This window comes from Rattus norvegicus, chromosome 18 (genome assembly GCF_036323735.1).
Source record: "Rattus norvegicus strain BN/NHsdMcwi chromosome 18, GRCr8, whole genome shotgun sequence".
NCBI classification, from domain to species: domain Eukaryota; kingdom Metazoa; phylum Chordata; class Mammalia; order Rodentia; family Muridae; genus Rattus; species Rattus norvegicus.
The window spans coordinates 56,617,660-56,739,555 of record NC_086036.1 but is presented as its reverse complement, the minus strand read 5'-3'; the positions used below and the strand labels follow the sequence as shown (position 1 = coordinate 56,739,555).

Below are 121,896 nucleotides of genomic sequence, written 5' to 3'. Positions count from 1 at the left end.
TCTGGGCCTCAGTTTCCCCATCTGGGAAGTATAGATTCAGTGCACCCGCACACCATACCCTCTGACTGTCACCTAAGCTCAGTGGACATCACACAATATACTTGCTCGAGGAAGGCTAAGTTTCCATCTTACCCCTAACTCCCAAGCAGCTGCCGCTGTGCAGGGGCCAGAAAGAGGCCATTTTTCTGAGATCTGGAGTCAGCTGCTTCACCCTAACCCCTGTTCTCAAGGTTCTCTGGACCTTCCAGTGTCAGAGGAAGGGTAGAGGGAGAGGGAAGGGAAAGCCTCCTTCCTAGGCTCCAAGCCTCTGTTCCTCTCCAGACGTATTCCTAAAGCTCAGAGATTCTCTGAGGTCTTGGGCACAGGGGTATCATTCCTCTGAAAAAGTTTCTTCATGTATAAAATGTAGTCTATACGTACCCGCTTTTCTGGAGCTGTTGGGAAGAATTAATCATTGGATACTAGACATGAGCATCCATCACAATACAGCAGGACTCAGGGAGTACGTGTGACCCATCTTGGCCACCTGGGGTTCCTAGGGGCAGAAGCAACAGAAAAGATGCTCCTTCCTCCTAAGTCAGGGAAGCCTTGGTTGGCTAGCAGTACCTCAGAGGCTGGGGAGGAGAAACATGCCCCCGACCCCCAGCTCAGGAGCTCTGGAACCCTGGAATTCAGCCCTCTTCTCAAACCCCAAAGGTCAGAGCAAACTACCCTGGCATCTCCCAAATTTGGATGGTGAATGTCTAAAGGGGGCATGGGTTTTTCCATACCTGGCTTTCAATGGTGGTTCATCCCAGCAAACCAGCTCACTGATTGCCCGGCCACTCCAGTTATCACTTTCCCATCTAGGAGAAGGCCCAAAGAATGGTCATGCTGTCCTCTGAGAGCTTAGCCAGACATCTGCTGGTTGGTGGCCCTGATCACAGATAAAATGGGTGGCCCCCAGGCCATAGTGCCGATAGGCAGGAACCTGCTTTAATGTTACATCACAAGCCACCACAACATGGTAAGTCCTGCCTGTCCCTTCTCCTTCCCCAAACCTCCCAACAGCACTTTCATCCCAAGAAAAGGAGTCGTGCTGAGGACTGCTATGTCTATATGGGAAGTCTACTAGGACTGCCTCTGTCCCTGGTGTCACATGCTAACTGTGTACGTAGCCTTGAGTGAGTAACTACCTTCCCTATCATTTATTTAGTTTCCTTGAAACTGAAGGACTTAACAACCGCCTCTCTGGGTTGAGAAAACAAGATGTGGCAGGACCGTTTTAAGGATATTGGATAAGCACGGATTGACTGGGGGATTGGCTGGTGGAGGGTGAGCAAGCTAAACCTTAGTTGTGTGCCTACTGTGTGGCAGCTCCATGCTGGCTGTTTTCCATGTTTGGCCTTGCTAAATTTCTTACCCCAGCCTCCCGTAAAGTGACATAACGGGCTGAGGTTGCCCTGCAGGAAACTTAAGGTCATCAACAAAAAAAAACGATGTCGTTCGGTGCTGGAACCCCACACAGGAATTTCAATGGACAGGAGCACTCTGCCTGCCTCTCTCCTCGCCCAACTAATGAAAGGGAGGCCCAGAGATGGGAGTCACTTGCCCAAGGTCACCGTAGCTGCGGCCGATGGTGTCTGTCACGCACCCCCTCCCCACCCGCTTGGGCCGCTCCAATCCGCAGCTCTGCGTGCGGGGGCGCGCCCATCCCCCTGCAACCGTCTGTCCGTCATCGGATCTGTCTGGGTGTCTCCTCAGCCTTGGGCGCTGCGCAGGGAGAGGCAGGGCATTCGCAGCACCCCACGCCCGCAGCGGCCCCACGGCAGCGCCTGCGCCCTCCCCAACCCGTGCGCGGGAGCCGTGGGGGCAAAGGCGCAGAGATAGGACCAGTGCTCGGCGCCCGCTTGGCTGGCTGACTGCGCTCTTGCAAGCACCGGTGCCAGCTCTCCAAGATGAAGAAGCTCCAGGAAGCTCACCTCCGCAAGGTAGGGCAGGAGGGCGGAGCGCACCTGAGGGAGGCTGGGAGGATCGACCGGCCAGAGGGATGCCCCCAACTGCTCTGGGCTAGAGAACCTCCCAAACTAGATTACGGGGAGGGGCGGGGTCACGATCTCTCCTGGTGGCTCGGGGTGTAGTGTTAGGGTCTGGGTTCACTGTGCACTGGCCTGCAAACAGGTGTCTGTAGCTCCAGAGGTGCAGGTGGGTGACAGGGGTCAAATACCCCTCTCCCGGTACTCCATCTGTTCTATCAGGGCCTGACTTAGGGTGGGGGCGTTAGAAGCTGAATGTCAACACTGAGTTGGGCTCTCCTGGGGCTGGAATCTCGCCCTGGCTTCACCTGGGCACTCTTTACCAATAGGGCCTTTGCCAGCCTCCAGCGGACCCATTTCAGTCCTAAGGATTCGACCCCTGCCGGCTGGGGCCCCTGCGGTGTCTCCCTTGGCCCTTTCACCGCACCCCCCCTTTCCTGCTGAGAAGCCCCCTCCCCCGCAGAGTCCCCAGACAGTCCGCAATCAGATTGAAGGGAGGCAAGGGTGGGGTCCGGGAACCTAAGAATGGGAGGTGGGATAGCAGCAGAGATGTTAGCCAGACCTCTATCTCCCCACCTGGCCATGCTGGACCTCCCAGTTGTTTGTGGGGGAGGGGGTGTACTGAGGTAAGTTTTCTGGCGACAAGCTTTAAAGTCCCAGCCCCAGACAAGAAAAGAGAACTCCTGAGTACTGTTTCTGAAGCTTCCTCTTGGCGGTGACTGGTCAAGTTCACTCTCCAACCATCCATCTCCAGTATGGAGATAAGAACCCCTCCCCCACTGGGCCGTGTGCGATTTAGAGATGCTATGAACTGGAAGGGGCAGGTACACGTGAGAAGACTACATAGGGGTTGGTTGCTGGTATCACATCACACACACACACACACACACACACACACACACACACGCGCGCGCGCGCGCGCGCGCGCGCGCGAGCACACCTTCATTCAAGCTTTCTGACCTTATGCTCGCTCTCAACCTTACGCTCGCAGACCTGGAAACACTGGGCTCTTTTCTATTGGCTGTCAGGAGTCATTTCTTGAAGCTGTTTGTGGTCTCTTGAATCCTATTTGGTCTTGTCCCTAGTTTCCCCAGGGCGCTCTCTCTCTCTCTCTCTCTCTCTCTCTCTCTCTCTCTCTCTCTCTTCTTTGCTCTCCCTTCCACAAGAGCCCCTGTGCCCTTCTCTGTCACAGCCACACATGATAGGAAGCTCTTGCTGAGTACCCCAGAGAAGCTTCTCCAGCCTCTGCTCCTTCCGCCATCCATTAGACCACACTAGCCCCATTTTATAGACAGTGCAACTGAGGCACAGGAGAGCTTCCTCACTTACCTGGAAGTAGAAGCTACCTAGAACAGGCAGAGCGGTACTGACAACCCACCCTCCCAATGTCTCAGAGAGAAGCAGGGGCCTCTGTGAGCAAGACCAGGCTGGGTCAGCAGAAGTGTCGTGTGACTGGATCTTGCCTTAGTAGATGCTCTGACCTTGGATTGCCATTTGACCTTGGGCCCCTCCCTCTTCTCTCTGGAGCTCCTGCAGGGAAGTGAGAATCCTGGATGCCTTTTGTCTTTCCATGAAGGTAGAAGATATTTCCGGGCTTGGCAGGGCACTCTCTCCTAATCCCCCTTTCTCTCGATGCCTGAGGGTTGGGGACCTGTATCTATTGGTCCCAAAAGAGAGGGTGCAGGTGCATGCTCAGAAGTGTGTCTCTGCATGACCCAGAGTGGGGAGTGGGAGCTCCCAAACAGGTGGACATGGAGAGCAAGCCAGATAGGTTCTGGCCCTGCCCCATTTATTTGCCTTCTGTCTGGTGCTTCTGCACCAGCCCCCATCCTCATTGTGTCAGCCTCCTGGGATTCACCTGATGGTGGGGCTAGGGCTCCATGTAGTTTCCTGATTGGCTTATCTTTGGGGGACCCCCATTCCCTGGCCCTGGTACAGGAGCAAGCTTCCTTCTGATTGGGGGAGGACCAGTTGGCAGCCTCCTGCTCTTAGAACTCTTGTCGCCATGGAAACAGATCGGACTGCTCTGTGAGTGTGGAAAGGGCAGCATCTCTGAGGGGATCAGAGGAGCCTCATTTCTGGGACCTCCTATCAGTTGGCCTGAAAGGGGCAGAGGGTCTCAGAGTGACGGGCCTACCTTGCAATGTAGCGACAGGGGTCACGTCAGCTGGCTGCAACCAACTACCTCTTAGAGTTCCTGTAGAAGCCTGAGGGTCCCCAAAGGCTGGTTCTCATAACTAGAGAGGCAGTCTTAGGGGAAGAGAATAGAGAGGAGGGAGGAGGTGGGGAAAGGGAAGAGCTCAGCCAAGCCTGGGAGTCGCTTACCCTCCCATCAGCATGTCCTAGGTTACAGCAGAAAACCACTGCTCCAGTGACCATCTCCGTTTTAAAGTACTTTTTTTCATTTTATCTATCACCATCACCCACAGCCATATCACGCTGATCCTGTCACCATTATCCAACCACAGATAAGATTGCCATCATGGTCACATGACTGTCACTCAGTCAGCTCAGCACTGTAATTTCAGGGTAGCCTTGTGATCCACTGCCCAGCCTGGCTCAACACAGCCCAACACTGCAGCAGACATCTCCAGCTGTGTGATACTTTGTTCACCCTGATCTCCTGCCAGGGATGGAAGCCAGGCCTGGTGCGTGTGGAACAGATGCTCTACCACTGAGCCACACCCCAGCCCTCCTTTCGTCTTGATCCTAGTGACACTCTTGTGGCCAGTACCCAGTGAAGCTTCCTCGGTCACTACCTGTTTTGGGTGGAAAGACTTTGGGATGGAAACTCATCTGGTCAGTGGCTTGGCTCTGAGTCTCTAGGGCGGCTCTGACATGGCCCTCAGTCATTGTGAGCCTCTGGCTAAGACGTCTAGCAGAGGGCTCCCTGACTTTGTCTAGGCTCACACCTCTGAAGGAGCATGCTGGCTCCTTGGGACCCTTCTCCTCAAACAGAAATTAGGAACTGTGCATTCCAGTCCCTATTTGGAATGCTCTGGCCCATTATATGAGCTGACCAGTACTGCAAGTGAAGACATACAAATTGTGTTAACTAACCCAGTTTTTGACTAAAGAATCTTTCCACAGAATGCCTGTATTATGAGCATCTCAAAGGATATGTTTCTGGAAATACGGATCTACCGAATCTCCACCCTGTCTTGATGGGGAAACTGAGACCCAGAAGGCTATTGTCACATAGTGTGTTAGCATAAACCATGAGTCAGAATGTCTCTTGGTTCCCATGAATTCCTACAAATGTATCTGGATAGAAAGCCGAGGGAGGGGCTTTTCTCCTCGGGTGCACACACACCGACCGTAGCTGGATATTTACAGATTGGGCTACCTTGTATTTCCATTCCCCTAGGCACTAAGGAATTTCAGAAGCAAGTGGGCAAGGTGGGCTGCCATCTTTTGACCCATTCCTAGGTTCCCTGCTGGGAGCTCCTCTCTGAATTTTAGGTGGTTCTAGTGCCTCTGAGCTCCCTCCAGGTAATAAACCAGAGTAACTCGTAAATAGGCCAACTTGCATTCTTTGCGGCCAAAAGGAGCTGACCTCCACCTCTCAGTCCCAACCACAGGGAGATTACCCAGTGGACCTCTCTGACCACAGTGAATCATGGAAGGAGTCAGCCAAGACAACTGGCCTCATTCTCTTCTGCACTCTTCTCTGCATTAGTGATAGTTGGATGGCGACTTTCTGAAGCAAAGTGTAAGAGGCTTCTTCCTGAGTGCTATGCAAAACCCACAGCCCCCACTATGTCCTCTGAGCTACCAGACAGACTTCTGGTCCCTTTCTCAGGGAGCCCACATTCTCTGAAGTCCTTTGCTTCCTGTACCAAGGTTACCCTGGCTTCTTCCCTCTGTCCCCCTTGGAGCCTCTTGCCCTGAACACCTTCCAGTCTGGCCACCTGCCCTTGGGTGAGCTCCACACTGTAGGTGAAGACTGGGCCATTAGCATGAGTTCTGGTGGCAGGCCTGGTTCTCCTGGCCAAACAGTCAAAAGCCTCAGGTCATAACCCCTCCTGGAGCCTCACGCTTGGAATGGAGTGTGGGTGAGTAGTTTGCTCAGGTGAAGAATGTTTATTGCTGTGATCACTAACACATGGTAACTGCCACAAACAGCATCATCACTGGCACTGATATTAAAGTGGGTCAGCCTTGGCTTGTTTCTGCTAGCCAAGACGAAGTCAGGCAGCTTCCTAAGGCCTGAGCCAGCTACTGATCTCTAAGGATCTGCAAGCTAGGCTCTCTTGAGTTCAGGTGAAATCACTGGATTATCTGAACCTGATGGGATATTTCCCACTCAGCCTTGTCCAATTCCACGGTCTCCACCTGGGTTCCCAGTTCTGTTTGGCCTCACCCTCTTCCCTCTCTGCTTTTTCTCTCTCTTACTGGCAGCCTGTCACCCCAGACCTGCTGATGACTCCCAGTGACCAGGGTGATGTGGACCTGGATGTAGACTTTGCAGCAGACAGAGGCAACTGGACGGGCAAGCTGGACTTCTTGCTGTCCTGCATCGGCTACTGTGTGGGCTTGGGAAATGTCTGGCGGTTTCCCTATCGAGCCTACACCAATGGAGGCGGTATGGGCTTGGGAACCTCTTGGGAGTAGCTGGGGTGACTGACCAAGGCTTGGGGGCTATAGGACGGCCTTTGAAGTGACCTCAGGTTAGAGGGAGGAAGCTTATTCTCTTATGTCCCTTTTCACCACCTAAACCCCTCCTCCTGCTTTGCATCCCCAGCATGATACCCAGGTTTCCTCCCTAGGGCCTAATGCTTTCCTAGACCCTATGGTGGGCAGAAATTGCTGCCCACTTGCCTGTGGTGGGTGTAAAGGGTGGTACCCACTGTCACTATTCATGTACTTTGCAGTGTATCCTGTCCCCTCCCCCACCTCCCCCACGGCCCTGCTCCATCCACAGCTCCCTCTCTAGAATCTTCAATGTTCCCTCCTCTCCTGGTTCTTTCCATTCAGATTGAAAATGCAAGATCTATGCTATTTTTACAAATCATTCCCTTTGTCCTTGATTCTCCATCAAGTTAACAGTCTAAGCCTCCTTAACAATAGTTAGGGTGAAGCCAGTGCCTGGTCTTGGGCTTGGTGACTGCCTCATGCCCTGAGAACAACCTTTCTGGGTGGGTGTCTCAGAAATACTGAAGTAGTTTGGGTCTGGAGAGGTCAAGTTCCCTGTCTGAAGTCCCAGTGCAGATTCAACCTTCCAACTGTCTTCTCCAGGGCTCTTGTGTGTCTCCAACTCCCTCTCCCAAACTTGTTAAAGAGGTGCATACTGGCAAAGAGGAAACCAGATAACACTAGACCAAGCAAAATTATGAGTCCACCACCAGCTTCCAGGACTCCAGGATTCTCCCCTCTCCCATTCCCTGCTTCCCTACTTTTTTTTTTTTTCCTGTGTGCTGATCTTACTTCTTCCACAGATAGGCAGCCCCTCTCCATGAAGTTGGGTGGGGAGCCCAAACATAAACACTTCTGGAATGACTCTCTTCCGGAGGGTTTAGCCACCCAGAGCCCCTTAGGAGATCACCTGAATGAATCCATATAGAATTGAAAGTGGTCAGCATCACTTGGGATATTTACCCTCGAAGCTGCAGGAGGGAGGCCAGTGGGCCAGCTGAATGACTACTGGCCTACCAGAGCCATCTGGTGGTAGGCAGCTGTCTGAAGGAGGTGGCTGTCTATGTGTGAAGAGAAGAGGAGGAATGCCAGGCCCAAGAAACTGCAGGGCCCATGAAATCTCAGGTGCCAGCCAGAGCATCTGAGGCAGCACTCATGAGGAAGGGACCATTGGAGCCAGATTCTGGAGGTGTGGAGCTGGTACTCTGTGGAAGAGAACTCATTCACCCACCCCTTCATGCAGCCACTCAGCAGGTGTTTCTGGAGTGTTTGCTGTGTGCTCACCCATGTTCTGGGTTCTCTAGCTACAGAAGTGAGTAACTACCCACCAGCTCCCTCAGCCTCAGTGACCCTTGGGAGACGTGCTCCATCCCCTGCAGGTGGATGGTAGGTGGCTGCTGTCTAGAGACAGCTGTGGGCCAGCCAGCGTGGAGCCTTGGAGGGGCTGGTCCACCTGAATCCCAACCCCATCTGCTACCTCCCTGCAGGAGCCTTCCTCGTGCCCTACTTCCTCATGCTGGCCATCTGTGGCATCCCCCTCTTCTTTCTTGAGCTCTCCCTGGGCCAGTTCTCCAGCCTGGGACCCCTGGCTGTCTGGAAAATCAGCCCCCTCTTCAAAGGTAAGGCTCAGTAGTTCTTGGCTGGTGTAGAGCCACCGAGAGCCATGGGGAGTTGCCCTGTTCCCAGGCTCTCACAGGGAGGCGATGCTGTCTCTCCCCTACCCAGGTGCGGGTGCAGCCATGCTGCTCATCGTGGGCCTGGTGGCCATCTACTACAACATGATCATCGCCTACGTCCTCTTCTACCTCTTCGCCTCCCTCACCAGCAACCTGCCCTGGGAGCATTGCGGCAACTGGTGGAACACAGAACGCTGCCTGGAGCACAGAGGCCCCAAGGATGGCAACGGGGCACTGCCTCTTAACCTCAGCAGCACTGTCAGCCCCAGTGAGGAGTACTGGAGGTCAGCCTGACTGGGATAGCCACTGAGGGTGGGCAGGAGGAGGGGTGCTGTGCTGGCATGGCCTGCCTGGGCCGTATGTGTGAGAGTGTGTGTATATGTGTGTATATGTATGTGTGTGTGCATATGTATGTGTGTATGTGTGTTTGCATATGTATGTGTGTATGTGTGTATATGTGTGTATGTGTGTGTATGTATGTGTGTATGTATGTATGTGTGTATATGTTTATGTGTATGTGTGTATGTGTATGTGTGTATATGTATGTGTGTATGTATGTGTATGTGTGTATGTGTGTATGTATGTGTATGTGTGTATGTGTGTATGTATGTGTGTATATGTGTGTATGTGTGCATGTATGTGTGTATGTGTGTGTATGTGTGTATGTGTGTGTATATGTGTGTATGTATGTGTATATGTATGTATGTGTGTATGTGTGTATGTGTGTGTATATGTATGTGTGTATGTGTGTACATGTGTATGTGTGTATATGTGTGTATGTGTGTATGTATGTATGTGTGTATGTGTGTATGTGTGTGTATATGTATGTGTGTATGTGTGTACATGTGTATGTGTGTATATGTGTGTATGTGTGTATGTATATGTGTGTATGTGTGTATGTGTGTGTACATGTGTATGTGTGTATATGTGTGTATGTGTGTGTATGTATGTGTATGTGTGTATGTATGTATGTATGTATATGTATGTGTGTATATGTGTGTATATGTATATGTGTGTATGTGTGTGTATGTGTGTATGTATATGTGTGTATGTGTGTGCATGTATATGTGTGTATGTGTGTGCATATATATGTGTGTATGTGTATGTGTGTATATGTGTGTATATATATGTGTGTATGTGCGTGTATGTATGTGTGTGTATGTGTGTATGTATGTATGTGTGTGTATGTATGTGTGTATGTGTGTATGTATATATGTGTGTATATGTATGTGTGTATGTGTGTGCATGTATATGTGTGTATGTGTATGTGTGTATATGTGTGTATATATATGTGTGTATGTGCGTGTATGTATGTGTGTGTGTGTGTGTGTGTGTGTGTATGTGTTGCCGGAAGGGGGTTGGACAAACTTTCCCCCTTTCCTGGCCAGCTACTTTTAGAACAGGACAATTGAAGTAAACTAATCCAGAAGGTGGCTGGTGCAGTTTAGAGGAAAGAATGCATGGAAACAGCAATCGAGCCTCAGGGGTGAAGGGACTTAGTAAGTAAGTGCCCATTTATTGACAAGAGTGACATTTATTAGCAAGAGTGACATCTGAGAGTCTCAGTTTCTTCCACTGTCACAGAGAGGGTGTCCCAAGACATTATCTATTTAGTCACTCACATACCTATTCTCTGAATAAGCATTTATTGAGGTGCTATGTCCGTTGGTAAAGTGCTTAACATAGAGCCAGGGCCTTCCAAAGTTAGAACCATCTCAGGTTAGAGTAAGAGCAGACAAAGGTTGCCTGGGAGGTTTAAACAAGGCAACATGGATAAAACCATCATTGCCGTGGGCAGGAACTCACAAGCCCAGGAATGGCAGCTTACAGAAAGACATTGAGTCTCACCAGCCTATCCTGGCTGAGAAAGCAAGGGTCAGAGGCTTGCTTAGTGGCAGTAATGATGACACTAAGGACTCCTGACTTAGTCCTGTTCCAGGATATTCTAGAGAATCCCAGACGCTGGGTGGATAGTCTCTTCCCTCCCACTGCAAAGGCTCCCAATAGGTTCTTGTCTTGAACCAGTTTCTCTCCCAGCCTGCATAGCCTTTTAGGTCCACTCACTTGTTCATTTCAAGGGCAGCCAGAAGGGCCTGCATCTGCTTAAGTGTGACCTAATAGTTTGAGTATGTCTCGCAAAACTCAAGACATGGTCTGCTGTGAATGCCAAGGGTCTCTGGGGCAGTGTTAAGACTGGCCACATTGGGTGAGGTATAGATGGGGCAGATGGCATTGCCAAGAGGGTTAACTGGAGGTATTTTAATGAAGAGGCTTTGTAGAGGCTTGGGGAATCCACATGGAGAGGTGGGGCATGGGAACTAGCAGCAGAGAGAGCTGCTACCATGCAGAACCAAGGAGCAGAGGGAGGGACTGTGGTCTTTGGAGCCTCGGAAGCAGGACGTGTGTGTATGTACGTGTACACACATGTGTGTATGTGTGCAATCAAGCCTATATCTGCTATTGGCTTCTGAAAGGAGTGTGGGAGGCGGGGGTAGGGGATAGAGGCAAGCTTCTTAGGCTCCAAGACAAATGGAGGGGGCTTGGAAAGCACCCCATGGGGGAGCTACCTGTCCTAGAAGGCTAAGCATGGCTCCCTCCCCACTCCCATACCAATGGAATGTGGCAGGATGACCAGAGGATTCCCTAACCATTATTTCCCACAGCCGATATGTCCTGCACATTCAGGGCAGCCAGGGCATCGGCCGACCCGGGGAGATTCGCTGGAACCTCTGCCTCTGCCTGCTGCTGGCCTGGGTCATCGTGTTTCTCTGTATCCTGAAGGGGGTGAAGTCCTCGGGCAAGGTGAGGCTTGGGAGGCTGGGGAGGAAGTGGGTGCTGGCCAAGGCTGAGAAGATGATGGAATTTACCCAGAGAGGACCTGGGGAGGGCTTTGCCTGAAGTGGGGGAGGAGGTCAGTAGTGGCACCGGGCCTCCCTGCTTTCTCAGGCGAGTTACCTGCTTCAGGCAATACCTATAGGTTATTCAAATTGGCACCTTTGCCTAGAGCTTGCCACTCTGTGGAGACTCAGTGAGGCTTGTGGAATGCTTATGAGATAGATAAGTAGATCAGACCTCTTGGAGTTGCAGGTCACCCATACCCAGATGTTTCATTAACTGGAAAGCCCAGGGCGGTAGGCATGGCTGGGTATGGGGTTCATGGTTGTTTCTAGTCCTCTCCTCTGACCTCTCGGTGAAGCCTGGCTCCACACTGGCTTCTTCCACCTGCTTCCCAGTCTGCAGATATTGTAGAGCTTACCTTATTGGATAAGGTAGGCTGTGTACCCAGCTCAGACCCAGTCTTTGTGTCAGGAAGGGATAATCTGTTTGGCTGGGCCTGTTCATTGAGCTTACCTGCAGAGCTGGATATTAAATGAGCCCCATGTAGGGAAAGCAGGACTACTCTTACCAAGGAAAGACAAGCGAGACATAAGGAGACCAACATGCACCGCAGGTGCTGGGCTGAGAAAGGGGCAATAGGCTGGTTAGGGTGTAGAAATCTGGGTCGTTTTAAATGACCCAGATTTTAAAGGACCTTTGCTAAGCAAGAAGACATTATTATGCAATAGAAGGTGGAAGGTGTTAGAGAAAGGAGGGACCACCGTGGTCACCAGCAAGGCAGAGGACAGTGAGGCTTGCTGCGATGGAAAGAGACGAGGCTGATTGGATGTTCAGGAGGTTGAGGATGTCAGGCAGTGTGCAGGGACACAGGCTGGACACAGGAGCGGGAGACTCATCCCCAGTGGCACTAGCCTGTACCAGAGGAATCAGTAGAGATGGGACAGGGTGGTTTTGGGAAGCAGGATGGCAACTCTGGACTGGTGGTGGGGAGAATAGGAGGGAGGGAGAGAAGGACAGATACCCAGAGTGGTGGCTGCTCCCTAGCTCGGGCCCACCAACAGATGAGAGGTGGGTTTCTGGCATCAAGGTCATGGCAGGCAGAGCTGTGTGGATGCCTGTCTGCCACTCCAACCTACTCTCTTCCAGGTGGTGTATTTCACAGCCACCTTTCCCTACCTCATCCTGCTCATGCTCCTGGTTCGAGGAGTGACCCTTCCCGGGGCCTGGAAGGGCATCCAGTTCTATCTCACCCCCCAATTCCACCACCTGCTGTCTTCCAAGGTGAGCAGGGAGCATGAAAGGAAGGCTCCATGGGAGAGAGAGCAGGGGTGGGGGACCCTCCACGGCGGAGCCTCCAGCTGCAGCGCCGTCCTGACCCTTCCTGTGTGTCCTCATCCATTCTCTAAAATCCTAGGGCGCAGGGGTTATTTTCTCCATTTGACAAAACCAAACCGGGAGCAGACAAGAATTAGTGATGGGTGTAAGGTCTCGTGGCAGGGGTTCCATTCACATCAGTCTAGCTTCAAAGCCCAGGGGGGACGTTAGTCCCAGTGACAATCACAACATGGTACTGACAGCTGACACTAATCGACTGTTTGACCGTACCTGACACTTCTTACTCACTTAATGATTTCACGATCACTGTGCCTCCCCATGAGGTAGGCACTGTTTTAGGTCCTTTACCACAGATGAGGGACCTGGAACGCATAGCAGTAATGGGGCTCGTACAGGATGGAGTTAGAAACTGGTAAAGACAAGTACCAGTTCAGATCCCTCTGACTCCAGGCAGGGAGTAAAGTGGTTACCTAGGCCTTGCTCAACTCCAATCTGCTGGCCACTCTGCATTGGCCACACCTTCCTTCAGGACTGGACCAGGCTTAGAGAGCGTCTACTAGACCCTGGGTGGTAAACTGAGTCCCAGAAAAGGGAACGACTTGCCCACATCCTGCAGTGTAAGTGCTGGAGCTGGGTCTGCTCCTGGCCCTCATTTGTAACCCTGGCTGTTCCTTATCCCTGAACCTCTGTCTCACGCTTACCCTCCTCCTGGGCCCTCCCTGCCTTCCCTGCCCCTTCTTTCTTTGGCACAGGTGTGGATTGAAGCTGCTCTTCAGATCTTCTACTCTCTAGGAGTGGGTTTTGGGGGTCTTCTCACCTTTGCCTCCTACAACACATTCCACCAGAACATCTACAGGTCAGTGCCTGCGACTTCCCAGTACCGGGGGCCAAACTCAGGAGGCTGGTTACCCAGGAGGCTCCCTTGGGTTGAGGCTCTGGCCAGCTCACCCTGGCTTGGGCTTGGACTCTCCTGGCAGAGACACCTTCATTGTCACTCTGGGCAATGCCATCACCAGCATCCTGGCTGGTTTTGCTATCTTCTCGGTGCTGGGCTACATGTCGCAGGAGCTGGGTGTGCCTGTGGACCAAGTGGCCAAAGCAGGTAGGTAGAGGCTGCATGTGAGGGTTTAGCTGGGGTGAGAGGTAGCCGCGTCCCAGGGTATGCTATCAACACAGACTAGCAAGATGGGGGATAGCTAGCTATTTTTTTTCCCCAGGGAGGGTGTTTTTGTTTTGTTTTGGTGTGTATATGTGTGTGCTCATGTGCACGTGCACCCGTGTCCATGCGTGCACACACACTTGTGTGGGACATCTGTGTAGATACATGGGTGTGCAAATGAGTGTGTAAACAACAATCTTCTCTGGAGACAAAGGCGTCTCTGTATGAAGCTGTCTTATCTTTCAGGTCTTGTTTGTCACATCCTGGGTTGAGATGTATGTGTGGCAGTGAATGTAGGGTCCCAATAATCTGAATCAGCATGTTTTGTTTTCAGTGGGTGAATGTAAGTATGTGTACTGATGGGGCTCTTGTGCACGCGGACCTGTGTTCTGACTATGTGCTACATTTGGTTCCTGTGTGTATTTGTGCATGACTGCTAATTCCTATTCAATAGTCCCATGTACTTGCCAACCTAGGCCCTGGGAACTAAGAAAGGGGTTAGTGTGTTCCATTAGTGTTGGTCTCTAGACTTGGGTGTGGTGAGTGAGTGCGCCCCCACATGGACACAAGCAACCCTATGTATTTGAATGCATGTGGAGGCATACTGTGTACCCCAGGCTGCTGACCCTGCATGCCCTGGGCCCAGGCCCTGGCCTGGCCTTTGTTGTCTACCCACAGGCCATGACTATGTTGCCTCTGTCACCCTTCTGGTCCTTCCTCTTCTTCTTCATGCTTCTGACTCTTGGCCTCGATAGCCAGGTAAGCCTTGGCCATGGGTGCGGGCACTGGTGTGTGTGTGGGTGCAACTCTGACCTCAGTACCCCCTGCAGTTTGCCTTTCTGGAAACCATAGTGACTGCAGTGACCGATGAGTTCCCATACTACCTACGGCCCAAGAAGGCAGTGTTCTCAGGCCTCATCTGTGTAGCCATGTACCTGATGGGACTGATCCTCACCACCGATGTGAGTGGCCTGCAAGGGGCACCAAGTTGGGAAGCTGGGCAGGGTGTCGTTTACCACCTGAGGGTATTTTGGGCTGGCTGAGAAGTCACCAAATAGCTTCCGGTCCTACCAGGGCCTGTTTCCTGTGGCAGGCAACTTGGTCTTGAGTTCTGGCTCTGGAATCAGTTTGAAAGACCTGGGTTCAAACCTCACTCCTCCATTCGCTGAGTAACTCCAGACAAGTGACTTCCCCTCTCTGAACCCATTTTTCCTCATGCATGCATGGGTCCTGTTAGGAGACTAGGCTGCTGGGTAGCAGAAAGGGACATCATCTCTACAGCACTGAGCAGGCTGACCATTCCATGGATTTTACCCCCAACCCCCTCAGCATTTGCCCTGGCTGCTTCCCACTCACTCCTGACTGAAGGAGATGGGCTACAGCAGAGACAGAGACGGAGGCTGGAGGCCCAGTGCTGTGCTTTGTGTCATAGGGGGGGATGTACTGGCTGGTCCTTCTGGATGACTACAGCGCCAGCTTCGGACTCATGGTGGTGGTGATTACCACATGCCTCGCTGTCACCCGGGTATACGGTGAGAAGGGCGCTGGGGGTGGGGTAGGGACAGGCAGGGGGTGGGTAGGCTGACACTCCCAGGAGTGAGAGAACAGGGTGTGGGCCCTGTACTGCAGCCAGGCAGGGAGACAGGCATGGAGGAGGGGGTCACTGGCACCGATGGGATCTAGCATGGGGACACTCCTTCTCCCCTGTGCAGGCATCCAGCGGTTTTGTCGTGACATCCACATGATGCTGGGCTTCAAGCCAGGACTCTACTTCAGGGCCTGCTGGCTGTTTTTGTCTCCGGCCACACTCTTGGTAACCAGGGGTGGGAGGGAAGGTGGTTGGCTGGGGCCCTAAGGCCAAGGGCAGGCCCCTCTGTGCATTTAGTCTAGCTGGTAACTTTGGCTCTGAGTGAGGCTTTCCCGAGGCTGTGGAGGATGGGAACCTAGCAGACACATCCCCGACTCCAAACCCCAGTTTTCTGAGCTGTGCTAGACCTAGACTTATAGTTGGTCAGCAAATGGGTGGAGCTTTTCTAGTTCTTAGGGCCTCAGCACTGTGTTTTGCTTGTCATAGGGTGGGAGTAACTGGGAGAGAGGCTGTCTCAGGACTAGGATATCTCTGAGCTGGGCTGTTACAAACCTTCCTATTGAGTCAGCTTGGAGCTGGACTATAGCTCAGGTCTGGTAAAGACCCCAGAGATGGACCATCTTCAGTTCTGGTACAGCTGAGGACTATGGGTAGGTCCCAACTAGGCTCTCTCAAGCCTTAAGGTGGTCCAGACCCTGGCCACGCCATACTCTGGGCCCCACTCAAGGAACAGTGATGCTGGAGTCTCCACTCTGCAGGCCTTGCTGGTGTACAGTATCGTCAAGTACCAGCCCTCGGAATACGGTAGCTATCGCTTCCCCGCCTGGGCCGAGCTGCTAGGCATCCTGATGGGCCTGCTCTCCTGCCTCATGATCCCAGCTGGCATGCTGGTAGCTGTGCTTCGAGAGGAGGGCTCGCTCTGGGAGGTGAGTCCACCTTCACTGCCTACCTACAGCCTTTTGGCTCTGTGGCCCAGCTTTCAATTAAGCCAACCAACCAACCAACCAACCAACCAACAAACAACAACAACAACAACACCCAAAAACACCTGTTGGGACATTTATCCAGAACCTGGCAGGATCCTTGTAGACTGCAAAAGGTCCATGACATCTAGATTCACTTGGGGCTGGGATCGGGCTTTGAACCTCACAGCACATGGGTCTACGGGAATAGAATAGAACAGACTAATCCAAAGACCATTGATCATAGTGTAAGGGTCAGGACTTGAACTTGGAGACCAGAGCCAGTGGATAACACCGAAATACCCCAGAAGGTAGGTTATCCCCCTTGTCTTGTGTTCAGCATCCCTGCTGGGTCCATAAGTACTAGCCTAGAATGATTGTGCTAAAGAGAGCAATTGGTTAACAAAAGCAAAAGGCACATTGGTGCACGCCTTTAATCCCAGCCGTCTAGAGACAGAGGTAGGCGAGTTTAAGACCAGCCTGGGCTACTGAGAGAGTTCCAGGACAGCCAAAGGTATGCAGAAAAACTCTGTTTCAAAAAACAAGACAGGGAGAATGCAATTGGCATAGGAGCCAACAGGCCTTGAGAGACAGGTAGCAACCCACTGTGGGCCAGAGGATATGCTGTATGACCACAGGGACATCCTGGGCTCTCTCTGAGCTGCCCAGAGCACTCTTTGTACATAGAACCTTCACTTTGGCCCTTATGAGTCTGGAGTCCTCCAAAGGCCAGAGACTCATCGTGAACGGAGCTCAAGCGAGCCTCGTGGTTCAAGCGGGCCAGATAGAGCCTGGAGACCCTTCCTGCGACACACCTATCAGAGGGTGCTGGAGCCGCAGGGAAATGACCTATAAAACAGTCCCCATTGTCCCTTCTACAGGCCTGTGCCCCAGCATACTGCTGCCACATGCCTGCCTCCACACAGCCAATCTCTGTCTCTCTCTGTCTCTGTCTCTGTCTCTCTCTTTCTCTGTGTCTGTTTCTGTCTCTCTCTGCCTCTGTCTCTCTCTGTCTCTCTGTCTCTGTCTCTGTCTCTCTCTGCCTCTCTGTGTCTCTCTGTGTCTCTCTCTGTCTCTCTCTGTCTCTCTCTCTGTCTCTCTCTCTGTCTCTCTCTGTCTCTCACACACACACACACACACACACACACACACACACACACACACAGAGTGCCCACCAGGTGACCCCAGCCACATGGCATCCTAGAGTTCAGCCATTTTCCCTGCTTCCAACCACTGGAAGGCTTTTCCCTTCTCTGAATCTCAGAGTCCTCCTTAGCCTCCCAGAGATCTGCCAGTTGCCCCCATGCTCAAGAACCAGGTGTGTGCAGAGGACAGCAGGACAGGGCAGCCTGGAGCCAAGGAAGTCAGCACTTGGGTTCATCAGCTTTGTGGCTAAGCCCAGGGACAGTCTCTCCAGTTCAGGGCTGCCTTTTTTTATTCATTGTGTCAGAGTCCCAGCAGCTTTATGGCCCTACTCTGGTTATCTCTCTAGCCTTAAGGACAGGAATGCTAGCCTATAAGGTTGCTGTGAGGAGACAAGGAGTCAGCCAGACTATGGAACAGAAAAACAGAACTTGAGAAAAATTCAAGACGGGGTCCATCTAGGTTTAAACCCTAGTGCCCTACTTACAACCTGTGTGACTTTGGCCAACTTAAGCGACCTCTCTGAGCTTCAACTTTCAGATAATATCTGTGGAAGTGAAGGGGATGGGAGGTAAATAACTCTTTTTTTCTTTTTCTTTTTTTTTTTTCCGGAGCTGGGGACCGAACCCAGGGCCTTACGCTTGCTAGGCAAGCGCTTTACCACTGAGTTAAATCCCCAACCACGTAAATAACTCTTTTATAGGGTCCTACAAATATTAAAAGGCCAGCACCCAGCACATAGCTGAGGTATACTATATGCTGAAGCTAGACTAGGAGTTCCCACAGAGGGTGGTTTTCCCTTGAGCAGCATCCAGCGACATTTTGGATTGTCATGGAGGGTAACTGAAAGGACTATAGACCAAGACAGTGTACTGTACTCTCCCATGTACAGGACAGTATCACAGCTTGTCCCTACCAGAAGGCCTATAGTGCTCAGGCTCAGAGACTATGGTCTACTTTTTGTGGTTGTTGTTTTGTTTTTTGTTTGTTTGTTTTGCATATGCGGACACATCTAAATCCTTACTCTCGGGGACCTCCCATTACAGTGTGGGAGCTACGCAACACTGACTCAGCAGTGCTGCTAAGAGTGTACCTCAAAAGAACAAACACTGGGCTGAAAGCAGAATGGAGAGAGAGAGAGAGAGAGAGAGAGAGAGAGAGAGAGAGAATGCTCTTCTGGCCAGGGCAGTCGGAGTCAGGGAGAGATATGTCAAGATGGACAAGGTGACCCAATGGATGGTAATAGGTCGAACAGCCCTGAGGGAAGAGGGAGGCAAAGAGCCCATGTGACTGGAGCAGACATGGGGTGGGGGGAGTGGGACATCCAAGGTTGTGGAGTATCTTAGTTTCTGTTTCCTATTGCTGTGTTCAAAACACCACAATCATGCTGGAGATGGTTCAGCGGTTAAGAGCACTTAGTCTTGGAAAGGACCCTAGTTTCCATATCCGGTAACTCACAACTGTCTGTAGTTCCATTTCCAAGAGATTAGACACTTTCTTTTGGTCTCTCAGACACTACATTGACACACACACACACACACACACACACACACACACACACACACACACGTATATTTAAAGTTAAAAGTAAACTTAAAAAAAAAAAAAACCAACCCAGACTCACCACGAAGAAAAGCAAGTTGGGAGGAAAGGGTTTATTTGGTTTGTGCCAAGTTAACAAAACCCACTCAGTACAGGAAGGTAGACAGGGCGGGCCACAGAGAGCATGACAGGCAGTCAGATTTCACTCCGTGGAAGAGGAGACACCATTGGCAAATTTGTGGGAAGCTGGCTCTAACAGCTAAATAAATGCCATCACACTCTGGGTGCCAAAATGCTTTTGCCACTGGACCAAGTCACACCCTGCACCCTTGGAGACTGTATCCAGGCTTCATCAGTGGCCTCCTTTTTCCTCAAGGTGCAGGGCGTTTGCTCCAGCAGAATGGGCAGAGGGGCCTGGGAATGTGGCTAAGGATGATCTCTGGAAGTCTAGGCTTGGTCAGCCCCTTAGCTCCTTCCTGCCTAGACGCTGGGCTCTGGGAAGTGTCTAAGGAAGTCGCCTCAGCCTCTCCTCTGTTCTGGCTGCCAGCTTTTGCCTAAAAGTCCTCAACAAGTCTGGATTCTACTTTCTGCAGAAGTGCAGAAGGGAGCTAGAAAGGAGCTGAGTCTATCTTTAAATGCTTGTCAGTGTGTGTGTGTGTGTATGTGTGTTATCTCACAACCTGAGCAGCCATGTTATTCCCAACACCAAAGAGTCATATCCTCTTTACAATGCCCCAGTGTGGATGGGTTCCTGGAACCACCCATCCAGAAGTGACAAAGAAGATTCTCACTGGGCATAGGCAGGTCTTTGGTAGCCATTGTTATTGCTGGCCATGAAAAACTCTCAGTATCTGTCCATTATCATTGCCTTGCTACAGCGACTTCAGCAAGCCAGCCGTCCTGCTATAGACTGGGGCCCATCACTGGAAGAGAACCGGACGGGCATGTATGTGGCCACCCTGGCTGGGAGCCAGTCACCAAAACCACTGATGGTACACATGCGAAAATATGGGGGCATCACCAGCTTCGAGAATACAGCCATTGAGGTGGACCGTGAGATCGCAGAGGAGGAAGAGGAGTCCATGATGTGAGACCAGACACCTCCAAACAGGAGGGCTGGTCGGGGCCTCCCCGTCTGTCCCTTCCTTGGCCCACAGGGGATAGCTTTGTCTGTTGGGATTCTGACAGGCAATGGGAGGTTGCCATGGCAACGACAGTCCCCAGCCTAAGTCCCTCTTTGTGGCCTCTACATCTCCTGGAACCTCTAGATGGACATACATATACTAGGTAACCCATTCAAAGCTGAAACGATTCAGCTCAGCCCTCAGTTTGTGAGGGGGTGCGTTGAAGCCAGGGAGAGAAGAGCTGGACCAAGGTGACATGCCCAAGAGGACTTGTTCCCAAGCCTCCTCCAGCCAGTCAACTCCCTTTCCCTTGGGGGAGCAAGCACCATATCTGACATCTTTGTTCAGACACTTTGACAAGATACATTTCCATACAAGCCAACTTTAAACCCCAGGTTCAGGGTAGCGAGAACCTGGAGAGCCCCAAGGCCCTGGATATAGATAGAATGGCAGCGACCAAATTGGGTAGAAAAGTCTTTGTGGGTTCCTGTGTTAAGGCCAGTTTTCCCAGAAGAAGTGGGAGCTTTAGGGCTGAGAGGTGTGAAAGATTGCAGAAGAGGCTAGAGGGAAGGTTTGCGGGTCAGAGCTGCCCCTGAGCCAGGAGGAGGCCCAACCTGCCAGAGCAGAGACCAGGAGGGGCTGGAGATTGTGGTGCTCCCGGGTTATGAGAGGGAATAAAGACTCGCAGGGAAGGGGACCCAGAGAGGCAGGGTGGGATGACTTGCATGGCACTGTATAGCATTTTAGATCTGTTTGGTGTGGATTAGGGACAGGTATAGAGACAGGAGGCCTACAGAGGACAGGAGAGAGGTACTAATGGCTGGAGTTAGGCACTCGGGTGGGAATCTCCATTTGGACATGATGCCTTGGGCTGGCAGGAGGCCCGAGGAGCACCCTCCAAGGGGATAGGAATGAGGGCTCCAGTCAGGACCCTACTCCCCCGTCCCTGTGGCTTCCAATAACAATGGCTACCAAGACTTGGAGATGGTCCACACATTGGACATATGTCCAGATGTTGCCGGGCACCTGACAGGCAGCCTCTGCCCTGGGTCCCTGTGAGATGGTGTTCAGGTGTGGCTTGCATACTGCATTCCCAGGAGAGCAGGACACTTTCATTCAGCATAGTGGCCTCTGTGCCCCACCTCTCTCCTGGCATCTCCCCAGTCCATTTGTGTTCTGCTGGTTGATTGTCAATAAATACCAAATGAGGTCATCATCCTTATCTGACTGCTATGGAGGGCACAGTGGGTGGCACAGAACACTTGCCAGCTCCCAGTGGACAGAGGAGGTTGGCCGCCTGTTTCTTGCGATCCTGGCTTCTGGTGCTCGTTTTGTGATGTCTCTGGGGGAAACCCTGGACCCCGTAGAAAGTGCTCAGTCTCCCATTACACATAAAGACAAATGGAGCCCCCGAGGAGAGATGCTTGCCCAAAGTGGGGAGGGTAGCAGATCGTGGTGGCATCCTCCACCACTCCAAAGTGAGGCTGGAGCTGGTGGTCCTGGCTAGGGTTTTCTAAGCCGAGGAATCTCCTGGTGTTCTCACCGGCTTCCTGAGGGCCTCAACACATGAAAGAGCCTAAGCCTTTCTAATGCAGACCCAGGTGCCTGCAAGGCTTTAATGGGGAAGAAAGGAAGGTGGCTGATACTTGGGTATTAATACATTTCCCCTTACAAAGGGCCAGACCCGCCCACCCCTTTGTTGGTACTCCAGGTAGGAAAAGGATGATGCAGGACCCCTTTCCCAAGGCAGGTTCCTCTTTCCACACCAGGTACAGCCTCCACCTTCTGGCCTGCAGCCTTCTTTCCATAGCCAATAAGGGCAGTTGATTCACTCTGTCCACTCAGAGCCATGGTTTCCAGGGCCTTGCCTTGGGCACCTGGTCATGGCTGCAGCCGGCAACCAGGAAATGACGAGAAGATCTTGGAGATGAAACATTATTTCTTCCAAGTTGTAGTGAGAAAAGGGTCAGAAGGTTATGGGCCACCCCAGTTTTGTGGGCTCTACCTCAGCTCTTGGGGTTTCCCTTGAACCCCTGAGTCCTCCACCTTCCCAGCCCTAGACTTCCAGGTTCTCATGTTACCTGTGCTCAGTCTTCTGGCCCAGAACTCCTTCGTTATTTCTGTGCTCTCTAACTGCCCTTCCTGCTGGGCCACAGTCTCCCACCCAACCAGGGCAACCTTTACTGATTTCCGACCTCTCTGAGTCACAACAGACTTGGCTAGACACCAGGCAGAGAGCCTAACGGGGAACCATCTGGAGGGCTCTGTGACAGTATAGGACAGAAACCAAAGGGAACACTGGCTAAATCCACAGTAGGACCACAACTGGAGTCTGAGCAAGAGATCCTTAGTGGGTGTTGGCAGGACAAGAGGGAGGCTCGGGTGTTGAAGTAGAGAACTCAGCATGTCTCTCAGGCGATGCTCTGTCTCAGAAGGTAGCCTGCTTCCTGCATGTCCTAGCTTCCTGAGAATAGCTGGCGGCATGGATTTTGGGTACAGGTTGTCAGCAGACTCGGGGCTGAGCATCTCAGAGGGCAGCACTTGCCTAAGTCTCTCCGGAGCATGCTGGAGCAAGGCCAGGTCGAGTCTTTCCATTCCCACTGGGCCATCTACCCATGTCCCTCTGAACTGGGGAAGATAATGGGAAGCACAAAGAGAATGTCTGTCTAGCAGGGATGTGGTACAGGACGCCACGGGGCCCTGCACTTCTGCCCTGGGTGCTGGGTCCTGGGAAAGGTTGAGACGAAGCTCCTCACTCCTTATAGTTTCTTCTAGTTTCTGCTCTCTGGATGGCAACCTGGATGAGAAGGGGAAAGGGTCTCTTCCTCAGTCCAGTTAAAAATAGCCACATTCCTAACACTAGCAGTGTGTGTGTGTGTGTGTGTGTGTGTGTGTGTGTGTGTGTGAGAGAGAGAGAGAGAGACAGAGACAGAGACAGAGACAGAGAGACAGAGACACAGATTGGTTGCCTTAACAGGTCCTCAATGGGCCTCACCCACTCCTGTTACCATTTACCAGGCTAGCAAATTCATCTGTGCCCATGCAGACCCAGCTCTCCTCTGCTTAGACCACGCTTTCCACCCTGATACTGTGCCACCTGAATCCTGGCCAACCCCCTCCATGAGCTTTCCTCAACTCTCAGCCACATGTGACTCCTGAGTCTGACTCAGCCCCACATCTGGTGAGTCCAGACAGCCAGGCCTTCATGTCCGTGGCGCTCATGTCCTTCTGGGACAGCGAAGTCTATTTCTATGCCACTGGGGTTCTTGTCTCGTACTCCTCGGACCTCAGAGCACTTTAGGAAGTGGCAGGGTGCTATGCAGAGGGCTCCGGCTGCTTACCCACAGGCTTGGCCTGCTCTCAGCGCTGCCTGAGCCACGTGCCCAGAGGGAGTCACTATTCTCCAAGCTCTCGGCTCTTTCCCTGTAGTGGGGTAGCCACAATTCTTCAGCAACAACCTCCACGGGAGTGGGGGGATGCTATGAGGCCCCAGCACAGGCCAAGGAATACATATGTTGATTGAAGGCCCTGCCCCAGTCCTCCAGAACCAACCCTGGACAACCCTGGTCTTTCACGGTTATGTGCAGTGGAGTAGCAAACTGAGCACAGTTCTCTGGTGGCTCTAGGGGGAACCATCACGAGTTGAGAGAGCTGCAGGCTCCTGGGAACACCATGGGCTCCCGCGTTGCTCGCTTACCGGATTGTGGCGTGCTGACCTCAAACACTCATTCTTTGCTGGTGGCTCATGGAAAGTTTGACTTTGTTAGCTTCAAGCTTTTTTTTTTTTTTTTTCCAGGGCCTAAGCTCTCGATGACACTGGTCTTGCCCTGAAAAGTCATCCAGGGATGTCTGCCTACAGCATGTCCTTGGCCCGCATCCCCCTGCTGTCTCTGCCTGACTTCCTTCCTATAAGCTGACTTCTCTCCAAGGGACTGGGCAGCAGTCCGCCTCCTCTGCCCTGCTCCACAGAGAGGCCTCCTTCCAGCGCCCTCATCCAGGCTTGGTTTTTGCTGGGAGGAAAGAAAACCTTTTTCCCATTAATGGCCACAACATCTGTGAGAGTTGCAACCCCTAGGGAATCGCCCTGAGTAGGAGCCAAGGCAGAGAGAGAGCCATGAGGTCAGTCAAATCCTGGCCCCACAATCCTGAGAATCTACTTCTTCATGCTTGCAAACCCAAATCCCCTCCACTCTAAAACAGAGAGAGACACTTTCCTTTTGCAAGGAATGAAGTGAGATGCTGTTAGGTCTCTAGACCATACTTTGGAAAAAACATGATCATGAAGGAGCCTAACACAAGACTGATTATGCAGAGACCCGTCAGGTAAGATTATGCAGGCAAGAGGCAGTCTCAGCTTCCACTTCCAGTCAGCCCAGAGAAGAGGAGGTCAGGGGTCACAGGTCTGGAGCCTGAGACAAACTGACATCAAGCCCAGGACTTATCAGCACTGGGACAACACTCCTCAGAGGCCAGGCCTTAGTGTTCCCATCTGAAAAGTGAGCTCAATAGGCATCATGGCCTCCCACCAAGGTGCCTGATGAGGAAGACAAGAACTCTAGGAAGTGGCCACCCTGATCCATTTCTACAGGCCTTCTGCTGATTACCGTTGCCATGGACCTGGGGACAAAAGATCTTTGTACTCCCTTCTTCAGAGATGGATTTGCTCAGTGGGAAGGAAATATCATCGCTTCTCCAGATCGGGTTATATGCCTAGGAGCGGAATGCTTGCCCAGGTTGTGTAAGGCTCTGAATTCAAACCATAACACAATCTAAAAAGTGTGGTGGTGAATGCTTACCATCCTAGCATCCAGGAAGTTAGAGGCAGGAAGATCTGAAGTTTGGGGTCATTATCTGAGTCCAAGCTTTGTCTTAATCTCTATTCTAACGGCTGCAGTCAGGGTCCTAAAGAGGTTTGGGACTCAGAAACCTGAGGCAGGGAGGGCCCTATCATCAAAATCCTTCTGAGCCAGGGGGTCAGAGGAGATAAAATGGGAAGCCTTGGGTCGGTCTTCCCACAGTGGCATCTTGGGGCACCCAGCCCAGCTTTAGAGCTTTGGAAGGGGACAGGCAGATCTCCTAACCTAAGTGCTTGTAGAAATCACAGCTGCCCGAGCCCCCGCCAGCCTAAAAGATCTTACTCCCCAAGAGAGGGACCTGGTACACATTTCTGTCCAGTGGGTTCTGTGACTGAATCTGCAGCAGCCATTCCCAGTCCCACACTTTAGACCAGAGGTTCGAGGTCATGCTTATGCAGAAACAAAGGTCCAGAGGGGCAGTGACTCACCAAGACCACTCTAGGAGAGGACAGTGGTCCTTCCTCCTTTTCCCCCTGACTGATAGGACTGGTCTCCCTCTAGCTCCCTCCACCTGAACCTGGGAAGTGAGTTGTCTGGGCTAGACTTCCTTGAGACCTCTGGAACTTTGGTGGTCTGGATGAGGGGACAGAGGAAGAATAAGGAGGGGGCCATTTGCATGGGATTGATAACCTGTTCACCTCTCCCTGGGACAACATTCCCAGAAGCTACTATGGGGTGTTTTCTGAAGGATTTACAGCCCAGGCCTGGGATGTCCATTTCCACTGTTGGGGACCCATCCATGTCCTGGAATGGCACAACCAGGTTGCTACAGATTCAGGGCTCGCTCTCTTACTTCTGGTCCCCACGACCTCCTCCTTAAGCCTGCATCCCACACAGGCACAACCTTCTAGATTGTCAGCTGTGGTCTTGTTTCTAGATTTCGCCGCCACCACCACCTGTTAAGTGTCTCCACACAGCCTCCCAAGTCCTCAAGGCACACACCTCCTCTTTCCTCCAGGGTCCAGGTCCAGCCTCCTCCCACCCTGTCCTGGGTTCTTGGCTCTTGTGGTCTGACTTAGTGTCAGGAGTTCCAAGAAGACAGATAATATTTCTAGCTCATTTTTAGTCTTCTTGAGACCTCAACCCAGCTCCAGCATAGCCCAGAAAAGTCAGCATTTGTGGTAGTTCCCAGTGCACCCCCTCCCTTTCCCCTCACACCCCCTCCCCATCAGGCGACTTCCTTTACCCTTTAGCCACACAGTCACCTTATTTATGTGTGGCCCATCACAGGACTGCACTGAGGATTGAGAGCACTCAAGTAAAGGAGAGGGGACACAGGTGGACTTGGTCAACACCCAGTAAGTGACGGCCATTGCAGTTGCAGGTTGGCAGAAGGATGCGTCTGCTTGTATCATGTCTGCCTCTTCATTCCGGGCAACGTGCTCACCAGGGTTGGCTTCATGCAAGAGTGGCAATGCCTGCCCCCTGTGTCCTGCGTGGGGACTTGTTGCCTTGCTTGCCTGTGAGGAGCACATGGTGGGGTAGGAGGAGGGCATTGGAACCTAACCAAGTGTGTGGAAACTACAGAAGTAAGCAGTAAAGGTGCAACTGAAAAGGGACCGAGACTCAAAAGGTGAGGAGTAGCCAAGACACTCACTCACTAGTTGAGGAGTAGCCAAGACGCTCACTCACTAGTTGCTAATGCCCAGAGTTGGAAAAGCACCGTACTGGAGTCCCTAGAGAACCTAAAAGTCGGAAGGTTGGGTTCCAGAGCCCCCTTCTGAGTCCCGCTGTCTTTCTTGCTCCCCCAAGACTGTTGTAACTAGGGCAAGTGGTGTGAAGATACACTGTGAACGGCAGCATAGCATGTTCTTGTGAGGTAAATACACCGTTCTAATCTGAGAGGGTACGCTTTGAGAATTCAAATGCTCTCTTGAGATCAACTGACCTGCACGGGCTCTGCTAGGACACATACCTTAACCCACTCATGTTCTGCCACCTGCTGGTGAGAATCTGTAATGGCAGCCTAAACAAGCTCTCAAGCCCCCTCTGCACTGCCCGGGTGCCTGGGGTTACGGATGCAGAGCTGAGACAATGTTTGCGCTCTTATGCTCTACTGAACCTTGGCTTGTACTCTCACTGTGAAGATTCTTAGATATGTGTGAGGGGAACATTCCTCTCAGAGCCTGCATCTGACTATGCCATACACCATCAGTAAGGACAGCTCTGGAAAGCAGTTGATACAGGGACTCTGAGATACCAGCACAAGAACCACAGTTTAAGAACTGTGAGGGGTTGGGGATTTAGCTCAGTGGTAGAGCGCTTGCCTAGCAAGCGCAAGGCCCTGGGTTCGGTCCCCACCTCCGGAAAAAAAAAAAAAGAAGAACTGTGAATTTCAATGGACAATCCGCCCTGGCCCTATGAAATCCAAACCTTTTGGAGAGGAGGGGGTCCAGGCTTAGGATGGCTGGTTTGCCTGGGATTGTCCTAGTTTCTTCGGTTTGGTGTATTGGAGTCAGGGTTTCTCTGTGTAGCCCTGGCTGTCCTAGAATTCGTTCTGTAGACTAGGCTGGCCTCAAACTCAGTCAGTGATCCACATGTCTCTGCCCACCAAGTACTGGGATGAAGGGCGTGTGCCACCATTGCCTGGCTGACTGTCCTAGATTTAGCACCAAAAATCTCAAGTCAACATCTGGGCAGCCTCAAGCAAACCCGATGAATTTGCAGGTTTCTACTGTGCCAGGGGGGCCAGCACTGCTGCGCTGGCACATGGGCCCTGCTGTGGCCCATGGAGAGCTCACTGGTATCTGGCTGTCCAGGCTCAGTGCTCCTCCACAGGCTCTAGGCTCACATCTTCATAGTCTGGAGATCTTTTATCCCCTTAGTTCACTATCACATGGCTCTGCTGAGACTCAGAGGCCCCTCAGAGATGCTTGAGCTCTTGTCTGCTTGTCGCAATCCACCTGCCCCCCAACAGTTCTTGTTAAGGGTACCCCAAATGCCTGACAAAAAGCAGACGCCATCCTTGGCCCTAAGGGTGCATGCTTGTGGTCCAGACAGTCTCATGACCATGACTGGCTCAGCCTTAAGCATGTGAACCAAGTTATTCCAATCTACAGGACCGGGGACTTTTATTTGGCAACAGGGGAGATTTGGAACCAAAACAAAACAAAACAAAACAAAAAACCAGCCCCTAGAGCTCTGTGCTTGACCAGTTCAGGAAGACACGGACTCACATAAATTTGTAGCTATTTATTCCACTGAAAACACCAAGAATAAAACAGACGTCTCTTCTCCCCTCCCCCACCCACCCCCCCAGTAGCAGAAAGTTTGAGCAATGGTCATTCAAGTTCACAGCCACATAATAAAAAAGAAAGAGAGAGAGAGAGAGAGAGAGAGAGAGAGAGAGAGAGAGAGAGAGAGAGAGAACTAGAACAAAACCCTAAACAAGTAGTAACAAAGAAGTCAGCACGGGGCCTGGCAAACAAATTCCCCCAAGACTCTCCCTTTGAAGGGGGTGGGGAAGCCATGGGGCAGGATTTGAGCTACGGCACATATGCCTGGAGATGCTTTTCCTATAAATGTGACTTGACTCTGTTTCTCTCTCTCTCTTTTTTCATCTGGAGGGTATTTGGAAGGAGCATGAAGCTTGTCTGAGGAGGGCAGTTTTTCTGCCAGTTCCCCTGCCTGCTACCTTGGGGCCATTGTAGTGTCCCAAGGTCTACATGAGTTGGCTGCCCACCCACAGGAGCGGCCTCTGCAGAGCGGGCCGTCTCAGACTGGGGCAGGGACCTGCCTCCACTTCTCCACATGTGGACAGGCACACAGTGGACAGGGGCATGTTAGCCAACAGAAGGCAGGGCATAGGCATCTTCTGGCTGAGGAAACTAAGGCCCCAGGAGGGCACAGGACTCACCCAAAGCCACACAGCCCTTCTGATCAGAACGGGGGGTCAAAGCCTACCAAAGCCCCCAGACACTTCTTTCCCCTGCATTTGTTGCTGGTCTTCAACAGACTGGCACCAAATAGGAAAATGAGGGGGCACACAGGGGAAAAGATGGGAATTGGCCGGGCCTGGTGCATAAGAAGGCCAGCCAGTGACAAACCCAGCAAGTTCTCAAAGATGGTGTGCACTTGTGACATCATCTAGTTTGACCTTCCATCAGTCTGGGTAGGAACACTGGTGGTGAAACTGAGGCTTGAAGAGGGCTTGATTGATAATCGCAGTGTCCCCTGGTAAAGGCCACACCTTCTTTTACCTTTAGTGGGGGAATGGCTGGGGACAATGAGTTTGCTGAGCCTTATGAAGAAGCCTAGATCTGGGGTGGGACAAGGGCCCATTCTTGGGTCTGGGTAGCAGTGTCTCTACCAAAGGCAGAGGGCTACAGTGGAGTGGCTTAGACAATAGGGCCACCCTTCTACCCTATACTTGTCCCTGGGCAGCAGGATTTGAGAGAAGAGCCCAGCGTATAGCTCACTGCGTGGGAGAAAGGGAAATACCAGAAAGTTCTGGATTAAACATCCCCTTCCACTTCTGCTCCAATCAACCCCCCCCAAAAAGCTGAGAGGACAAAGCTGTCTCCAACCCCCCCCCCCGACACACGGCTCTTCCTCCCCTAGAAACCTCCAGAGGGGACAGGGTCTCATGCTGGCAAAACACAGCCACACAGAGACCAAAAGCACAGAGAGGCAGCAACGTAATTCCAAGTTGGACACTGAGAATATAACCTTGAATGTTATTATTATATTTTTTGTCCAAAACGTGTCGTTTGATTTTGCTGAGTGTTTTTCTTCTTTTTTGTCTTTGCTCTTTTTTTTCTCAACATACTTACTGCATATAAAGTCATGCAAAGAAAACAGTGCAGACAAGGGATCCCCGTGGATGAGACACAGCATTCCATATAAGAACCAAACCCAGGAAGATGGAGAGAGAGGAAGAGAAAGAGAAAGGAAGGGAGAGGGGAAAGAGAGGAAGGGGGTAGGGGGGGCTGGGGGAGGGAGGCCGGGCAATCAGGCAAGCGCAATTAAGAGCGCACACCAGCCCAAATTCAGCGTGAAGTAGGAAAATTAGTTTCTGGTACTCTTGCTTGGCCGAGTTGAGAGAGGCAATGGGAATGAGGTACCCAGATGGTAGTGAGCGGCACCGGGATGGGGAGGGAGAGCACGAAGATTTGGAGAAAGATTTCCCAGGAAGTAGGGTAGTGAGATCTCCAGTTCCAGAGATACCAAGTCTGGATGTTCCCATCCTGATGGCCTCCCCTGCCCTGACTCACTGTGTGTTAGTCATGCTGGCTCTGGAAGAGATCTTGTCAGCTGACCTTGGGGACCAGAATGGAAGGAAGACGTGCTCCCTGGTGGGGGGGTGGGGGAGCTGAGGCCACCCCAGAAAAGACTCTCCCCCCCAAAAAAAAACCCTCTGGAACAGGGTAAAAACTTCCCCTCACTCCTCTTCCCACCCACTTCCCAACCCATCCGACTCTTTACAATAACTTGAGAGGTCTAGTTATCACATAAATGTCCGTTAACGCAAAATCCATTTACGAAATACACAGAGGTTTGGCTGTAAAAAGGCATGCGTCCAAGTAGAAGTGATACCTAAGTGTTGCTTGCTATTGCCCCTGAAACACCATCAGATCTCCTCTTAGACAGATGAGGCTGGAATTCTCCAAGGACGTTGAAGGGCAGGGTGGGTGGGTCAACACTGGAGACAAACTTCACAGACGGACTGAGGCAGTGAGTGGGGTACCTGGACAGACCGTAGAGCCCACTCCCTCTCTTCCCCCATGGTGGATGGTCTGATCAAACGCAAGGCCAGCCCAGAGGGGAGCAGATGAGAGTAGCAGTTCCTGGTGTTGACTCCTCTCTCAGTCTCCCTTATAAGGAGTTGGCTTGGAGACTGAGGGGCTCATCTACGCTTCCCCAGGGACCCCAGAAGGGAAGGAACTGACAAGAGGGGCCCTGGTCACAGCTCGCCCTCCTCTCCTTGCCTTACTTCCTGCCAAATGCACAGCTGGGGCCTCCTCATTTAGGGCCAAAGCTAGGCCAGGCTAACAAGAGTGGGTAGGGGATGGGGGTTCCTGGGGCCAGCACCCTGGGTACTCAAGCCTGAAGAAGGTCCCCACTGGCAGGAAGAGCGTGGGCAGTGGAGCTGGAGAGAGCTGGCCATTCGCTGTGACGTCATGAGGGCTTCTGTGAACAAGCAGGCTTCCATGATGCAAATACAGAGATGGCAACGGTAGGGTGATAGGACAGGGAGAATTCCAGCAACATCCAAGGGAGAGCCAGCAGCCACATTCCATGGACAAAGAATGGATCTCTGCGAAGCAAGAGCGCAGGGACCCTGGCCTGGTCCTTCAACTGTAAGACACAGTAAAGGCACCACTTTAGACACAGTTAGTGCCACCTCCCGGAATTTCCACCCAACTCTCCTCCCAGTTCTAGTCTTCTCACCCTCGTTGTAGCAATTTGGAGGCTGAAGGCAGCAGCCTGGTCCCCCAGGCATACCCTTAATCCCCTACACACACACACACACACACACACACACACACACACACACACACACACACACACACCAGAGATTCAGGAAGAAAGAGTTCTTACTGGGGCAGGACGGAGGGCGCCCCAGATCTGTGGAAGTGGACGATCTGCCATTTTCCATCCCTGCGGTGCCAGACACGGGTCTCCTCTGACTGGGCCGTGCGGGGGATGCCACCCGCATCCAGGTACTGAGTGATGCGGATGTAGGCGATGCAGGCTGACTCGTCACCCATCAGGTGGATGTGAGGGTTCAGGATGGTGGTGTGCACGGGCTTGCTGTTCCGGGACCACACTAGAGGCAGGAACGGGAAGGGCTGAGGAGATACACCCCTAGGGAGAACTCCTGCCTCATTCCATTGCTCTCTCAGCTTCCAGCTTCCCCTTCAAGGGAGACACATCTGCCTGACTCATTTGCAGCAGGGGGATCTCTGGGGGTAGGGATCAGCTACCTGAGATCCAGGGTGGAAACTACTACATAACCTAGCTGACAGGACACTACACCCCATGTAAGGTACAGTGGACTTCCTACACGCCAAGTTGTTCAAACATAGGGGGACTTTAGAATCAGTGTCTTGTACATACGAAAACACTATTCCAGACAACTTACAGAGCCAGGTAAGGTTGGTTTTTCTTGAACACAGATCCCTACTGGGACCAGGCCGGCAGTTAAATGATGGAGGCTAAGCTGGGTATTAGACACTAGATGGCAGTTAGGGGTAGTGGCGCACGCCTTTAGTCCCAAAGGAAGAGGCAGGTGGGTCTCTGTGAGTTTGAGGACGGCCTGGTTTACAGACCAAGTTCTAGGACAGCCAGGGCTCCATGGAGAAACCCTGTCTCAGAAAAACCAAGCAAAAGATGCCAAACAGCAACTGAGTCTCTTCCTCTGGGTCAGGGAGACAGTAGGGAGTGAGGGGGGCTGAGGTGAAAAGAACACGTGCCCCACCTACAAGGGACCTTGCCCAGAGCTCCTCTGGGCTCCCATGTTTCACATCTTATTGCTCAAGAGAATCTGGAAATCTCTCTCGGATTGTCACATGAAAAGCCTTCACTTTTAACCACTGTTACATTATTCAAATGTAGCCCAGCTTTCGAACCACGTGAGATGTGTGTAATCCTGACACGCCCCACCCTGTGTTTATCAACTCTATTTTGGGTCTACTGAATTATAGAAACGGGGGAGCAGGGATGGAATTTCAGAGTCTTCGAAGCTTCAGTTTTGGGGGGTCACTTTGGTCATCATGACGTGAGGTCATAGAGCTCTCTAGGGCTAGAGAGACACGGGAAGATCTTGTTGTCATGACAGCTAACCAAGGTGCCTGGTGCTGGTTCCCACCTCCATTTTCAACATCACCATACATAGAAACTCTCACGTTGTTCATCAAGATATAAAACAAAAGCACAGAAGGACAGTGACCCGGGGGCAGACAGAGGCCATCAGGCTCCCACTCTGACAAGAGCACTTCCCCTGCTGTAGCCCAAGTATGATCCTAACCGCACGGACAGCTAGCCTCAAATGTGGAGTCTCCCACCATACCCAAGACACCCCAATTTGAGACCCCGTGACACCAGTCTTTCTTCCCCACCCACATATTCTGAGAGTCAACGAAATTTGCAAACTATGATCTCCTGAAAAATGTGAGCTACCCCCACCCCCAGACTGAAGAAGCAGCTATTGGCAACCACCCTCTGGTATTGTAATCATCGTGTGCCCAGGCCTTGACCCAGCAATCAGGCTCAAGTCTCAGATAAACAGAATAACAGGCTCAGGATTCTGAGCTCTCAAACACAGAGAATATAGACTCTTGGAGTAACCTTAGAGGTTAAAGGTCACCAAGTTTCCCCTTTCCAAAGTGCATGAGGCCTCCCTAAATGTGGTGCATGCGGAAGGAAGGAATGTGTCCATAAGTATGTATGGAAATTAAATCCAAAGCTACCATCTCACTTGGTCCAAGCTATCGATCTCTGAAAGAAATGCAGAAGCCAGACTCAGAGTGTGTGGTTTAGGATAACCCAGGTCCCGATCCATTCCAGAAGAGACAAACAGTTTAGCAGTGGTAGTGGTGGGAGCTAAGCTTTGTCATTGTTGTTCATGGCTGGGATCCCAGGGACCCTGACATAACGTGGTGTTACTTGAGCAGATTAGTAGCTTACAGGGTACTCCGTTCTCAAGGACAAGGTGGGGGGACAGGGCCAGGTGCTGGGCAGGAAAGAGCAGGCAGTAGGAGGCAGGAGAGAGAGGCTATACTGGTCATGCCCCTGTGAGTCTTCCTTAGAAGTAAGTAAAGGGTCAAGCCTAGAGTCAGTGCTAAGACAACACTTGCTGCAGGAAGCAGGCCAGAAACAGGAGTCTCTTTCTGCCTTTGAACCCCTTGGTGGTCTCTGCCTAGGTGGAAACTAGAGGATCGCCACAGAGAAACAGCGCCCCCTAGAGCACAGAGGCATCATGACAGCCACGATGATCCCAACTGTGGGAAACCACCAAGAGGGTTACAGGGCCCAAGATCCAGCTTCCTCTCTTAATAGGAGTGCATCTCCGTCACTCAGTGAGGAAGATCAGGTCTGATTCTTTAAGAAAACATAGCTTCTGGAGCTGGAGAGATGGTTCAGTGGTTAAGAGCACTGACTAGGGCTGGAGAGAGATGGCTCAGCGGTTAAGAGCGCCCGACTGCTCTTCCAGAGGTCATGAGTTCAATTCCCAGCAACCACATGGTGGCTCACAACCATCTGTAAAGAGATCTGATGCCCTCTTCTGGTGTATCTGAAGACAGCTACAGTGTACTTATATATAATAAATAAATCTTTGGAAAAAAAAAAAAAAGAGCACTGACTAGTCTACCAGAGGTCTTGAGTTCAATTCCCAGCCACCCCACGGTGGTTCACACCGATCCGTAATGGGATCTGATGACCTCTTCTGGTGTGTCTGAAGACAGTGACAGTGTACTCATATACATAAAATAAAGAAATCAATCTTTAAAAAGAAAAAAAGAAGAAAAAAATGAAACGTCTCCCTTAAGCGCTTTTTTTTATAAAGAGGGAAGCTTGAAATCTCTGTAAATTGAAATACAGTCAGAGAGGTGCAAGCCTGGAGGGGTGACGCAAGTCCAGAGGCCGGGGAGTTGCTGCTATGATGACAGAATGGCCCTGTCCACAAAGGAAGGCCACTAGAATGAGACAGAGCTTGGTCCACAACTTGCTTTGTAGATGCTCTTGGACAAATCACTTCTCTCTCGCCCACAACAGAAATATCTTCTGAGTGACAGGGCTGGGTTTCACCTGGAGTTGTTTCAGTACCACCTGTGTGTTTTGAGTTTTCAACCATAGGGGGATGCCATGTGTGCTTATTTAAAGGGACGGTTTTCCTGGTTAGCTTCATGATATGTTTATTTTATTCATTTTTAAGGTCTTATTTTTAGGTACCTGTGTGCTTGTCAGGGTTGGGGCGGTACGTACACATCGGTGCAATGGCCTATGGAAGTCAGAAGAGGCTTTTTAGACCTTTTGGAGCTGGGGTCACAGGCAGTTGTGCCATGACACGGGCAGTGGGGACTGAAGCCAGGTCTTCTGCAAGAGTGCACGCTCCTAACCTCTGAGCCATCTCCCCGGCCCTAATGTGGTTCTTTTAAAGGAAACTTTCTGGTGCAATCACTAGCTGATTAGCACACCCACGAATGTGGACCTGGCATGGGATAGACATGGGACAGCAAGCCCAGGGAAGAGCAAATAGGATGTTCTTCCCCCAAGCTCATCTGAGCCCTCACAAGCCTTTGAACAGGAGGGAACCTGGGATGGGTCAGAGAGGTGTGAACTGAGCCTTTCTCTGCCTGGGCACTCATGAGAACTAACCAGGAAGGGCTTTCTCGTTGTTTGAGCTAGTTCTATGTATGGGTGTCTAAAAATACCAGGAATCATGTGTGTGATAATGTACCTGTCATTTAGGGGGAGACTGGATATACCGCCTCTGAGGTCCTTCCTCCATATCCTAACCTTGGTTTGGTCCCTTTCTGACCCATGGCCTGGGTAAGACACAGACAAGCAGAAAGCTCAGTGGCTCAGGCCCAGCCTCAGCACCCTGCCCACCCTGCAAAGCTGCTGAGATCTCTCCTGCAGAGGAGAGGCCCAGGAAGGACACACATGCAGGACAGAGACCTAGACAAACAGGTAGGGCACAGCAGTGTGAAATCCCTGGCTCGCCCTACCTATAAGGTCATATGCAGCATAACCCAGGAGCCACCATGTTACCAACTGGGCATCTGGGATGACCCCCAAGCATCCAGGTGACTGTAGCTTGCGGTGTGAGTTAGGGAAGGTTACCTGAATATAAATGGGAATAAAGACCCTTCACATAACTCTCCCAGGACGATAAAGGGCAGGAGAGGACTAGGGAGTCTTATCATGTGTCCTTGATTTGGGGGACCCACCCTTGCTTCACCCCATCCTCAGCCATAGGAAGAGCAGCTGACAGTCCAGCTGCAGTGAATGGAGAGGAAACCAGGGAGGTACCAACCCCTGTCCACACTGGATCTTCCTCTTCACTGGTTCCTGAGCCGCCCCTGAGGCCCTGCCCGTCACCCTGCTGTGCCATCCAGCAGGACAGGAAGGAGAGCAGACAACAGGCACCCCAGAGAGAAGGGATTGCTCACGGTTTTCAAAATAGAATCGATGAAAGTCCAGGCCCTCGACCAGGTTCCCCAGGGCCTCCGGTTCAAAGGCTGTCATTCCAGGGTCGCACATCTTCCTGGGGGAAGGAAGCCAGAGGGAAGAGAGACCTGAAAAGGCAGCTTCTCATTTGCCCTTTAGAGGGTGAATGGATACGACCATGCCTTCCTCAAGAGTTCAATAAAGGAGGAGTCTACACACTGCCAAGTGTGGAGCGTTTGGCGAAGCACCAGGTGGGCACTGGCTACATCGAGGAAGCCCAGGGTCAGGCCCTGGCTCTGCCACTCACTCATGACAAGGTCACCATCACTGTTTGCCCCTAGAGTCCTTGCAGAGGGTAAGGCATCACTCTGTCCAGCCTGCTTTTATTCTCTATACTGTACCCCGTCTCCGGCAGTGATCCAAAGGGGCTTTTCATAATTTGTCTCTTGGAGTATAGGGGCAAAGTCACTTTACATGAAATGATGTCAGCTCCCCACACCAAGCGTGCACACGGAGGAAGGAGTGTTTTCACTAACTTGGGCTAAGTGTCCTAAGGCTGGAACACCCTGACTGTCTCTTCTGCTTTAAATGGGGAGGGGGGGGGGCTTAAAGAAAATGAATTCCACAGGGCTGGAGAAATGGCTGAGCAGTCACAAGCACTGGTTGTTCTTCCAGGGGACCTAGGTTCATAGTGGTCACAACCATCTGTGACTCCAGGCCCTCTTCTGGCCTCCGCAGGCACCAGGCACACAGATGGTAGACAGACAAACACGCAGGCAAAACACCCATCCACATATGAATGCTTAGGAAGTGATGTCAGTGAGGAAGCAGAGAGTGTGGCAGGGGAAAGGAAAAGGAAGCCAAAGGAAGCTTGTGCTTCCAGACGACTGCCCTCTTCCAGGTGACTGGAGGCAGGGGAAGAATACAGATAGCCTTCCCATTTGCATACCTGGAGGATATTTTGTGGTACAACATAAACCCCTGTGACCATAGTAAAGGAAATGTCCCCACATAGGCTAAGCTTCTGGCTCATACTAGAACTGGCATTCTCATAACAGGACATCAGGCCCAGCCTTGCCTGAGATGGGCAAAGTCTTTGAGGGTGACTCAAGCACACTCCTGCTGCAGAACTTCCTTAAGGGGTGGTCAGGGGTCTCTGCATCCTGAAGGACCTGAAGGCTACCTTCTCTAAGTGCATCATACATACGTAGAGACTGAGGCTCAGAGAGGAAGGGGCTAATTCATGGGCATACCAGGCTAAATCCCGGGGTACCACAGGTCCCGAGGTCATGGTAAGTTTCAGAGGCTAGAGCAGGCTGCAAAATATCATCATAGCCTATAACATTACAGAGGGGGAGAGTTTTCCTGTGACAGCAAGAAAGGCCACATCACTACTTTGCTCCTGGCTGTGGCTTTTCAGAATCACTCTGACTTGATAACAACCTGACTTAGCTTTTCCAGGTCTACCCAAAAGACTGGTGAACAGTCAGCTCCCATTCTTTAATGAGACACCCTAATATCCTCCAGCACACACACCCGTGCATCCTGGGCTTACACATGTGCCTCTCATATACCTTATTCCTCCAGAGACAGCCAGTGATTTTCCAGTGACTGAATTTAGTTCCCGTGTTTAGAACATACAACTGCAGCTTCAGTCACCCTGAGATCATGCCTGTCAGGCTGTTCCCACCTCACATTCACCCCACAGGCAAGGGTCACACTGTCTTGGTTGGACGCTTTTGCCCACCAAAAAAAAGCATGTGTGGGACTGCCAGGTCCAGATCCAATTAGCGCTGGTCAAAATGCGTAGGCCTACATCCAGAACATCCATTCATTCTCTCTGGGCTAGGCGGGAGACTTACTTCTGGACCAGACCAGCAAAGGTGTGATCACCACTAGGGGGCGCTGAAGCCCAGCTTATGCACACAGTCATGCCTCCAGGGGCTGGAGCAGGTATGTGAGCAGAGGACAGTTAATTCTGTTCGAGACTGTGCCTTATCCCCCAGCGGGTTTAAGAGTGAGCGGGTTCCACCTTGCTCACTCTTGATCACTAAAGATGTACACTCTCTGGGTCCCTGCCTGCTCCTGCTCAGTTGAGATCAAAGACCCACGGCAAAGACTCAGACCCACTGGGCAGGATAGAGAAGGACTGGGTAGGATAGAGAAGGACTGGCCTCAATTACCCACTTCCCCGTGCTAGGGTACAGACCACCCTTATTTCTTGGGGAGAGGCAAAGCAGCTTTACTTGGAGCTCCTCCAGGACTCAGGCTAGCCGGAAGAGTGACAGGAAGTGACGTGAGCTGCTCCGACCCGAGCTCGGAACAGAAAAGACTCCATCTCATTTGCATGCAGAGAGTGAGTGGGCTCGGAAACCCACAGATTAGCGCCCCTGAACCCAATCCAGGCAGCACATGCAGAATGAGCCTGGCTAACTCACGTGTAGGATTCAAAGTCTCCATTGCTTATGGCTTCGATCAGCTGCTCTGTCACTTTGATAATTTCCTGTTTGCGCACTGTAAGGTAGGAGGGGACACAAACAATAATGACAGTGACAGTCATGAAGAACCAAGTACTGGCTTCCGAGTCCCCAACTCGTGCCAGGCAGGCTCTGCGGGGACCTGACACTGTATACGGATGATCTCACCCATCCTTGTTCCTGAGAGAGAAAGATCATTAGCCTGGTTTCACACAAGAGACTGAGGCCCAGTGTGGGGTGGGAGGTGGGGAATGTGGTCCCAAGAGCTACGAATGGTAAAGATAGTGGACATTCAGACTCCGGGTCTTGTTTGAACCCAGGTTTTGACTCCAAAATATGTGTCTCTGCTATTTACCTTGATTTGCTGTGTGAATCAAAGCCATGTTACATGTTGCCTGATTTACTGACTATCTCAAACCAGGGCTCCCACACCAGCAAACATGGGACTACAAAGGAAAGTAAGTCAACCTTTACATCTGGGTAGTTTTTGCTGTGTTTGGGTGATGAAGATTCAGGCAGAGCTGTCTAGAATCTAGGGTTAACTGAATTCTCCCATCTGCCACAGAAAAGAAACACAAGAAACTGCTTTTCTTGGCAGAGAGTTGTTAGATGTGTGGCCTGAGCCTCGGCATCCCCAAACCTGGGGTAAGAATCAAATCAGACCCACACAATAGCCCAAAGAACTCAGGCTTGAATTCCAGACAGATCATCACCCAAATTCCAATCCGCGACCTTACAAGCTGTGGGGCTGAGAGCCACAAGACTGACTGGCTTGTCAGAAAAGTGTCCTCCTCCAGAGCTGGTCTGAGGGTGGGACAGTGTGATGAGCATGAAGCAGTGTCCCCAAGCCTGGCCCATCATGGGTGCTCATGACAAGCAGTGTCGTTGCTGGCAGCCCCCACTTAAGATCGTCTTGCAAGCTCCTCCCAGACCCTGGCAGTTAGGCAACACAGGAGAAGCCGGGTCCTCAGTAATGAAGGAATCTTCAGCAGGTATCCTGGGCCCCAGCGGAGCAGAACAGAAGCTGCCTTAGAAGCTTTGGAAGGTTCTCTTTCCTTCTTCCTTTCAGAGGCAGCTCTCTTCCAAACCCAGGAACTGGGCTCACCGGGTCTCAACATCGCTAGGAACCAGGTGGGGTACAAAGCCTGGGTGAGACTCTGACTTTTCCTTGCCAGCTACCTAGGCTGCCTCAGACACTCATCTTGGGCCCAGAGGAGGTGGAATCTGAGGGCATCCAGGCTGGAAGAACTTACAGCGGGCCAGAAGCTGTCCTCTCTGAGTGACTGAGGAAACAGAGGCCCATTGAGGGTCATAGTTTCCCAAGGACATGAAACATACGGTGCAGTCTGACTCACAGCCCAGAGCTTTTTCCACAGGACCCTGGTGTTCCGGCCCACATGTTCACACCCCACGTTCTCAGAAGACTAACCCCACACAGCTGCTTGGAACTCACTACCTACCTCTAAACTTCAGTGCCGGCTAATAGAAGCGAGGCCCTGAGATCTGGAACGGGCATGGCCCTGCAGGCTACATTATGGACCGAGTAGATGAATGTGCACAGCTGTGGCCAGAGACTTAGCCTGTGGAGTGTCAGGGCTTCACCCCCACATCACAACTGCACTCTACCCACACCTATACCCAGCATAGCCCTTGGTGTGTGGTGTGTGCTTGCTTGGCAGAGGGAATGACGATCCAGCAATGAGCTGTAATGAGCACTCCCACAGTGCTCTCTGCCGGCTCGCCCGGACTCTGGTTGGAATCATCTGTGCTGGGAATGTGTCTAAAAGGCACTGAATGCATTTATCGTGGGGGCTGTTTTCCTTTTTCTGGGGTCCACTAGGGTAGAAGTTGTACCCAACTCACACGTGTCTCCACATGTGTGGAGTGAATGAATGAGCTGACAGCTCCAAACCAGAGAGTCCGGGCTGTCATCTTTGCTATCTCTGGAGTTGCCCAAGGTACCTGAACACTTGTGTTCCCAGGAGCTTCAGAACCTGGGCTCCTGGTCAGCTTTTGCAAAAGCAAAGATTAGTCATGGGACAAGAGGGCCTTGCCAGCAGGGACTGCAGACTAGATCCCACTCCCCTGTGGGATCGGGACCACGCAAAACAAACCCCCGTGCTCCTGACAGACTGTGGGAGCTGAGCCAAAGCCTTTGCCTGTGCTCTAGGGCCCGCCAGCGTCTTTCCACAACCAGCTCCTCAGTCTCCTGCTGTGTTTTGCTACCGCCATGAGGTATGTGGCAAAGTGGTCCAGGTCCTGGATTTTGAAGGCTTGGGTTCTTGTTCTGTTACCTGATAGCTGCAAGGGACTACTCTGGGTCTCAGTTTCCCCATATGGGTAGTGGGGCTATCAGTACCTGCTTTTTTAGGGTTATTCTGAATATTGGTAGAAAGGGCGATCGTATGCAGCCCTCCCTGAGAGCTTGTGTTCCCAGCACCCAATATCAGCTCGTGGTGTGAGAGATAAGGTCTGAACTCCAGCATTCGGAGCAAAGTCTGGCACTCCTGAGAGACAGCTGCCACATCTACCATTTGCACACTGGGAAGCAGAAGCTTGTCCAAGTCTGCCTCGAGGGTCCAGCCCAGACACATGCTTCCTGGACCTGTGAGTCACAGGATGCAGTCCTGCTGGAGTTAGGGCCTGCAGCAGCCAGCGCCCAGTCAGACAAACCTGACTAAGAATGCCCCCTGGGCTTGGGGCCTCCCTGGCTGAAGTCTGCTTTTGAAAGCTCCTCCATGTAGGACTTGGTCTTTCTTCTTCCTAGGACCCCAAAATAAGCACCTGTTCCCCAGTTTCCATCCTCCCCTGACCAGGCTTCTCGTCTCAGTGGTCTCCAGAACCACTGCAGATTCGCACCTGTCTTCAAAACTCCCTAAGCTGTCTGGACATATCTGACACACAGTCCCCGCTGGAGTGACACCGTGAACCTCCGTGAATTCAGTGCTGGCTGGGGCTGGCTTGGCTATACTTTCAGACACCAGGATACCAACTTTTCCAAAAGCCAAAGTCACCAGGGCAGGAATTTCCCTAACTCTGTCCTCTGTGATGGAAGACCTGGCTGGGGCCTGGTGTTTGGTGGGGCTGAAGGCCACTCTGGTTGGAGCTTCCTAGGATGCCAGCAGCTCCATTGCTGCACAAGCGGCCTTCTCAGCTGTCCACCGTATGCCTCTAGCCAGGCTCCTCACCCAGAGCATCTGGAACGTTCCCCTACAGACAGGAAAATGGAGGTCCCAGAGAGATGAAGAAAAGCTCGTGGCTGGGTGGTGGTAGCATATGCCTTTAATCCAAGCATTTGGGAGGCAGAGGCAGGTGGATCTCTTTGAGTTTGAGGCTAGCCTGCTCTACAGAGGGAGTTCCAGGACAGCAAGGGCTACATGGAGAAACCCTATCTTGAAAAAAAGGAAGGAAGGGAGGAAGGAAGGAAGAAGAGACTCTCTCTTAAGATCAGACCACATGGGCTGGGAGAGATAACTCGGCAGTTACGAGCACTGACTGCTCTTCCAGAGATCTGAGTTCAAATCCCAGCAGCCACATGGCTCACAACCATCTGTAATGAGATCTTATGCCTTCTTCGGTGTGTCTGAAGACAGCTGCAGTGTACTTATATATAATTAATAAATAAATAAATAAATAAAATTTTAAGATCAGACCACACATTGAGGCCCAGCTGGGGCTTACACTCCTGACCAGTATTTCCTAGTGTCTACCCAGCATCTGGGGAAGCTCTTCAGCTTGGAGAGAGAACAGGTTGTGCACAGAGGAAAGGGCCTAAGGAGGAAACCGGGAGAGCCTGGCACAGCTCAGAGAGCAGTGGTCCCCACACAAAGCCAGAGGAGCTCTGAACAGCTCACAGCCTTACTTCCCTCCAGGGGTGCTGTCCCGGAGAATACCGTTTCCAGTTAACCGTAACACTGGATCAGAGTACCCTAGCTGACTACAATTCTCACCTGGTAAGAAGGCTTAATGGGTTGGTGCTGGGAAATAGTGTGGCAGCCCGGGAACATTCTCTGAGCTGGGGGGAAGTCTGCACACACAGAGAGATGATTCCAGCATCCAGCACGCTCAGCTACTGAGTCTTTTGTGCATGAAAGGAAGCTGAGGCAGGGAACAAGGTCCCAAATCTTCGACTAGTGACCGTGACGGTTAACCTTGACGGTCAAATGGACAGGACCTGGAATCACCACAGAAGCACACCCTCGAGTGTGTCTCTGAAGGCGTTTCCACAGAGGTCCACCTGAAGGGGGATGGGTCATCATGCCGAGGCCTGGGACCCCGGGCTGGCTGACAGGAAAAAGTGAGCTGAGCCTCAGCCTCTCTCTGTGCTTCTGCTATTGTTTCCTGCCTGCAAAGTTGAAGTCCTCAACTGCCTTGTGCTCCTACAGCCATGACTGCCCACCATAATGGACAGTGCCCTCAAACGATGGGCCAAAGCAAACCCTTCCTTAAAATTGCTTTTGACAGCCTTTTTTTCCCCCACAGTACTGGGGAAAAATAGGTAATACCATAACCCATGTGGGCCTTTCCTCCCTCTGTAAAAGGGAGAAGTAAATTAAAATCTGAGACAAATTGTCCCCCAGGTTCTTTAAAGTGAAGGCGGCTGTTGGCAAACGTGAGGCTTCGGGGCATAGCCCAAAGTCAGCATCCAGGTGGAATATACCATTGACAGCTCCCGTTTCCCATTGCCAGTGCATACACATTTTGTATTCTACTCCAAATATTCTGTCTGTTTAACATATAAATATTTGTCTTAAAATAGTCTTTGAATCCAATTGAAAATGTCATGGGGCTTCCTGTCACTCAACCACGAACTCCAGTTTGAACAAAAAAAGAAATGAAGAGATTTCTTGAAGCAATCACCAGGTGGCAAATGCTGTGTGTGTGCTGTGCGTGCAGCTGTCGTTTTGTCTGCACCGAAGTCACAGAAGTTGCTACTATTAATCATGAGGGAAACAGAGACTCAGAGAGGTTGATCAAGCCGTCAAGGTCACCCAGCCAATGCAGTACAGAGCCAATACACCCCCAATGTGTCTATCTGCCCTAAGGCCAGGAATAGAATCTTGTCCCTCAGAATCCCAGAGCCCATCTCTTCCCACCGGGACTGAGAGTCTCCCATTTGGTGAATCTCTAAGAAGCAACACACTCTAGTCCTCAGAGACCTGTGGCGTAGGGTCAGGCAGTGATAAGGGTGGTGTCAGCAGGCAGTTCCCTAAGATAACACATTTGCAAGGTTGTCCATGACAGAGCACCAATTTACTAGTGCTAGACTGCTCCCCTCACCAATCTGAGAGTGACCAGAGAGGGACAGCCACAGACTCACGCCTTCTCCCAGGTCCCTGCAGATCAGGAAGCAATCACCCTGTGTGAAAACTACCTGCAAATCTATCTACATTGTAGCGCCTCCCCTCCCCCGTGACTTTATAAAACACTTACCATATAAACACAAGTGTTTGTTTGTTTGTTTGTTTGTTTCTGTTTAGCGATTAAGCCCAGGTCTCCTGCATGTTGGGCAAATGCTTTACCATCAAACTGTAATCCTAGCCACACTGCATATTTTTCTTCAGAGCAAAAGTATCAAAACTCTTAAAAAACAAACAAACAAACCCCACCAACCACCTCAGTTAGTATAGGTGAGTTACCTCCAGGTCAGAGAACCTTTTCCTGTTGCAACAAACCCTCCCCCGGCTCAAGGCATCTCTGGCTCCTTCCCCAGTGTGCAGACCGCAGAGTGTGCTCTAGTTTCCCTGACTTGGGAAATGTGAGAGGCAGGAGGAGCCTCTGTATTCTTGCCTGGAGAAGAGGGTTTATGGGAGGGTGAACAGTGAGATGGCGGGAAGGCGTTAGGCTGGTGGTTCTCAACCTGTGGGTCGCGACCCCCCAGAGGGCTCATGTGGTAGATATTTATGTTACAATTCACCACAGTGGTGAAATCACTGTTACGAAGTAGCACTAGAACTATTTTATGGTTGGGGAAATCACCACAACATGAGGAACTATATTAAAAGGTCACAGCATTAGGAAGGCGGAAAACCACTGCTTTTTTTACACTGAAATAACGTCACAAATCTGCAGTGCTCAAAAAACAAGAACTGTGCAATACGGTCACAAAAGTTTTTTTTTTTTTAAATTACAAAACAGAAAAACCCCTAATGTTTTAGGGCTGGAGGGATGGCTCAGCTGTTACGAGCACTGGCAGAAAACCCCTGCTCAGTTCCCAGCACCACATGGCTGCTTACAACCACCTTAACTCCAATCACAGAGTCCAATGCCTGCTGCTGGCCTCCAAGGACACAGTCCTTGGGATGCTTACACAGGTCAGCAAACTATTCACACACATAAAATCAAAACTAAACGAAGCTTTTAAAGATGTCACCTTTGAAGTGACCTTGTGGTTTTCTGTTGTCCTTGACCGTATGCGGCCTGAAGACTACGGGTTGGCCACCCCCTGCGTATTGGCCCAGACGGAACCGCAGGTTTGGTAAGAACCTATGAGCTGAGGATGACTTCTTGCTATTTCCTTTCTCCAGACTCCTGTTTATCCTATCCACCTGATGGGTTTTATTGTGAGCCCAGGATTCAGCTGGCCTCAGCCTGCTCCTTCTGCCTTGGCGCTTCAAGCACCGAGACTGAGGACATGCCACCCCGGCGGGCTGACCTGGGCATTTCTGAAAACCACTACGTCATGAGCTACAAAACCTCTGCATCTTTAACTTTGCCTTTGGCTTTGGATTCACGGGATGTGCTCCATCCAGCTGATGACTTTCTGGATTTTTTTTTTTTTTTTTGTGCTCTATTCTGTTATTCCTGGTGCTTCATGTTTTTAAAATGATGTCAGTTTAAAAAAAAAAAAAAACCTAAAACGACTTATCTCAAATGGAAAATCCATGTTATTACTGTGGATCTAATGCTTAAAGATGTTAATTTCCTCTGACAAGACAGTGAAATAAACCCATAAGCTAAAGAGAGTTCCTTCTGTCTACCCACAGTGCTGGGAAAAGCCATACCCACAATATGTCCTGATTATCCTGAGCCAAGTCTAGCCACAGCATGGTAGGTGGGAACAACCTTGAGGGGTTTGCTCAGCAGGCCAAGTCCCCCTACCTTTGGTGTCTTCATCCTCGATGGTGGTGTTGGTGCTCTCAGAGGATTCCTGCCAAAGAGAAGAGGGAGGCGATGAGGACGGCCTGGCTGCAGGAGGGGCTGGGTTAGGTTGGTGACCTGACTGCCTGGCTGCCCGGCGATTCGATGGACTCTGTGGCCTCCCCGGCTCTGCCATCCAGATGCTTCATACGAACCCTGCCAGACCCTCCAGCCTGAGGGAACCCAACTAAACAGGTGGCCAAGCAGGGCCAGTATGAGGCGGTCCCTGCAAGGAGATCCCTGGTCTCTCTGGGAGGGTTGAGAGGGGGCTTTGGGGGTCCTTTCTGCTCAGAGGGCAAAGAAGGGGTTACAGAAGAGCAGAAAGACACCATGGAAGCCGCAGAATGGGAGAGAAATACACACACTGGCAGGAAAAGAAGAAAGAGAGAGGCCCAGTGTGAGAGAGGGTGGGCTTTTCAGAGGGGAGAAAAACCGCGCAACCAACGGAGACAGCCATGAAACCAGAAGAAGAGGAACACGAGCCACCGTGTCGCCCCTGACACACTCTAGACAGAGGCATGGCTGTGGTTCCTCTGCTGGAGTAGCACAAGCCCAAGAAGCCTCCATGATGTCTGCTGCTTTGGCCAAACGGAGCCCCACCCTAGCAGCCAACAACGGCACAAACCAAGCCCTGAGATGAGCTCTTGAGCAGAGGGGTGGGAGAAGCAAGAAGCCAAGGGCTGGACTTGGTTCGAATCCACCTTTGGACTGGAGGAAGGCCTTGGATCTGCTGTTGGCCTGCTGGTCTGAGCCATGGAATTGGAGGTGTCAACAGAAACACGCAAACAACACACACACACACACACACACACACACAACACACATATTGTCACACAATGCACACGTACCACGCATGCCCTGAGCACGCTCTCCCCCGCCCTGGGTTCCTGTGCAGCCTGCAGGAGGGAGGCAGGAGCGAGGGAGCAAAGGTCTGAGGCCCAGCATTTACCCGTGTTTGGGAGACGGCAGACACTCACCATTAACTGAACGCTGGAACTGGACTTTCTTTTCTGGAAAAACAAGGAGAAGAGATGGGACAGGAAAAGACACAGCATGAAAACAGCAGGGAGGTTAGGAAGGAGGATGGCCTCGGGGCCATCCCCTGTGGTCCTTTCTGATCAGCAACGTCTAGCCTGGTATTTTCTGGATCCTCAAAGGCCTGTATCTGGCTCTATTGATCTAAGCTCTGAGCTGAAGGCCAAGCTTGGCTTCCACTAGGGCTGACTGCCATGCTTCAGTCTAAGAGGAAAGTTTGGCTCGTATCTTAGATGCTGGCTGCCTAGTCCTTTTAGGGGACAGCAGGGTGCTCAGACCCGAGATGAACCCCAGCCTCTCCATGGTTTTCTACTAAACAAACCCTGCTCCTAGGCACACTGTCACTTGGGAAGTTTGTCTTTCTAGTTTTGTTCCTCGTGAAACCCAAGGCCATATGTATGCCAGACGAGTGCTCTGTTATTGAGTCCTGTACAGAAGAGCAGGTCCCCTCTGAGGACTTTGATAAATTTTTCTTGATGGAACCTGGTCATGTCCACTTTCAAGAATATTCTTGGGTGACCCCGCGGGCACCTTGACAGTCCCTTGTGTTCATGACTTCTCAGCAACTGTGTTATTCTGCTCCTTCATGCTGATAGAGAGACTGAGGCACAGCCAGAAGTATGGGACCTGAGCCTGCTGTCCCTGCCAGTTGGCCTAGTCTAGTCTATGCAGTCTGTCCCAATCTGGTGTTAACTATAGGTCCAGGGAAGAAGTGGGGACAGTGTAGGCTTCTTCTCCTTCACTCAGTCCTCAGAGCCAAGCATCTTGAAGATTTGCTCATAGGTAGTCTACAGGTCCTGAGTGACACTTACATCCAGAGAAGACAGATGGGAGCCCTGAGAGGAATGGTAGTCTTCACAGTCTCTCTCAGAAGTCAATTGCCATGCTAAAGGGAAACATAGGTGCTGAGAGCAAAGCTCTTTCTTCTGCCCGGGACTTCTAACAGACTATCCTCAAAAGTTTGTGCTGTCCTAGATACCCTTCCTTCTGAGAGCCAGAAGCCCCTTTCCTACTACCCCATGAAGAGAGTAAAGGAGAGACTAAAGGTCTCTCTTTAAAAGGTCTCTCCAGTGTAGGCCTATGCGGCATTGAGCACTGGATATGCCTTGAGACTCAGGTTAGATTTGGGACTTCCTGCTTGTATATTCCAGTAAACGTCTGTATGCTAATGTATACCCTTTAACTAGGGCCTCAACACACTGGGAAATATACCTCTCTGGAGCTTTTTATCTCATGTTCATGGGACATGACTCCTACACAGGTGACTGGGTAGTGTGGTTTCATCACAAAGCACGATATGCCTCTTTCTTCCTCTCTCTCTTCCTCTCTTCCTCTATGCCCCTTTCTTCCTCTCTTTCTCTCTTTCTCTCTCCCTCTCCTTCTCTAGGCTGGCCTCCCTCCATGGCTACAGCTTGGCCAGACAGTGTGTAGGGAAGGGGGACAGGCTGACACAGCCCAGCTGTCAGCAGAAACCCAAGGAGACCCACACGGACCGAAAGGTTCCAGGCGGGACATGAAGAGAGAACACAGGGCAGAGACTGTATCAGATTCGGACGCACAGTGACAGGATGGGACATGGGGGAGAGGTGGACAACGGCACGGATGGGACACCAACAGGGCAGTGAGTGGGGTGAGGGGTGGGGACAGTGGACTCCTCCTATGGAGACCAAGCCTAAAGGAGGCCAGGGCTGGACCCTGCTCCGTGGGGACAGTGACTCTATCTCCTAGAATGACAAGTGAGGGTGACGGTTATCCCGCCTGACCAGCACTTAAGAGTTGGGGATGAAAGTGAGGGCTGTCAGCAAAAGCAGGGTTACTTCTCCTAGAACCTTAGAGCGGGCTCTAAGGTCAACAAGGGTTGCCGAAAAGAATCACAGTCCATCTTGGCCCTCAAAAGCCTGTAAAGACTCAGGAAGTACAAGAGTGAGCTCCTGTCAGTCAGGCCCAGTCACTTCCCTTGGTGACAGAACAGGCTGCACAGCCTCTCCAGTCAAGCTCCACATGGAGCGATTCATCTCTCAGCACACAACTGTAGAAACGGTGTGGAGAGAGCACAGATTCTTAAGGGGGAACCTTAAGCTGGGGGGTGCGTCTGTATGATGCAGCTCCCAGAGGCCTCTCTGGTGAGACCACCTCACCAGGCTTTATAAACAACTCTGTGCTCTCCTTGTAGAGATAGCAGGACCAGGGCTAACCCCTGGGAAGAAGCATCAGTGAGGCTCCGACTCAACCCCATGGCTTTTGGACTTGAGGATTTGAGTGCATAATTGCTACCTCCCCCAGTCCTGGTAGCTTCTCTGCTCCATGGAGGAACAAGGTATAGCCAAGTACCCCAAGTCCTAAGCCAGCCCCCAATTACTCTTCCCTCCTCCATGTCTAAGAAGGGAAGGAAGCTGAGGTAAGGAGAGGTGGCTAGGCCAGGGACAACCTTTGTGTTTCTCTTCAGTCACATCTAGACCACCCTGAGAAGTCGCTTAGGGTGCAACCTGCCCTGAAAGAAGCAGGCACATTTTGTCCAGCTGTGCTCCTAGAAATCACCCCGGTAACTAGCAGAGTACCTTGCAAAAGCAATTCTTAATCTTGGCCAGTGCTTCCTTCTGCCTCTGTCTAGGGGTGGCCAGATCTGCAGTTTCAGCCTTAGCTCTAGCCCAGCATGAGCCTCTCCTGATCCCAAACCCAGTGGCCCTTCAATAGTCTGCCAGAGCCAATCCAGACCAGAATATCTCAACTCAGCGGCTACACCTCATGGATAGAGAGGGTCCCAGCCTCTTTAAACCTGCAGCCCCATACAGTACATCCCTCTAGAACCATAAGGAAGGAACGCTGAGTCAGGACCCTCAGAGAGCAGAGCAGGGTCTACCATAAGATGTCTGTTAACTCTGGGACAGATTGTTAACTTTTCATCTGAGGTTTCCAAGTGGTTCCTTGAGCATGCTTTGTTTTTGAGAGAAAACAGTCTGACATGCAAAACAGGAAAGATATCCCTGATCTCCTGGCACATATGAGCACTGTTCACACTCTCAGCCTGTGTTAGCCCAGCTGATCCTCACAACCATCCAAGGAGGGAGAGAAGGAAGCGCAGCCCCAGGACTTGAACCAGCTATGCCCCCAGGCGTCAGTAACCCACCCTGTTCTGTAACCCAGCATGATGACTCCAGCGTGGAGTTGTTGAGCTTAAAATACTTGCAGGAGACCCAGGACCTTGAAAACTGGGTCTTCCCCTTTCTAAATCTCTCAACTCCAGGACCCTCCCTAGAATATTTGGGTCCAAAAAGTTCATTTTGAGAAGCATTGATTTTTGTCTAATAATCAAATAATTATGTACAGTCTTAATGGCAGAGACACATTCTGAGAAATGTATCATGAGTTGGTTATGTCATGTCACCATGTAGGCATCTTTATGCCTACATAAATTATGTCATTATGTTACTATATAGGCACTTAGACCACTATATAGGCACCATAGTCCACTATATAGGCACCATAGTCCATTATATAAGCACCTTAGACCACTATATAGGCACCATAGTCCACTATATAAGCACCATAGTCCACTACATAAGCACCTTAGACCACTATATAGGCACCACAGACCACTATATAGGCACCACAGACCACTATATAGGCACCACAGACCACTATATAGGCACCTTAGGCCACATGATATCTCTAGTGATCCTAGACTCCAAATCCACACAGCATGTTACTATACCAAACACAGACGGCATCTGGTAAGTACTATGTCTCTCAATAAGTCTAAGCATGTCTAAGTATGGCAAGGGCCTGGCGTGGCGGTGCACACCTGTGAATCCACCACTCTGGAGGCCAGGCCAGGAAGATGGGGAGTTTGAGGCTGGCTTGGGCTACACAGTGATTCTGTCTTCACAGAGTAAAGGAGGGGAGCAGTTGGGGCGAGGTATGGTAACACTGCTAGGCCACAGGAGCTTCTTGGCTCCACCATAATCCCGGAGGGTCACCATTACATATAAGGTCTGTCTCTGCCTGAGCATCGTTACACAGCATGTAGCCACGGACCTCAAGCACATACCATGAGACAGGAGAATGGTTAGATTGGGAAGAAAGGTTGCTTTTTTTTGGGGGGGGGTGTTTTCAGAGCTGAAATCTTAGAAATTATCACCAAGTCCACATCCCACCTGAGGCACCTAAGAGAACCTGAGGTGGGAAGGGGGAATGGGCAGAGGGGAAGCCCAATTCCGGCCTGAGCTTCTCCCCCATGCAGTCCCAGGCAGCCCATAGCCATTCTGATAGAAGCTGTGCAGCCACCAGCACACACTGAATGGCCACCCAGGCCATTCAGGACCTCACACCTTCTTATGCCCTGGGTGGGTGGGCACAGAGCCCAGAATAAAGCAGTCTCCGGGGACGAGACCCCCGACTCCCACCCCACGAGGCATTCAGGTAACAGAGAAGGAGAGGGCTGCAGAGAGCAGAGGGACTAGGCCTCAGAGAGCAGAGGAAGAAGTGAGGAAAACAGGAAAGAGGGGCCAGAAAGTATGGAGAGAGGCAATTTGGGCACAGGGTGACAGGCATTGGTGGAAAAGAGGGCCCTGTGGATCCCAACGCCTGATGAAATAAATAGCTGTCCATTCTCCAAGGGCCTTTCAGGCTACACTAGTGTACGCATAGGCCAGGGCCCATCCCTCACATCTGGGTAGGAGGAGGTCACCTCAGTGACCATTTCTGTCCCCTTTGCACCTCTGCACAGTTTTCCAGTCCCATAGAGCCCCAGATCTACCCTCCTTAAGATCTGCCCCTCTCCTGTGCTGTGGGCAACCCAGGCCACCTGTCACCCCCAATCTGCTTTCAGCAAACTCGGTGAGAGGTGGGCACCAGAGCACAGACTGGGTAATCTGGGGAGGGCTTCGTCCTGGATCTGACGTGTCACCATTGGTGAGGCCAGGGCTTGTCTGAGGCCTGACAGCAGGTCTCTGCCAGAGTCAGGCCTGCTGGCTCCTGGGGACTTACCTTCACGCCATCATTCTTCTTGTTTCCTCCACTCTTCCCTCCTGTGGAGGAGAGAAAGTAGAGAGTTAGCAACACCAGGCAGGGCACTAGGGCCCACAGCGTGAGGAAGAGCAGCATTTGCAGGCAGCAGAGCAGCCGGCTGAGAGTAGTGGAAGGTGGACTGTTGGAACACAGTCGGCTTGGCGGCCAGTGAGAGACTTCCTCCTCCTTCCACGTGTCTTCTTCCACCGTCTACTCCCTCGTCAACAACCCACAGGGTGGGCCTGGGATCCCCAGTTCTCAGCAGTCCCAGGGACAGCCCTGTGACTTTGGGGCCTGGAGAGGTGTCCAGTGTGCCCCGGGACTGAAGGGTTGCTGTTTCAGCCTGGGGATTCCCTCTGGATCCCTGACACCAGTGCTGTTGGTGGCCAACTCAGAAGCCTGCAGTCTGATTGAGAGCTGGAAGCGCCCTGCTTTGGCCCCCACCTGCCCCCGGCCTTCTCTAATTTTAGCCCCATGCTGCTGCTGAGGTCATGTGTCAGCCCTGCCTACTCACTCTGGACAGCTGCGGACTGCATTTTGCTGGTGACAAGAAGCAGATGTCCCCCTGCTGGGGCCCACCCCTGCCTGAGCACTCATCCCCTGCCTTTCTTCTCAAGCAGTCTAGGCCCAACTAAGCTCAACCCCTGGAAGCCCATTGTGGAGCTGGCTGAATCACGGTGGTGACAAAAACCCAGCCATGGCTCTCACAGAGGCTTGTACCTTGCATTTCCCTTACCTCCCTCATCTCCTGGCTGGAGCCCTGGCAGTGGGCAGGGCAGCGGGCAGCATGAACGCCCAGCCCTGCCCTGCTGTGTTATCTGGACACTTCAGACTTTTAAAAAATGCCTTAAATGAGACACGGCTCTGTGAAGTGCTTAGCACAGCATTCAGGGCATATACAGTCGGTGCTCAATTACAGCTCTGGTTAGTCCTTCTCCAGAAAGCCCTAAGAGGGTGAACTGGGGTGGAGACACTGATGGCCATGGGGCTCTGAGGGGTGAACTCCCAGGTAGCCCAGCTCTTAGTCCTTGTATAACTCCCCCGGTAACCTGTCAAAACTCCCAAGAGGTAGAAGTCATTTCTGTATGCCAAGTCTGAAAGGACTGGAGTCTGTCTCTCCAGGCTGCACAAGTGGGTGCAGAAAGACCAGCAGGGGAGTGTGTTTGCCTTGTAGACTCTCAGTCCAGTGTTGTACAGGTTTGTGTCCAACGTAGCCAGACTGGCCTGTCCAATGTAGCCACACTGGCCCTGATGCACTGTGTGACCTTGTTCTGATCTTCCTGCCTTCATTTCCTGAGTCCTGGGATTACAGCCATGTGCCACCATACCAGACACACACACACACACACACAAACACACACACACACATACACACACACATACACACACACAGGCACACACACACACATACACACACACAGGCACACACACATGCATGCACACACACACACCCCACACACACGCGCACACACACAGGCACACGCACATACACACACAGGCACACACACATGCATGCACACACACACATGCATGCACACACACACATGCATGCACACACACACATGCATGCACACACACATGCATGCACACACACACAGGCACACACACTTGCATGCACACACACATGCATGCACACACACACAGGCACACACACACACACACACACACGTTGCTGTTGGGTTTGGGCTTTGTTGTTTTGCTTTGTTTCTCTAGACAAGGTCTCTCTGTGTAGTCCTGGCTGTCCTGGAACTCGTTTTGCAGACCAGGCTAGCCTTGCTTCTTATTTGTTACTGGAGATAGGCTTCATGCATTTCGGGCAAGTACTCTTCCATCTAAGCTACATCCCTATATCCCAGACTGATTTTCAAAATATCACACAAAGGGGGGCGGGGCGGCAAAAAAAATCACAAAAACCTGGGGTGAGGGGTGGGAGGGTCTGTAAAATCTCTTGTTTTGTTTTGTTGTTTTGTTTTGTTGTTTTAAGCTGCTATGTGTGTCTTTGTGTGCACATGTGGAGGGTAATGTTAGATACCTTGATCACACTTTTCCTTTTTTTTTTTTTTGGCAGAGTCTCACTATTTAGCTCTGACTAGAACTTGCTATGTAGAGCAGGCCAGTCTCAAACTCACAGAGATCCACTTGCTTCTCTGCCTCCTGAGTGCGGGGATTAATGAAAGACACACACCACCAGCTCCTTCATATTTCCTGAGACAGGGTTTCTCACTAAGCCTAGGTTTACTGGTCTGCTAGACTGCTGGCCAGCTAGCCCCGTCTCCCAGTGGTTGGGATTACAGGCAGGGACAGACAGTAGCTTTTCACATGGGTGCCGGGGATCTGAACTCAATCCACACGCTTGTCCAGCAAGCCATTTCCCACAGAGCCATTTCTCCAGCTCCCAAATCTCCTGATTTTTAATGATTAGTAATCTATTCCCCAATTTTTCTTTTATTTCTTCCTTTTTTCTTCTCTCTTCTTCCCTTTTTTTAAAAATTGGAAACCAAAGACAGATCCAAAAATCTTTCTTTCTTTTTTTAAATTTATTTAGTTATTTATGTATGCTTGTGTGAATGTGTATGTACCACATGTGTGAAGGCCAGAAGAGACCATTAGAGCCCCCAGACTGGAGGCAGTTGTGAGCCTCCATGTAAGTCCTGAGAAGTAAGAAGTAAGAGTAGTAAGTGCTCCTGACTGCTGCAGCATCACTCTAGCATCCTCCCACCCCAAACAAACAAAGAACCACTTCTTACACAGCCCTGGCCTATGGAGCAATAGAGCATGGGCTCTGAGTCTGTGGGCTTTGAGGCTGGTACTTTCCAGGGTGCTATAATTGTAAAACAACAAAACAAGCCGAGCCAACCCTCCGTCCGTCTGTCTGTGCGACTTTCACTTGTGTTCAGTGAAAGGAATGGCCAGAACCATGTCTCAGGAGAGTTCAATGTGGATGAAGCCCACACCTAAAGCTGGGCTTCCCTTTCTGGCTGGATAGGTTGGACCCTCCTAGGGGACCCAGGACCCTGCTCAGAAGCGACCGATGGCTTGGGCCTGTGTCTGTCTGTCCAGCAATCTGAGCTGGCCTAGTCCTAGTGCCAAGACCCCTTTAGTGAGCCCTGCCTCTTTCACTGTCTGTTCCTTTGCCCCATCAGCATGCAGGACTCCCCAGGGAGAGCCTTAAGCGGCACTGGCCTGTCACTAACCCATGTGCCAAGAGGAGTTGCTAAGCTCTGACAATAATCCCTTTCCCTCCGGTTTAGAGCTACATGCCCAAGTACTTGGGCTCTCCCTGCCTGAGAGTTTCCTGCTCTGGTCTGCCGGGTAACCCAGCTGGTATAAAAGCTCCAGCGGAGAACTGGTCAGACCTGTGCCGAAGGCAGGTTCTGCCTCTCTCTCTCTCGAGTTCTGGAACCAGGGAGGAGACAGAGCACAGGTTCCTGTCATCTCCACATGGAAAAAAGGGCTAACCCTCCCTGCCTTGTAGTGAAACAACGTGAGCTGAAGCCAAGGGCCTGGACGATAGGTCTCTAACATTAGTGCTCCCTGGGTCTGGCTCCTTCCTGCTGGATTAGACTCCAAGAGCTGTCTTCCCCTCTCTGGCCTGGCCTGAGAAGCCCAGTGCTGCTGTCGACTGGGGAGCAGACTGAACCTCTAACTAGGCATTGGTTTGCTAGCTTTTGACTTCTCCTCTTTCCTTTATTCCTGCTGATCGTGGTGGGAGAGCTAAACCTAATTCTAGGATCTTCTGCAGCCCTGTCTCTGTGGACACCCAGCTACCCAGCAGTGTAATGGAATCCAGCAGACCTGTGCAGGGTGTACAGGGGACGCTAGCCCCACCACCTACCGGAGAAGTTCCTGGTGGCCAGCATAGTGGTGAGGATGGCTCCCTGAAACAGACAAGAGGGGCCCAAGAAGAGGCACAGGTGAGGGGAGGAGCGTAGACAGGAACAGAAGGACATGGCGAAGAGAAGTCAGTGTGCCCTTCAGAGATAAGCCAAAGTCCCCCTCCCCCCACTCCTCCACTTGACCACATACCACCCTCTAGCCCAGAGCCCATCCACTCTCCCTGGAGAAGGTAGCTTTGGCAGGCCCAGCTCTTGAGACAGACACCATTAGGTCCCACAGCCTGGCCAAAACTAATGGACTCAGGAACATTCTGAATATTAAAGGCTTCAGGAGTTTCCTGCTTGGGTTGAGAACGCAGACAATACTTTTGCTGCTAGGCTTGGAGGAACTGGCTCTAGAAGCAGTCCTTCCCTCCATGGCCCCTGGACCAGACCAGGAGGATATTAATGTGAAGAAGCCCTCTCTGTTGAGGAAGGACTAGAAACCATAGCCCAACTGATCCTTGTGTTGTGACATTAAGACCTGACTTGGGCCATCTCCAAATCCAATAGCTCCTCACGTTAAGAATCAATCGCTGATCCCCACACTTGGAAACTTCCTCTGTGACACTTCCCACTGGGTGAGGGTGAGACTCAGTTCCCCCTGACATTGAGTCAGACACCTAGGTCACCATCCTCCTTTCCAGGTCTGGAAGCAGTGGGTAAGGGGGTTCCGGGTGAGGCAGGGCCTCCACCTGTGCCCTCATCGTCCTATCAGACGCGACGACAGCTGTCTATCGTGACAGAGCCTTGCTGAGTGCAGAACATGCTCAGGACCCACCTCGAAGCCGCAGGGGCTTTCTCAGGCCTTCCAACCTATCTCTGATGCGTTCATCCACTCTTCCTCCGTGCTCTGCAACTGGGGTCTTTCTCTCAGCAGGGGTTTCAAGTCTCGTCCCATGTTGTCCCCCAAGCCCCGCCCAAGCTCTCTTAAGCCATTTGTGGTCCTCTAGAAAGTCCTCAGCAGAGTTCTGCTTGTGTGCCCTCTCAGCCAGGGTGCAGACAGGGTAGGATGGGGTCAGATATGCTGCTTGCTCCCCTAAGCCCCTTAGTGGCCGGCATGCAAGAACGTCCAGTAAACATACATGAAAACGATGAGGAAAAGAGTAAGCCCACGGTTGCCAGGCATGAGGACGGGTTACCTTCAGTTTCCTCCTGGCATTGAACTTCTTCAGGCAGTCCACGGTCTCCTGTCTGTGCATGCAGGAGGCCACAGTGGAGCGGTGCTGGAGAGAGAGTAAGAACTTGTGTGAGCGGAAGGCCTGCGGGGCCACAGACCGGACCGATATCATTTGAGCAGAAGCTTGACAATATCTTAAGGAGGATGGCCCTTCACTCTGTTACATGGTGTAGGATAGTTAGGATCGGAGTGCCAGTAAGTTAATGCCAGCGACACTCCCAACAGATGTCAACCCAGAATATTCCCCATTTATATATTGTCCCTGAGACCCACAGTGAGCCAGAGATTCTCAGAGAAGGCCCCCCACCCCACACTGGACCCGGAGGGACTGGGCCTCCTGAGTGGTTGTGACTGATGAAAGCTCACCGAGATCCAGGGGTGCTTGAGAGCCTCAGCGGCCGTGATGCGTTTGGACGGGTTGATGGTCAGCATCTTATTGATCAGATCCTTGGCTTCCGGGGTGACGGTGTCCCATTCTGGTGATGGGAACTGGAAGGGGCAGAGGGGCCAGTTTTGCCTAGCCTGCCCCAGGCCACCCCTGCGATTCTCCATCCCCTGACTGGCAGGGGAGCAGGCAGGGGTTCTCATGCCCAAACACTCAGGTATCCACAAAGTACTTAGAAACACGGGTGACAGAACCAGACTGCTACACTCGAGTCTCAGATGCTAAGCCTCTGCCCTCGGCCTCCCTATGTGCATAACAGGGGGTAAGAGCAGTAACTATGTCATAGCTTTTGGGATAATTACATGTCAAACATTCAGAAGAATGATACAAAAGGGCCCGGTGGTTTTTTTTTTTTTTTTTTTGGTTTCTTTTTTTTCGGGGCTGGGGACCGAACCCAGGGCCTTGCGCTTCCTAGGCAAGCGCTCTACCACTGAGCTAAATCCCCAGCCCCCCCCCCCCGGTGGTTTAATATATGGAAGAGAGAGAGAAAAAAAAAAGCATGTCTCAGAGCCAGGTGCGGTGGGAAACAATGATTACCTCAGCACGAGGGAGGTGGGGGCAGGATGACAGGAGACCTTGGCTACACAGTGACTCTCAGACCACCCTGGTCCCATGAGACAGCTTCTGAATATTAGTTAACTATGGATAAATATGTAGATAAATAAAATGCTTGGGGCCTGTCCCGAACCTCTACCTTCTAGTGCCCCACATTTCATGACTTTTAGATCCTAGCCACCATGTGGTCATAGTCTGGCTCTGACGGTCAGTCTCGGAGCATCCCTGGACTTCATCCTCTGCAGTGGTCCTCAGATCTCTGGCCTCTTAGGCCACTGGCTCTCACCAGAAGGGGAGCATCAGCTGGAGAGGGGAGCAACACTCACATCGTAGGCACCAGCTTTGATCTGCTGGTACAGGCGGTGCTGGTCCTCATCCCAGAATGGGGGATACCCAACCAGCAAGATATACAGGATGACGCCTGGGGAGAGGAGCAGGAGAGGAGAGATGAAGCAGGGGAGTGGCGGGAAGTGGAGAGGGACCTATAGGCCCAGATGGCTGGAAGACAAACAGGCCCTCCAGATGGACTTACCACAGGCCCACAGGTCCACAGGCTTCCCGTATGGGTCCTTCCGCAGCACTTCTGGGGAGAGGTATCCAGGTGTCCCTGCGAACCCTGCTCCCCAGACACACAGACAGGCAGACACACACACAGAGGTTGGCACGTGAGTAGCCTGGAGCAAGACCCTGCAGGAGAGGGGACGAGGATAGCCCTGGAGCTGGAGAACACAGCCCTGCCCCAAAGCTGGGGTTGTACTGTGCCAACCCAGGGGCCTTGGTAAGCTGGCGAGGCCTACATACCAGGCTAGGACCAACAGACAGGTATACACCACACCTACATTCTACTCCCCACTCTGTCCAGAGTCTCAGGTACCCAGTAATCAGTCACAGAGCTCCTTTTCCCCTGGGTTCCAACTTTTACTATACCCATTACCTATCACTTGCTGGTGGCCTTTAAGAGCTGATCTACTGCCCACACCCCATACCCTGCTCAAGGGCTGCTCATAAGAAGTCAGAGCTTTGGTCCTAATTCAGCTAACTCCCGTGTGCATGTGTGTGTGTGTGTGTGTGTGTGTGTGTGTGTGTGTGTGTGCATGCATGTGTGTGTCTGTGAATGTGTGTGTGCATGCGTGTGTGTATGTGCACACGAGCATGCGCACATGTGCGTATACGTGTGTGTGTGTGTGTGTGTGTGTGTGTTTTCCAGACCTTGGTTTCTTGATCCACCAAGCAAAGAATTAGATGGTCTTACCTTTAATATTTCTCAAAATTGAGAGGATTGTTGGAACAATGAACACCGAGATTATCTTAACTAGATACCTTAACTAGTCGTCTCAGGAGCAGTTACTAGTTGGTATAGATGTGTGATAAGCATTGGACTGGGCATGTCACATGCCTACTATTAGTAACCCTCTTGGATTCCCTGAGAAACATGCTACTGTCCTCTTCTAAGAGACGAGGGAAACAAGACTTGGTTAAAACCACACACCTTGTAAGATATGCTACTGTCCTCTTCTAAGAAATGAGGGAAACAAGACTTGGTTAAAACCACACACCTTGTAAGTAACAGTCAGGATCTGAACCCAGAACTCTGGTTCTTGTTTGGTTTGGTTTGTATTAAGGTAGGATGTCATATCTGTAGGCCCTGGACTCCCAGTTATTCTGTTTCTACCTTCCAAGTGCTGGGATTAGTGGCAAGCGCTACCACACCCAATTTAAGAGTCCTGGGTCTCAACCACTGACCACTATTGCTCAGCAAGAAGTACCCAGATAAAAGACGCATGCCCCATCATTACCAATCCCAAGGCATGCTGGGCCATCTGCACTCAAGCACCAGGGCTTTACACCTGTCAGTTTCTCCAGACCTTTCCCAAGCTGCTTACTATGTTTCTCCTCTGTGACACCCAGTATCCAGGGATAAGGGGAAGCCTACAGAGTTCCCACCAATGTTTAAGTGAATGCTGCCACAAACAAGATATGCTACCTGGTTCATGAAGGCTCGGTTCCCATACCTTGTCCTGAGGGAGAGAGGTCAGCACTGCTCACTGGCCCAGAGGCTGGCTGGGTGCAGCCTGTGCTCCCTGGGTCCTACACGGCTCAGTGGCCATCTCATCTTAGACAGAAGTTTCCCAGGGGCACATATATCACCCAAAGTATGCCCCTTCCCTCCCTGACACCCCACACCCCACTCACCAAACCATGCCTGCTGCTCTCCCTCAACCTCTATGGCCAGGCCAAAGTCTGCCAGCTTCACCGCAGCACCCTTGAGCTTCGAAGCCAGCAACAGATTCTCAGGCTTCCCAGGACCAGGAAGGGAGAGAGAAGGATAGTCAGTAGGTTCAGAACTTCACATGCTGCCAGGGGACACAGGAAGAATGAAGAATGGCTGAATGGTCCAGGGCCTCACCCCTCCCACACCTCCAGACCCAGGGTCCTAAGTTTCTGTGCCCAAGATGGAGGACTGTAACAAGACTCTCATCGTTTGCAACAGAAGGATTCTTTCTCTCATAGCCTCCCCAGGGTTGAGAGCTGCGGCTGAGGGGAGTTGAAACGGAGTAGGGTGGCATAGCCTAACCTCATTCAGAAGTATCTTTTAGTATCAGCACAGTGCTGTGGTCTACTGTCACCTTCCCACTGGTCACCCCAGGGACCTCAGGACAGTGACCTTCTTCCACCCCTTGAAACAGTCATGGCCTTTGTGTCCCCTGTGTTCCGTGTATGGCTTGCTCTCAGTCTCATGTCAAGCCCTCCAAAGAGCTTTCTCTCAACCAGCCAGGCCCTCTTCAGTGCCCCCTAGCACCTGTCGTTAACCATGTGTTCATCGTCTATACAAGATGGAGAAAGTGAGGCTTCTGTGTGTGTGACTTGTCACAGCCGTAAGACGATAGGTGTCAGAATGCAGGCAAAAGCTGACTCCATCTTAAAGACAATAGGACTTGGATATGAAGCCATGATTGACAAGGAGGAAAGGACATGGTTAACTTTGGACTGTGAGTGGTCAACTAGGGTCCCCGGGAGTCCTGCTGGAGAGAGGATGAGAGCCAGAATAGGCACCAGCTATTTCTATAGAGACAGGAAGTTTAAGCCCTGGGCCTCATGTTCATAAAGCAGGACCCAGAGCACTTCTCTTTACACACCTAGACACCATGCTGAAAGGCATGCGTCTCTTGGCTGAAGGATGATGGGGCTTGTATGTGAGACTGTGGTTGACACTGTGTGTGTGTGTGTGTGTGTGTGTGTGTGTCTGTGTCTGTGTCTGTGTCTCTGTGTGTCTCTATGTCTCTGTCTGTGTGTCTGTGTGTGCCTATATGTGTGCATGTATGTGTGTGTGTCTGTGTGTGTGTCTGTGTGTGTCTCTGTGTGCCTGTATGTGTGCATGTATGTGTGTATGTGTGTTTGTGTATATGTGTCTGCATGTCTCTGTGTGTGTGTCTCTGTGTCTCTGTCTGTGTCTCTGTGTGTGTTTCTGTCTGTGTGTGTTTCTGTCTGTGTGTGTTTGTGTGTGTGTGTGTGTGTCTGTGTGTGTGTATGTATGTGTCTGTGTGTGTGTGTGTGTGTCTTCTAGAGCATCAAGGCTGCTGCCTCTGTCTTGGACCCCCAGATTCTTTTACTTGGGCAAGGGGGAGCTAAGAGTATGGATTCCACACATAAGATAGTCTCAGCTTTTAATTCCAGTGCTGTGCACTGCTGCCACAGAAACTGGTGAAATGATTTCCCTTTGATGGTTGGTTTCCTCTCGGGGAAAAGAGACAGATACCTGATGTGTAGTAGCATGGTGCCTAGGTGTGTGAACAGCTTGGTGAGCACCAGGGCCCAGTCCCCAAACTTCCTGCTGGGGGCTGGGCTAAAACTCTATAGAGACAGCTGTTGTCTACTCTGACCCCCTTTCCCTAGCAGGGACCCTACTAGACCTTTCCCAGTCCAAAACTAGCCTTAGTCTAAAGAAATATGGCCCTTCTACCTGGCTTGGTGAGGCCTCCTTTGTCCTTAGGAGCTGTGTTCCCAACATGTCCTGTGTCTCAGTAGTGTCCTGTCCTGATTTGACGAATGTACCACTAATTAGAGATTCCAGAGTGGCCTAAATCTGGGCCACCTCTCAGCTCTCATGCTTCCTCTTCCCGAGCATGGTCTGTTACCATAACGAGAGCAGACCCTCAGGGAAAGCCACACTGCCCTGGACTGAGACCTTGCTTCTGGGCCCACCTTCTTGTCACCTAGGCCACAGGTAAGACCTCAAGGAGGGAATAGGGTAGTAAGAAAGAGGTAGGAAGCCTTTTCAGAACACTGTCCCCTGAAGGATGGGAACTGGCTGGTTGATCACCATGGAGGTTATCCAGGTTCCAAAAGCCCTGGGGTCAGTCATGGTGGGAATGAGGGTTTGAAGCCCTGGGAAGCCTGAGGGGATTCCCCCAATTTCTTTTGCATTCCAAACTGGGGGTTGTAAATAATGTCTACAATTGTTATAAGCAAAGGGAGTTGAGGGTCCTGCCAGGGCAACTGCATAGGATGTCAGCACAGTCGTGCTGATGGCCAAGGTCCCTGGACACCTGGCATGCTTGCCTAGAGGGGTCTAGACCTAGATGGTGGGGTCACAGGCTCTGGGATGAAAGCAAGCCAGGGATCCTTGTCCCTGCTTAGGCTCCACTGACATGCATGCATATCTGTGACAAATCCTTCTCTCAGTCTGCTTCCTGTTCTGTAAGATGAGTACTCTGTGAGCTACTCTGCTGATGGAGACCCACAAGGCACAGGAGACCCACAAGGTCCACACTTACTGGGCAAGGCCGTGTAGCCCATGACAATGCTAGACAGACTTATGAGTGCTATTCCTTTCCTTCAGATGAGCAAAAGGTGGTACAGAGTCCCTCTCCTCACCCCCAACCCTGTTTTCCTTCTCCTTTGCCTGACAGAGAGCCAGGAGCAAGAGTATCAGGGTGCCTCTATCCCAGGAATTTTGTGGTTTCATTTGATAGCATCATCAATGGGGGCAGAGGTTGCCATGACAACTCCTTCTGTAGAGAGGCCGAGTCTCTTGCAAGACAGTCCCACTGAAGGGTCGAAAGTGCACAGTAGTTAGTAGCACTAGTTGCCCTTCCAGAGGACCAGGGTTTGAATCCCAGTGCCCACACAAAGCTGTACAAACTGCCTGTAACCCTAGTTCAAGGGGGGGATCTGATGCCCTTTTCTGGCCTCCACAGGCACCAGGCAGGTGTGTGGTGCACATAGGTACACACACGTGTGATGCACATACAAGCATTCTGGCAAAACACTCATACACAAAAAGTAAGTAAATCTTAAAAAAAAAAAAAAATCCAAGTAGCTGGAAGGCAGCAGACTGAGATCTACTTCTGTTCCAACCCACAGGGCAGCCTCAGCCTAAATTTCCTGGCACAGACTAGACCCCCTGGTAGTCCTTCCTTCCTGAGCTCACTTTCCTGAGCTGTAGGTCAGTCTTGTCAGCTGGAAAACAGCCACCCACCTCCAGGTGAAGTGAAAGGAATTCTGGGAATGCAGATGCAGAGGGCCTCAGCTGAGTTACTGAGGCCCCTCCTGGGGCCCCAGATGGAAGAAATTTGGGTGGCGCCCGTTCTGTGGGGCAGGAAGGGAGTATAGAGGCTGGGGACCTGTGAAAGCTGCTTCTCCAGGGTTACTCACCTTCAGGTCGCGATGCACCACCCCCATCTGGTGACAGTGTAGCACAGCCTCCAGGATCTGCTGGATACAGTGGCTGGAGAGAAAGGGGGAGGGAATCAGGCCCCTTGGGAAGTTGACTGCAGGCAAGGGCACCCTAGCCAGGCTGCAGCCGGTACTCACCTGGCATCAGCCTCACTGTAATACTCCCGGGCCACAATGTCTTCGAACAGCTCCCCACCAGTGACCCTGGGGAGACAGGCATGACGTCACCCTCCCACTGAGACTCTCGGTGCCACCTGGCCTGAAGGAACCTTCTGGAAATCATCTGAGAAGGGCAGGGCCAGGGACCTTAGAACCTCAATCCCCAAAGGAAGAACTGAATCATGAAGGCCCCTGCGGCCACCTTGTTCCTGTCTTCTGACACAACCAGGTTTCCCTTACTGTCTCCTTTCTCTCACTGGGCCCAGGCTGGTGGGGATAGTTGCTCAGAAGCAATCGTTGGGTCCATGAGACTCCTGGAAGCTTGTGGGCTGTTTGGTTTCTCACCCAGCTTATTTTTACACTTTTCTATTTATGTTTATATATTTTTCTTATTTTTTTTTAATTGAGTGGAAGCTATGGAGATTTCCCATGTGCTCCTGTCCCCTCTTCTAAACATCACTGTTTTACAGACCAGACAAGCATCTTCACTGATTCTCACTGCCCACCCAGGAACAAATGAAGCCTGTCATTTCCTTCCTGCCTTGACAAACCAGATTTCAAAATGAAACTTGATACCCCCACCACGGAACGGCAAGGCAGCACCATCACTGGCCACAAATAGAGAAGCAAAAAATAAACTGATGGTACCGGCTGGGATGTGTCTGGTGTTTTAAACAGAAAGACCAACTTGTGCAGCCTGGGGAGGAGCCCATTGGACAGCCTAAGAGCACTCAGAAACCCTCAGATCAAAGAGTCCATAACGGTCATCCCTGCCCAGGCACCCCGTCTCCCATGGCATAGCAAGGTGTGCATAGAAAGACTCACAGATCGAAGATAAGGTAGTGGTGCCCCTCCTCGGAGATGCTGTCATGGAGTCGGACTGTGGGAAGGGTCAAAAGCAAGTGGTTACACAGGGGTTCACTACTCTCCATCCCCACGGTTCCTGTCAGACTCCTGAAGCTATCATTTCAACCCTCAGTCCAGGAGCACAAACTTTGATAAATAAAGGCAACTGCAAGGGTTTCATTACACCAAGACCTCCAGCATTACTGAGGGAAACTAGGCATAAAGACTGAAGATCTCTGTTGTGTTAGCTTGGTCCTCTCCCTGCTCCAGACCTCAGTTACTGGGCAAGCCAGAGTGGTAAAAAGAAAGAGAGAGGGGAAAACCACCACCACCACCACCACCACCACCACCACCACCACCACCAACAACAACAACAACAACAACAACAACAACAGACTGTGATTCCAGTCTCTGCCCCAAGGGCAGCTGTGTGATGGTGGGTGGGCAGGTTGCTGTGCCTTTCTGAGCCTCTTTTTTTCCTTATTTAGACTTTGCAACATTGTTTCAAGAGTACCCTGAAGTGCACAGCCATAACCAGTCAGTGCTGGCCCTGGATTGACATCCCCGCCCTACTCCCAGGCTGAAAAACAATAGTGTTTCCCAGGGCTAGAAAGAGGGAGACAGCAGTTGGTTCCTGAACTCTGATGGCTGAGAAATTGTCATCTCCACACCTCTTTTCCCAGGAACAGAGACAAGGTTCCCAGGAGCCCAGAGCTCCCTAAATTGCTCCGCTTCTAAAAGAAAGCCCCGTGGCCTAGGACTGATTCTTGGAAGCTATGTCATGTCAGCTTCTCACAGGCTAGGGTGCCCATCCTTCTCTGTGTCCTGGACACAGGGTAGGGGAGAGCTGGCCGGGACAACCGGGAGTCTTCTGCACAATGCAAGTCACACAGCTGTTGGAATGATTTGGCAGTTAGCGCCCACTGGTTTGGAAGCTTCTCCAAATTATGTCGTTTAGTGAAAAAGCCAAGTGGAAAGCTTTGGTGTTCTTCCTAAGGAGATGTCTGAGCTTGGGCATGATGGGAATCTTTCTGGGAAGATGTGGAGAAGTGGGCAGCAGGGAGCCTGGAGGGAGTGGGGGCAGGCTTCCTTCTCATTGGAAACCCTAGCGTAAGAGCCAATGGCCTTGAGCACACACTATCCCAGAGCCCTTGAGTGGCTCATGGCCCCCAGACTTGCACATTAGCTCTACCCTAGGAACATGGTGGAGAGAGGTGCTTTCACAGACTAAAAGGAATGTTCTTGGTTTTTCTCCCCCTTTTTACAGTGTGGGGGATTAAATAAAGCCAAAAAATAAATATGCTCCACCACTGAGCTACATCCCCAAGACCTTTGTTTGTCGTTGTTGCTATGTGTTTTTAGAAAGGACCCCTTGTGTAGCTCAGGCTAGCCTCAAATTCACAATCCTCCTGCCTCCAAAGTGCTGGGATCTCAAGGATGGATGTGCCTGAAACGCTGAGCGAAATGTGAAGGCATTCTCTTTTAAAGTTTTGGTCTTGTTTTTATTTACATGTCTCTGTGTGTATGCACACGTGAGGGTAGGTGGCATCAGAGGTCAGAGGCGTCAGGTCCGCTGGAACGGGAGTTTCATTCCAGGGAGCGGTGAGGCAGACACCTGATGTTGGTGTTGAGAACCTAAATCAGGTCCTCTGCAAGAGCAGTAAGTGCTCTTAATCCCCGAGCTCACAGAGGCATTCTTAAACGGTGATAAAAGCTGTTATTGCTTTGGGTGTGAAGTGTCTCCCAAGAAGGTTCATGTGTTAAAGGCTTGATCCCCAGCGAGCAGTGCTGGGGGTGTGTGTGATTGGATCAGGAGGATATTAACCCCACTGAATTGATTTATGCTTCCATTGAGAAGTTCATAGCAGAATGGCCTATCAGGGGGTAGAACATGAGACCTGAATATCCTCAAATTCTCTTCCCCATCCCAAACTATTCATTAAACTCTCAGATTTTTGCATAGTCCCAACCCACTTTGGCACGGGCATAGGACTTCTATAGTCTGTCAACCATAAGCCATACCAAGCAGAAACCAAGAGGCAAAAGGTCTACAGGCATAGCTAGATTAGCCTGCTGAGACCCCTCAGACAGGGCAGTGGACACAAGCAGATAACAGCCCATCTACCTTGCCTGGACTTGCCAAAGCAGGCTAAGAGCACTTGACGTTTCTCCAGGCATGAAGCCTTCTGGGCTTCTGTTCCCCATCTATACCAGGTTAGGCTTCTCTGGCAAGAGTTCATCAGCTTAGGGTGAGCTGTTGGGTAAGGTCAGGGTCTTTCCACCCCTCCAGCAAAAGCTCTGAGATACTTCTAGCTACTTGCTCAGCTCTGTTCTCCACGAGGAGCCATGTTTACTCAAGCCCTCATTTTTCCAGAGCCTCAAAGCCTGGAAGTGTTCTGGCCATGTGGTAGAGCCTCCAGTGGACTTGACATTGGGTGAATGAGGAGGAAACAGCTCCATGGAGACAGTAGGAAAGCTGCTAACTGTCATCTCTGGGCTCTTGTACCTCGTCAGGTCAAGATGTCTCCCTGTGTGGATGGCGCAGAGCAGTGAGCTGTGTGGGGTCGCAGGCAAACCTTGTCTTGTGTGGAGAGCCTGCTGCAGGAATGGGCAGTCGGGGCTGTGGGGTGGCTGGGCTGGGTAAAGCTCATTCTGTCATTGCACTGTCATCTATTGAATGTCCATACCCAGCGAGGTAGGAATAATTCTCCAGAAAAATTCAAGTTTCAGAATGGTGAGGCAATGTGTCTAGGGTCAGTCACACAGTGATGGCGGTGTTTAAGCTGCAGGTTGTTATGGCCTGGCCTATGAATTCCCATTATAGATGGGAATGGGAGGGAGAGAGAGATAGATAGAACTCTGAGCTCAGACAGATCCCCTGCCACGTGCAAACCCATCTAGATACATATACATGTATAGAGACACAGAGAGACATCATGCACACATAATAGGACATACATAGAGAGATGCATACAGAAATTTGCACACATAGATGCTACACATATACAGACACATATAGAGAAACACAGAGGTACTACACACACACACACACACACACACACCCCACTCTCCTCCTCCCAAGCTGACAGCCTTCTTGAGAACATAGGGTTTCTGTCAGAGCTCACCGAAACCTTCCATCAGCAGTAAGAGAGGGAGGACTCAGGTGAACAAAGTAAGGTCCAGCTAGGATCCTCCTCTAGCTGTGGCCCTGACCTCTTCTCTGTTGCTGGCCTGTCCCTGGCTGCTGTGCAGGGGAGGGGAGGGGAGGGGAGGGGAGGGGAGGGGCCTCTGATATAAATAGCAGATGGAGCTTTCTCCCTGGGGAAAGTTAACCCTTCTAGCTCAGCTGGGGTGCAGGAGCCTGTTTCCCCTCTGCTGGAGAAGGCACAGCTGTGGAAGCTTGCCCTGGGTGCTCTGGGAACCAGCAGCTTAACTTCCTCCCTCTGTGAGACGCTGTGAAAGCTGTGACACCTCAGCCCATCTCAGGCCCATGGGAGCAGAAGCCACCATGACACGAGATGGCACAGGTGACTAGACAAGGACAGGCACTGGTGAAGAAAGTGGCTCTGAGAGGGCAGCTGTTCCCTGACAGAACCGGACCTACAAGCCTTGCTCTTCCTTGACCAGCCTGGATCTGCAGGCCAGACACAGAGGAGGAGAAGGAAGGAGCAGAAGGAAGGAGCAGTGAGATAATGAAGTGTATTTCAAGCCCTTCCCTGTGTTCCTACCACCATGAGCTAAGCATTTCTGGAAGATGGCCTCAGTCTAACTCCAGGGCACTAGCCAAGCTCCTGGGGAGGCACGAGGCAGGCAGGAGCAGGACTCTGAAGCAGGACAGGGCCACAGATCCAGGCTGACACTGCATGTGGTAGGTCGGGGCCAAGCTTTCCCATGGCCTATTTTCATCTTTCTTTTTCGGCTTCAAGAGTTTTCCTGAAACAGCTTTTCCGAAGGAGGCGCTGGCAGCGTGGGTGGGAAGAAGGGTCCTTTCTTCACCTTCCCCCAAAGCAAGCTGGTCCCGAGCAAGACGCCCCCTTTCCCAGCTCCCTCTGCAGCCTCCATCCCCAGAGAAGAGAGTGACTGCTCCCCACCACCCCACACTGTTCCATGACCTCTCACACCCCTCTGCTCACCGATATTGGGGTGCTTCAACAAGCGGCAGATGCGGGCCTCGCGTTCCAACTTCTGGTGATCTGAAATGCAGGTTCCCATTTAAATCCCAGCGAAGAGATGACCCTTACTCTGTCTCTATTGTCTTTTCCTCCCAGGGTGGCCCTAAGTACTAGAAAAGGTGACCTATATACCAAGGCTTCTGAGTTCCCAGAAAAGGCAAATGGGTAGTAAGGACCCAAGTGAGCCCCTCTCCCTCTCTAGGTCTCAGCGTTCAGTGCTCTCCGAGGAGATTCTCCTCCAACCCCTTCCTGTATGACCCAACCATCCCAAGGTCTGGAGACCCCGTACAAATCCGTGTAATTCCTCCAGCCTCGTCCTCAGACCCCAGATCCAGGCAGATGAATTGCAGAGTTTTGCCCTTCCTGGTTCTCATCTGGGAGCTACCAGTTCACTCAGCAGGTACACTCCATCGCCAGCCATCACTCCACCCTACCACCCCTCAATGCCATTGGTTTTTTGAAATCCACCCCAACTTCAAGCCTGTAAGGACCCTCCTTTGGGCTCTAGAGGGCCAGGCAACATCTTCGTGTCTCACAGTACACACGTCTTTGGGTAGGGACTTTGTTGTACCACCTGGTACATGTTAGTTACTTAAGAAGTCACTGGGTGAGTAGGTGGATGGATGGATGGATGGATGGATGGATGGATGGATGGATGGAGGGATGGATGGATGCAATAAGCTTCCTAAGGTAATGACTGTTTTCTTCAAAAGAGCTGTACCCCAGCAGCCCCTCCATTTCACAAGACACGGGAATCAAGGACAGACGACTGGAAAGAACTTGGTGTGTCCCTCCTCCCTCCCTTGGAACTGGCCCAGAGCCTGTATGCCTGTCAGGACCTCTGTCCAAGACCCTCTGTCTCCTACCCACCTACAAGAGTTCATGTAAACTCTGCTGCCTCAGGTTGCTAGGAACAATCGTAACCACAAGCCCAGTCAGTGTCTTCCATGGTGACCCGTGGCACAGATAAGGACAAGTGGCCTGAACCAGTGGCAGCCTCAGGGCTGCAGTGGCTTTGCACAGTCTCACCACAGGATGGCTCCTCTGGAACAGGTTGGTATTATGGAGGATTGCAAGGATGGAGAAAGCTCTTCTTCCCCCTGCTTTTTCCACTACAGCAATTGCTGGCTGCCCTCTGCAGACTACAGAAGCCGAGATCAATGCCGAAATGTGGCTTTGCCATCAGCAAAGCAATTAAGCCCAATTCTGATTCAATAGGCTCAACTCCCCAGCTGAAAATCTGCTACAGGCTGCGGGGGGGGGGGGGTGGAGTGGGGATGGGGCGCAAGGCCAGATTACCTCCAGATACCCTTCTCCCCACACCCTCAGGCACAGGATGCTGGTTCCTAGGCAGAGGAGGGATCCCAACCAGGCCCCTGACCCACATATGCTTCACCTTCACCCACAATGGAACCAGAGAGCCTCAGAGTCAAGGTTCTGCCTATGAGAAGGAATGAGATCTTCTGGCCCAGGCAACACACTCAGAGGGGTGGGGTGCAAGTCTAAACCCAGAACTGTGCAGTTTCCTTTACATGAGATGACCCAGGAATGCAGTCCCATTGATGACGTACTATATACACGGGTGGGGAAAAAAAAAAAAACATTGATCACAAAACCTTAAACTCTGGTTATCAGGCCTCTCTGCTGGAACTGCTGAATGTGACACCAGCCATACAGCTACCCTGCATCGTGACTTTCCCCGTTAGCCACGCCCATCTGCTGTATGTGAAGGGGAGCGTTGTGCAGGATTTCATAGCCCCGTTCGTGAAGGTTGCATTTCTAACACACTGAGAGGCTCAGGTGCCGTCGCACTCCAGCTGCATTGCTCTTGACCATTCTTGCTCTGGCGTATGCAGGAAAAGAAAGTGAGGCCAGGTGAGGAAGGCGTGATCCCTTCCTCAACGTCACTGGTCAAAACAGCAGAACCCTTTCAGAACTTAGAGCTCTGGGGACCTCACTCTTTGACTGACCAACTCTCCATCCTAGCTGTTTGTCGCTGGTAGTCTGGTAGTCAAGGCCTTTTTTTTTTTTTTTTTTTTTAAAGGTATAAATAAGGTCCTGCCACTCCTGGGTGTCTGACTGACTAACCGCTTTCCTAACGTGTTTACGATACAACCCAAGGTTTTTAGCCATGAAGCCCATTCACATTCCACTATTTCTGACCTTGACTATTCCAAGCTTCTTTTTTATCTGAGTCTTTGGCTTGCTGTGCCCTCTTCTTGGGGGTACTCCTCTCCTGGGCCTTCTTATGCTGCTTTCTTCCTTCTCAGACAGACCCAAGTACGTCACTTCCTCAGAGCATTTCCCCAGCTGCCTTTTCTAAGATCGTCCCCCTGCCAATCATGTTTCCATCACCAGTTCTGACCTTCCTTTTAGACAGAGTTTCTCTTATATTTTTCGTTGTGAGCCTAGCCTTTAACGGCTGAGCCATCTCTCCAGCCCTAGACAGAGTTTCTCAATGCTGCAGCCCTAGCTGCTCTAGAACTCACCGTGTAGACCAGGCTGGCCTTGAACTCACAGAGATCAGCCTGCCTCTGCCTCCCCAGTGCTAGAATTAAATTGTGTGTGTCACCACACCCATCTGATTTCCTTGGTAACACTCTTCACTTCTTTGGCATACCTAGTTTAGAGGTGTATTTCATGTGCCTTTCAGTGTCATTCCTAAGAAAACAGGCCCCCCGGGAACACAACCTTGTCCACCAGTCACTGCCTCATTCTAGGGGCCCAGCGTGGAGCTGATGAGAGGCTTATCCAAGCTCCTAGCACAAGCAAGTGCCAGAGCTTCTTGTCAGTTCCTGCTAATAATTGCAGCACCGGTAATCAATGCATGCGTGACTCAGCCTCAGCCCACAGTGATGAGACATCCAGGCAAGATCAGAATCTCCACACCCTGCCTGGTACTAGAGAACAGGACTCCTAATACCTAGGCCGACAATTTGGGGACCTTCACCCCACTCTGGTTGAGTCATCCTTGGTGTATTGAGACTAAATTGGAGAATAGTTGAGTCCCGGGAGTCAGATAATCCTAGCAGGCAGGGCCAGAGCCATCCAAGCATACAGACTTTGCCTCAGAGAGATCAGGCTCCTGCAAGCAGGTATGTGCAGGTTGTAGCCTGCAAGCGGGGGAACACAGAGGAATGATGAATGAGGGAGGGCACTAAGAATGAGAAAGCCCCCTCTCCATACTGGGATTTAAGAGAAATAATCTAAAGACCAGGGTTTCTTTCTCTAAGTTTATTTATGGAGTATCTTTTTGTAGGAGTCAAGCCTATTAACTGTCTAAACTTTCTCTAAGTTTATTTATGGAGTATCAAGACCAGGGTTTCTTAATATGTAGGTCTCAGCCCCTTTGCGGGTCAAGCAAGCTTTACACGAGGGTCACGTATGAGATATCCTACATATCAGGAGAGTGTGGGGAAGCCAGAGTTATGAGACTCAAAGCCTGAGGGCACCCGTATAGAGGTCTCAGTGAACCTCAGAGACAGCTCCTGAGCCTAGAGCCTGAGAAGGCCCCTGCCTGACCACTGCAGCAACCAAGTTTGTGTGGCCGAAGTTCACAGAGCAGCTGGTGGGAGTCCAGCTCAGAGCACATGGCTGTCATCTACAGCTAGGAGGCTGGCTGTCCTTGAGCCTTAGGAGACAATTCAACTCCAGGGTGGAGCCCAGAAGGTTACATTTTGATTTTAAGACTGGAAATGGGGCCTGTCAGGGATGGAAACAGGCAAAAAATTTTACGTTTCATTTTATTTGCTTACAGTTTCTTTGAATGACACTAGGGGGGGTTGTTTTGTTTTTTGGTTTTTTTTTGGGTTTTTTTTGGTTTTTTTTTTGAGCTGGGGACAGAACCCAGGGCCTTGCACTTGCTAGGCAAACGCTCTACCACTGAGCTAAATCCCCAACCCCTTAAGAACTAATCTTAAAATGCATATAAAAATATCTCCCCGAGTTGGGAACTACTTGCTAGAAGAGGCCAGGAAGGGAGGGTGTGCCAGGGGAGGCCCTGACTTGCTGGGAGTGGGTGAATAGAAGCCCTGGGTGGGTCCAGCTCCTGCAGTGAGCTGCAGGATGTCACCCCAGAGAAGCAGCAGGAGAAGTTTAGAGATTATTGCCAAATGTGACAGCTGTAAAGCCCCCTGTGGAGGCGAGTGACATGAGGAGACTGCTCAAGGAATCTCTGCTCTCCTCCCTACTGGCATCCAAAAAGTTCCCATTCCAGTCCCCTGCTCCTAGTCCCCTAGGCAGGGTTACTTTCCTCCTGGATGGCCAAAGTCTTGGTAATGGCTACCTGACATAGGCCAGATTCTGTTCAGGGATGGTTAGTCATCTTCCCAACAGGAGTAATGGCCTCCGTCTCTCAGGGTACGGCCCCTGAGGTAAGCCGGTCCAAGAACTCCAGCATCCAGCGTGATGCTCCCTTCTTATCTTACTTCCTGAATGCTCCTCTTGAGGGCAAAACTTGATCTGTCATTACTGTAGTCCAGGGGTTCTTAACATGTGGGTTGCAGGCCCCTTGGGAGACTCAAGCGACATTTTCACAGAGGTGGTGAATCAGATATCCTATATATTAGATATTTACATTTTAATTCATTACAGTAGCAGAGTTATAGTTACAGAGTAGCAACAAATATAATTTTACAGTTAGGGGTCAGCACAATAGGAGGAACTGTATTAAAGGGTCACAGCATTAGGAAGGCTCAGAACCATTGAATGCTCTAGCCCTATCTCTAGCGTCTCAGGAATTAAGGTAACACCCAGGCAAACAGCAACAGAAGGCTGCTCCAGCCAAGCTTGCCAACAGGAGGCAGCACTCAGTCAGACTTCCTGCCTACCTAGCTCCTTGCCTCTGGACCTTCCACAGGTTTGGCCTTTTTACACTAGTTATGCCAACTGGGGACCCTCAGAACCTCTGCTCAGTGTACAATGCAGAAAAATAAACAGACAGCATTGTCGGCCAGTCAGCCGAGCTAGAGACAAAAGGCAGCAACCACAGGCCAGTCTAGGTCTTGCTGAGAGGCCCACGGAGAACAGTGTGAACACCCAATCCAGCATTCACAGGCCCTCCCTCAGCTCTGCACCTGCTGGGCTCTCATCCAAACACAGTTGCAGTCTTCAAAGCATCTAAACACTGTAACTCTTTCCCAAGATTCTGCAACCACCTCACCCAACAGAATTCTCCTCACACCAAACAGTCTTCAAGGCCTCTCTCTGGGGTGGATGTCAGCTTACATGTGACTTGGTGACCCACTACTGCTGTAAACACGCAGGAGTGACAGGAGTCTTTTGGGCAGACTTTCCAAACTCCAGTGCCCTCGAGCATCTTATTTAGAGGAGAGTTTAACTATTTTAGGTCGGAATAGGCAGTATCTCCCAGGGAGGCTGCGGCTATAAGCTTTAGGAGCCAATGTTCCTAAAGCCTTTGCAAGTTAGACTTAGACCTTTTCAAAACCAGGCCACACCTCAGAGCACCTATTCAAAGACTGGAATGGTGGGAGCAGAGGCACAGACAGTTCACCGGCAGCAAGCACTAAGGCCTGGTGAGGTCGCTGTCCTGGGTGCTGAGCACACAGCGGTGGGTGAGTCCTGTCTGCTCTGTTGGGGCTCACAGGAACTGGGAATTAAACACGAGGCCACAATGGTGAACAGAGTGGGTTGGGCCACGTGGAAAGAAAAAACAGCAGGAAGAGAAAAATGGAGACTGAAAAGAGGGTAAAGAAAGTTTTGAGGATATGACTGAGTGGAGGAGACCTGGAAGGAGAAAAAAATGGCTGCCCCCATAAAAGGAAGCAGGTTAAACATTCACAGAGAGAGAGCAAAAGCAGAGGTCAGGAGGCAAGCCATGAAGGGCATGGCAGAGTTAAGAGAGAGTACTACTGAGGGCTTGAGCTGTCTGGGAGATGCTGTAACATTGGGCCTGGAATCCTTGAGGAAGGAAAGTGAAGGGTCTATTTTCATCACACCCTTAGAAGGAAGAGCCTCTTAGCCTGCCCACACTGTCTCCCAGGGGTCAAGCGTGGGGTTCAGGTCTATGGCAAGAACTATGACAGAGCAGGAAAGTCGGCAGTGGGCAGGCAAGCACAGAACCTACCTCTGGCTGAGAGCTTCTTGGTGTTGATAATCTTGGCAGCATACTCCTGGCCAGCCAGCACCTTCACACACCTGCGCACCACGGAGAAGGCTCCCCTGGAGGACAGAGAACAACATGATGTAGAGAGGGGCCTGAGACCCATCTCCCCAGGCTACCAAGAGTTCCTACAGATGTGCCGTGCAGGAAGGGAGCCGCTCATTGGAGTCTCCTATAGCACAAGGGCTCCTGCACAGCATAGGGTCAGGAAGATCCAGAGAGGGGCCCAGATCCTTGGCTTCATGCAAGATGAGCCTTCTGGGTTCTATAAAAGTTAGGTCACCAAGTTATAAAACGTTAGAGGCCTGGAGTGAGAACCACAGAATCTAGGTCTCTGAGAATCTTTAGAGCTTTGTTCTTTGAACAAGTAATACATCACACAGCTCCAAGTTCAAAGGACGTAAATATGTAGAACCTGAGAAGTCCTGCCTCCACTCCTAGACCCCAGCCTGTGAGGGGTCCTTCCTAAGGCCTGGAGTCTCTCTTTACAGATCTCCCCTCACACACAGCCCCAGGCAGGTATACAATTCCATTCCCTCCTTTCTAGAGTTAAGATTTTTTTTTCCTTTGAGACAGGGTCTGACTCTGTAGCTCTGGCTGACCTGGACCTCACTGTGTTGAACTCAGATCTACCTGCCTCCGTCTCCCAAGTGCTGGAATTAAAGGCATGCACCACCACATCCAACGCAGTTAATGTAGTTCAAAGGCCATCATCCTCCATTTAAAAACTCTTCATCACATAATACATAATTATATGACTGTCTTATAGTCTAGTGTCCTGGCCAGTTTCCTGATTGAGGTTCCCCACTGAAAGGCAGGTTGGTTCAATCACTAGCTATTAGAATCAATGCCCCAAAATGGCCTTGAATGTGTGCATTAGAATTGCATTGATTCTAGCACTCTCGAGACAGACAAGCAGATCTCTGTGAGTTCAAGGCCAGCCAGGTATACCTAGTGTGTTGGAGGACAGCCGGGGCTACATAGTGACACTATCTCAAAAAATAAAAACAAAAAACAGCCCCTCTCCCCTTAAAAAGTATCGCATTTCCTGTATGTGAGTCTCTGGGATAAGCTCTACCTACATATATATATATATATATATATATATATATATATATATATATATATATATATATATATATATATTTGGAATCTTTGATTGATAATGAGATTTCATGAACTTATATGTTATGGGTTGAATCTGAAATGTCCCCACAGACCCGTGGTTTGAAACTAGTTCTGAAGCTGCTGGCACTGTTTTGGAAGCTGGCTGTTTCTGCTGAACTGGCTGCCCATCAAATTCTTGGGATCCTCCCGTTTCTTTCCCCCAAGTCCTGGGACACAGGCGGAGGCAGTAATGCCTGGCTCTTTATGTGAGTGCTGGGTATGGGAACTCAGGTCCTGCCCAGTAAGTCATATCCCTAGTTCAGTCCCTACATTCGGTTTTAGGAGTGAAGTTGAACATCTTCTTAAACATGCTTTAAAGCAGCTCCTGGAATCTTATCCTCGAAGTGTCAGTGACTAGAAGAGATCTGGGGATGAGGGATGGGAGCCTCAGTGCTCACAAGAAGAGCATCACTGTTGCCACATGAAATGGAACATTGTTCAGTTTTTCAAGGAAAAGGGAAAGTCTGGATGTTGGCAAGAAATTTCCTGATTTTTAAATGTTGGCTCCTTATTTTGAAATAATTTGAGCACAGAACGGAAGAAAACTTGTTTGAGTTTGGATCTGAGTGTGAGCTACCGTTTTGCACTTCTCCACGCAGGCCAACCTGTCAACTCTGCATGTTACAGCAGTGGGTACTGTGTCCCAGTTTTTACTGTCCTTTCACTAACGACCAACCCAGAAGAGAGAGCCTAGGAAGACTCTAGTGTGCTGTTATTGTATGAATCATCCAGACACAGCACTGAACCAAAGTGCAGAGGCCTCATGTGTGGAGCGGGCCTCAAGACACTGAGCCCCACTCAGTGGATATGACTCTGTGTAGATTGCTTCAAGTTCACACGAAAGATTACAAGCAACATTGTACCTAGGCCTCGAATATTTGCACTTCTGGGTTTTTAACACCCACACTGAGTACCTTTCCACCTCTCCAACTTCCTACTGCTGGCCATGCTCAGTTCCTAATAGCCTCCAAACTTCCACCCCCGCACCTAAAATGATGGGCAGGTCTATGCCACAGGATGGTTGGATGATTCCTGGTATCTGAAAAGCTGGTCCACAGTCTTTCTTCTTGCCATTAATGCTTGAAGCAGGAGCAATTGCTGGCAGAAGGAAGCTTTCAGTCTGGCATAGACCCTAAGTGGACATACTCTAGCCGGCTCAACATAGGGCAGCAAGAAGTAAGTGGCTGGGAAATGACAGAGAAGGATGAGACAGACAGGAATGGATTGAATCACGTGTACACCAAAGGCCTCACACAAGAATAGCTTATGCTAGGACTGTCAGGTTCCGTAAGCTCTTCACTGATAAGAAAGCAGAGAGACCCCAGTCACCTCCTTCAGACACTGCCTCAGGTACAGGGTCTTCACTGTTCTCCATGAAGCCCCTGTGTAGAAAACACTTACCTGCCACTAGTCACCCCCACCCCAATACTGGCCATCAAATAAAGATGGTTTCTTTTATGCCAACTAGTCCTCCTGCCAATTGTACCCCCATTAGATCTCTTGCAAGTCAGTTATGCCCTCTAGAGTTAGGGACGCTCTACAGGTTAAGGGCTCCATTACATAGCACTATGCCCTCCCTCAGGTGCACTCCCTATAGGAAGTGGTCCCTTGGGTTGCCCACACTCCTGTACAACTTTGCTAACAACAGGGAGTCTTTGCCACTGCTCTCAAATGGGAGACTTTTCTAGGATGGTTCCCCGAACTCAGAAAAGCACGTTTGCTAGTGTGTTATATAACACAAGCCATGGCGAAGAATACAGATGAGCATCTGGATAAAGCGGAACAGAGGCCAAAGCCTGGGAGATTGCAGCACAGGAGCTCTGCCCCGCTGGAGCTGAGATGCTCCACCTCCCGCCCTTGGCTGTATTCCCTCTCACAGAAGGTGTCTAGGCTCCACGCGTGGGGAGCCTTTGTGAGACTTCTTCCCATAACCGTGTTCAATCACGAACTTGATTTTGGGTCCTCTCATCTCCCCAGAGAATGAAGAATAAGGCAGAAGGTTCCAGGCTTCCAATCAGCGCTTTGTGTTTCTGAAACCAACCTCCATACAGAAACCCATAATGAGTCACTTCCTAAGGATCAAGGTGCTTCACCTGGAAATCCCGGGGGAGATAAAACTTTTGTGTCAGCAACTGGGGTCAAAGACTAAATATGAGAATTAAAAAAACCGCTCCAGTTACCGCTATTACTCAGGAAATTGAAAGGATTTTAGCATCCCTGCTCCAAAACACTAAGTAAAAGGACTAAATGTGTATTATATTCTATCAGCCTAATGATCCTCCCCCATCCCTGACCTGGCCCTCATGAGAGCTGTTTATCCTTTTTCTTGTCTCTCCAACCCAACTAGTGAGTTCCTATGCCTAGCTCCTGGTACCTAGTACTTGGTACCTAGCACTACTTAGTACCTACCTAGCACTTAGTACTCAACACCCAACATCTATAACCTAGCATCTAGCACCCAGTACCAAGAACCACTTGCTAGTACCCCCATGAACAGAACTCGCAAGATCAGGCAGTGATTTTTAAACAGTGAAAGCAACAGAAATGAGGCAGGAGGGAGGATCTCAGTCAGGAGCATTGGGGACAGAAATAGACATTTGAAGACAAGGAGACAGCTGGTACTTAAGAAGCATCCATCTTACCTATGCAGAGGAATGGGCTGGAAAGCCATTGTTAGGCTCCTGTATAGACCTTGATTTCCCATGAGGCCTTAGAGGGAAGTGTTTTTGTGGCTTCATCTGGGCAGGATTCTGAGCTGCCTAGACCTGGTAGGGCCTTGCCTTGTTCACCAATAATACCTGGCCCATGGTGAGTTCATAGCTGGACCACCTTTAGTGTGGCTCAGATGGGTGCAATCAATTACTACATTAATATATACACAACACACACACACACACACACACACACACACACACAAAACCAAACAAAAAAACCCGTAAGACTTCCAGCAGTTGGATGTGGAACACATTTGCAATACCCAGCAGTTCAGAGGCTGAGGCAGGAGGACCATAAATTTGAGGCCAGGAGGTGGGGGACTTGGGAATGTGACTCAGTTGATAGAATGCCCCTATCATGCCCCTAATCTCAATACTTGGTAAGTGGAAGGAAGAGAATCATGAACTCAAAGTCGTCATCCTCAACTACACAGAATTCAAGGTCATGCTGGGTACACAAGAGCCTATGTCAAACATCTGAAACACACACACACATACACACACACACACACACACACACACACACACACACACACACGAGAGAGAGAGAGAGAGAGAGAGAGAGAGAGAGAGAGAGAGAGAGAGAGAGACTTCCCTGTACATATTCTACCTCCTGGAATCAACATTATGGAGCCACCAAGTGGGCTCTGTGCAGGCAGCCTCATGGATCCCAAGGAGCGGGGGCCTAGGAACCACATCTACTGAAGAAGACAAACCTCTCTCGCTGAACAAGAACAACATAGCTTTCCGATGAGTCAGGGGTTGCTGGGCAGGGGTGCTGAGCCCCTGAAGGACATCCTGAGATTGTTGCCCAAGGGTGGGGATGCATAGCCTTCCTGGGGTACTCGGAGGAAGCACCTCCCAAGTCAAGACCCATCTCCTGACCCCAGGATACAGGGTACTCTCAGGCCTGGGTACTGCTAGACTCCTCGTGACCCTACAGCAACCTGAAGAAATAGGAATTAAAATCCCCATTTCACAGGTCTGGAAACTGCAGCTCCAAGTGAGAAGGAATATGTCTAGGGAGGCAGCAAAGAGAACTCAGGTCACTAAAGCCTTTCCTCCCGGCTCCACTGAAGGCAGGCAGGTGGAGTCCTCAGAGCTAGGGCTCTGGCTCACAGAGGTCTTCTCCTGGCTGGCCACCAATGGACCTGGGTGACTCTACACTTAGATTCTGATCTTTCTCCCCTTAAGAGGGCAGTGGCAGCACCCATTCTGGGTGCTCTGGGAGATTAGGTGAGGTGCTCACTGTGGAGCACTGGACCCAGGACTAGGATTGCAGAACACAGGACAGAGTAGAGGGTGAAAGCGGCCTGCTGAGGGAGCAGAGGCCTGAGTGTGGGGGTTCCTCCTATCTCTTAGGCTTTATGGTCCCATCTACACTGAGGAAGGCTCCCTTCCTGTCAGGATAGGAATCAGACACACAAGGTGAGAATCCAGGAGCCAAGCTGAGAGTGAGGCTGCCACCGGGGAGCTCTCCCTTCGGTTCCTTGCATTCTTTGTTTAGGAAAAGCTTGTTGGTTCCTTTCTGTCCTGCAGCCCAGAAGCTTCAGCAAATGGAGAAGCTAGCCCACCCCTCCCAGGGTTCTGAGCTGAGCAGGGGGTTAGCAGTGACCCGGCAGGCCAGAGCCTGGCAATTGGAAGTCAGGCGGAGTAGGAACCTCAAGGAGACGGAGAAGAAGTGGCTCCAGAGGAAGGGGAAGAGAGGATGCTGGAGTGGGGCGAGGGGGATTTCTTGAGAATACCTATGAACGTGTGCCTGTGTTCCTAAGCACAAGGGCAAGCATGGTGTAGACAGGGAGGGTAGATGGTGTTCCTCGGTGTAGAGAGGGGATGAGGGTGGAAGCCTGCTCCAGGTACAAGGGGAGGACACCTAGACACAGAGTTGGTTAGCACCTGGCTCTAGCTGAGTCTGTGATACCATGAGTTATTAGGTGTGTCGCTCTCAGACTTTCTCCATGTGTCCAGGAGCTGTAGGCAAGCGCCGGAGAATGGGACTTTCAGGTCTCAGTCATTCTGGGAGTACTTTGATAGGGATGGGCCCTGTGGGCTCCAGTTTCTTCACTGGCATCCTGAGGCTGAGGAAAGACTGAGACTCCACAGTACAGAGACCTGTCTGCTTCAGTACTATATCCTAGTCAATGTCACCTGCTATTCTGTGGGCGGGTTAAGAGTGGCCCAGCCTGAGTTCAAATCGCCATCGCTGTTCAGACCAGCAAGTGACATCATCTCAGTCTGTCTGCCTCCTCCCTCCCATAGAATGCGGACAATAGAGTCCCCACCCTGAGCAGTTGCTTCAAGGATTCAATGCGATAATAAGGCAGGCAATGTGTTCAGCAGAGTCCCTGGGGTATAGTAAATGCTCAAGAAAGGATGCCTTGTATGGGCATCGTTAGATCAAGAGGATGAAAACCGTTACAAAATGGACCCAATCTGCTGAGGTTGCAGGGGGTGGGGGGAGCCTGGCAAGGAGAGAAGGGGACTCTCCCCAGGGCTGAACAGTCTCTCCTGGGTGTGTGCACCAGAAGTGAACGTGAGCTGGGACAAGGAGGCCCCACCCAGCACCACACAGGCAGTACGAGGACAGCAAAGTGGGTCTGTTGCTGAGAATGTGGGAAAGCGCTAATGGGCTGTGAAGAGCGACTGGCGCTGGGAAATTGTTTTCTGGCTGACAATCAGAGCTGGTGTCCTGGTGGCCTGGGTGTGGCTGACTGCCAAGCACAGGTGCCCATAATCATCTCTGGCCTAGACCCTCTTGAAGAGTTACCATGGCAGCCAGGGGACTAGATGGGAGATGAGAAGACCAGAATCCTCACCCAACTGACTTATCCTGATGGGTCTCAGTTTCCCTATGTAAAAGAGGGGAATGACAAGTTCTAGCCCTACGTCCTCCTGGACACCCCAACAGGTCACTTCATCTTTCTCTGTAGGCTCTCAGGGTCTCAGCAGAAAGGAACATGTCTGTGTAGGGACAGCATAGGGACTTTCTGGGTACAGTCTACATGCAAATTTGTCCTACACCCTTGGGGTCCTATTGTCTGGGATGCTTTCAGTCCTCAGGACTTCCCTGCGTTGACTGCTTTCATAAACATCCCCCCCCCCCCCATAAAGTGAAACAAGCGTCCTCTCAACTCAGCAGCCTGGTTGCCTGATTCCCTCTTCCTTCATGCTGCCAAACTTCCAGAACAAATGTCCGACATCCGCTGCCTCCTCTTCCCACCTCCTACACTCCGGGAACCCACCACAATCTGGTCACCGCCCCCAAGGCGCCAAGGAAGAAATACGTATGCCAGGCTCACCCACCCAGTGCCTCCCCTTCCCCCAGCCCTGGCAGCACCCCTTGGGCCTAACCTGCCTCTCCTGCCCCACCCTATGGGTACTTGGTACCCTGAACGCATGGCTCTGTGGTTCATCCTCAGCAATAATACTCCTTCCACCCATTGCCTACCAACTGCCACTCCCTGTTCTCTCTGCATTTGTCCTCTGGCCACTTCCTCCTCCCGCCCTGGGCCAGGGCTATAAGCTAGGCCTCCAGGAAGGACCTAAACTTTGATGAACCCATTTACAATGTCATTAAAAATGATCCTGTGTCTGTATGAGCTCTGAGCAAAGACTGTGCACTCTTCTTCAATGTCACAAAGGAGCCCGTGACTCCCCCTGAAGGGTTTAATCACTCTGGCTGTCACCCCTAGAGATCTACACACATGGGCTCCTCTTGCTTTCAGAGCTCCAGTCCCATCCTTCGAGCTATCCATCCTCCTGTTTGGATGCTGGCTACATGGCAGGTGTTTTCCAACCAGTCTCCCCCCAACCCCCAAAACCTCCCTCTGTTAAGATCTGTGAGCCTTCTACCACTCCGAGCCAAGCTGAGATGATCTCAGAAGGTTCCTGGCCCAGTACAGATGGACCTGCCGTCTGGCATAAGATTTGAACCTTGTCCTATTGTTCTTAGGACCAGGCAAGTTCTTAGGAGGGAACTTAGCCCAGGCAAGCTGATCTGATTGCCCAAGGTGTGGAACTCAGAGCAGGTATGGTTACAACATCTACAGGAGGGCAAAGAGCTAAGATTGGCACCAGAGCATTGTCTCACCTGGTAGACCACAGTGTGAGACCCATCTGGCTATATGGTGAGCTGGCATGCCTGGTATATCTTACCACAGAGGTCAACAGGTAAAGAAACTGAGGCCGAGAAAACTTGGACCAGGCCTTCTGACTCGGACCATTGTTTTCAATCTCCCTACACAGTCAGGGTGGGAGAGAGCCCTGACTTTGGATCCGCAGCTGCGCTTTAAGTCTGTGAGAACTGGGCAAGATTCCACATGTTAAAAAAAGAGAGCAGTGCGCAGGGAGGATGGCCATAGCTTATACAAGCATCCCCCAATCCTCAAGGTCACCAAAAAGCTGTGGCCAGCAGAGTCCATTTTGGAAGTAAAAGGGAATCAGACACAAGGCATTTTCACAGCTCCCAGCCTTCTGCAACCTTAAGCAGGTCTTTCCCATCAGTGACACCAACGGTCGATGAAGTTGTGTATAAATCCCTCTCTCTTTCTTTTTGTTTGTTTGTTTTAAGCAATGGTATCCTTTCTTAATAATGGGCAAGCAAAATTGAGCTGTGCCAGTTCCAGGGAGCAAACTGATGAGATAGGCCAGGACCCAGGATGCCCTGTGCTTTGTGTGCCCCTCTCTTCCTGTCTCCACAGTACCTCTGTGAGCAGATGGCCACATGCCACAGCATAATACAACCAGAACATCCCAGGACCTGCTGCTGAAACCTCGCCTCGCTCCTCCTGTCCCCGGCAGTGGTGCTGCACCGCCCACTCCCAGACTCCAGAAGATGCTGTGGGGACGAGCTGTCCTGAACCCCCCACTCCACCGCCAACCCAGCAGAAGTCTCTCGGAGGACACAGAAGGCCTCAGAACCGGAAGAGTCTGTTTGTTGAAGGGAACACTGAATCAACAGAAGTTCCAACATAGTCCCTGTTTGGTTGCCCGTGCCTTTTCTTGAATGGGTTACAAAAAGGGAAGATAGGGGAATAATATACTCAACCCCTTGGGGGAGAAGCACAAATGGACAAAGCAGAAGAAAGGCAAACAGGCTTCCTTGTTCAGCTCTTTCTCAGACCTTGCCTATCCCTTCCGTGGTGCCCACCACAGAGCTTGCCCCAGTGTTAGAGAAGCCCTAGGAGCAGAGAACCATGCCCTGGAGTAAGCGGAGTCTGGAAGGCCCAGTTCTTGTGAGTCACCCATCTTCTGGGTCATAATCCACTGTTCATAGAGCAAGTGCACCCGGACTGGGCCCTGGGTTATTCTCAATGGAACAAAGAGTATCCCAGCACCCTCACCGTCCCCCAAATCATTCTTACAAGCTTGTTACAAGGTGAGGGCAGGATGGTTGGTCAGGAAGATGCCAGGGAGGCCAAGAGCTGTGAACAGGAGTTTGCCTGTCAGCCACATTGATCCCATATCCAGAGGCTGTTGGCAACAGGGACAGCTCTGATCCTTAGAGAGTGCTCTCTGGTGTTGGAATTAAACCTGCCTCTTGACAGTCTGTCCTCTATGATCCTTAGTCCCTGACAAGCCCTGCTCAAGTTCCCCACTCCTCAGTTTTACCTTCTAGACCTCCACCACTCTGCCAGTCCTGCCCCTGCCTTCTACAGACAGGACTTAGCATCTGGAAGTTGGGGAGTGGACTCTGTAGACCAGAAATGAATGGGACTCCATGTGCCCCAAGCAGCATTGTGATTGGGGACACACTCATCCCCTCTTCCCTCTGGCAAGGTCTCATTCAGCCTCCAGCTCCCAGGGCCACCTCAGGGCAGTCCCCCATAATACCTCTGTTCCTCTCTAGCAGAGTTTCAAGACTCACCACCCCTGTTTGTGCTGCTGGCCCTGTGTCCAGCTGCATTTTAAGGACTGGATGTTGGGGTACCCATTCTGTTGTTGTTGTTGTTGTTGTTGTTATTGTTGCTATTGTTTGGTATTTTGAGACAAGGTCTTCCTGTGTAGCCTTGGCTAATCTAGAACTCATTGTGTAGGTCAAGCTGAGTTTGAACTCATATAGAGATCCACCTGCCCCTGTCTCCTGAGTGTTGTGATTACAGGCATGGACCACCATGGTCAGCATCCAAGTGCATCTAAGTAATCAGTTTAGAAGAGATTTGTCTCTGGCTTTGTACTGGATTGTGCAACCCACGAGGACAGAGGCCACGTAAGTCCTGCCTCGGAGCACAATGAACATTGCCCAAGATCGGGGACTGAGAAATGCACGTGGAAATGGCCACAAGGATCACAGAAAAACTCCACCCTTATAAAATGACACCAAGGTACCAAGGCCATCAACATTCTGCGGCTCAGTGAGTCCCAGGGGCTGCACAGCACCTCCTGATACTGTGTGCAGCCATGGACTTTGAGCGTCTAGAGTGCCAGGCTGGGGCTCTTGGTGTGGGTGGCACTTGGTTTGCTTGAGGTAGGCTCGTAATAGTTCATGGAAGTAGTTATCATAAGAGGGCAGGCCTTGGGCAGTGTGCATTCGGGGACAGTGTGAGCTGGAACAGAGGATTTGCCCAGAGACAAGAAAAGGGTGAGAAAGAAATAGACCAAAGAAATGAAGAGACATGTATGATGAGATAGAGTCCAGAAGTCCAACCAACGCCATCTTGCTGTCCCCACATTGGAAATTAGATTCATATTACATGTTCTGTGTCATCTTGTGTGTGTGTGGTGTGTGTGTGTGTGTGTGTGTGTGTGTGTGTGTGTGTGTGTGTGTGTGTGTGTGTACATGCGTGCACTAGCCCAGAGGGCTGCCCTCGCAGCACTTAGAGGGCTGCAGCTTCAGGCTGCAGGGCTGCTGACAGCACTGTCACTGTGCTTCAGAGGAAGGCAGGAGGGAGGGAGGAGGCTTGGAGGGTGTCAGTGTGTCTCAGCCTGTGTGGGGGCGCCTGTGGGGGGTGGAGGGCTGCAGCATGCACAAGAACATGTGCCTTCGTGCTGCTCTGTTGATGTGGAGAAGCCAGGAAAGGACGTCCCTTCCCCTGTCCTCGCACCTCTCCCTGCCATCCAGGTCCTATCTGTTTCCCCATTTCCCATCCTTTGGCTATCGCTGTAGCCTAGGAGAAAGCACCATGCTCTACGAGTGGTCTCTGTCCATGCAGGACATGCACAGTCTCCACAGCCCATCCAATGCTGGAGCATAAGAGCTGCGGTTTTTCTCCCAGTCCTCCAAGGAAGGAGGCCGCAGAGGGCAGCCCTTCAGCCGTCTCCAGAGATAGGACACCCCCACACAAACACACACTTTACTGACAGTGAGGCTGAAACACACAAAGAGCAAGTGGTTCATCCAAGGTAGCCCAGGAAAGTCAAAGCAGAAAGTGAACAGCAGCTCGGTTATCTGCCCTCACTGCCCCCAGCCTCCACCACAAAGACCACTGCCCCTTTCCTCTGCTTCCCAGACAAGAGGAAAGCTGTGTCTCAGATACAGCACTAGGTGGGGCCTTGCTCAGCAACCTCCCAGAGACCAGGTCACAGTCCCTTGAGGTTTCCCTACCCCTCCTCTAGCCCCAGTCTGCTCATCTGTAAAATGGCTGAGTAAACCTCCCCCACTTCCCCTTAGGGGTGGAGCTAATGGATGGAAAGGTACCATGAGGGTGAGGCCCAATGCTGCTGGTAGGAGGGTTTAGGTGCAAACAAAGCTGTCCAGGTAAGGCCCTGGTGCTGTAGCCTACTCTCGCCATGATGCTGTTCTTTGTCCTTCCATACGGAAAGGCAAAGTGACCAAACACATGCTACATACAGAGCATGAGGTCTTGCACATCTAGCACCTTGAAGCCCAGTGTAAGGAGCTTCCTCTAAGCCAAGCCACCACCCACAAATCAACCCACCCAATTGTGGTACAGGACTAAAAGCTGTGCAGGAAGGGGTTCAGGTTCAGGACCAGCCCCCAAGTCCCTGTCAACCTTGCAGCCACCCACACTCCTACCAGCCTCCCCTACCCTGCACTGCCTGAGTCAACTTCAGATCCCTGTTTCTAGAGAGAAAAGAGTGGGCTGAGCTCTCTCCTCCCTTCTCTCTCTCTTAAATACAATCTCCTTCTGAGGTTCCTTTTGTCCAGAGCAACAATTGTAGGTCCGCAGAGCAAGTCTCTAACCTAACCTCTGCAGGTGGAGGCAGAGGTAGCCTGGGGATGCAGTGTCTAGAAGAGACACTCTACCCAGGGGTCTGCCTGAGCTCTCCAGAGCTTCCCTTACCCTTCTCCACCCACCACCCTCCCTTTCTATTGATTCTGGACATCAGAGAAGACTGAATGAGTAGGAGGGAACTCTGAGGGTTAGCCTGGCCCTGCCTGACACTGCAGCCCACTTTAAGCATATGCTTCAATTTCTTTCATTCCAAGGAGGGCAGAGGAGTGGGTCAAGGGAAAAGGGAGGGAATTCATCTCTGGGTCCCTAGAAACAGCCTTTCTTAATCCTATATGGGATGCAGAATCAACTTCTTAGCTTTTTTGAATTTATGTGCTTCAGTGTGAGGGCATTGGTGGGGGAGGGCGGTCCTCAGTATAGAAACATCTAGAAGTTCCAGAAACCCCTATTCAGGGCTACCTCCAGGCTGGAGAGGAATCTCTGCTTCCACCCTAGACTCCTGGAAGGCCGCTGGTAACAAGGCAGTCTTCACTGGGCAGGATGCCAATGAGTCTTGATGAAGCACCAGCCTTCTTCTATGTTATGGTAAGCCAGGGCCCAGTCAGAGGTCAACCGCAGTCTCTCAAGTGTCTTTTTTAAGGCCCGGCCCAGCTAGGTAACCTGCTGATTATGTAGACAGTATTGGGCAGGGGCTTAGTATCTAGGTAGTCACACGGTGTCTTAGCTAGAAGACACAGGATCATCCACTAAAGGGTAAACTCTACAGAAACACGTCTTCTTTGCCCCCCTCCTGGAAGAGGAGCCCAGGGAGACCTTGAACAGCATTCCCTAAACAAAAGATAAACGTTGAGAAGGTACTGCCTCCTTCTTTAGGCCTGTCCAATCCTTGAGGACAACAGCCACCCCAGCGGCAACGGCCAGCCAGATGCCTACTGCGTGCCAAGCTTGAGGTTACGTCTTCACAGGTCATCTACATAATTCGACCAGCCTTCTGAGTCTCCGGCTTGCAGGGCAGAAAGAGTGGCAGCCTGCCCAATGTCACAGAGCTAAGGGTCATGTGGGGCAGCCCCTCCCTGCAAAAGACACAGGGTTCACCCTTCATAGGGTACCCTGGCCTGTGTCACACAGACAGCCCAGGCAGAAGCCAGCCCACTACAGCCCCTTCCTCTTCACCCAAGCCTCTTCAAGCACAGGGTCATGCACCGTTTCCTGAGGTCCCACAAGCTCTGACACCGCAAGCAGCATTTTATAGGTTTATACGTTTTCCTGGGGAATGTCTATTTAGACTTTCCTCTGAATCCTGGAGGAATAAGTGACCTAAAAAGAGGTTAAAAGCACCAATAGTTCTGGAAGGAGGAGGTCTGAAGTTGATTGGACAAGACCTGGTGTCTGCCACCCTCGGTTTTCCTCTGCCCCTTCTCTGACACCTCTGAGTATCCAGGAAGGCAGAGGAGCTGAGAAGGCCAAGTCAGCCCACAGAGCCCAATCCTAATGATCCCCATTTCTCCTCAGGGCAAAGGAGCAGTTCTCTGTCACTGTGATCCCTGAAGTCCCATCTTAACTCCTTCCCTTATGTTCTATGACGCACTCCTGGCTGAGCCAGCCTCGGTGGCCCCTGAAAGGCAGCTCCTGTCTATTCAAGAAATTCTTAGGTTCCAAGTGAATACCAGACATGCTCTGGAAAGGGGTCTCCCAATAAACTTTAAGAGACAGTCCTCCTGAGCAGACCTAAAGACTGTATTCCTGCCCCCACCCCTGCCTCCAACGCAAAGACGTGCAGAATAGCTGGAAGTCTGTAGGCAAATATGAATACACATTTGCACAAGGGAGCTAGGATATGTGTAGGTCTTGGTCTCGTCTCAGTCTTGGTCTTGATGTTGGTCTCTGTCTCTCTCTATCTCTCTATCTCTATCTCTGACTCTGTCTCTCTCTGTCTCTCTGTCTGTCTCTCTCTCTGTCTCTGTCTCTCTCTTTCTGTCTCTCTGTCTCTCTGTCTCTCTGTCTCTCTCTCTCTCTCTGTGTGTGAATGTGTTCAGGGGCTATGCTTATACACAGCCATAGGTCCACCTCCCACACATATGCAGGCAACAGCATAAGCTCACACATGCCTACAACACCCACACACCCACATGAGCCTAGGCCACACACACACACACACACACACACAGAGAGAGAGAGAGAGAGAGAGAGAGAGAGCTTTCTTTACATATTCCTCAAGTCACATGCACCCTCAAGAACATTCTGTTCACATTTCACATCTGTGACCTTACACACACACATACACACACACACACACACACACACACACACACACACGATGTTCACTGAGAGTACCCATCTCTGACCTGCCACACATGTGCACACAGATGCATGTTCAAACCTTTGCTGCAACACCACCTAGCCAAGAGCAACCCTTGCATAATTGCATGCATGCAACCTTGCAGTGCACACTGACATTTTTGGGCTTGCCATACAAATATCACACACACACACATACACACACACATACACACACACACACCTCTTCATGTTTTACTTGCACCAGTGTTTGCCCTTTTAGTTCGCAGTGTGCCCAGTGTCAGCTCTTATACAACTCCATCTGCTCCCCACAGATTTCATATATAGCCTCTCCTCAACATAACTGTACCTGCAGGACCTCACACTGGCGCATCTGCTCACAGAGCCCCTTGTCTCATGTTCCTGCTGCTACAGCAGGAACCAAACAGGGCTGGTAGGATCACTTATGCATCTGTGGGGCACTCTGCCAAACTGCTCCCCAACTCCTGATCCATCCCAGGACCCCCACAACCCAGCTGGGAACATCTAGAAACCTCTTATGTCTGTTGCCTGCTGCTCTGCTGGAGGGAACCTCTCTCCTCGCAGCCTCCCAAGGTATAGAGGTATAACACCAAAGGCAACTTTGCCAAAGGACCACAGTTTTTGTGCACACAGCCACAGTGGCACCCCCAGCTGGCTGACTGTCCTTCCCCTCCTCCCAACACCTCGATTGCTTTACGTTAACTCCTTCAGCACTGAAGCTCTCGCTCCTGGAAGGAAGCTGGGAAAGCAGAAAGGAATGTGTCAGAGAAAAGCTAGCTGCCCTGCATAGAGTCTAAAGTCAGGATCTCCAAGTAGGGGGAATGGAAGGGGGGAGGGGGCGGGGGTGAAGTCTCTCCGTCACTGGAGGTTTCTAAGTACAACTACAGAAAAGATTCCAGCTCAGACCCAGCCAAGTGGGAAAATCCCTTTCAAACCCCAAGTTTCTGAAAATCTTTGTGAACCCAGGTCGTGTGTACTTGTATGCATAGGTGTGTGCAAATACCATCAATATCAATCTGCTTCCTTTCCAACACACACACACACACACACACACACACACACACACACACACAACCAGGCTGACTGGGCACATAAATGTGTCAACGCCTAACTCTGGACAGCCTATGCATACACAGTGCTTCCAAATCATGCTGCACGCCTCCGTCTGCATGCACGGGAGAGCTTTAGTCACATAGGCACACGCCCCCCTGCCCAAGAGGCTGATCCCCATGCCCTCTAGGACTGCCCGAGGTGTGACTCACTTTCCCAGTTCCTCGAAGAGCTGGTACTCTTCCGTGAATCGGGTGCAGGTGATGGTAGCCATCCTGGCACTGGGCAGGCAGGCGAGGCTTTAGGCTCGGGACTAGGACTGGGATGCTGATACTCTGCTCCCAGAACTAGGGGCCACTCGCCTGCCCGTGCTCCTGAGTGCAAATGGAGAACCAGCTTGATTGACGAGCTTGGGGCTTCTGAGCAGGGCACTGTGGCTGCTCACAGCCTCGCGAGCCTTCGTCAGCATCCAGGTCCCCATGGCAACCACCTCCGAAACGCCCTGTTCCCGTTGCCCCGGTAACTGCCTCCCCAACACCTGCCTGCCTTTCACTTCAAAACCTGCTCCTCCGTTGCCCTGGCCTTATATACACAATACTGCAGGACTGTGTGGGCCCAGAAGCAAGTGGACCTTGTTCTCCCAGGGTGATGTACTGAGGGGGTTGGAGAAGGGGATGTGAACAAACTTAGTCCACAAGTGATCTTCTCTTCCTACCTCCCCCACCTCCAACTATAGGGCCCTTTTAACAGACGGGATGGGATTAAGTGGGGCAAAGAGGCAGTTGCTATGGTAACAGCTAGTGGGTGCCACATTCTGGGATGGTCCTTGAGAAAGACAGGATGTAGTTACCCTGGCAACTTCATCTCCTCTGGAGAGACAGGTATTGCCCCGTTGCCCTGGCAACAGCTGGGTTCTAAGGTTTACAGGGGGAAGGATGGCTAATTCATCTTTCTCCTTCCCTTCCCCCTTGTAGTCTCTGTAATGGTTTCTCTGCTCCCTCTGGGAATTGGTCTGGTTGACTTGGCCTCAGCCTCTGTCCCTATTTCTCTCCTGCTCTCTCTCTCTCTCTCTCTCTCTCTCTCTCTCTCTCTCTCTCTCTGCTTTTTAGCCACTGTGTGTATCACACTGTCACCTTAGCTTGAGGAAAAGTACAGAGCAAACCCAGAACTCTGAAGGAACGGCTCTGTCTGCTTTCTCACCCCTACCTGCCAGCACCGTGCAGGAAGGGCCCCTCCTGAGGCCTCTTGCACAAGCTCTCCCCACCCATCCTCCCAGAGGGACCATGAAGACTTGGTCTCCTGGGGCTCATGTCCCAGTTTTTGCTTGTACTTCCCATCAAGGTAGGACTGGGGAGAGGCAACTATAATGAGGTGAGCATGGCCGGACTCAACCCCCTCCCCCACCCCCAGGGCTGGGCCAGTGGCATGGATATACCCTGCCCTGGAGTCTTCTTTCCCAAACTCACTGGTCCTCTTCCCTAATGAGTTCACTTGTGTACATCAACCACACTGGCAGCCACAAATCACGCCCCCAAGGCATGGAATTTAAGACTAGTAATCTGAGTTCAAGTTCTTGCCCTGACATTTACCATGTGACCCTGGGCAAATCACTGAGGAAGCTCTCTGAGCCCCATCTAATTTCCTAGAAAATTGGGAGGTGGTCGCCCTAGCAGAAGACCCCCAGGAAGATGGAATGGCCAAAGGCCATAAATGGATTCTGCGAAGTAGGAAAACCGGAAGGGTTCTCAGTTTCCAGAAGGCAAAAAAACAAGAAGTTTTAAAGTGAGTCCATGAGCACTCCCACACCACCGTTTGCTCTTGAACACACACACAGACCTCCATTCACAGGTGACCATGCAGAGGTCTCATGGTCTCAAGCTGGCATTTGCCCCAGTGAACAAGGGACAGATAAAAGGACCTGGAAGTGCAAGTTCTCTCTCTTTCCAATGTGCTCCTCAGAATCCACAAATCATTGTATTGCTTACCTCACTTATGGGGACATAGTGGTACCAACAAGTACCTGACCCAACTGAGGCTCAAGGATCCTAGAAACATTAGGGGGCCCTCTATCCCTCTTCCTGAGTCAGTGAAAGAAAGATTGACGGGAGATCTTTCCAATTCAGCCACTTTTCTCAGGAAAGAAAAAGAAAGGAGGTGGAGAGGAAGGAGGGAGGCAAGCCAGGGAGGAGGGGGGTGATGACTTAGCCACTAATTGCACCATTACCACCTTCAAACAAAAAAGAAAAACCACTCCGTTTTTGTTTCTGCGCACAATACGCTTCCCGCTTCTGCCGCCAACGTGGTAATTCAGAGCAGAGCAGAAAGGCCTATGCTTGCAGGGCAGCACAGCTGGTGGGTAGCAGGCAGGCACAGAACACCATGGCCAAGGCTAGAGGCACCAGAGGAAGGCAGGAATGGAGCTGAGCCGTACGTCCATATTCCTGATTCAGATCCTCTAGCCCAGTGGTTCTCAACCTTCCTAATGCTGCAACCCTTAAATACAGTTCTTCATGCTGTGCTGACCCCCAACCATAAAACTATTTTCGTCGCTACTTCATAACTATAATCTTGCTTCTGTTGTGAAAAATAATGCAAATATCTATTTTTTCCAATGGTCTTAGACGACTCTTGTAAAAGGGTTGTTCGATATTCTCCCCTCAAGAGGGTCATGACCCACACAGGTTGAGAACCACTGCTCTAAGGGGATCCCTGGGACCACCCAGCCACTGCCCAGGGGAAACAGTGTCAATCAATGATCAGTGGCTAATTGACTTACAGACTGTGATTTTGAATCAATGTCTTAACTTCTCTGGACTTCTTCAAGTGCAAAACTGGGTAAATAATATTCCTTACCAGTAAGGCAGTTTTGTGGCTGGAACAAGATGAACACAGTGGCTGATACAGATGAAACTATTAAGGAACTAGAACTCTTTTCTCCTCATACTCCTCCCTGAACCATGGACGTTCTCTGGGGCACTGATCTCTGAGACCTTACTGGGGGTTACCTCATAGTTTAGACATTGCCAGGAGCTGGCTTTATCTGCAGTAAATTCCGCAAAACGAACAGCAAGGACTTTAAGGGGGGGCCCTGGGACCCTCACTTATTAGGGGACGAGGGCATTGGTAACTGCTTTAAAATCAGTAAAGCTCTAAGAGGAATGTGCTGAGGCTGTAACCATGGAAATGTGAACAGAAGTAGCCATCCTCGTGGACCAGTGCTGGCCTGTCACTCCCCACAGATGATATGCAGTGCTTGGCTCAGAGACTAGCAAAGCATTTAGAAGAGCCCCGGGGGCTCAGAGAGGCATGTGAAGACACAGACTGCCTGACAGCTGCCTGTCTCTGACAGGGACCACGGGGTCCTAACTCCACTGTGGTCACCATCTTTATCCTTCCATGCTTCTAGCTTCCTTTCCTTCTTTTTTTACTCATGCCCTTTTCCTTCCTCTCTGGTGTCCTTCCGTCTCTATCCCTTCTCTCACTGATGCCTTTCTCTCCTGCATGCAGGGCTAAGGGATAGGCAGGTCCTAGGACCTTAGACCCACCTGATAGTGGACAGAAGCACCCTGTGGGGATCTGTCTTACACCTGCATGGGTACATACCTCTTAGGACCTTCTAGAAACTAAATCTAGTCTTTAGATGGGTCTAGAGACTACATCGGGGATGTGGGCACTGCCATGTCATAGACACCTGCGTACTGAGTACAATTGCCACTCCACTGAGGAGGCATGACCACTGATTCGCCACATCCTCTGTGCCCACAAAGCTGGCAGCTGTGCCTAGTGGTGGCCAGCATCAAGGAGTCAAGCATGCCTGGGTGGCAATGATAGAATACGCTGATGATTGCATTAGGGCGGGAGGAGGGGGATTGGTTCTGCCAGACTTCCCACACCCCGGGGCCACGGTAGGCATAACAGTCCAGCACGTGTACCCCGTCTGCAACACGTGTGCAGCACTCAGGCACAAGCCTGTGTGCCAAGGGCTGATGGCCAGGGGTGGGAGCCCTGGAGTTTGCTGAGCCAGCACTGGCAAAACCGGAAAGAGATTGGCTCGTGTCAATGGGAGGGACAGGAGTCTGGGCTGAGTTCCAGGAGACAAGGGAAGGATGGGAGAGAGGATTACAACCCTAATCACCCTGTGATAGCTTCTCCCTGTGCTCTCATGCATATGCTAAATGTCACAGGGTCTTGCAGGGCCTGAGCACATACCACCACCACAGAAAATCACCACAGGAAGAAAAAAAACAAAAAACACAAATGGTCCCCATGAGACCTGTCCCACTAAGGGCAGCAAAAGTTGGGGGCAGGCTGAGCAGAAAGTGGGCCAGGAAAGAAGAGAGATGCTGTGAGGGTCTGAGTTGAGAACAACTGAGTCAGGGCAGTACATGGAGTAAATGCCAGGCCTAAGAGAGGAGGAAAGGGAAGAAGCGCTGTGCCCCAAGGTGCCCCACGCAGAGGCCCTCCCTGAGGGGAGCAGAGATGCACACCCTGCAGATGGGGATTCAGTTCCTATGCTAAGATAGCTGGAGATAGGGCTTTCCCCATCTCATTCCCTCCTGGAAAGATCAGGGGCAAAATACTCCTTCTAGGACCCCCAAGGACATGAAGCAGTTATGTTAGAGCCAGTTTGGACTGTACAGCAATGCAGTAAATATAGGTGTGTTGATCCCACTCTACAGAACCATAAAGTCTCAGACCCAGGGACCAGATCCAGGTCTGTGTGACCTCACCACTCCTGCCCTGTTCTTAGGCCTTCATATCAAGCTGAGAAGCCTTTAGGAGACACATATCCCTTAGATCTGGGAACCAAGGGGCAGAGACTACTCTCTAACAGGTACACACATTGGTGGTGGGCAAGCCAACAGCCTGGAGTTCTTGACTCCCTGAGCATTGCTCTGTCCCAGCTGTGCCCCTTCCTGGCATTGCCAGGATGCTAGCCTGTGTCCTAGGGAAGCCAGGAGTGCCTGGAAGAAGAGGGGACACAGGTATATGGCTCTAGTTGGTTGTTAGGGAGCTGGCCATTAGAGGCCAGGACTCCAGAGCTGGGATCTAGCCAAAGCAAGTTCTCACCTGAATCTCACTCTTCTAGCTAACAGGTCTGCTGCCATCTAATCCAGTCCAGAGAGAGACAGGGGCCCCATTAAAGACCTGTAGCCTAGGGACTGCCTCTGGTGCCCTTCCACCCTGTTCTCTCCAAAGGGACCCAGGTAAGCACAAGCCTAGAGGTGCTGTGCTGGCTAATTTTAAGTTGCCTCGACACAAGCTAGAATTATCTGAAAGAAGGGAAGCTCAGCTGAGAAAATGTCTTCATAAGATCCAGCTGCAGGAAATGTTCTCATTAGTGATTGATGGAGAAAGGCCCAGCCCATTGTGGATGGTCCCATCCCTGGCCTGGTGGTCCTGGGTTCTATAAGAAAACAGGCTAGGCAAGCCATGAGGAGCAAGCCCATAAGCAGCATCCCTCGATGGCCTTTGCATCAACTTTGGCCTCCAGGTCCCTGCCCAGCTTGAATTTCTGCCCTCACTGCTTTTAATGATAGACCATTCTACGGAACACTGAGTAAAAATTAACTCTTTCTTCCCCACGTTGCTTTTAGTCATGGTGTTTCATCACAGTCATAGTAATGCTAAGTCAGGCGCCAACCGGGAACCAGCAGGTAGTAAAGATTCGGGTGTGCTTGTTAAGGGGGAACCTGGACCACCGTAAAGAACAGGTTGTGGCCACGCTGACTGCTAAGCTGAACCTCTCAATACAATACCCTAGAAACTATTGGCCTCATATATTGTTGCCCACTAGTTCTTCAGGACCTGATTTCAGACCGAGACTCAAGTGGTTTCTGGGCTATGCTGGCATCTGGGTTGAGAACTCTGAGTTCATGGAGTTTGGCATTGAATGGAAGACTGAACAGAGGGGGGCTTGAGCCGATCCTTCTCTTCAAAACTTCAGAAACTGACACCAGCCTCAGCCACCAATCATCCCTTACATCTTGGGGCCAGATTGAATAGAATATTTAGGGAATAGAGCTTGGAGCCCAGGGGAGAACAGAAAGCACTATCTACAGTCTTGCTCCTGTGGACCTAAAGGGGTCCTTAGAAGCAAAGTGGATGACAAGACTGGAAGTTGGAAAGTCCTGGCAGGCAGGGGTTCTCAGGTAAGTACTCGTGCAGTTCTCTAAAGCCTGGGTCTACAGGGAAGCCTAAACTGTATGCCAGTGTGGCAAGCTAGCAGGCAGAGTTAAAACAGTTCCCAGCAGGCCTAGAGTGTCTTGGGCAGTGGGCAGACTATGAATAGCCCTTCTGGGATACACTAGACTAAGATACCACCTTAGCCAGCATCTTCTTCAGAACCTCCCTCCTGAACAGAAAAAAAACAAAAAACAAAAAACAAAAAACAAAAAACTCGACAGCCACTGGAGCCCAGAGACTTCTGCCTATCCTCTGCTGGGCCTACCATCTGGGCATCAACATTATTAAGGGAGGGAAAACATACAGGTGGAGGAGAAATAGCAAGAGAACAGGGGTTGGAGAGATGGTGGCTCGGTAGTGAAGAGCACACACTGCCTTTTCAGAGGACACAGTTCATTTTCCAGTGCCCATATTGGACAACTCACACCCTCTTTAACTCCAGCTGTAGGAGGGTCTGATGTTGGTAGCCTCTGGGGGCCCTTTACTCACGTGTACATGCCCCCACACCAGCACACGCATCTACACATCATTAAAAATAAATCTTAAGGGTAAAAAATAAAAAATAAAGCGCTGGGCTAAGGAAAGGTCTAGGGTGCAATGGTCACGTCCTTCCTGCAGGATTCAGTCACTGCCCGGGTGATGCAGCCCTGCAAGCAGTGGCAACCCCCCATGGCACCGCACCCACCCCACTCCACCCATCCCGCTCATCCACAAGCTGACGAGTCCTAACAGGCCTCCTTTGCCAGTGACAAAAATAACTATTTTCAAAATTCACAGCAGGGCCTTCGCCTACACACACACTGCGCTGACTGGGACCTGAAGGGAGATATGCAGAACGCAGTGTGCGGATGGAGCGGTGCTATGCAGCTAGCAGGCTTTGCAAGCACCACCCCCTCCTCAATGCTACTGAGCCTATGCCCCCACCCCCAGATGCAATTGTGCACAGGGGTGCCCAGAACCACCTGTAGTAAGGACTCTTGAATCATTCACTGTGTGTAGAGAAACACTGAGACCCAAAGAGGGTCAGGGGTTTACCTGCAGCTACATAGTGAACCTTAGTAGGACCTTCCTTCCTTCTTATTCCCTCTGCTAGCAGTGAGCTCTCACAGGTCCCCAGGACACACAGGCACACGCGCAGACCAGCGTCTCTTGCCATTGGGTAACGGCACTTTAATCAAGTTCACAGGCTCCTCCACAACCATCAGCTTGGCCAGTTTTCTAAAGCACTGTGAGGTAGGCAGGGCCGGGGCTAACATTTCCCTATGCTTTTGCAAGTAGGGAAATCAAGGCCCTGTGGGGAAGAACTGTGTTCAAGGCCAAATCAAAGGCTCCTTTCATAGCTGTTTTCCCCACCCTCTCTATGCAGCGGCTCAGGGCCCAGCCAGTTTCCCCTCGACACTGGGGACAAAAAGAGTTCTACTAGTCTCCCAAGTCTTGAGGCTCCAGGAATCTAAAGATCCTCAGAGCCTACACTGTCCATTCTCATTGAGTTGTTCAACAGAGCAGCCAGCTGCCTCTACTCCAGCTGATATCTAAGAGCACCACAGAAACCTGAAAAAAAGGTCATGGACTCATGTCCTCTGGAAGGTGGCAAGGTCAGCCATGGCCCCAGACACAGGTGTATACTGGAGTTCTAAAGTCACCAGAGCTCATCTTAGGGGTGAGACTGAGGCAGAATGCTGCTATAGGTAACCTGAGGGCAAAGAACAAACACATCAAGAGAGAGGCAGGACCGTGACTCAGGCATCCCAGCCTGGTTTGTGCCCTACCACAAATCCCACCCTAATCAGCTGAGGGCTTCTGTGCCCTCCCTCCTCCACATGCCTGCAGATGAAGACTTGACCCTGGCCTTCTCCCTGAGAACCAGCAAAGGGACAGTATCTGAGGGGAACTGAGATTCCCTGCCACCCCAAGCCATCAGATCCGGTGGGACATCAGCCTGGTATTGAGTTTACGGAAAAAAGATCGAAGCTTGCAAATCTTGCATTTCTTCTTGCGTCGACCCCGGGGGAAACTTCTAGCTCTGCCTTCCTCCTCTTCATCCTCCTCTTCTTCATCCTCATCACTGGCCCAGGGTCCCCAAGCACCCCCATTAAAGTCAGGATGGGCCCGAGGGTTCGCAGCTGGGTAACGCACAGGGATGGCAGTACGGTTATAATCAGCCAGGCGAGCCAGCAGGGTGCGGACTACATCAGGTCGCTGGTCAGCTAGGTCCTCTCGTTCATAAGGGTCAGCACTGATGTTAAAGAGCCACACAGCCTGGCGGATGCTGGCCATCCGCTCTAGGTTCCACCAACTGCCAGGGAAGGAGGCCAGTGTCTGAGGTGGAATCCAGTCACCATAACCTGGGTCTCCAGTGAGGAGCTTCCACTCTCCGACTCGGATAGCAGCCTGCACTGCTGTATTCCAGATGCCAAAGCCACCCTCCAAGGAGCCATGCCGGGCATGGTTGTAGAGGGGGTCAATGTTGTGTAGGATCTCTGTGCGTGGTGAGGCCCGGCCCTCACTAATGGCTGGCCACACGTCATAGCCATCAAGTCCATCAGCAGCGGATGTAGTGCCACCTGCCAGACCCACCAGTGTTGGGTACCAGTCTGTGATATGGACCAAGGCCCGACTGGTCCGTCTTTTTTTCTTGAGCAGTGGGCTGTGGACAAAACCCAGCCCCCTCACACCTCCTTCCCAATAAGTACCCTTTCGTCCTCGAAGGGGCCAGTTACTACCCCCTGAGAAGGTTTGGCCACCGTTGTCACTGGAGAAGATAATGACACTGTTGTTATAGAAACCATAGCGCTTGAGAGCCCAGGTGATGTTGCGCACAGCTTCATCCATGCAGGTCACCATGGCTGCGTACTTGCGCCTCGCTACGTTGCCCATTGTGCGGTAGCGGTAGAGGTACTCTCGAGGTGACTGTAGGGGTGTGTGTACTGCCTGGAAGGCCACATAGAGAAAGAGGGGCTTCTGGGGACTGTGGCTGGCCAGGATGTGGCTTGCACGCTGAGCATAGAGCATAGTGGAGTACTGGCCGCTGAGCCCCCAGGCCACACTCTCACCCTCATGCAGATCAAAACCACAAACCCCTGGGCCATCACAGTTGTCATAGGTGTAATAGTCCACATTGCCTGTGAGGGAACCCAGGAAGGTGTCAAAGCCCCTGCGGGTAGGCAAGCACTCCTTCCGGTAGAAACCCAGATGCCACTTGCCCACCATGTGGGTGGAGTAGCCTGCTTCCTGTAGCTTCTGGGGCAGCGTCACCTGGTCCAGAGGCAGACAGTTGGGCTGCCGTGGGCGGATGATGGAGTGCTGTAGTCCTGTATGGATCTGGTACCTGGGGGTGAGAGATTGATATAGGGGAAACAAAAGTGAGCTACAGACCACAGTGCTCTCAATAAGCAACCTCTAAGTGTACCCTGAGATGGACCCTAGTCCAGTGACACCAGCCAGAAGAGTAACAAAAGCAACAGATACTGGCAGAGAGCTAAGCACCTACACTACTTTACCTCAAATTATCACATCTGGGGGGCAGGTAGGTATGCCAAGTTATAGGTGAGATGGAATACTCAGAACAGTGAAGCCACTGCCCAGGACCTCACAGCCAGGAAGCTGGTGCATGAAGAGTCGAGGCAGGCTTGAGCATGACAGCCACAAGAGCTAACACAAAGCTCTTGCTGTGTGTTCAGCATCACGGTCCCTTTGAATCGGCTCTCCAAATCCTCACCGCAAACTAGGACGTACATATTATTATTCCCACCTCCCAAATAAGGAACCGTTAAAGCTCAGTGACTCACATGGCTAGTAGGAAGAGCAGGCTCTGCATTCCAACACAGACTCCAAACCTGAGTGAATCCCTGAGCTCTAAGCTATAAACTTAGCACAGAGCCCGGGTACATGAGACCCTGTACTCCTGTCTGTAGTCTCTCACAACTCACTGAGAGAGAGTGAGTTGTTACATTGTTTCTGGGTCCTAAGAGAGAGAGAGAGTTGTTACATTGTTTCTGGGTCCTAAGAGAGAGAGAGAGTGAGTTGTTACATTGTTTCTGGGTCCTAAGAGAGTGAGTTGTTACATTGTTTCTGGGTCCTAAGAGAGTGAGTTGTTACATTGTTTCTAGGTTCTAAGAGAGAGAGTGAGTTGTTACATTGTTTCTGGGTTCTAAGAAAGAGAGAGTTGTTACATTGTTTCTGGGTCCTAAGAGAGAGAGAGTGAGTTGTTACATTGTTTCTGGGTCCTAAGAGAGTGAGTTGTTACATTGTTTCTGGGTCCTAAGAGAGTGAGTTGTTACATTGTTTCTGGGTTCTAAGAGAGTGAGTTGTTACATTGTTTCTAGGTTCTAAGAGAGAGAGTGAGTTGTTACATTGTTTCTGGGTTCTAAGAGAGAAAGTGAGTTGTTACATTGTTTCTGGGTCCTAAGAGAGAGAGTGAGTTGTTACATTGTTTCTGGGTTCTAAGAGAAAGAGTGAGTTGTTACATTGTTTCTGGGTCCTAAGAGAGAGAGTGAGTTGTTACATTGTTTCTGGGTTCTAAGAGAGAGAGTGAGTTGTTACATTGTTTCTGGGTTCTAAGAGAGAGAGTGAGTTGTTACATTGTTTCTGGGTCCTAAGAGAGTGAGTTGTTACATTGTTTCTGGGTCCTAAGAGAGAGAGTGAGTTGTTACATTGTTTCTAGGTTCTAAGAGAGAGAGTGAGTTATTACATTGTTTCTGGGTTCTAAGAGAGAGAGTGAGTTGTTACATTGTTTCTGGGTCCTAAGAGAGAGAGTGAGTTGTTACATTGTTTCTGGGTTCTAAGAGAAAGAGTGAGTTGTTACATTGTTTCTGGGTCCTAAGAGAGAGAGTGAGTTGTTACATTGTTTCTGGGTTCTAAGAGAGAGAGTGAGTTGTTACATTGTTTCTGGGTCCTAAGAGAGTGAGTTGTTACATTGTTTCTGGGTTCTAAGAGAGAGAGTGAGTTGTTACATTATTTCTGGGTCCTAAGAGAGTGGTTGTTACATTGTTTCTGGGTCCTAAGAGAGTGAGTTGTTACATTGTTTCTGGGTTCTAAGAGAGAGAGTGAGTTGTTACATTGTTTCTGGGTTCTAAGGGAGAGAGTTGTTATATTGTTTCTGGGTTCTAAGAGAGAGTGAGTTGTTACATTGTTTCTTCCTTTCCTGCAGCAGGGACTTGGTACACACCTTCACAGTCTACTTGGCCCTAGGATTACAATTGTCTATGTTCTAGGGCCCAGAGATATAGAATAGGATTGTCATTGTATTCCTAATACCTCAGTGATATTTAAAGCTTGCTCATTTACTAGTGGAATGAACAAATGAATAAATGAATGAATGAATGATGAATGAATTAATTCAGAGGGTTTGGAAGCCAGAAGTGAACTAAATCCTCTTTTGGTTTTTTTCATCAATTTAAAAAAGAAAAGAAAAAAGCACCAACAAAGGTCAGAGGGCAGAAGGGGCTTTGCTCAAGGTCACTCAGCAGTAGGGCAGCGCGGAGACCTGAACACAGAACCAAACACTCAGAGCAGCAGCGTTTTCAAAAGTAGTCTGCCTCCCTCCTCCCTCCTGGGACCAGTTGATGTTTGCAAGTTTGAGTGAGCTGTCTGGAATGGGAAATCCCTGAGAGCTGCCCTGCTCCCAGACTTTCTGAGACCAGCACTCCCCTCTACCCACACCTGCTATGAGCTCAAGCCCTCCCTCAGACCAATGTAGTAGTGGATGCCTTGCGGGTTCCTGAGTTTCCTTTATACATTTGTACCACATCTTCTGCTGCTGAGATCTGCTTGAAGTGTCTTTAATAGTAGCAAGTAAAGCCACCTGGAATGTCACAAGGGAGTTAGAATTCCACACACCTGTCCTTGCCCCTAGGCAGCTGAGTTAGTCTGGTATTTGACACAAACTGTTTTCCTTATCTTAAGGCCATTCTTAAGACTTTGGGCCACAGAGGGCATTATCTCATTTAATTCTCCCTGAACCCAGTGACTGTGAGTGAGTGAGTGTGTGTGTGCGTGTGTGTGTGTGTGTGTGTGTGTTGAACTTCCAGCTTTGAGCATGCTCTGTAAGCACTCTACCATTTAGTTGTATTGTATCCCCAGCTCTTTTTTTTGTTTGTTTGTTTTACTTTTTATCTTAACCCAGAACCTCACAAGGTGACTTTGAATGAACTCTGTAACTCAGGCTACAGCACTGAACTCTCAATTTTCCTATATCAGTTTCCTAAATAGTTCACAGGATTACAGACCTGCACTATTAAGCCTCCTTTTTGTTTTTAATTGTATTTATTTATTTATTATTAGGGGTGTGTGTGTGTGTGTGTGTGTGTGTGTGTGTGTGTGTGTTATACGTGCATGAGTTTGGGCCTACTCAAGGCAAGACATGCCCATGTCAAGTCAGAGGGCCGCTTTCTGGGCTCAGCTCTCTTTCCATAGTGGATTCCAGGAACTGAACTCAGGTTACCAGGCTTACCCAGGAAGCACTTGTACCTGCTAAGACATCTCACCAACCTAAACCTCTCTTGTAAAACATGTACGAAATATTACCATAATCTCCATTCTACAAATAACGGAAGCCTCCAAAGTGTAGCATGTGACCAAAAGTCAGACAGCTGGCAAAACAGTAGAACTGCTTTAGACCCAGGTCTATTCAACTCATACACAAAACCTGTGAATGATACAGCTTCTCCAGGTCTTGGGCAAGCCGAGAGATGATTGGAACTGACAGGAGAAGCACCGTAAGGCGAAGAATCCCAGCTGAGTGTCTCCACTTAAGGGTGGGGTGCCTGAAGCATGGATTTGTAATGTGGGTGGGCCAGCTAAGTCTTGCCAAAGTCCATTTGTCAGTGAGTAACGAACGTAAGAAACTTTGGCTCTCTCCAACAACACCAAACAGGACTGGCTGCATAAGCAAATGCCAAGCCATGGAGTAAGCATCCGGGAGGCAGAGGTAGCTGCAGAGGGTGGAGGGCAGACACTGGCTAGCCCTGTAATGCTCTGTTAATTTCACCAGTGAGAGCCTGGAGCGCTGCGCTAAATGCCCATTCAGCAGCTTACCAAAGTCACATCAATCTGGGGAGAGAAACATCAACTGGAAAACTCAAAATGCAGATTGTCCTCCCTCTTGTGGGGGGAGGGGTGTTAGCCACTGTCCCATGCCAGGGTCTGCCACCACTACCAAGCCACATCTGCAACACAAACCTCCCACCTCTCCCCACCCCCTCCTTCTTCACATTCCCTGGATCTAAAGGCAGACAGAATACAGGTGGAAAGAGAAAAGGCTTCATGCTGCCAGCCCAGCATCTGACTTCGCAACCCTCTCTTTCACAAGACCCTAAAGTTGGGCAGAAGCATCAAGCTTGCCTCTCCCTGATTCCATGCCTCATTGTCCCACCCAGGAAACAGAGAGAGATGGGCCATGATCCTGAGATCTCAGTAGTGATCCCAAAGCTTGATGGCCTCTCTCCAAAGAGGATTAGCTTCGGCCCAACCCAGGGATTTTCTAAGTAAAAGGAGTTTGCCTTCCACAAACTTCTGTTTCCAGCCTTTACTCTGGTAATCCCCAGTCCCACCAGGGAGCAGCCCCCTACAGAGGACACAACACTCCTGGGGTCTCTTCAGACAGTTTGGGAGGATTCTTCAGATGAAAAAATGTGGAGATTTGGAGAAGTGAAGCAACCAGTCTCAGACTACAGGTCTCTGCATCTTACTAGCTCCTTGGTTTTCTCCCAAATGGAGCTATCAACAGCATAGAACCAAAATCTTTCCAGTAATACAGACAGAGGCTGTCATTTATTGACAGCCAGGCAAGTTACATATAATTCATTCATCTTTCATTATTCCTTCTCAGGATAGAAACTGTCCTTCAGTCCATTTTATGGACCAGGATACTGAGTTAAGTGACTTTTGAACTGATTCTATGTCTGTCGATATACACAGAACTCAAAGTGAGAGTCAAAGATTCCTCTAATTAAACAAAGGAACAAACCGTGGAACTCGAGAAGGTCTCAAAGATGATCAGAAGCCTTGAAATATGAGAGTTGGGGAAACAGAGGCTCAAAGAAGGCAAGGGACTTATAGATGACCTAACAGATGTTGCAGGTAAAGCTAGTCAGTAACACGTGTTTCTCAGGTCCATGCTGAGAGAGCTGTTCTGCAGGGCTTGTAACCTACCAACTGGGTGTGCCACGGGTCTGGGCCATGCCTACCTGCCAGTGAGGAGTTGGCTCCTCGAAGGCGTACATATGGGTTGGATGTAATAATTCTCCAGTTTGACGCCCTCAGCTGCCAGCCGGTCCAGCGTTGGGGTCTCAATATCTGAGCCATGGTATCCCACGTCGTGGTACCCTTGGTCATCGGTGAGAATGAAGATAATGTGTGGAGGTTGCGGTGGAGCCGCCGAAGGCTGATCCTCAGCCTCGGCAGGCCCATCAGCCACAAGGCCGGGCTTGGCCCAATCCCAGGACAGGTAGCCCAAACTGAGTAGGCTGACAAGAGAGAATCCTGAGAGGGCATGCATCGCGACGCCGGACTGGGCGAGCGGGGCTCCCAGGACCTAGAGCCGGCCGCGCTAGGGGCGCAACGCCTGCCCACCCGCTCGCCTGGATGCAGTGAGAGCCCCCGGGGGTCTCGTCCAGGATCCGAGGCCCTGCAGCAGGGCGCTCCGGGAAGGTCAGGCTCGCGCCGAGCCTCCTCCCGCAGCCCCCGCTCCCTCTCCCCCAACTATGACGGGCCAGCCCGAGTCGTGGAGTGGAAGCTTCCCAAAAGTGTTCTCCACCATCCCCGGACTCTCTGCTTCCCTTTTACCCCGATCCCTCCCGCTTCTTAATTTCCCTCGCTTCTGCTTTCCATTTCTCCTCCCTCCCCCGATCCCCAATTCCCCTAGCTGAGCTTCTGACCCCGCCCGGTGTCCCCGCAAAGCAGTGCTTCAGGCTGGGAGGTGGGCAGGACCCCACAGGGGGAAGGGGAGGGAGACACGGGCTGGGCGGGTCTGGGAAGGGACACAGCCCAAGAGCCTGCGAAAAAGTTGTAACATCTGCCCGGCTGAGCCCCAGGTGGAGGGGTGGGACGCCGAAAAAGGCCCCGCCCCCAGGCAAGCAGCCCAGACCCGCTGTGGCCGCTAGTTCTAAGGCCTGCTCCTGGCCGGGACTCCAGAGAAGGGAGGGGGATTGCTTGGAATTCAGTGGAACAATTCCGGAATAGTCCGGCCAGACATTCCTTGATCATGGAGTCTTAGCATATGAATGCCAGCCCTAGAAAAGTCTAGTTCATTTTCCGAGCCAACTAGGTCATTTCTAGAGATGGAGAGACCAAGGTCCTGAGATGACACGGAACTCGCTCTGCTAAATCACAGAGCGACGTATTTCTTGAGTGGCAGCTTCCTTCTGGCTCTGCCAGCTTCCCTTCCCTTCACTTCTTATCTTCCTCACATCACACCTTAGCTTAGGTGCTTAGGGTGCACGCCCAGGTCTAGACGGCAGAGGTGCTGTATACATCTTATATCCATGGGTTCCCTCCATGCACAGTAAGAGCTCAACACTGTTCTCAACCCTGTTGTTTGAATGAGTGCAATGGAAGAATGAGTTAATGGACTCCTGGAGTCACCTGGGCCAACTTCCCTCTGAGAAGGTAAGATGGGACATTCAAGTCGAGCATTATGGTGAGACACGAGTGGCTGTTCCAATCGTTAAGTGTTTGTAACTAACTTAAGCCCTGTGTGGGTCACAGCAAACCTAGCCGAGGAATAGATCGGGCCACCAAGTGACCATGTGCAACTTTAACCAGTAAGTGCAAGGACCCAGTGAGACCACTGAACTGGACCACTACACAGATGCAAAGACGGGTTTATTGTAAATATAAAACTGCTGAGTGGCTCTCTCACATGTCCTAGAAAAAGCCAGAGGCATTTGGGGGAGCCCAAAGGCTGTCATGGCTACCGGGGATGTGTGGTGGTGAGGATAGTACATTGGTGACTATTATCAGGGTGGCAGAGAGATGATATACTTGTCATAAAGGAAACCCACTGGGTTAGAAGGGATGCCTGTAGACTGAATGACCCAGGAGTTAGCATAGTGGAGGAATGGCTTAGCAAGAGGAGCCAGTGGCTTTGATGTGCACCACAGGTATATGTTAATAGGGACCAAAGGAGCCTGGGGGTTAGCATGAGCTTTGCTATGTCACTGTAGTATATATCAATGGAGAACCAGATACCCCATTCACCACTGCCTGGGGGGCAGAGGGAAGTGGCTCATCCTAGCACACAGAGACCCATTTCACAGGTTTCTGAGGAATGCTGAGAGTGGGTTTTCTCTCTGTCAGCATTTTCCCTGTCAGCATCGAGCCTGAGGTGACCACAGACTGTCATTTTGGACACAGGCAGTAGTACCGACCTTTGCGCAGGTGGGGGCGGGGGTGGGGCAGGAACTAATGTGGCTCTGCCTAAGTTTCAGGGTTTTTTTGTTTGTTTTTATTTTTATTTTTTTTTTTTGGTTCTTTTTTTTTTTTTTTTTCGGAGCTGGGACCGAACCCAGGGCCTTGCGCTTCCTAGGTAAGCGCTCTACCACTGAGCTAAATCCCCAGCCCCTTGTTTGTTTTTATTAAGCTGTATTTATTTACTTCTTTAGTTAGTTTTCTATGTGTGTATATGGGTGGGTTGGAGACTGCTGTGACCTGCGTGTGGAGGTCAGAAAACAACTTGAGGAAGTCAAACTCAGGTCATTAAGCTTGTGGCTTTTCCTGCTGAGCCGTCTTACATCTAGGACTTCACTGTTTAACACGGACACTGCTAGCCAACAAAGGAGGCGGGCAAAGCCAAACTTTCCTTTGTTATGTGACCATCAGTGTCTTAGAAACAAAGACTCCCAGGTCTGTCTTCCCCTCCTAACACCTGTCCCCTGCCAAGATCCCTCCTCTCCTGCTAAAACCCACTATGTGTGGAAGCAAACCAGACCACCAAAATAGCATATGCCATTCGAATCTGCATTTGGAAATGAGGCTGCGGAGGGCCAGTGCTCCTGTTTGCTCCAAGCCCCATATTTAGGGTGACCAGATTTATCAAAAGGGAAGGCAGCCTGTTGTTCTGGCAAAAAAGATGTTGAGGACAGGAAAAGTACAGCCCCCAGAGGGAGCGGCTGCTAAAATGGTGATCCGGAGGCTACAACAAGGTTGTCCTGGGTGACAAGGTGAGTCACTAGAGGTCACAAGGACCAGGGCTTTTGTCCCAAACTACTGGCCCAAGTGGTCTCCCCCTTACTCATACACAAAGAGAGATGAGGTGAACAAGCTGGAGTTTTAGTCTACCCAACCACCACCACCACCAAAAGGTCTAAAAAGATAGGTTCAAAGGCTGCATAACCCCATGGGGGCTGTCATACACAGACAATATTTTGAGGACAAGTCTGACATCAGACTGTTTGAGTTCAAATCCTACCACTTATTTTGGGGCCTGCTAGTTATTTTCTTTTTTTTTTTTTTCTCCCTGTCGATTTCTCCATCTGTGAAATGAGATAATCACACAAATGTGAGACACTCACATTCTGTGAAGTGTCCTGCTCAGAGTCAGCGCTCAACGCTCTGCGGCTGCAGATGGTTCATTGTTCTGCTCCTTGCTTTTGAGAACCGAGTCTTTTGGCTTAGAGTTGCTCCCTAGGAGGCAGATTCCAGGCCAGTTTAAGGGATTTCTTTTGTAAACACTCAGGCAGCTCCCTTAACAAAAGGACGTCAACAATGGGTGAATGTCCAGGGAAAAGAGGTGGGTGGAGCACTTTGGGGCTGTGGGGGTGGGGGTGCAGTGTTTCCCCACACTTAATGGTAATCCACAAAACCCAGGGTAGAAAACTAGTGTGTCTCAGGAGTCATCGTCCCCATCAATGCTCTAGAGAAATAGATGCAGACCCACAGCTCCATCTTAAACACCATTACAGCTTCCAAGGCTGGAACATTTGGAGCAGACATTTCCAAAGGCTCAGAAACCACAGGGTGGAAATAAACAGTGTGACGCAGACCCAGATCAAGTGGCTAACAAGATGAGCTGGTTATCTTCGTTGATGTCTTTCCCAGGGTACTTGCCCTCTTTCCTGGGACAAAGTCCATCAGTATTCCCGCCCCACCCACCTCCCAATACACACACACATACCCAGAACGCTAAGGTATCTCAAGTTCAGGGCCACCCTCTGGCCAAATTAATCCAGACTTTGAACATTCCGATGCCTCCAGACCTAGCTGCTTCCTGGTTCTTTTTTTTTTTTTTCCCCGGAGCTGGGGACCGAACCCAGGGCCTTGGGCTTCCTAGACCTAGCTGCTTCCTAAATGACGCTGCCGTGGACGCCCAACTCACTCAGGTAATATCTGCTTCCCATTCACATAAGTGTGTTCCTATCCCGTTCCCCCCACAAGACATCCACATCAAAACACTGCAAGAAACTTAACATCTTCCCACGAAATGCAGATCAGACATGGCAGGGGTGTAGCCCCATTACTTCCTAGCTGTCAGAGATCTCATTTCCACCCATGAAGTTAGACTCAGAAAGAAGTGAGTTCCCCGTTCCCAGATCTAAGCAAGAAAGGAGTAAGATGCCCACCTGTTTAGAAGTGAGATTCCTGAACCAAAACAGAAGGACATACGAGAAGACTTTGAAAGGTTACTCCAACTTAAAAGGGACATCATCCTAGTTATTTGTCCCCAAGATAGCTTTTTAGGGTACGGAAACATTAAAGTGAAAAACTGGGTGAGTCTATTCTGTGACTCTGTTGTTGCTATATCTGTGCATGTGTGTGTGTGCACAATGCACATACGCAGCATGTATGCATGTGAGTGGATAGATGTAAATATATATTTAGTCATCTTTGAACTAAAATTATCTTATTTTATATATGGCTAGATAGATCCTTCTGGTTATAGTCCTTGGCAAAGACCCTATATACTGATTATGAGTGCTGGCATCTCAATGAAGGGCATTTGTCTAGGCTGGACTATAGCAGAGCCTTACAAGATTTACAGTGGGCCTCTGACCATCAGAAATATCACAGAGTTCAGTCCCTTATGTAGGAAGAGAGCCTCTTAAGTCTTCCTTACTCCAGGCTTCCTGACTATTACTTTAAACACAGTTCTTACAAGGAAATCATTCTATTCCCATTCCAAGAGTACCAGACACATCTCAGAGGACATATAGAAAGGTGGCTGAGGCAAGTGCCTATTTTACAGTAACTTAGGCACACAGAAAAGCAATAGAGGGAAATAACAAGAATAAACCAAATCAGGCAGGTGAATTCCAAAAGCCTGAGAATTCATGCTATATTAGCATGTGGTACTATAGCAAAGACCTCTATTTCCAGAAAAGATCCAGGGGCATCACCTAGTCACCACCCAGAACAGAGGAAGTGATGGGTTACTTAAAACCTACTCGAGAGACTGTTTATACGACTATCTATAATGCCTCTGTGTGTGTGTGTGTGTGTGTGTGTGTGTGTGTGGTGTGTGGTCTGTGTGTATGTGTGAGTGTCTCTCTGTATGTTTCTCTCCATGCATCTCTGTGTGTATATGGTATGTGTGTATGTATGTGTGTATGTGTGTATGTGGTATGTGTGTATGTGTACGTGTGAGTGTCTCTTTGTGTGTCTCTATGTATATATGGTGTGTGTGTATGTGTGTGTGTGTGTGTTGTGTGTCCATGTCTTCAAAGATCAGAGTATCATTCCTCAGAACACTCTTCACCTTGCCTTTCGAAACAGCTAGGCTGGCTGGCCAGTAGGTCTCAGGGATCCTGCTGACTCTGCCTCCTACCGAATCACCATATACCACCATGTTCACATTTTTAATATGTATTCTGGAGATCCAGTTCAGATCCTCAGGCCTACATGGCAAGGACTTTACCAGGATATCTCCTTAACCCCTTGTCTGGGTTTTTTTTTTTTTTTTTTTTTTTTTTTTTGCTTCTTTTTTTCGGAGCTGGGGACCGAACCCAGGGCCTTGCGCTTCCTAGGCAAGCACTCTACCACTGAGCTAAATCCCCAACCCCCCTTGTCTGTTTTTTAATGTTTTTACCCAGAATGGTTGATGTGAAAGTGCTCAGTGCAAGTTACCTTTCAGTCCTAGGTCATCCCTCCTTCGCACTTGGGTTCTGGCGAGAGTAAAGTCTTCTGAGAGTTCTGTGACAACCAAGGAGCTGAACCATTATAGCACTGAAGGTTAGTTACAGCAAGTCTCAGTGGTAGACCGTGTTGCCTGCCTTTCTCCTGTCCTTTGTAGCCTCCACACAGGTACCTGCATTCAAAGGCATGCACATCTTGGCCCACACACTCCTCCAGAGCTGGAAACAATGCATGTGGTCCCGAGTATGAGGATACTGCACCCCACTTCTGGTACCCTCTGACAGCCCAACCATAACCTACTAACCAGCTGCTCCTTTTGGAGAAAATCCCTCCAAAGAAAGTTCCCAGGTTTCCTCAGTCACCTGTTTTAGTGATGGCTGTTCTTACCAGACTGCCCATGTTCTCTGGGAGGACAGTGATAATTGCAATAGTTAAGGATCATTAGAAAGATGAGAGGTGTCTTAAGAAAGTCATGCTGTCTGTACCATGGAGAGAGTGGTGGAGCACCTGGGACACTTTTAGGAATTCCTGGGGAGACGGGCTTATTCATAGGTCAGGGTCCCCAAAAGGCAGGACCACAGAGCATTTTGGAGGCCTGTCGATTATTAAATATTACTTGGACAATGTGGTTCATGGAAGAAAGGGGTTTCCTTATTTTACAAGGGGTTACCCATTAGTATTTCTGGGGGAATTCACACATTTTCTTTTTTTTTTTTTTTCGGAGCTGGGGACCGAACCCAGGGCCTTGCCCTTCCTAGGTAAGCGCTCTACCACTGAGCTAAATCCCCAGCCCCCACATTTTCTTGATCTTTGCAAGATCCTACCCTCTGAGTGGCCTCCCTGAGTCCCATCTTAGTGCTCAGGAACCCTGTGTGGGACATCTCCCTAAGCCAGGAGCAGCAAGAGCCACAGCTCCTTAGCCCCTGTCTTTAACCCTTCATGGAGCCCCAGCCCCAGGCATTTCAATGGCTCCTTTCTCTGGCATTCAATGAAACATTCTTCAGAGCCAGTTATTGAAAGCAAGAGGCAACTGCACAATGGACGCCCTGTACTCACAGCCGCTGCCCAATCTGTTTTCCCAACCTGACTGTGGCCTCACCTCTCCACACTCTCCCCGCCCTCCACCCACCGGCCCTGACCCCACCCAGAGGCCAGCTCAAAGGAAGGCCACATGAAAAGACTTGTTCTCTTGGCTCTTAGAAGTTCCCCCCCAGGGCTTCTGCCAGCTTCGGAAGGAAAGCCTAAGGGGACCTAGGCCTGCTTCCAGCCCATCCATCCGGGGCTCTGCCCACTTTGATGTCTGGAAGCCACCATCCTTAACGGTCAGCCAAGGTTTCCCTCTATGTGGCCCCCCAACCCCTTCTCTCTCTCTCTCTCTCTCTCTCTCTCTCTCTCTCTCTCTCTCTTTCTCTCTCTCTCTCTCTCTCCTCAAAGAAAAAGGTAATATCCCAGAGAAACAGAGTGGGATTATCAAGACAAATGGAAGTCTCCCCCAAAAGAGAGGTTGACAAGCTGTCCTCTAGTCCCCCAGTCCCCAAGGGGACTAGAGAGCCTCTGCATAAAGTGAGGGCTTCATGGTTTCAGAAAAGTAAAGAAGAATGTCAGGCTAGGAAGATGGTTCAATCTATAAAACACGAGGACCTGAGTTTACTAGACAATAACCCACTTAAAAGAGAACAAATTTAAATAGCCTTTAAAATTAAAACTCACACCTGTGATGCTGGTGCTGGCAAGGCAGAGACAGAGGGATCTCTGGGTCTCACTCACCAGTGAGAGACCTTGTCTCAAAAAGCAAGGTAGAAAGTAGGTGATCAGAATGTCTAACGTAGGGGTTGGGGCTTTAGCTCAGTGGTAGAACGCTTGCCTAGCAAGTGCAAGGCCCTGGGTTCGGTCCCCAGCTCCGAAAAAAAGAATGTCTAACATTGACCTCTGACTTCCATATGCACAGACCCACGCATCGCAGACATGTCCTAGTTAACTATGAGATGTCTGGAACCCGTGAGCCCATGTTCTAATCCCACTCTTCTACTTGGTAGTTACGTAAATTTTACCAAAGTTAACATTTCTGTGTCAGACGTTTCCTTATTTGTAAAGTTAAAAATAAGGAAACCGATTAACTGAGGTTGTTGTGGGATGATGACAGGTAAGATTCCCCCGACTCTTAGCACAGTGCCTAGTTTGGGGCAGGCTCTCCCACAATCCACTGCTGTAATCGTAACATCCCTATACTCAGATTATACTGTCATTACACTTAGATTCCATTTCTACAAGGACAAAAGTCTGCATTGCCAAGATCCTCTTGTTTTCCTCCTCCGACATTTTCAATGGGCCAAGCTGCCTATAGCGTAATCCTCATAACTGCCATTCAATATAAGCTGTGTCCCTTTTTTAGGGACAATTCTTGGGCACATGGGAGGCAAATGGGTTCAGGCACCATGTCTGTTTATGTCACCTTCCTTTCTTTCTCTCTCTCTTCCTTCCTTCCTTCCTTCCTTTCTTTCTTTAGATTTATTTATTTTATGTGACTACACTGTAGCTGTCTTCAGACACACCAGAAGAGGGCGTAGATCCCATTATAGATGGTTGTGAGCCACCATGTGGTTGCTGGGAATTGAACTCAGGACCTCTGGAAGAGCAGTCAGTGCTCTTAACCGCTGAGCCATCTCTCCAGCCCCATCTACCTTTCTTAAAATAGGCTTTTAGCATAAACTATTAGGAAGCCCTGCAAGAGGCAGGGACCCTGCATACCAAGCTGACATCCAGAAGCAATAACACAGCTGGGGAGATAGCTCGGTCAACAAAGCCATTGTCTTGCAAGCACTAGGACTCAATTCCAGAACCTATGTTTTTTGTTTTTGTTTAAAAAAAAAAAAAAAAAAAAGCTGGCACACAGTAGTGCATTCTTAGACTGGCTAGCACTGGAGAAACAGAAACATGTGGATTCCTGGGACTCATGTCAAAATATGCACGCACCCCCCACACACATATACATATACATATACATGTACATATACACACATACACACACACATCCATAAAGGATGCTATCTGAGAACAAGACCTGAGGCTGTCCTCTGACCTCCACAAGCTCAGGTATACACGCATACACTTGCAAGCATACCGACCCAGACTAAGCATTCACACGCGAGTGCGCCCCCACACACCCAGAAGCAATAGTATTTTAAAAGCTCACATTTACTGAACCTGCGTGCCAGGTTATCAGTGTGACTCTATAAACCAACGGCCTCACTTCATTCTCACAGTCCTATGAACTATGTCCTATGAATTATCACCCAGGTCCCACCGAGGAACAAACCAAGAGACACCTGCTTTACTAGATTCCCCACGGCGCTCTCCAGTTACCAGGCAAGGAGGTTTCACTTACAGTGTTCCCTCTGCATGTGATGCATGAGAGACCAACACCCTTTCTGGGACATCGGAGGTCCTGGGAGGTCTGAGGAGCCCTGGGACTGAGTGATGCTGGTCCTGGGGGCTGGGGCTGCAAACCTCCACAGTGAGCACTTCCTTCCCTGGCAGCCACTCTTGAGCCTCTGTCCTTCCCATTCCCTCCCAGAGTTACCACAACCTGATCTGGTTCCTTCAGGATGTCATGAAGCCCTCATAGGCAGAGGCTTCCCAGACCCCGTATCAGACCTGCCGCCCAGTTAAAGACTCACAGCCCAAGGACCACTTGCCAAGCTTTTCTTCCCAGGGACCCAGGCTGCTGCCTCCAGGCCTGGCTAAAGGCTAGGAACCAGGGATGCTCACTAATGACAGGGATGAAGCATGCTTCTGTTACCATGGTAACTGTTGCTCTCTACTTGGGCAATCACTTCTGAAGTTCCTGCTGGTGTGAAAGTGTTTTGCATAGAAATAGTGAATCCTCACCCAAGAGCTCTTTAGATCAGTCTAGATCCCTCACAAGTAGGTTCCCTCCCTACACACACACACACACACACACACACACACACACACACACACACACCAGAGAGAGAGAGAGAGAGAGAGAGAGAGAGAGAGAGAGAGAGAGAGTTTTTGAAGCCCTTTAAACGTTAAAGCTCAGTTCAAATGCCTCCTCTTCCAAGACAGCCTTCTAGACCCTGTTGGCCTTCGCTCTACACACTCCCCTGGGGCCTGTTTATGGTTCTGGAGATCAGAGTGAGTCTGTTTCACAGTTAGTTATGTCTCTCCTTCAGAGCCCCTGGTGAGCCCATAGTAGGTGCTAAACAAACATTTGTTTGAATTTATTTGAATTTCCCTTTCAGGGTTTTTTTTTTAAATTACTATTATTAACAGCACAGGCCGTTAGTAATAATCCCTTATGCCTGTAAAATTATTTACAGTTTATATATAGCTTCATGCTTGAGGGCTCTGCTTTCAACACCAGCTCCACCCTTCCTGGCCCTGTGACAGTGTTCAAGCCTTGTAACCTCTCCCGGGCTGCGTTTTATCAGCAGGATGGATGGCTGTAAAACAAAAATAAAGATGTAAAGGTTCTACTTCTTCACACAGGGCCTGCCTGGCAAGGCCTCAGCGTGAGCTAATACTATGGCTCTTGATCTCCCTAAGACCTCACAGTTGCTCCTAGCAGGGAGCCGGGGCAGACTAAACTTTGGCAGTGTCGCCAAGCTCTTCATGTTATACACAGGGAGACCCGGACTCTCAGAGGGTCTGCCCAGACGTCAGACTTCTGTCCAACAGTATGCTAGACCTGTTTGCTGTCTGTCATAGCCATTTCCTTTTTCCTGGTGTCGGAATATAGAGTTTCCTTGATTAAACTACTCCACCCTCCCCTGGTGTGCCAGCTCTAGGAGCGTGCTTGGACCAACAGTTTCAATATCCCTAGCTCCAGTGGCAAGTTCAAAACTGGGGAGAGGGAAAAGGGTTGGGGGAAGACCTGAAATTTGCCCGAAGGGACTCAATTCGGGGGGAGGGGGATATTTGAAATCATTTAAAGTAATTAATTAACCTACTGATATTTGTGGTGCTGGGGACTGAACTAGGGCCTAGGACACATGCTCTGCCACTGAGTTTCATCCCAGCCCTTTTTATTTTGAGAGAGGGCAGGTCTTAAAGTTCTCATCCTCTGGTTTCAACCTTCTGACTAACAACTAGAAATTAAAGACGTAAGACCCAGACCTGAAGCGCACCCATCATGAAACTCACGTATCTTAAGTTTCCAGAACCCCTCCCCAAGCCACCAAAGGAGGCCCAGTAGTATATTTTCATGGCCACTGGCTTCCCAGTCAGCTCAGCTGCAGCCCAGGGTTCGCTTCAGTGCAGGGCTAACTGCAGCCCAATGTGGACAGTGCCTCTCTCCGCTCAACCTCCTTACTGTCATTTTTCCTGAAGTCTGGCAGTCTCGGAATAGCTATGACATTTGAGAGCTCTGACTCAGGGTGGAGTGGGGGAGAGGGCACTGAATATTTGTATTTGGTGGACTTCTAAATCCCATCGTGATAGCTAATCTTGGTTGTCAACTTGCCTACATCTAGAATGAACTAAAATCCCAAGTGTGAGGGATTTTTCTTGATTGAATTGTTGGAAGTGGGAAATCCCTCCCTAAATCTGGATCTTTTGAGGGTTGAAGAACCTAAACTTGGGCCGTACCTTCAGGTGTAAAAGAACAGGGAAGAAGGAAGCCTTTGCTCTTTGCCCTCTTGCCCTCAGTGTCATGGGCATGTCCATCTGCCCTGTTGCTGAACCACTCCTTGGCTTGTGTTTGAACCTACTTCTTCAGGATTCCAACCATGTACAGGAGACTGGCAGCTCTCTAGGACCTCCTGAGATTCCAGGATCAGATTGGGACTGCTAAGACATCCAGTCTCATAGACTGAACAACCATCCAATCCATGGCCTTTTCTTGGCCATGGTTGAATAATCATCTAATCTTGAATATCTAATCATCTCTCTTCCTTTAGAGAACCTTGACGAATACACCTGCATATCCTTGGCTCTTTTCAGAATTCTTTTAAGTTTTGGGTTTTTTTTTTTTTACTTTATTTATTTTTATTCCAAGTACATTGGTGTTTTGCCTGCCTGTATGTTTGTGTGAGGGTATTGGATCCCCCAAAACTGGAGTTAGAGACAGAGGGTGCTGGGAATTGAACGTAGGTCTTCTTCAAGAGCAGCAAGTGCTTTTATTTGTTTGTTTGCTTTTTGCTTTTTGAGACAGGGTTTCTCTGTGTAGCCCTGGCTGTCCCGGAACTTGCTCTGTAGACCAGGCTGGCCTCAAACTCACAGAGAAAGATCTGCCTGCCTCTGCCTCCCAAGTACTGCAACAAGTGCTCTTAACCACTGAGCCAGCTCTCTAGTTCTCTCACTGTTCTTGAGGCTCAACAAGATGACTTACATTGCATAGCAATACAAAAGCTCAAGCTTGGATGGTGACGCCAGCATATCTCCTCATGCCTAGCAATAGAAACAATGTTACAGGGAGCTCACCAGAGATAACCACGCAGACACAGTGTATAGCCCAGTGTATAGCCCATTGAAAGTTTTTATTCCAGCCCTCTGCTCCACCCTCCTCCCCAACCACTTGGGTGTGACCCTAGCCTGTTGGAATAAAGACTTTTAATCAGCTATATACTGTGTCTGAGGGAGTATTCATCTCTGGAAAGCTCCCCCAAACATTTGGGTCTCAGTGGGACCTCCAAATGTTATGGGTAATCCATCAGAGATGGCCACTCAGACACAGGGTAGAACCAACCATAAGTTTTTATTCCAGCTGGTCCTCAAGTGTTCAGGGACCTAGGTATGGTTCCCAGTATCCAGAACATAAAGTTTTAAAGGGCGAAATTCTTGTCCGGGCAACTCAGCAGCTGCAGTAGGAGCTTCACAGAACAAGCAGTTTGAAGCAAACAATTTTAACAGAAGCTAAGATGAGTGTTTAGCTGTAGGAGGCTCCATACGCATGAGCAGTTTTAACAAATGCTAAGATAACTTAGCTAGAACATCCTGACCTTTGCTTCCGTGAACAGAGTTGGGTCCTTTCCCATGAGATTCTCCATCAAGGAGATCAGATTCTAGTTAAACCTGGAAATGGCTTTAGCAAGAACACAAGATGGAGGAACCTTGGCCCCATCTTGCCCCATCACACTAAATCAGAGGAGCCAGACAGCAGGCTGTGGAAAATTCTTCCAATTATCAGACCTGTAAAATTGGGAGCAGAAGGCTTAGTGCTCGGAGACGCTTCGACAAAATGGGAACTATTTCCCTTCAGAACGAGGCTCTCTAACATAATGTATACAGTCAGTTATAAATGTGCTGTAATTGGTTTTTCTTTTCTGATGGGGTTTCGAGAGTTTTCTCCCTGGAGGGAGACTATGCAATGTCACATCCTCTCCATAAAGTCCCAATGACAAAAGGAAGCTTTATTCTACCAAAGCTCACCCTAGGGAACCAATGAGTTTATTAGACTGACTTCCAGAGTGTGGGTGAAGGGTTACAGGCAGGAGCAGAAACAGAAATCTAAAGCAGCTGCAGTGGACATTCCCAGCATGGGTGATGGCCTCTTAATGGCTTACATGGATAGAGCCCCCTTCCCCTAGTCTTTCCAAGCCTGTGTACTCCAGACTCTCCCTGAGACCCCCAAGATCATGTGCAATTAGGTCAGAATTGCAAACAACTAACTGGGAAGAGTTCCTGGCTATTCAATTAAGGATCAAATGACTCTCCCCATCCACTCCTTCTAGGAAAGAATATCAGTGCCAAAAGTCAACACTGGACAGATGGATGGCTCAGTGGTTAAGAGCACTGACTGCTCTTCCTAGAGGTCCTGAGTTCAATTCCCAGCAACTACATGGTGGCTCACAACCATCTGTAATGGGATCCGATGCCCTCTTCTGGTATGCCTGAAGACAGCGACAGTGTACTCATGTACATAAAATAAATAAATGTTTGAAAAAAGAAAAAAGTCAACAAGCCCCAACTGCAGCCGTTGTATTTTGTTTGCTTGTTGTGTTTTGTTTGAGATAGGTTCTATGATGCTTTGCAAGCAGACGCAGATGGTCTTACAAAATGGCTACCATCCTGCTTGGAGGATATAGTGTCATACAATAAGTATCATGCTGTAGGTTAAATTAATTGCATTCCCTTATAAAAGATATGTTAGACCACAAGGCCTTGAAAACATGACCTTATCAGGAACCAAGAATTTTACAGAGGTAACCAGAGGGATCCTTGGTGCCTCTGACTGATGTTCTTGTAGAAACAGGAAATTGAAACACAGAGACAGAGGGAGAATGACACATGAAGACAAAGGCAGAGGCCATAGTGATGATTCTGCAAGCCAAGGAACACAGGAAGATGGCCAGAAAACTGCCTAGAGAGAAGCCCTCCTCAGCTCTCAGAGGGGCTCAACCCTACCAATGTCTTTATCTCTGACTGTCTGCAGAGATACGGGATAGCCCGCTTCTACTGTTTAAGGCACCTGGTTTGAGGTACTTTGTTAAGGCAGTCCTAAGAAAATTAGTGCGGATGACAGAGACCACATAGCATAGCTCCACGTGAAGCCCAGTTTCCTGCCTTCCAGCTCACAAAACTAAAAGGAGGACCTGCAAGGTGGCTAGAGGGGTGTACTGTGTGTATGTGGACAAGTGGTAAAGATGCTTGCTGACAAGCCTGACCACTGAGTTCAATCCCCAGGACTCAAACGGTAGATGTAGAGAACCAAGTCTGGCAAGTTGTCCTACACACACACACACACACACACACACACACACACACACTCACACACACCCTGCCCGCACACATGCTTGCACACACACATGCACACATGCAGGCATGCACACACAGTTTAAAAATACTACAGAGAATTTCATCCAAGGGGAAGGCAAAATGATCTTTCTATTCTCTTTGTGGATAATAATCCCGAAATCAATTCCTATCAAAGGCGTGCCCAGCATTCACCTATGGCTCCCTTTCTTCCCCTTCTCCCTTCTTCCTCCTCCTCCAGACACTGGTTGCTTCTACCCTGTAGGCCCTTTCCCCATTCCCTACAGCTGGGGCTCCCCTTCACACATTCTTAGGGCTCTCATCCTGGGGCTCTGTGCTTCATGGGTCCTGTTAAGGAAAACAGATGCCTGTGCTCTCCCCTGGTAGGGGAGGCAGTGAGGTTGAAAGGCAGATGTAAGCCTGGAGGGGAATCAAGGGGCAGAGCCACCCTTCTCCATCACTCTCCTTCCCCAGAAACTGGAGTCACTTCTCAGAACCTAAAGAACATGCCTCGGTGTTTGGCCACCAACAGGCTGTCTCAATTACGGAGGTAAAGGGCATCTAAACATTGGCAATCCTGCTGGGTTTTTCTTTCCACCCTTCCTCCCTCTCCCCCAGCCTGGCCTCTGGCCTCCCTTCTGATTTCCATGTTCCACCTTGTCCTCAAGGGAACCCCAGCCATCTCCCACACAACCCACCCCCCACCCACCTTAACCACAAGCCTCTTCCGTCTTCTCCCCAGTCCTATGAACTGCCAGGATTCAAGTTTGCATCTAAGTTCTGCCTGGGGTCCTGTCTCCAGGCCTGGGGAGGAGTAATAAGAACCAAAAAAGGATCCAGCTGTGTTGGGGGGGTTTCTTCATCTCCAACTGGGGAGTCTATGTTCTCCCCTGAACAACCTCGAGCATCCAGCTTGGGCCATCCGGATCTTGTAACACTAAGAGGGAGACGATCAAGACACAACCCAACTAGTAAGCAGGCAAACAGGGATTCTCTAACAGTGTGACTACGACACAGGGCGCAGCTAAGCTTCAGGGGTGTCTGGGACTTGTTCATGTTTTGCCTTTACAACTCTGGGGATAATTTCCACTCTTGCATGTAAGTTGCCCTCAAGAGTTCCGAAAAGGCCCGATGTCATTGCTGTTGGGTACGTAGAATAGAGCAGCCACAATACTTAACAGTTTCTCCCAACGTTAAGCCTAGGACCCTGCAACACCCCTCCTAGGTAAACACCTAAAATAACTGAAAACAGAGACTTAAATAGATGCATTTATATGAATATTCACAGCAGCACTATTTATAACCGCCCAAAGGTGAGAGGACCGCAAATGTCCTCTCAGTGGATGGACACACAAATTAGTAAATACATACAATAATACTTGTCTATAAAAAGAAATGAAGTACCAATGCACCTACAACACGGGTAAATGTCAAAAACACTCCACGGGCTAAAAGAAACCACAAGCAGAGGTTCGCATAGTGTGTCAACCATCCAGGGTTTAAATCCGTAGAGAGCGAGTTCAGTTCAGTGATTGCCAAGGGCCGGAGGAAGCAGGGGCGGGGCGGGGCTAGGCAGCGTTTCCTTCTGAGCTGGCAGAAAGGTTTTGGAATTAGGTCAACATGATAACTGTAAATTATAAGTGCACTAAATGCCCTTGAATTGTTTGCCATAAGATGTTCAGTTTTAGGTTATACCAATTTTACCACATAAACATTTAAATCCCCAGAGAGGAGCTGATTGGCTAAATTTGGGTCAAGTGTCTACGCTGACCAATGAACACAACCTAGGGGCGGGATTTAGAGGAGACATGCAGTTCCCATAGAAGGTAAATGGCTCAGAGGAATCACATGCCTGAAATGATTGAGACTTGAGTTCTATAAATAAGACAGCCCGATGAATTATCAGAGTGTAGGGAGCTTAGAAGTGCTCTATCCAGTAATTCTGGCTGTGCGTGGCTATTTAGATTCAGGTAATTTCAATCCTAAATGATGCTGATGCGCTTCGAGAGCAGGTAGCATCTTGCTGGGCATCAAAGACGTATATCTTTTCGTTGAGCTTTAAAAACATTTATTTGTTAACTTTAATATTAAATATATTTGTATTTTATGTGCATTGGTATTTGCCTGTCTGTCTGTCTGCGTGGAGTTTGTCTATGTGAGGACGTCAGATCCTCTGGAACTGGAGTTACAGTTGTGAGCTGCCACGTGGGTTCCGGGAATCGAACCTGGATTCTCTGGAAAAGTGACCATCTCTCCAGCCCCTATCTATTCGTTCGAAAATTCTGTGTGTGAATGTACAGGTGCAAAACTGCCACGATGCCTGTGGGAAAGTCAGAGAACAGCTCTGTAAGGGGTTGGTTGTCTCATTCCAGTCTTTAAGACCTGGGATAAAACTCCGACGGCTGGCCTTTGCCACAGGCACGTTTACCCAGTGAGCTACCTTGCTAGCCCGAACCGTGAAGAGTTCTATCAGGAAGAATGTTAACTCAGATATTACAGAGAACAGCTCTTTACATTTTATAGAAAGTGGGGCCTGGCGTTAATGGCTTGCCTATGAAGTGTTCCCATAAAGCCCCAGCTCCATGAGCTCATGCTGAATGAGCCATTCGGTGGTGTGTCCTGGTGGGAAGTAGGTCAACCGGGGACTTGCCTCCGAGGGATGTAGCTTGTTCTCTGACATCTCTGTCTCCCGGTTACCAGGAAGTAGACAGCTCTGCTTTGCCATGATGTGCTACCTCACAGGAGCAACAGACTGAGGAGTTCATGGACCCCTGACCTTTGAAACTCTGAGCTAAGATATCTCAGGCATTCTTCAAGTCCTCTGGTGTTTTGACACCGCTGTGAAGACAGAAGGGACTTACCTAAAC

General features: G+C 50.5%; 3 protein-coding genes across 5 annotated transcripts; 1 reads left to right on the top strand and 2 right to left on the bottom strand.

Annotated features, from left to right (window-relative positions):
* The first annotated feature begins 1,853 nt into the window (after positions 1 to 1,853).
* Positions 1,854 to 20,707, top strand: Slc6a7 (solute carrier family 6 member 7). The gene is made up of 14 exons (NM_053996.2): positions 1,854 to 1,970; positions 6,417 to 6,600; positions 8,138 to 8,269; positions 8,376 to 8,610; positions 10,990 to 11,128; positions 12,311 to 12,445; positions 13,252 to 13,355; positions 13,477 to 13,601; positions 14,305 to 14,417; positions 14,489 to 14,620; positions 15,091 to 15,190; positions 15,371 to 15,471; positions 16,005 to 16,172; positions 19,772 to 20,707. The coding sequence occupies exons 1-14, from the start codon at positions 1,938 to 1,940 to the stop codon at positions 19,982 to 19,984; spliced, it is 1,914 nt and encodes a 637-aa protein (NP_446448.2). The 5' UTR covers positions 1,854 to 1,937; the 3' UTR covers positions 19,985 to 20,707.
* Positions 20,708 to 28,050: 7,343 nt separating this feature from the next.
* Positions 28,051 to 90,777, bottom strand: Camk2a (calcium/calmodulin-dependent protein kinase II alpha). Of its 3 annotated transcripts, XM_039096592.2 has the most exons (19): positions 90,274 to 90,777; positions 74,641 to 74,735; positions 68,517 to 68,576; positions 64,363 to 64,417; positions 63,517 to 63,582; positions 63,358 to 63,430; positions 59,896 to 59,998; positions 58,235 to 58,318; positions 58,029 to 58,123; positions 57,069 to 57,191; positions 56,665 to 56,748; positions 55,483 to 55,525; positions 51,627 to 51,667; positions 46,583 to 46,615; positions 45,567 to 45,615; positions 38,427 to 38,502; positions 35,991 to 36,085; positions 31,414 to 31,642; positions 28,051 to 31,170 (listed from the first exon to the last, which is right to left on the bottom strand). In XM_039096592.2, the coding sequence occupies exons 1-19, from the start codon at positions 90,333 to 90,335 to the stop codon at positions 31,167 to 31,169; spliced, it is 1,470 nt and encodes a 489-aa protein (XP_038952520.1). In that variant the 5' UTR covers positions 90,336 to 90,777; the 3' UTR covers positions 28,051 to 31,166. The 3 variants fall into 3 exon arrangements, with proteins under 3 accessions (XP_038952520.1, NP_037052.1, XP_038952521.1); NM_012920.1 differs by lacking the exon at positions 46,583 to 46,615 and having other exon boundaries at positions 31,135 to 31,170; positions 90,274 to 90,376; XM_039096593.2 differs by lacking the exons at positions 28,051 to 31,170; positions 46,583 to 46,615 and having other exon boundaries at positions 31,410 to 31,642; positions 90,274 to 90,520.
* Positions 90,778 to 97,387: 6,610 nt separating this feature from the next.
* Positions 97,388 to 105,000, bottom strand: Arsi (arylsulfatase family, member I). Its single transcript, NM_001047881.2, has 2 exons — positions 104,434 to 105,000; positions 97,388 to 99,575 (listed from the first exon to the last, which is right to left on the bottom strand). The coding sequence occupies exons 1-2, from the start codon at positions 104,742 to 104,744 to the stop codon at positions 98,165 to 98,167; spliced, it is 1,722 nt and encodes a 573-aa protein (NP_001041346.1). The 5' UTR covers positions 104,745 to 105,000; the 3' UTR covers positions 97,388 to 98,164.
* Between the last annotated feature and the right edge of the window lie 16,896 nt (positions 105,001 to 121,896).

Bases quoted from the DNA above. Each gene is read 5' to 3' on its own strand.
- Camk2a (XM_039096592.2), bottom strand. From the start codon at position 90,335: ATGGCTACCATCACCTGCACCCGATTCACGGAAGAGTACCAGCTCTTC. The intron at 59,999-63,357 runs GTGAGTAACCCT...GGTCCTGGGAAG, and splicing joins TGGTGCATCGCGACCTGAAG to CCTGAGAATCTGTTGCTGGC. The intron at 57,192-58,028 runs GTGAGTGTTGCT...TGCCCCTTCCAG, and splicing joins TCAAAGCTGGTGCCTACGAT to TTCCCATCACCAGAATGGGA.
- Arsi (NM_001047881.2), bottom strand. From the start codon at position 104,744: ATGCATGCCCTCTCAGGATTCTCTCTTGTCAGCCTACTCAGTTTGGGC. The intron at 99,576-104,433 runs GTAGGCATGGCC...TCTCACCCCCAG, and splicing joins AGCCAACTCCTCACTGGCAG to GTACCAGATCCATACAGGAC.
- Slc6a7 (NM_053996.2), top strand. From the start codon at position 1,938: ATGAAGAAGCTCCAGGAAGCTCACCTCCGCAAG. The intron at 8,270-8,375 runs GTAAGGCTCAGT...TCCCCTACCCAG, and splicing joins AATCAGCCCCCTCTTCAAAG to GTGCGGGTGCAGCCATGCTG. The intron at 13,356-13,476 runs GTCAGTGCCTGC...CTCTCCTGGCAG, and splicing joins TTCCACCAGAACATCTACAG to AGACACCTTCATTGTCACTC.